This window comes from Rhipicephalus microplus, chromosome 7, assembly GCF_043290135.1.
Source record: "Rhipicephalus microplus isolate Deutch F79 chromosome 7, USDA_Rmic, whole genome shotgun sequence".
Lineage (NCBI taxonomy): Eukaryota > Metazoa > Arthropoda > Arachnida > Ixodida > Ixodidae > Rhipicephalus > Rhipicephalus microplus.
In genome coordinates, this window is record NC_134706.1 from 141,752,162 (window position 1) to 141,896,340 (window position 144,179).

Here is a 144,179-nt window from a genome sequence, read left to right on the forward strand (position 1 = left end):
CAGACAAGGCAGCCCGAATAGGCGAGGGCCACGCCTACTCGCATAAAGGGCAATCGTCACAGCAAACGGGAGACAAAATACAGTCACTAGAGCACGAGGACACGTCTCTCCGACAGGAAATATCTGATATTGATATGTCATCCATTGCAGATTTAGAGCACTTCCGGTAACACTTTCTGCTGCTCCACGTAGAGCAAGTCTATTCCATTTGCAGATCGAGAGTGCTCCCTGTAGGTTCTATTGGCGGATCTGGAGCATCTTCGTCGCGAAATTCCCTCCACAGAGCAACGTTTTCTACTCGGAAAAAAATGGCGGATTCGACCGGAAGCCGCATGCGCCACGTGCCTTGAAACCTCTTGAAACGGTGGCAACTTTGGGCGCGTCAACGGACACTGGTCGCGTCAGTTTCGCTTCGCGTCGGAGAGAGAAAATTTTTTTTATTTCAATCATAGAAAAATATCGGGTGGGGCTCACAGTCCAGAGCTCCAGCAGCCGCTGCTGCGTTCCGTGCCCGCCGAACCAGCGCCCGCTGGCCACTCAGGCTTTCATCACACAGCATGGCCTTCCAGTATTGTAGGGTAGGATTATGAGAGGAGTCGCTTCGGAGATCATGTTTTGTTAGTGTAGCGTCGCTGAGCCCAGCGTGCTCAAGCAAGAAGAGAGACGAGCGCATTGCGTTCCATTCTGACCCTGCTATTTGCTCCAGAGGATGCGCGAGTGTTCCATTAATAGATTCCCTTTTGTTGCCCTTCATCAGAGTGGAGTGCTCCGGTGCAGAGTTTGTGGGTCACTAAAAAAAACAGCATATCAACGGAGTGAATGATGGAGAATGGGGCGAAGCATCCGTCCGTCCATTCGTTCTTGCTTCCGTCCGTCCATGCGTGCGTCTGTGTGGCCGCCCGTGCGGCCATCCGCCCGTCCGTGCGTCCGCTCGTCTATTTGTATGTCCGTTCCTGCGTTTGTCCATGCATCCGTTTCTGTGTCCATGCATGCGTCCATCCGTCCGTGCAGCCATCCCTGCGTCCGTCCATGCATGTGTCTGTGTGTCCGTTCGTCTACCTATTCAACACTCCCAAGTACCACCATCTCGCATCTTTTCATCATATAATTCTCATATAAAAGCACCGCAATCCAGCGGACATTCAAAGGACTGAACGAGAGGAGGCACACGTTCACTTTCTTACGGCTTGCGCTTCGTGTCTACTTCCCACCTTTAACCACCTTGAGTTCATGGTATACTAGTTCACTGTATTCATGACACTGTGGCCCAACGTTCGCTAAACCTTTATAAAACCAAGGAGGTTACGCCCAACGAGTATAACGTAGCAAATCTTTCTTGTCAGATAGTTACTCAATGTACATGCCAATGGCTGCTAAGGGGGAATGAGAGACAGGAGAATTCAGCTTTAAGTTAACGCGCACACTGCGAATTTTTTATTGTTCAACAATGCACAGAATAAATCTCCCACCGCACCACCTTGTAGGTCAAAATGTAAGACTGGTTACACACTACCACTACGACTACGAGGGACAAACGGGTGCTGCTATAGGGAGCTTCGCCCCTAAAATCCGCCAATAGATGACGCCATGAGTCAATCGTGCAAGAAATGGAGCAGCGAGAATGCGCGTCTGGCGATCAAGCAACCGCAGCCAACGCGTTTTTCAACAGAGGCGCCAAACGCAGGGTGGACCCCGAGCCCATTAACGAGGAGACGTCTCAAGTATCCAGGAACTGCCTGAAAAGCTAAGAACGGACATAATTTCTGAAATCACTCCCATCAGGCTTCAACGGACCGAGCACATCGCGAGACTCCCAATTTTAGAATCTGACAGGCAGCGCGCGCTGCTTGGTACACCCCATTCGAATCAATAAAATGGCTAATGCAAGCAATATAGTCATCTAGCAATATAATTACGCCAACTTCCACAAAAGAAATGTAGTATTGCAACAATTACTTAGCTCCAATCCCGAAAGGCCGTCAGTAATACTCCCCCAGGAAACGCTCACCGATGTTATCGCTCTTCGTGACTATCGTGCTGAAGCGCATATTAAGAAAGGCAAGAGGGTTGCAGCGGGACTCGTCTCGAAGCATCTCGCCTATTTACGCCATGACGTAATGCCAGACTTGTAAGTTGAACACATCGTGACAAAGTTCATCCCGAAGCTTAAACAATCCGTTTTCATTGTAAACGTTTACAGTTCACAAGCAGACCAGAAAAGAGACATTTCATGCTCTTCACAAAGAGCATGTAAAATTGCAGGTGATCAAGCTCATCATAGTAGGATGTTTTAACGTGCATCATCAAGATTTGGGCTACATCAAAGATACGCTAAGGGAAAGAACCTCACGGAATAGATCACAGCTTGTGGTCTCACATTGGTCATCGAACCCGATACCCCATCTGAGTTGGCAACTCGGTCAGCAGAGATACCAAGTCAAACTTGACCATGTTTTGGAATGCAGAGCAACCCGTCTGGACCAACTTACAAGAGGATCTTAGTAGTGATCACTAACTACATTAGCAGCCTCGCGATAAGAATCTCACAACCGCTCAGAAAATTCCACGTAGCGAACTGGGACTGTTTTAGTGATATCAGAAAGGAAGACGAATAAATACAACTCGTTAAACGAATTCATCACTCCCCTAACAGAAGCCGTTTCTGCTTCCACAAAGGAAGTGGAGACAGGAAGAGAGGCTGAGCGCATGGACAGTCGATAAGCCTACTGGCTGGAAACCAAAAATGCCCTGAAGGCTCCATGGAAAACGAAGAAACTAAATGGACGCCTACACAGAAAAATTTCTCAACTTAATAGGCAGATAGATTAGCATACTGAAACGCTAGCTCGACAGCAATGAGACGAAGTATGCAATGCCGTTGACGGGCAAATGAGGAGCGATGTGAAGTGGAACCTCGGCAAACATCTACTGGGAGATAAACAACCCAAAGCCAATCAGCAGCTTACAAATGACAGACTTATCTACAACCTAATGATATGTGGGGTTCAACGTCCCATACAACCTAAAGAACTCTAGTCTGACAGAGACACAAATTACCGATGAACTCGCCTCAAGATATTGCTAAGTGGCGCCACAGATTAACTCAATAGGAAAGAATACGATGGTTGAGCTCTCGTGCAGACTGGGCTCCATCTTGTTTGAAAGCCTGTTTATCCTAAGTAAATATATTTTTCAGACGCTTTTTCCCCGTAAGATTTTGGTGGAGAGTGCGGGTCCTCCCAGAAACATCCACGACGATTCTACGGAGCGGATGTTCCTTGCCTGCCTCTGCGATGGCTGATCACCACGAGAACGAGGATTCATCAGAAAGTTTACCAAGCGTGCCTCATTCAACCGCGCAACGTTCACAGCATCATATTCAGCCGTCATTAACCGCACCGTAGTTCTGAACCAAGCGAATGACCCTGGCACCTTTTCCGGCAACGACAACAAGGATGTTGAAAAGTGGCTTCGGCAATACGAACAGGTGAGCGCTCTATACAACTGACCCCTGACGCTCATATTGACCAATGTTCTATTTTATCTTGAGGGCACGGCCAAAGTTCGGTTTTTCAATCACGAAGAAGAGGTTACTAGTTGGGACATTTGCAAACGCAAACTCATCGACCTCTTCGGTAAGCCAATTGGGCGTCGTCGTTTGTCGCAGAAAGACCTCGCGTGCCGACTGTACTTCTGCACCGCATCATACGTGGCGATTCAGGCTGCGCTTGCCCTCGGCCGCACGGTTGACGGGAAGATGCTGCAATTCGAAAAGGTCGCGCACAATTTCAAACAAATAGCGGATAATGCCTTCACTTTCCACGTGTTCCGCAAATCTGAGACAGTAGACGACGTCATTACTGAATGCCGACGTTTTGAAGAAGCGAAAAGTCGCCGCATTAATGCCCAATTTTCGCGTCTTCTTAACACGGCTGCCACAACTACTTGCGAAGACGCCCGTCTCGCACCAGCCACTGCTGCTACCAGCCACCAGCCAATACTCTGTGGATAATTCGCCGTGAAATCAAGGCCGCATCTCATATTGCTGATCATGCCCGTGCAACTTACGATTCACGTGCAACGATTTCTTTAATTCGGACCGTGGTGCGCCAAGAACTGGCCAACTCCGGACTACAGACACTTTGTCCAGTTAACAGAACCGACCTACTACCCAATGTACCTGATAATTTATGCGGCCCGTACAACCATCCACGTTACAAGAACTCGGCTGAATGACAAACCTCCGTTTGGAGGTTAGAGTCGGCCACATTTCACGTCAGTGCCGCAATTCCTGGAATTTGCAGTCTTCGTCACATTATGACAACACTCGGCGCCCTCCTAATGGTTCCCACATGCCAACACACGTTGACCACGACAACGCTCCGCTAGCCATGCCCACTCGACCAAACCACTCGCCGTCGTCGTTCGGACGCCTGTTCCACTCACCTATTCATCACCGCTCCTCCTCACCTTCCTTTCACGGCCAGTCGTCGAAAAACTGTCAGGCGCAGCTCCTGGAGGTGAGCCTGCCTTGAAGACCCGACCCGGAATTCCTCTGCACACGCTACCCGGACACAAGAGCTTGCTAAACACAAATGTAGATGGTACACCTGCAATAGCACTCATTGACAGCGGCACTCACCTGTAAGTAATGAACTCGAGCCCTAGTGCTCGGCTAAAGAAAGTGCTCACTCCCGCTCCTTTCCCTGCAGTCCGAGTAGCCGATGGAGCTTTCGTTTCTTTTGAACATGGCATGTTTTTACAGAGGAAGGACATTTGATTTGCATTGGGTCACGGGTAGCACCGATTTTATGTGATGTCTTTTTATCATCCTTTGACCACGCGCTACAAAATGTGTTTACTTCATCTCATCCACATGTTCTTAAAGTATTTAGATATGTAGATGATTTTTTAGTTGTTATTGACAAGAGATGCCCTTTTACTTTTCCTGTGATGGTTGAGCAGGTTTTAGATGTTTTTAGAGCAAATGCTAAAGGGCTCACGTTTACTAATGAACTTCCGGAAGATAGCTCCTTGCAGTTTTTGGACCTTAACCTTACAATTTCGGCTGGTCACGTATGCTGTGCGTACCTCCCTCGGAGTAAGAAGGAGTTGTTACTTTACGATTCAGCGCATTCAAAGACTGTGAAGCGCGGAATCACTCTACTTTGCTTAGAGTTGGCACTACGCAGATCGTGTGAGCATGTTATGCAAGCTAGCTTTATGCGTCAACTTCTAAGGCTTTCCAAGGCCAACTACCCTCAGTCCGTAGTTAGTTCGGTGGTGGAATCCTTGCTGCAGAGGGTGAATTCGAGGCAGAGTGTCGAATGCAAGTGCGCCCCCGAAGGCGAGAGAGCGGGTTAAGCCTGAGATGGTCCCGTATATACACCGTGTGAGCCATAACCCCAAGAAGGTCGCTTCCCGTTATGGTGTTCCGGTTGTTTTTTCAGCTCCCAGCAAACTTGCTCAATTGTGCCCACGTATCACATGCGATGAGCAAAGGAACTGCCAGAAGCACATCTACTGTTATGTTCGAAGTGACTTTGAAAAGAGAAAAAAAGGAAGAAAAAAGCGCAGATCTGTTACTGCCTCTCTCAATGGAGGGCACCTCCACAGTTCTGCACAGGGAATGGGGGAATGGGAATAAAACAGGCAGAAGGAAGGGATAAAAGAAGGGTAGTGAAAAGCATTTGATCGCGCTTATCACGCACGCGCGCGTGATGCGAGCGCGTGAAGACCGCCGAGAGGCCGGAGGCACCTCGGCGGTCTTTCGGTGAATTGCGTGTGCCGCGTTTGGTTTCTTACTCGTGCGTCATGCGAGCGATCGAATCCTTTCAGTATTTAAAAAGGAATGACATGGTTTCAAACGCTGTATGTATGCTTCAGCGAATTTTCTACCTAATCTAATATTGTGATCATATTTCAATACCGTTGAGCTTTTGTATGGTCAGGTGGAATTTCGTTTCCCTTCTCCAGCTAACATCACCATACGTTTGTCAGCCGGGGGTATCTTTTCTTTGACCACCGTTATACTTCCTTGCTATTTGATAAAACGAATATTAGTTCTTTCTCTTACACTAGCTTATCAGCAGTTTCGACATATGAATGCCCATATAGTTTTGCATTCATCCTTCAATGTATGTAAAACAGATTATATCTGAACGAAATGTAGTCCCCATTCGAACTTACTATTTTCATGGTCTTTAGTAAGTGATGAACGATCCAGTGTTAGACTCTATATGCGGTGGTTTGAAATACTCCACTCGATCGGTTACCAGCTTGTAAATACTCGAGCCCCCACATAGCGCACCGCTCACTCTTGCTTTTCAAACAGCTGTCACAGCTGCACTTCATTTGTAATGCAATGACAGTGTCTCCGATAGACGACACATGCTCCCAGACAGCACTGTTTCTCTTTGTATTTTTCATTTTTGAAAGGCATTTGGGGCCACAGGTGCGTTCGTGGGCCTGAATTTGTCTTTGCGATAACTATGCACTAGCGCTAAAGCTGCGTGTTGCTTTAGAGTGAACCGATCCAAATCTGCTCTCGTAGGCTGAGCAGAAGCAAACCCCTGAGTTCACTATGAAATGTTACGCGACCAGCGAATAACACTTCGAGGATATACTTTGTGAGCCCAAGGGTAATATCAACTTTTCTAATTTTCTGCGAAATCATGTCCTAGCATTTACAGATGTCACTAGCTTCTTAAAACTTGCGTATATGCCAAAGATGTACCTGTATGGTCGATGCCACAATAATCCTAATAGTTTTCAATGCTGTTCAACTGCCACCTACGGCACTATCGGGCTATGTTGAAGTAATGGTGTTTTCATGTTCTGGAGACGCTGTCGTCACGGACACGTAGTGAGAATATACAGCGAGCTACGAAAAGAGGGAGGAACAACCCTCAGCTTCCATGCACATTGTGTTGGGTACGTAGTTAGCAAATAGTACCCTACAGTGTATGTTTGTGCTTTGAGTCAAGCGTTACAATATCAATTGACGCCTTGTCTTTGCGAAAACAGCATAGTTGTGTATCTATCGTGAGCTTACCAGCCATTTTGACTACTTCGACATTTAAAGGGTAGTTTTGGCCGCACGTAGCGTCAACACTCATGTTACAGCACAGAAGCTGTTATCGAATTGAAGGGCATAACATGATGCGAAGACGCCTTTAGCCTAAGTAAGGCGTTTGTCAGCGTATTGCTTCGTTTGTGAGCAACACATGAACATAGCTTGTGGAGTCATGGAAGTGGCTATAAATTGTAGAATAAATTTTTTATAAGTTGATAGCCAACTCTGCAATAACAATGGCCGTGCCCCCGTCATGACGCCTGCAGAGGGTTTTTTCCACAGCAGCTACAGTCTGTTTCGTGGCTCTGTGATAGCATATATGGCTGCCTCACAAAATAACTGGGATTGATTCCACCTCGAATCGTCGTTTCCTTGTCATCCATCAAAATTTCTCAGTTGCCTAAAACGGCTCCAACAAACTTTCCTGCTGTATACGGGCTTCATAACACTATCGCATTCAAATTCAGTCTAATGTCTGTTCTCGTCCTTTCAGTGTTCACAAATACCACCAAGCCCTTCACGCACATTCCCCACATACCTTGGGTCATATTGCGCCGGTATGTAGCACACGTGAATGAATAAAATTAGTTTCATGACATTCCAAAGTTATTAACGTTATAATATGGTCATTCGCTCATGTGCTCTCCCGCGAGTTTCAGTGTTAGAGGTAGTTTTGCAGAAATTCCGTGGTCGATGTCTGTGACACCTACAGCAGTGTCTTGGTTGTCAGCGAAAAAGCAGTATTGGCATGAGCTGAAATTCGGCGTAGATGCAAATAAACATAAGAGCTGGAGGAATTTAACACTGGCTTTTATGCGGCAGTGTATCGGTCTCTAGCATGAGGTGAGGGTAGGCTAATGATTCAGAAGGCGATAGGGTGTGCTGTGTAAGTGTTGTGGATATCGCTATCTCGTTAAAGTCTTAAAGACGAAGCTTATTTGTCCCCCTAATTTTTGCGTATGCGTAGAGTTAAGGAGATAGCCACAACACCACCCAGACGTAGAAAGCTAGATGAACACATATATAGATAGAAACGGTCACAGTGTTTCTGCTTCACTAAGAACTGTTTATAATGTTAAAAACGCTACACAAAAGCCAAAACCCAAGCGAGAAATACTATCTTCATGGAACGGTTAAGGTAGCAAAAACAAGAAATCGTGGAAGGCGTGCCAGTCATGCTGGCGCTGAATCCGAAATGTACGAAAGCCACGAAGAGCAGCAGCTCAGCGGGAAAGTAATCACTCCGCTACTGCTGTAACCTATCTGTGACTTACCATGCTAGGTGCACAAGCTCGTCGATTTTACAATGAGAGCTGCGATTCAGATGATTGTTGGGGTAAACTAGACTGTTAATTCCTCTGTGATTAAATGAAACCCTCTTGTTTGTTTAAGTTCTTGCCTGGTGTAGTGCACTACACCGACCGATGGCATTATTTAGGCCGCTCGAGTTCAAGTTTGCGGCTGTTGGGATCAGGTAAAATGCCAATGCCGGGAAGTTCGCAGACAACCAAAATGCAATACCTTTATTGGAAAGTGCTCAAAGTAATGAATAGTGGCATTGGGCATCGCGTGGATAGCACCTATGACATGTAACAAAAGCCAAATACAACTCACCTTTCGCACGAAATGCAGCTTACCCCGTCACAGTTGATGAGGAATACTTACGAAAAGTATTTCCATACAGTAAAGTTTCCACATGTGCACTGTTCAGCCGGTATGGTCTTACCATACTTTTCATGCCTTAAATGGTAAGTACAAGCTAAAACAGTCACATTGAGGCGAAGTGCAATCGTTAGCCGCCAGTGTTTTGTGATTGTTATCTGTATTACGTGGGGGAAAATGTACAGCCCATAACGCCGCACGCCTTTGCACCCATCACACATCAGCCCACAGGAAACTCAAATTGACGCGCCCAAGAAATGAAGCATGGCCAAATAAATGCACAGAGTCATTGTCTTGTGTACAGCAGACGCTGTAGTGGCCCCTCAATTTAGTCACTTCAGACATAAATAGCACGCACAATGTTGCCGATATTCATTGATAGTCAGGTAGGCAGCTCAGGGCAATCAATCATTTGTAAACGATCAGCGCATCTATCTAACCTGAGATTATGAATGGTGGAAGCGTACGAAAGTGAACGTTTCAGCGAATTTCATTTAGATCCATTTACCTCAGTAAACCACCAGAACCTGCCCCGCCGCAGTGGTCCAGTGGCTAAGGCACTCGGCGGCTGACCCGCAAGTCGTGGGATCGAATACCAGCTGCGGCGGCTGAATTTCTGACGGAGGGGGAAATGTAGGCACGTGTGCTCAGATTTGGGTGCACATTAAAGAACTCCAGGTGGTCAAAATTTCAGGAGCCCTCCACTACAGCGTCTCTCGTAATCATATGGTCCATGGTTTTGGGATGTTAAACCCCACATATCGATCTATAAATTCAACCACCAGAACTTACGTTTATTGCTATAAAGAACATGAAAATCGCAGCTATAAATATTCAGTTTGATTTCTCAGGTTACGGCATGCCGCTATTTACACGTAAAGAGTCTAAGAGAATCTACACCTGTCCAAGAAAGGGTGAAGCTGGCCATTAGGTGCATGTGATTTTGAGACCAACCGAGCTAAATAATTGTAAGATGGGAGCCCATCACGTCAAGCTGTATAGTGGATGCCTAAATAATATACTTGCTGCACAGCCTAAAAACTCTGTAACTGGTCGTCCACTCCAGTGCTCAGGTCGGCGAACTCACTCATAAGTCAATTTACTCAGGCTCTCTCACACTCAAATGGGGTCAGAAGTGTGTGTCTGATTGAATCTTAGAAACGAATGTTTTAGGAGATTCGAGTCCGAGTGCAAGCCGCTGGACGAAAGTATCATATTGCTGCCTAGCTGACGTTTTTACGTAACAATGTGCACAAAGCAAGAAGTATGCATTTCCAGTGTGAGTCTGAGTGAGCTCCAGCTCTTATTGCAGCTTTTGGTCTTCTTCACTCACCTCCAACCTTACTATCAGCCTTAAATCAGCCTACGTTCTAGCAAAAGTCTATTCACACACACTGGCGTCCATGCGCCACCTCAATATCCAATGATCAGAGGTATTAATTAGGGTTGGGGGACTGCCTCTTAAATCCAAAATCTAAAAATCAAAAATCAAAAACTGTCCTAATAAAAAAAAAACAGTCTTAAAACCAAAAGCATGCCCCACCGCGGTGGTCTAGGGTCTAAGGTACTTGGCTGCTGACCCGCAAGTCACGGGATCGAATCCTGGCTGCAGCGGCTGTATTTCCGATGGAGGCAGAAATGTTGTAGGCCCGTGTGCTCAGATTTAGGTGCACGTTAAAAAACCCCAGGTGGTCGGAATTTCCGGAGCCCTCCACTACGGCGTCTCTCATAATAATGTGGTGGTTTTGGGACGTTAAACCACACATAGCCATCCAAATCCAAAAGCATAACTGCCCGAGAATGACAAGTTCTGCTTTCTGAATTTAAGACTGTTTTTTAGCTCACAGCCCATCTGTTGGTGTTATGAACCACGTGCGCAGAAACCTTTACTTCCCTTTTCTTCCGCTCACAGCAAGTTAGTTAAGCGAGGCATAGCACGAACCTGTCTGGGAGAATGCCTTAAGTAAGTCGTGCGTCCACAACATCTCTCCGAGCTTCAAAGCTCAAGTTTCCCGACTTAAGGCTTCGCGTTTCCCGGAGGTGTTTATCGCTTTCGTTGTTGAGACTATCCTGCGAACTAATAAGGCAGAGCAGAGGCAGCGACAGAATCCGAGCAACACGGATACAGAGCGGGAAAGGATAGCCGTGACTCCATAGAAACACCAGATATCACACAGGCTCAAGGAAATCGGAAAACGTAATCGAGTTCGTGTTCTGTTCTCTGCACCGTTCAAATTAATCAGCCTCACCAAATCTAGAAACCCACTGAAAACGCAGTCATCAACGGAATGCAGAGTTCAGCATAGAAACAGGTATGCGGCATGCTCCCGGGAAGTTGTCTATAGGACCCTCTTTCATGCGGTGCTTGTTATGTCGGGACGACCGGAAGGTGTCTGAACGATCGACTTTGAGAAAACGCTAACAGTGTCAGAAACGGGCAAGAGGGTTTTCTTGCTCAGCACTGCACTGAGGGCAACTGTGTGCCCCTTGTCATGGACACAGCGACGCTGTACAAGCACAAGGATGAGAATACCCGAGTCATTGTCGAGGCTGCGCTGATGGCACGCGAAGAGGTGTCATGTATTAGCAAGCCCTCCGTGTCTCTGTCCGAGAAGGAACTAAGGTTCCTCGAAGGTTTTGCTGCGCGCAAGTAGTTATATTACCTTTACTTTTCTGTTTCGTTTCCTTATATACTTTCTTTGCCTTTTTCTGTGCTTCTGTTTTTTTTCTTTTTTCCTCTTACTCATGTTTTGCTCTTTGTGCCATGTGGTTTTTGTCACATGGTTACTGTTTCCTCTGTATACTTTTGCGCTCTGCGCATTAAACTATTACCTTTACTTTTCTGTTTCGTTTCCTTATAGACTTTCTTTGCCTTTTTCTGTGCTTCTGTTTTTTTTTTGTTTTTCCTCTTACTCATGTTTTGCTCTTTTTGCCTTATGATTTTTGTCCCATGGTTACTGTTTCCTCTGTATACTTTTGCGCTCTGCGCAATAAACTCAGTTGGAAGTTAGCGCAGGTGTCTTTCGTCTTCTTCTTGTCTCTGTGTCGTCGTTTTGTTCTCGCGCTATAACTATCGGCAAGACTATCGCCTTTCGACGACATTTACAGTGTAACATGTAGATTCGGGCCCATTTTTTAGCAAGCAGTTCTTCGAACATGTGTTTTCAGCTTGAAGACGTGTGTGCAGCGTGGTTTCTGGTTTAGAACTGGCCCTAGCTCGGCCTTTACCCCTCCTGTTTCGGAGTTCGAGTGAGTGTGGCCACCGCGAAAAAGGACGGGCCACTTGCGTTCTAACTATCACCCAATTCAGCCTGACACGAATGGCACGTCGCCCGAGTTCGCTTCAAACGGGCGATGGCTTCGCTGGTGCCTCGGACAACGGAGAGTGATATCTTGCTGATAGGCTGTTGATAGGGGGAATACTGTAGCTGCATTTTTAAGATTGCATTGTTGTGTTTTTGGTTTAAATCAAAAATATTGGGTAACCATGTTTGGCGAGATTGCTAAATATATTGTTTTTTTTCAGTTCTGTGCTGCATTAGATTGCGGCGCTTCACATTACTGGCTTTACTACTGATTTATCGCGGACTTTCGGGTAATCTGCAGTGAACTGAGGATATCAGTGAAGGTAGGTGTGTCTGCAGTTTCATTTTCAGGTTACGAGAACATCCGAAAGCGACAATGAGCCTCTGTTTCAAGGGGAAACTGAATACTTGTTCAATAAGTTTAGATGAGAGAATAAATGCGACTTAAGAACTCATGAAACGACATTTCTTGAAATGAATCTGGTCCTTGAGAAGATACTGCTACGATTGGAATGGAGTAAAAGCATGTTCCTTGGTGTGTCGACATGCAGACACGGGCTGAGAGTTTCTGAGAAAGTGTTTACACTTTATAAACTTAATGCCTTTTGATGACGCAACAAAAAGAACAGTCACACAAAGTATCCGGAAAAGCAACGGTGCCTGAAATACTTTTTTTCTTTTTTTTGTTTCAGACAATCGATAGTTAACTTCATTTCATTCTGCCAAATTGAGTTATAACGTTTGCACGTCTACAGTGACGCTAATTAGAAATACTTTATATCTAAAGAGCGTTGTAGCGGCGAAACGCATTCGCCGTTGAATGGGTGCCTTCGTTCTTACTTCGTGTTTTGAGGAGCTCATTTATGATGCGAAAATAATGTCTTTCGGCAAGTAGTATGCCTATTGTTGACTATTTATAAGAAAACAAGCTACATCACGGACACATTTCATGTTCACTATAATGTAAAGTATTTAGGAAAAAGTAACGAAACTGCCACCGGAATCGGAACTGGAAATGGGTGCCACGTGTTTCACTTCTTCAGCGAGTAAGGCCATTGAATGAACTTACCGGTTATTTCTATGAAATTAGCTTGATGACTATTTTCGAGAAAGTTGCGCATTTAAAGCAACATGAGCGTAATGGTATTACTTTGCAGCTTCTTCACATCACACTTTCAAGGCCAATAAATCAAGCCTTGTGAGGCCAATTATTTAGTGGTATTTAGGCACTTGAGATCTTAATCTCCAATTGCATTAGGAGCATCCAAGTGAACCAGGTATTTGCATGTACGCAAGTCAGTGCAGTACAATTTCACGTGTGAACCGGATAATGTTATAAATGGTGAACAACACAGCGAATCCTTGTTCTGAACATACATTTATAAAAAAGAAATAAGGCAACCACCCGTTTGTAGCATGAAGCCACAAAGAAATTCTTGCGAATTTCTCAGAAAGAAAGCCTCTCAGATGCCGAAAAATTTGTCCTGGTACGTCGTTTGAACCAGGACCAACACCTATCTGGGATGGTCTCTCTGCCAATTGAGCTAACCAGGAAGCTAGCATTTGACAGCGCGAGGGTGTATTCATCGACAACTCGAAGCACATGGACACAAGTATTAGAAATGTATGTTGCATATGTTGCTCATTTCAACGTACATGTATGTAGCATTGCATACACAGCTGGTGGAGCTGCTAGATGTAATACATTTTGAAGTGACATGCACTGTGCACCGAAGCCAAATCACGTAGGGCATTGTCATGGCACACAGCCCCTCTTCCACTAAGAATAAAATAATAACGGTTAGACTGCTGACTCGTGAAATCACATTTTTTAACGAAGCTGCTTTATTAGAAGTGAACGCAGCTTGAGCCACAAAGCATGCGGTTTCTGCTTTTTCAGTATAAGAGTAGATATGTGAATGTGACATAAATAATAGAATAAATCAGGCAATTTTATCCTCAAGCCACTTCTTGAATTGAAAGAACTACAACTTGAAAACAAGGCTGTACTTCTGGGGGGGAGGGAAGACCTCTGGTGGGGGGGGAATCAACACCCCTGATTGCCGCCCCCTATGGTGCACCACTGACGTACGTGGCTTGGCGACAAGGACATTGGGGCATATAAGAGGGGGTTAGGTTGGCCTCTCGAGGGGGGAGTCACAACCTCTTAAACCGCCTCCCCCCCCCATCAGTGCGCCAATGCATACCTGTCACCATCATGTCTACAATATTTTCGTTGCCATAAGCGACTGCCTGTTCGCGTGGGCATCGATTTCTTTGTCCAACTTCCTTTAAATTGGCTGGTAACCGCTGGGTCATTACCGCTGTTGACGATCTCACGTGATACCCCAATAACATGGCCCTTCCAGTGGCTCACAGCACGTAATGTTGCGTCTTTTCTGCTCCAGAGACTTCCACTGCGTCATGGTCCCCCCCCCCCCCCCCCACCTCCGGTACTGCCTAGAAATCACTTTTGTCGTGAAGTCCTCGATGCAATTCTCAAACACTTCCATGCTGTTAACCAAAATGTTGCTGCTTACCAACGGCAGACGAATAGCTTCTCCGAATGGTTTAAAAATAAGCTCAGCGACAAGCATGCTCTCTATGTACGTCACCACTGAACACAAGGATTGGTAAGCTATTCTGCCTTTCAGCACGGGCACTTACAATACCGCCCCCAGAGAAATACTGTTTTTTTAACCTTTTTCTGATTGCACGTCGTGCAATCACCACACAAAATTGACGTGATCCTTCCATACAAGCCGGATCTATGTACTGCTGCCAGATTTGCTGAAAAGCGTTGTGAGCTTGCCAAGACCTTTACAACGCATGAACAAAAGCGGCGGAAGAGCATTAGTCCGGACACTACGCCATTTCCGCGCCGACTTTTTTGCCCTGAAGCGCTTGTATGACTCTCAGTCTTTGAAACTTCGTTTGAACTATCTTCGAAGTTACTGCCGAAATACGAAGGCCCCTACCACGTCATCGAACACACATCCCTGACTGGTCACCTGATGGTCCTACAAAACCATCTAAAAGCGTGCACCGTCGAGGGCGTGGCATTTTCAGTGTGGAGGAGCTCTTGGCTTGCCATCACCCATTCATGGTGACAAACTAATATGTTTCTGGGCGTCTCCCTTTTTCTACGCGGGGTTATTGTGGTAAAGCTTTAGAACTCTGTAACTGGTCGTCCCTTCCAGCGCTTTCTCTTGAGGCGTCATATTTGGCTTCTTCGTGAAAGAACGCCGCTCGTGCTGTGAGTACATACTCTTTCTTGTTTGCCGCCATTACGTATCGACGCCAAGTGCCGTCCAATAAGGCCCTTTACGTATTGTTCTAAACCTTTGTTGAAGGATTAGCATTATTGAGAGTGCCCTTTTTTGCCTCGCTTTCTGTTGCACGAAAGGATATCATAGCCTTGCAATGGTGTGAATACTTCGAGACATACTTCTAATAAATTAAACACATACCGAAAGGTAAAGCAGTTTCAGCGTGACCCTCGCCACTACAGTTAGAGATATAGGTTATCAAAAAGGACAACGTTAGGATTGCGTTATTTAATGGATGCCGTTTGATAGCAGTGATTTCTTCTGGAAACGTGTTGTTTTATTATGTGCGGATTTTTTTAGTGACCCCATTCAGTATCTTAATTTTGTTATCTGAAACGATAAAAAAAAATGAATAAGATCGAACCTGACGTCCTTCCAAACTTTTGTTTCTTTGTCAAAGCTATTGGCTCCCATATTTGCGCATAATAGCGGGTCAGCGCATGAGAAGCTTAAGACCAACATTTACTGACGAGAATGGGGAAGCCCTGATTGTGTGCCACAATATCTGCAGAATGGCCCACTACCCAGAACAGATTGCGCAAGCAGAATCACGGTCATCCCAAAGAAATGAGAGAGTCAAATTGTACGATCTCAACTGCCAGGGACACGTTGGAATTGTGGCTGGTCTACTGGACACGTTTCACAAGGCGTTTGCACCTAGCGAAGATGAAAACCAACAGTTCCTGGACATAGGATGTGGTACCGGACGACTTACAGCTGAGTAAGTGAATTGGCGCAAAACTATACACACTTGCGTAGTTATGACAAAAGAACGTACGAAAACGTTTTAAAAGTTATTTTTATATATATTCGATTTGAAAGACAGCACAAAATGAAGCCAAGAAATAATATTATCATCTGGCGCTGTACGTCGCAAAATCACGATGTGATTATGAAAGTGGAGGGCTGCGGAAGTTTTAACTGTCTGGCGTTATCACGAAGAATATGGGTCTGTACCATTTCACCTCAATCGAAATGCGGGCGGTTCGGCCAGGATCGAACACATGGCTTTCGAATCAGAAGCCGAGCATCTTAGCCACAGTTGCTGCGAGATGGACAAGCCAAGGAAGGTATACACACGTTAATGTGGTGTTTTATCTGAATTGTATAGATGGGAATAAAGTAAATTCGACAAAAATGCTACTTGCTGCAGGCAGGAGCTGAACCTACAACCATTAGGTAAGGTTGTGCCAAAGAATCGTGCCCTCAGATTTTCCTTACCTTATTCAATTTAGCAACGGTCTCGTTCCGGAAGACTTCGCGTGCATATAAATACCTGACAGGTAAACGAGGAAGCTGGTAAGAGCATCGGGTGCATAATACGAACATTGCGAATTCAGTTTCTGCCAGCTACAAGTTGAAATTTTGTCCATTTGACTTTTTTACACATCCATGTCATAATTACTACAATACTCTTCAAATAGTACTATTAGCGTTTTATCTACCTTTCTTTGCTTCATCATGTGCTTGTTAGCATAAAAACTGTGTCAAAGCAATATTCGAGCGCTCAGAATACCCTGTCGTTTTTGACTGCTAAAAAAGATTGTCGGTCAGCTCCATAAAAATATGTTGCTCCAAACATAACGTGGTGAGATTTTTGCTAGGGCAAGTTGAAAATTTCTCATTCCAGAATTTCCTCAATGTGGTTTTATGAAGCTAACAGCCGCAAGTAAACAGAAGAATTTTCAAAAATGCAACTTCAACCATATATGATCAAAGTTCAAGTGTACAGATTATAACAGCGATACTTTATCAGTATGTGTGATGTTGCACTGACAACCATCTACCGACAGGTAGCAAAAGGCGTAGAGCAGTAAACAACGTCGTCATATTCTATCTTCGTCATGCAAGTTCATAAGAAGCATTCCCCTCATAAAAGTGATGCCCTGGAAACGCTAAAACGTTGATATGTTCATTTCCTTTTTAAACGGAGTAGGACCAAGCCGAGAAGTCTCAAATAAAAAATTACATGCACGAGTTCGAAGAAGGCGTTATTGAAACGTGGTTACAAGTCACCGCGCACTTCATGTATTCCACAACGAAGAGTTTCGCGCCGCTTACACTCACTGTAATTCGAATTTTAGATTGGCTGAGGAACTAGGTGTGGTGTGGCTTTTGTCGTTTCCGTCGTTTCGAAAAAATAACTGGCTATCTCACTTCAAAATGTTCAACTGCGTGGGCTGTCATTTTAACGTCTTCTTATAATGACCTCGTGTATATGTAGAACACGAATATCATGAATGTGTGGAATAGAAACAAAAGTTCGGGGTACTTTGCTAAAAATTAAGAATGTCAATTTATGTGCAACATAAATAATGGTGAATCATGGTTTCTGAGTGCCGTAACGTGTAAGGCTGTTACAGTATACTGAACAAAAGAAACTCCGAAAACGCATGTCATAAGCTGGTAAAGATTGCAAGGCTCTGAGAGCGGTATTGAACTTTAGGCGCTGCTTCTGCAATGCACATAAAATGGAAGGAATGACGACTCCTTAATGTTGACTTTGTGACCAGGCTTCGTTTATTAATGTACCTATATTTCCCCACAAGGCTATTTGCATAGATGATGAAAGTGGTTAAAATATGAAGTATGGGAACAGAAAAATCAAATAGAAACAAAAACACACGTCGTGGTTCTCGATCACAATATCTCAAGTGGTGGGCAGCTTAGTAACTAGGAAAAGCGATAACATCGCTAGCCCAGAACAAAGTAGTGCACTTTAGTTCACCTTAGAAGAAAAATAATAGCCAAATGGTTACAAAGGTTGTCCTGGATGTCGACTGTCGATCCACGCCAGCAAATGTATTCACCCTAGTTTTCAAGTGAAATTTCTTGTGTCGACGACGGCCCATCTTTACACCTAAAATGAATTCACAATTTTCACTATATCACAGATACACCATTGAAATGTATATAAAGCTCACTAAAAATGTAGGTGTCGTCCTAATGCTTCAGTAAGCTATCTGGAAAGCACTCACACGTTCGCGTTCGCGTTCCCTGCAATACTCATTGGATTATTTGTGTTTCTTGTTGCCACCATAGCGTACCTCAAAGGCCACTGATAAAAAAAGGGTGTGTGGTTGATAGCCGCTTCGCCAGGTGCCGCAAAGATCCCAGCTAGTTACAATGCTCAATTAACTCTATCTATCAGTTTTCATTAACTGTCCTCATAGTGAACTGGCCCTTATTTTCGACAAGCCTTAAGTTGCTATACCGTATGCATCTGATATAACTCTTAAGTTGAACGGCAAGAATTGATTTTTTTTGTTTTGAGAAGAAATATTGATGAATATTCAGAAAACGACCTTATTGCAACAACGGAGATCCCAGAAAAAAAAAGAACGATAGAGAAGTTTATCAAAGCTCGCTCCACTAAAAAGTAATAGAATGAAAGTAGCACGAGTAAAGCAGGTGGTTTTGTTCATGCTCTAGTACCCGGTTCACAGAGACAGTGTCGTTAATTGTTCGTCGATCGCAGGTGCCTGCTCCCACGCTGCCCGCCATGCAGAAGGCTCGTGGCCGTTGACAAATCCTCTGCAATGCTGAAGTTTGCGGCCAAAAATTACCCACACCCGAAGATTGTATACCTCGCGCTCGACATTGTGCAAGACGTGGAGGAGTTTAAGCGCGAACAAGGACAGTTCCAGCGAGTTTACTCTTTCCTCACTTTACACTGGATGCTTGACCAGCGTCGGTGCTTGAGCAATATCGAGAGACTCATGGCTCCCGGAGGAGAGTGCTTCCTGTTGTTCAAGAGAAGTGTGCATTTCTTCGCCCTCTTTGAAGCGATGATCAGTTCGCAGCGATGGTCGAAATACAGCCAGGTAAGATTCTCGAAAACCTACCTATTACGGCGTGACGAGTCAACGTTCAGGTTTTTACTTCGTTGAAAACACCTGATGTGTAGGTGCTATGATCACATAATTTGACAATTTAATGCAAGCAGCCAAGCATGCAGAACACATAGGCTCGAAAATACAGCCACAGTAAACTATCCTAATTTTAAAAAAGTACAGTAACGTTACGTGATTAGCTTACTCAGAATGACGCTTCCGTTATATTGGTACGCGTGCCAGTTATGTTTAAAGAGAGTTTTATATCAGATTCATGCAAAGCTTTGAGTTTACGTTGCGCATGCTTGGTACGCCAACCTCATGCAAACGCTAACTTTACACCCGCAATAGCTGCCAGCTTTGCATGAGGTAGTTGAGCTTTGCATGAGGTAGCATGAGCTTTGCATGAGAGGTCCAATGCTCTTTTCTGCCATTTGAGCTTATTACTTGGCATGTTAGAATTTAGATACTATTCACTAAATGCTTGATTAGTGGGGTTTAACGTCCCAAAACCACCATATGATTATGAGAGACGCCGTAGTGGAGGGCTCCGGAAATTTCGACCACCTGGGGTTCTTTAACGTGCACCCAAATCTGAGCACACGGGCCTACAACATTTCCGCCTCCATCGGAAATGCAGCCGCCACAGCCGGGATTTGATCCCGCGACCTGCGGGTCAGCAGCCGAGTACCTTAGTCACTAGACCACCGTGGAGGGGCGTTGACTAAATGCTTGAAATCAATCAGAGGCGAATTGAGTGTTTTAAAGCGTTCAGTAATAATAGAGACCTTCTTTTTAGTACTTTGCGAAACTTTTTTCAAAACTCACAGAATCCCTTATGCATTAATCTAAAACGGCTAGAAGGTGTAAGTCATCTCCTTTTTTTCTTTGACTCGGTGAGTTATTCCTGCCCCACCAACCTCCGAAAACTTTCTGCACATTACATGGTTTTGTACTGCCTCCAGGACCTTCGAAGCTTTCTCCACCTGATTGTGCGACGTCATGTAATGACGTAGTCATCTGACGTCACGTGAGGTGAGGGCATAGTGACATGGGATGACTGCACGAATGTTGAATATGTGTGAAATCACAATGACGCCATATATTGAATTCATCGCACGATAATGGTTTTTACAGCGAAGCTGTATACCATTACCCTCAGTCGTTTCATCTCAGTTGAGCAGAAAAACGTGTGGGCCAAAAACAAAGTGCCATGCCCTTAAACCATCAACAGACGCGAGCGCTCACGTGCTTCTTTGCTGTAGCACATGCGTGTCGTGCTTGCGTTTTCACTTCGAATGTTGGGAAAGGTTAGTCAGAGAGGCAGCCAGAGGAGCCGACGAGGGCATTGGCTGTAGAACCATGCACAACCGCTCGCCACAACTAAATTTAGATCTATAAGGAGTTTAGGGGCCCTTTGAAAATCAAAGCCAAACTGCTTATCTTTCTTTGCCGTCAGACATGCAGCATGAAGCCGAAAGAGCTGACTATTCGTTTCAATGAAGAATGCCACATAACAAGCATGAAAACCGCATGCTCGATGACGCGTCACTCTGAAAAATGGCAACACTCTCCCACGCGTTCCCGATAAAGATAACGTTGCACATGTTCTGCTCTTCACTCGAGGGCTGCGAATGACATCAAATGTCCCTTCCTTTTTCCTTATTAAGTTTCCTGCTTTGATATATAAAAAGGAGACACATCTAGCCAGTTATTCAGTTTATTTCAAGGCAAATGTTCACAAATCAATCTTTTCCTTGTCTCGCGTTTTCCTTTATCTGGTTCTTGCCTTTATTGCGTTTAGTAAACGAAGAATGTCAGTAAACACGTATAAATCTTGTATACATCTTAATCCTCTTGCTATTTTCACACGGAGAGTGTGGCGAAACTTGAAAACATAAAATAAGAATAAGGTAGGATTGTTTGCCTTAGCGGGATATGGGTAGACCATGAACATGAAAGATACAAAAACAACTGTGTAATTACAGTGATAGTGAAACAAACAGAAAAATCCACGCATATCCACAAGTGAGTTATGACGACTGGGCGAACCTCTGGTTATTGTATCGATGAGTAACCGTGCGTTACCCGAGCGTTGGCCAATATATGTAAATTTAGTGACACAAAGTGTATCTAGAAATGCAAATTCAATTCGCCTTCCAGTCGTTTTTGCCAATTAAAGAAGTACCTAGAAAAATGGCTGAGGTGGAGGATATGCCTCGAAAGTGAACCCATTAACTCGCCATCCAACCAGTAGAAAGGTGGTGTTTTAATAGGGCAATTGTAAGGGCCATCTAGCGCTCGACGAGTGCCGTTGTGTTGCAAGTTTCCTTGACAAGCTTCACCATCTTAGCACATTCTACTTGAGATCAGCTCATAAATACTCTTCTCAATAGTTGACTTTCGGCGGGAACAGTGATCTCTTGCATTTTCATTATTATATGCCTACGTTGAAGTCTCCTTTAAAAGGTTTATTTTTTGCGCCTCATATCTGTCACGCCTATCGAGACACTCCGACACCGTGACGATAACAAAAAAAAAAAAAGAGGCTAGGTGCTATGAAGCCTCAACACTAAAGTTCGTCTAGGAGGAAATGGTAGTGGAACTAGCCAAGGTATGCAGCCGCGAGTACAGAATATTATCACAACCATTACTCAAAAGCAGTGGTTCTCGGCCGGTGATGTGTCAGGGAACCCTTGAGGACGTCGAAGTGATAGCGGAATCGGGAGAAGGGGGGGGGGGGGGGCAGGGGGTGTAGGGAAGGCCGGCTGCGAAACACGTCCGCTACCGTATTAAAAGTAAAAGGAAGACAGAACAGTTGGAGTAAATGCAGCAATATTGCGGCTGATTTGACAGGCTTAATTTTGAATGAGGTGTTAGGACAGAGGTGATCTTGTTGAAAATGTCCTTACAGTTCGTGGCGTTTGACCCGAAATTCGAAAAAGCGTCCAACTCACCTAGAAGATGTTTTTTAAGGAGGCAAAACACCTCGAATCTCGTCTTTTCGGCGTGTATGCCACCGTCATGGTACAGCATAAAAGCGTAATTAGCACCAACATTTCGTCAATTCCAGTACTAGCCCTTTGTCCCCACTATGCACATTTGAAAGTTAAAATTTCAAGATCACTGACAAAATTTAGCAAGACGGTCAAGTTTTTTTATCGAAAATTGAAATAAGTGTAAATTTAAAGGCTCGTTTTCTTTCTTAGACATAACAGTAATGAGAACAGACAATGATGACTGTGAAAATATAAGAAACTTTATGAGAAACAATTGTGATGTAAATGTGAAGAAAGTAAAGTGGACGAAAGGATATCTGGTCACAAGCAGAGACCAAGTTTTCGATCTTCCAATAACGTAACCGCTGTTCTACCACTCAGCTACCGTGGCAGTCATCTCCCGTTCTTTATATAGCGTATATATGGGCATTTAAACGTAGGAGCATCAGTCAGCGCCTCCTGTGGCCATTACAGTGAGTGTAGAGCGGAACACTTTTCTTACATAAAACCATAGCCACAAAGCTGTAATCCTTACGTGAAGTCATTTAATTGAAATACCGCTTCTTGAAACATATCTACAAAGTGATGGTGCTCTTCTCGCCACCGGTCCACTAAAAATGAAGAAAGCAACAGTTAGGCCAATAAAGAGCCTATGATGTTCGAGAAGCTGTAACACCCTTCCCTGTATGCGTAAGGAACTGAAACCGCGAATGTAGGGAAGAAGAAGCAGCGCAAGAACAAGGACAACGTTAGAGTAAGCTCTCCTTCAACGCAGTTTTCCGACGACAATAGTGCGGCTGAAACACTCACTTTGTGCTTTGCCCCTCCAGAGTTTTTTAAATTTTGCTAGTAGCTGTATTTATCAATACACGACTCCCTTCGCCAGTTATATACATAGTAACTAGCACGAGAATTCTCCCATGGGTGATAGTGTCGCAGAAGTCCTAAGATGGCGTCGAGAAACCCCTAGGCTCGGTGTAAACTTGTTTGAGAAATACTGCTTTAAGTAATAGTTAAACACAGGCTGACAGAAGCATGGACGGTGTTTTATACAGCTTCGCTGGACATTCTCGTTGGTAGGGTCGGATGGCGACCTTTTTTTTTTCATATAGGAACTACACAATATACAAAATATTAGTAAGGCTTTCGCTTTCATAATATTTAGTACTATATATACTTTCCATTGGTTAAGGCAAATACCGTGATTACCATCGAAAGAGCGGTTGTCACCGCATATGTCAAGGCAACTTAAGCTCACCTAACGAAAACGTGGCTGATCCTTCATTCTAAGAATTGTATAACACGAAAGTGAAACGTGTTTTCACAGAGTTAGTTCAGCGTTTATTGTGCGTTGTTTCGCCACAAGTTCAAAGGAACGACTGCTACTGCAAAAAACCACGAAGTCACGCGAACAACGACAACCAGGTTTAAACTTGCGCAGAGCACAAGCAGAAAGCACGCACGGAATGAGCGTACACAAGACGTGCGCAGAACAGCAACTGTCATAGCTCGACACTTAAAGCGCACTGTTCAAACATAAATACTCAGCGAATTTACAAGTATGCATAGGACAAGTGCGAGCAAATGACACAATTTTCACTTCGCACGTAATCAGCGTGCTCCTTTCGGAAACACGGCCGTGTCAGCGAGCAAGTGACCTTCGTGCTTTCCTAAATCACCAGTCTGATAAGTGCGAGTGAAGAACAAACAACGCTTCATGGAGGCGCCACTCATGAAACGCTAGAGGTGACGACTTTAAAAGTGTGCGTGCCATTTGATAAAGAAAAATTGGCAGACCCCACATATAGTGGGAATTGATGATATGCGAAGCACGAATGTGGAAGGTGTATATGTCATTTTAAAACGAGCAGAACGCTATGAGGTGGAGGTGAATGATGCCATACATGACTTCCATGTCGTGATTATCATGTTTGGATGTGCCTTTTACCTTGTGGAAGTGCTGACATTCTTTGTAAAGTTGTTTACGCCGCGCGGCATACGTGTTCCGCACAGAAACCGTATTTCGGGGGTGACAACCACCAGGCGATAGATGGCGTTGTGTTCGCGTTGAGTACCACTACCGTTGGTAGAGTAGTAGCGCCGGTGGTGACACCTGGCGGAAGGCAGGCCTTGGTGGCGGGCGAGAGTTGAGCGAGCCCCTTGTGATTCGCTCGCAGAATTTTAAGCTGGACGGTTGTGCCCTCGCGATCTCCGCCGTAAGCGTAGCTCTCGCCGACTGGTTCGCCCTCCGCGGTCTCCTGACGCCGTGCAGCTCGCGCATTGTGGCGCCCCGCCCTTGGACTGCTTCGACCGGATCCCCACTTTCCTATTTCCTTCTTTTTTTTCTCGCTTGGCTGTCTTCTTCTCCGTCTATTTTCATTCTATTCTTTTTATCCCTCCTTCCCCCCGCCCCTATAAGGCACTGCGCCGTGTCGCCTGAAGGCAGACAGAAATTAGGTGCCTTTTTCCTCTTCATTCTAACCACTACCACCACCACCACCCCTTGTGCACGTAGCGGCTGCCGCGAACGGTTGTCTCTCGCGGTGGGTCTGCCGTGAACGGCACCGCGGGCCACCTGCGGTAGGCCCACGTGCTGAGTGAAGCGTTGGCGACGCTGCCTTGGGTGTGTTACTGTGTTATGTTGTTTGTATGGTAGCGTGTTAATTGCAATCGATGTATCAATTTGGCGGGTGATATGGTCCTTCTAAAATTAGTTAAATAAATGTATGCTGTTTGGTATTGTACCGACCATGTCTACTGTGTCCGTTCACTTCAAGAGCGTGTAGGCGGTCGCTCACCACATCCAGACCCCACAACCTTTGTCATTCATTCACGTCACGTGATACCAAATTAAGTATATATGAAGCTAGCGAAATGATCGCGAGCGCGCTATGAGCGTGGTATGTTGCCATGTTCCTACATGACCTGCTTGTCATGATTATCATGTTTGCACCAGTCATAGATTTTGTCATACATTGGCGTCACATAACACCGAATTCGGTGTATGTGGAGCTAGCAAAACGGCCGCGAGCGCATCATGAAACGCCCAAAATACTCCAATGTAGCGTTGACGTGCGCCAACGCTGGGCACAGCTACGCTACGTTAGCAAAACGCGAGCACTCTATAGTCTGACGCCAGGCGCAACCAGCGTCCGTCGGCGCGGCCCGATGGCAACCTGTGCGAGATGCGACATGCTGCATTTCACGCCGATGCGTTATCCAGAAAATGCCGCGTCTTCCTCTTTTCATGACGGAGGAACGCCTGATGCGCTGAAACACGCATGCGTCAAAGCAACGCAGCGCGGCGCGCGCCTGCGATTATATGGCAGAACCGGCGCCTCGCGTCACAATGCCGGCGTGACTCGTCGACATGAACTCCAGTGAGCTCGCGCACCGCGCCACGTCGTAGTGTATTGGCTCCTTGGCTGTGGCTTGTAGTCATGTTCTCACATGACACACATCTCACGATTGTCCTGTTTGCACCAGTTACATGCCTTTGTCATCCATTGACGTCACGTAATACCAATTTTGGTATGTATGAGGCTAGCGAAACGGCCTCGAGCGCATCATGAGTGCGGCATGTATTCATGTTGTTACATAACACGCATGTCATGATTAACATGTTTGTATGTGTCATTTTCAATATGTGTCATTTATCAATGTCGTTCGCTCGTGTCACGTAATACCGAGTTTGGTACAGGTGAAGCTAGCGAAACGGCCGCGAGCACATCATGGGTGTAGCATGTAGTCACGTTGTTACATGACACTCATCTCATAATTATCATATTTGCAGCAGTATCATACCTTCCACATTCATTCACGTCCCGTAATACCAAATTTGATGTAAGTGAAGCTAGCGAAACGGCCGCCAGCGCATCATTAGCGTGGCATGTAGTCATGTTGTTACATGACACGCATATCATGATTTTCTTGTTACGTTCTGTCGCTTGTGCTCATCATACAACCATGTCATACCATACCAGTTTTGCAACTTGCCATGTGAACGAAACCAACGCAAGAGTTGCAGGACCATGAAATGTAAATCATGACACCTATGACATCCATGTAATGATTTTCTTGTTGTGGTTAGTTAAATATATTCTTCATACAGTCATGTTACATCATACCATGTTTGGTATCGATACCAATATCGAAACGTCCAGGAGAGCTAATAGTCGTAGGCGGCTAGATATATAGATAGATAGATAGATAGATAGATAGATAGATAGATAGATAGATAGATAGATAGATAGATAGAGATAGATAGATAGATAGATAGATAGATTCAAAGTCGCCGAAATTTGCTAAGAAATGCTTCGCATTTAAACACTATGGACCATCTGCCAGAAGAAAACACTGACGAGATACGAAGCAGCAGTGGTGCGCACAGCGTTGACCCGGTTAAAGCGGGTGTCGACGTGGGTGCTGGAAGAACGGGTAGAAGCGAAACTCGGTGTAGCGTTTACTCGAGTAAACGTTGGTTTGAAACGTAAAGACAAGGAAGGAGGGACACGTTGAAGAAGCTTGCACTCGGCTTCCTTGGCTCGCGTCTCGTCGGTGTTACCTGCGTGCCGTCTATATTCCCGAACGTGATCGCTAGCATCTCGTCGGTGTTGCTGGTCTTCCACTGTCTACGCTTGCGTTCGGCTTCGCTGGCTCGTGCCTTGTCGGTGTTGACGTAGTCATTCGCGTACGCAATCCTTCTCCAACCTTTTCAACGCTGGCGACAGTCGGGATAGGTACACGCACACTAGCGGGAAGCATTCTGCGATGGCGTGCCACCCGGCGGTGCGATCGTGCGGCAAGCAGCGGTGCGTTGTCCACATTGTCGGCGCCGCGAGATTCTCGAAACGCGCGCCGCTTGCGCACCCGCAGGCTCTCACCTTCTTCTCGCCAACAAATGGAGAGAGGTCGCACGGGTGAGACAGTGGTTACCTGAGGAGTGAGCTTGAGCGTTGCGAGCGGTGGAGGGGGTGAAACGAGGGAGAGCTTACATGCAGCGAGCGCATGGCAGGCGAGGAAGAAAGACGTCACCACGCACTGCTAGGAGGGCTTGAGCTACCTGGCACCGCTCCAACACCTGTCAGGGGAGTGCTGCAGACAAAGGGACAGCGTTGCACATGCTAGTCAAAGAGCTGCTTCGTATCTAAAAAACAGTGGCTAATATTTAATGCCACCTTTTTAAATGTGAATTCATTTCTTAGTCGGGCAATGTCCGGCGGCGTCCACGCGCCAGCAGCTGTTATCTCTTCGCTCTCATTGCCTCTCCTATACACTCCATGCGGGACCTATAGGGGGTGCCTTGAAAGGTGCACGCAGCGCCTCTGGTGGTCTGGCGGGCGTGCAATGTTGGGAGTCGGAGCAGACAGCAGCGCCTGACTGCTTTGATAGCTATGGTGTCACAAGCGCCCGTGGCCGGTGGGTTAGTGCATGCTTCGAGCAGAATTTAAAGATATCGCAGGGGGACAATCTTCCGCGATGTCAACATGAATAAATGGGAAAACCTTCACGAAAGCGGCCACGTTTTTTGCGTTAGTGAGCGCTTTGCTGCCCGTCGCCAGGACTGACGGCTAAACGTACGTGTCAGGTGTGCGTGATGCATGAAGCTTGCTGCATAACTATCGCGGCAAACTGTCATTCTTTCGAACTTGGATTATCACGGTGATTGCCCACTGCCCGCGTACTTGCAAAATGCTCAGAGCGTTTAGAAATATCGATGGGTCCACGGCCACTCGACGTGGAAACTGGCATGCTCGTTTGTTGCGGAGTCGTGCCATGGCTATTTTCAGCCAGCGAGTCTCGCGAAGTGCTTTGCTTGAAATTGTCGTGGCATCATCGTCGCTCATAACGATCATAGTCTATATCTCGCCGCTCGTGCAGCTCATGCTAAAAGCTTGAGGCACGGGCGAGAAAGAGAACGCGAGAAGATTTAGTCCAGAAAGTACGGCGCATGCCGTTCTATCTTTCGCTTCACCTCGGAAAGTGCTGACGACGAAGACACGGTCACTTCGGCCACCATCGCGTATCTGTCATTCACCATAACCACTTGCATTGTTTATGTTGATTCCCGAAACAAACACCGGCATGCACATCCATCGCTACAGCATTCGCAAAGCATAGTTTCTTACCCTGCATAGTTCTGCTAAACTCTACGCCCTGCATGATTTCTTCCTAACATGCAGATTGTTTAGCAGTTAAAGAAAAAAGGCTTTTGAATGAACGAAATCCGAAAAATGGGATTCAATTCATTATTTCCGGCGGTTATTTACTTTGGAGCTATATCACTTATTTTTAGACACAAGAGCGATTGGGATGCCATATTCGATTTGCTACGCGAGATAAAACAAATGAAATTTTAAGGTTATGTAAGTGAAACTTATTCTTCAATGACATTACGCTCTTTTTCGCGAAGTAAGGTAATTAGTTAATTAGGATCATTTATCGTTAATGATTTTGAAATTTATAAAGAAATCATTTATAAAACACGGCACCGCCCATTTCAGGGCCGATCCCCCATGGTGCCTTGCACCAGTTTAATAAGGACCAACCGACCAACGGACGTACTAGCTTGATCCTATCGAGTGCGCCTCTGCTAGGCCCATCAACTCAGGAACTTATGGACCCATCAACTCAGGAAAGCACTAATTGACCTCGCATTGCATTCTTTAAAACTACGAATGGTACGCGGCGAGGTAGTAATTATTAAGGTGTAAAAAACGTCCCATCAGCCTTGGTCTGAAATTAAATTTCTTGCATGCGTTTCTTTTCTCACCAGCTCTATGGCAGCAAGGACATCACGCAAGGTCATTGCACCTTCAGAGCGTGTCTCAGACCAATTCAAGCATGCATCGGCAGAATTCGAGACTGCAGAGAAAACGGGAACTAAACACTTCTAGGGGCGAAGTTCCTTAAGGCGTTTGTCATGCGTCTTTTGTATGTAGTAGCCACCTCTCCTTTTATTCCTTGCATTTTCCGCTGGATGGCGGTACTTGTATATGATTAATATATGATGAAAAGATGCAAGGTGGCGGTACTTATAGTGTTTACTAGATGGGCCGACGGACGCGGCCAGCGGAGGATTCTCGGTTTACCGGTGAAACCCTTCGAAGATTCGCTTCACTCATCATCATTCACTCCGTGGATATGCTGTGATTTTTTTTGCGTCCCACAGCCGTTATCCACTTATTTCGCTGCTCAATAAAGCAGGAACAAGTCGAAAAACTCTGAAACTTTGTTCTTGCGAACACAGCGCGTACCTGTTGGTACAATCGACTACGCAGCAGTTCATGATTCACATAAACTACGTGCTAGCGAATGCTGGGGGAGCGTTTCGTTCTGCTCGGGCTCTCAACGTTTGTTTTCTCCGACGGCGGCGCACCAGTCTCAGTGGGCCACAGCTGTGAGCGTGCACTTACCCTCACCCCTAGCAACCGAAGCAGGTGGTGCGGGCGTAGTAGCGGAGAGTGAGTGGAGAGGAGGAGTGCGCTCGGGTTTGTGAGAGCGCTCGCATCACGGGACCTCTTAAGCCCAAGGAGCTCGCCGGAGCTCTCTCGTGAGTGAAGAAATTGTAGGAGAGGGTAGATTGTGCTTCGCAGCTGGTTCTCTCTCCATTTGGTCTCTCTCCTCCCCACTTCCTCCTCTCCCGTCGGCTCGCTTGTCCGTATATACAGGGTGTCCCACGTAACTTTAGCCAGAGCTAAAAAATATGCCGGGACACGTAATTACGACGCGACCAAATGCATGTTACCGTTTCCTGGAGTTAGTCAGACTATTCTTTTGTGTTGTCAAATATTGTATAATGGGATTTGTTTAAATAACTGACTTTTCAATAAACGAATTGATTGATTGATTGATTTGTGGGGTTTAACGTCCCAAAACCACCATTTGATTATGAGAGACGCCGTAGTGGAGGGCTCCGGAAATTTTGACCACCTGGGGTTCTTTAACGTGCACCCAAATTTTTCAATAAACGAAGTAGATAAAAAATTTCAATGAGAAAGTTGCAGATGGGTTTGCAAAACGTTCGATAGAGAGTTTAGAACTTTATATCTGTTAGGTATTTGTGTTTTGCAGCTGATTACAAACACTTGCGAAATACAAAAAATTCACATGATGAATCCGCTCGCGCGTTAATGCGCACGACGATTTCAGTGCTTCCTAACGTTCCGCGTACGAACTACACGCTTGCCTCACAGTGGTTCCTCACAGCGACAAGCAGTCACAGCGGTTATCGTTTTTGTGGCCGATAGCAAAACGTGTTCATCGTAAAGCCACCACCATCGTAGCAGCCATGTTGAGATAGTACAATGGGACAAATTCTATGGTCGTTCTTCCGCGGAACATTAGGGAGCGCTAGAGTCATTTCTCGCACTGGCGCACGAGCGGATTTGTCACGTAGTATTTTTTTTTGCATTTCGCGGGCATTTGTAATTAGCAGAAAAACGCTAATACCTAACCGACATAATGTCTAAAACTGTCTAATCGGACGTTTTTCTAACCAATCTACAACTTTCTCAGTAAATGTTTTATCTATCTTCGTTTCTTCAACAGTTAGTTAATTAAACTTATCTAATTCAACAATATTTGAGGACACAAAAAAAGTCTAACTCTAGGCAACGGTGAGCAACATGCTTTTGGTCGCAGCGTAATTACGTGTTCCGGCATATATTTAAACTCTGGCTAAGGTTACGTGGGACACCCTTTATAAATGGAGTGAAGCGGGCGCCTCACTCTCAACCGTTCGATGGTTGATGAATGCGTAAATGAATGGTTACGGTACAAATCCTCGTCTCGTCATTAATTTATGTCAATAAAAATTCTACGCCATGTATTCTCGGTGGTAGAAATGCATTCGAATATCTACAGAATTCCCTTCGGGGATGCCGAGGCAATTTTTTTATCTGTCAGTATCTTTTTGCCGCTGGTTACCATTACTTGTGAGGCTTACTGATGAAAGCTTGTGATTACGCTGCAACAGAATGTCAAGAGTGAGAATCGCTATTTTAATGTTTTAAGTTATCCCATGCCCATCCGCAAAATACAGAGAAGAAACGAAAAAAAAAAACGATTGTGCACCAAAAATAATACACAATGACAGAAGTGCGATCATAAAATCTTGACTCCCTGCTATACTGCTGCAATTTTTGTCATTGCTTCCCACAGAGGTGCTTTTATTTAGTACTTCGCACCACCGAATCACGATGGTTGTAAGCTGTGTGCCTAAAGAATGCGGACGTCTTGAAGCCCATGAATAAAAAAATCACAGCATATCAACGGAGTGAACAATGATGAGAGGGGCGAAGCCCCCGCCTGCCCGTCTTCGCGTACGGACGGACGCACGACGCCCCGCAACGGCGGACAGAACGACAGACGGACAGAGGGAAGCATGGGCGGACAGAAGCATGAACGGAAAAACAGACGAACAGACGCACGGACGGACGAACGAAAGCACGGGGGGATGGATGGATGGGTGAACAGACGGACGGACGCTTCACTACACTCATAATCATTCACTTCGTGGATATGCTGTGTAAACCACTAACGCCATATATTTATATTGTTCCCAAGGACATATACACACAATGCTATCTATTGAGCAAGTCATAAACTAGAGAAGTGGGAAAAGATGCGTAAGCGCACCCTTCATGTTAAGAGCTGAAGAATTTTCGTACTTAATCAGCATTTTGATGATCTGATCTGACACGCGTGTTTTATAGCTACCTTTTGTGTGTTTCTTTTTCAATGTTTCACCTTCCAGGTCGTGTGACAGCAGTGACATATATATGTACCTAGCTTTCTTTCGAATAAATTTTATTGGCGAGTGGCAATTTCGTTGTGTACATTTATTTGTTCGTGCACTGTTATTCAGTTAAAAGATCGTACAATAGATAGAGGTGGCCACATACTACTAGTACTACGACTACGGAGGAGGTAACGACCCACGACTTAAGGAGCTTTGCCCTAAAAGTTGCCACCTGCATCTTGCTACGAGGGGAACTCGAGTAAAAGCGTTGCATGGGGGTGGGGTATATGGCGTGAATGTTGTGTAATAGGGCATGGTTTGGTAGTGGTTACTTCTTATTTGATCTGTATTATTCGTATTTATTGAGTGTAAGAGAAGCGTTGCCTTCAACATCAAGTGAAAGCCAAGTAAAGATGCCCTTGAGTGAATACCAAACACGTGATCCAGTGTTTTTATATACGGGGTGGCCAGTGAATGGTTGTGCAGCGCGAGCAGTCGTTTTTTAGATGCGGAGCATCTAATACTCGAGGCTTGTAGTGCGGCGCCGTCCGCAAGCTTCCTCCTCCTTCTTCCACCATCTGTGCATCCCTTCCTCCTCTACACACCGCGCGCGCTTCACTCCTCCACCATCTGTGCACCCTTCCTCCTCTACACACCGCGTGCGCTTCTCCTCTTCACGAACATTGGCTAGCTGTATAATGTAGCGCGCATGCGCCGTCACGCTTCGAGAACATCGGCAGCTGACGCGCGCGCATGCGCCGTCGCGCTTCGAGAACATCGGCAGCTGACGTGCGCGCATGCGCCGTTGCGCTTCTCCCCCTTCTCGAACATTCGACAGCTGACAGTGCATGCGCCGTCGCGCTGTATATATACTCAAGGTCGGCGCTCGCTCGCTCAGTTGCCGCTCGTCGGTTGGTTTGTACGGCGCGTCGACGTCCAAGGTCGCGGTGAAATGAATTCCAACGAATCCACAAACACAATGATCGACGTCCCTTCGACCAGCGCCGCCCTTTCGCATACGTGTGTACGTGTTCACTCATTTAACACCCCCTCCTACAACCACGTTAACCAATTCAGCCATCGACCCAAGTAAGTCGCAATTTAACACCCCATTTCACAACCACGTTAACCAATTTAGCCATCGACCCAAGTAAGTCGCACTTTAACACCCCGTTAACCAATTATATGCTCCGCATCCTCCTCAGTGTTCCCCCGAGGGAAGCTGCGGGCAATTTTTTTTTAGTAGCAGACGCTGCGTGAGTCTGCCTTGCGAAGCGAAAGAGGGGAAGTAGAGCGGCAGTTGCTGTGTCTTCCTGGACCGGCATGAGAGGCGAGCATGCGCAGTGAGGGCGTGGACGGTGCCGGCACCGACGCCGAAGCGCGACATCGTGCGACTAAAGAATGCCCCGCATTTAAAAGTGATCTTACTGCTCATACAATGAGTAGAAAACAGCATGTCTGGTTGCATGTGCAAAAGTGCCATCACAGCATCAACTACTCAAAATAGTAAAGGGAAGAGTGACAAGTGTAGTGCCCAGACATAAAGAGAGAGCGTGCCGAGAAAGAGGAACATACTGTTAGCACACGTGAGGCTTTAGAATCCCCGATCTACTTGATAATCTAGAAAGAAGTGTAGCTCTAATAGTTCAAGGCCTACATCATTACGTCGTGCACAATGGCAAGAACGTTCATAGAAAGGTCTTGCGCTATAACGGTATTCAAGTCTGCCGTTGAAATAAGCAATGCCCGTGAACACGTCTCTTGTACGTAACGTTTCATTGGAGTACATCGTGTGCCCCTTATTTTTCAAAAAAAGAATAAAAAATGTGAGCAGGTGACACTAAGGAAAGGGGCTGTTGCTGCTGCTGTAATTTTGTCGCAACGCGTGTAACGATGAATGTCTGTGTCGACATGAATAGCATTGCATCAATTTTGATGAAGTGACACTCCGTATTGGCGAACCAATCACTTCTCTGAGTGTGGCAACTATTATTGGTATGTAGTAGTATTATCGAGCAATCAGGAACGCACAAATTAACGTAGAGGCCCGGGTACTGCGCGATGTCAGTGCACGGCAAGTAATATCAGATAATCAAAATTGCTAGAGCCCTTCCTTATGGCAATCCACATAATCATATCGGTGTTTAAGGACATAAAACACATGGCTCAATGATTATTACATTAACAGAAAGGTGGAATTCTTAAATTTCTACTTGTGATACCCAGTGAACTATTTACTTACGCGGAGGAAACATGCGGCCACTGTGGAGGATGTTCAGCACAAACTGAGTGGTGGTGCTGCCTGAATCTCCAATGATTAGCTCTAGCATACATGCATACCCAGAAAAATGCATGGAAGAATGGCACCGAGGTAGGTCAGTTGTAAAGAACAACACTCGCAAGGAGGGTGCACATGGTTCCGTATCGCATTTGGTACCAACTAAATTTATAAGAATTTCAGACAAATGCTTTACAACTTCTTCATTTCAATGGACTGAAGTTATTTCGATTGCTCTTTCCTTGCCTCACTGTCAGTTCACTTCAATGAGACATTTAAAACACAGTATAGTGTAGCAAGTACTGCGGTCTGAATTTATTGATTCTTGTTATCTACTTATGAACAGGTCCTGGAAGACATGACACCAGCTACTGCGGCGCTGAATGACGTTGCATCTCTGAGAGAGTACGTAAGAAATCTTCTCGAGTCTACTCGTCTCACGACTTTATCATGCGAAGTTTTCGTTTCTCCGACGCCGCTGCGATGGACTCGGGAAATGTTGACGGGTAATAACTACTTTCCCGTTGAAAGCAAACATCCGTTACTGCGTACAGTACTACGGTAATCGCAACGTTTTTTTCATGCTGAGCTCAGCACGGGTCAAGCACGTGTACAAAACCCACATGCATTTGTTTTAAGGGGGTGGTAAAAGAAAGAAAAAATCACATGATCACCAGGCAGATTTGGAAGCCACACCTCTCTCGTAACCGTGGTACTGTTTTTCGTTGGATAGGGTCGATACAGGGGCAACAGGGCAATGGGGTCATTAAGCGTTGCAATGAATAATAACTTTGTTATATGAAGCACGCGCTGCGCAGTATGTTTTCTACAGGCCAATTTTCTGGTCAAAATCATTTTTACATTGAAGATAAATAATATTCTAACTAATGATACCTGTAATGCGGTTATTTCTGATAGAAAATATTGTTAAATTGCAACGCAGAGGGCACAGGAACTTGCTGACACTGCTGTCTTGCTACAAGAACAGCGGAAGCTGTTGGGAAGACGAGAACTAGTTGTCTCATTTTACCTCTTTGTGTTACTGCGCCAAGTGCCGCCAACATATGAGAGGGTAGTGACACAAAATTGTGGGACTGAGACAGCCCGCAGAATCGTTTCTCGTGAACATGCGTTTGTATTCTTCCAAATCTGAATAGCGTATACAACTTCGAACATAATTTAGACGATCTTTTTTATTTTTGATTCGCATTCTTAAGAGAGACCTCAGGATGACACCAAATCTCTCAGTGTCAACACGACGCTAGAGCTCAGAGATGCCCAGCTAAATCATCACGCCATGGTCGTCATTGCACCTTTGCCGCGCTTGCGCCAGTAGGTTACTCTTTTGTGATTGCTAGCGAGTCCGCGCCTGCTGCGAACGTGTCAAAAGAAAATCTATGCCACCACGTAACGATCTTCACGATGACGGCTAGGGCCTCGCGCTGCACACGGCCCGTGCGAAAGAACGTGAACAGGTAACGCATGTGGTGCGGAAGTGCGTCACCACTGTGGGCCGTTTCGCACGCTAGATAGCGTTAGTTGCACACCGTGGCTTCTTGTTTTAGGAGCATTACCGAACGAAAATTGAGACTTGGAGGTAATAACCACTTTAGATAATTGTCTGTTGGACGCTCCAGCAGACGGTGTGCCAAGCTCCGACTGGTAGGGCTCAGGCAGCAACATACATTAAAACACACACACACGTAGGTTTGTGCCAGTAAGTATTCAATGCAGTGAAGAGAATCAAATCACTTTTTTACTATTTATTGCATGGAGAACCATGCCACCTCGATCATTTAGTGTGCAGGTGTTGTAAGCGGGCAAGAAATTCACAGAAAAGTGTGTTTTGTACTTGAACACGACCTCATGAGCAAGGGCGAACAATGTTTGTCGTCACTTCTGCTATAGGGTGCAGTTATTTTTTTTAATGTCTCGTAGAAACGGGAAGAAATAAAAGTTGCATGTGTTTCAACAGAAGGCTTTATCCCAAACCAGAATGAGTAAGCATTAATAGAGTGTGCAGAATGAGTTTATGTACAGGAGATGCGCCCTTTCAGCCTTGGAGCTTGACTGTCGGTTTAGCGTCATGCGACAATGCGCATTTATATGCTTTCTATTTCGTTTTCTGCACGTTAAAGCGTTTGTATACTCTGTCACAGATGAAAGGTGAAATGAAGTAGTAGCTGAAAAAGTTCTTGAGCGTGATTGTTTGTAGGCAGGTTGCGCTCAAGAAACTTTTCCACAGCGTTTCACTACTGTAAAAAGTGGATCATTTGAACGTATACCTTGCTAACTCCACCCGATGTAATTTCATGCATAACAGTTATTCTCGACAAATCGTTGTGGATTGTAAATAACACTTGGTGCCATGTTAAACTTTGTGTGTGGATAAGGAGGACGAGCAGGACAGGTGCGTTACCTTGATTGATATGTGATGTTTGACGTACCAAAACCACCATATGATTATGAGAGACGCCGCATTGCAGGACTTTGGAAATTTCGACCACCTGGGGTTCTTTAACGTGCACCCGAATCTGAGCACACGGGGCTACGACATTTTCACCTCCATCGAAAATGCAGCCGCCACAGCGGGGATTCAATCCCGCGACCGGAGTGCGTTACTTCAGACAGGCTGGCAAATATTTTGATGCCAAAGCCTGCTGCACACCAAATAAAGTATTGGTATATTTATTGGTGGTCGTAAGCTGGCGCAGTGGGACAGACACGCATCAAATTGCCTTGAAGGGTTGGCCTACCTTTAACCAAGTAACGACGTGATGCGATTTTATAATCTCATGATGTCATATCCCGACGTCACAAATTTGAATATTTGTGACACCATGATGACATCATATGACCTCGTAATTGTCAACGTAGGTCGCGTTAGTTTTCGTGTCCCTTTTTCGCAATTCCTTTTTCCCCTGAGGTCCCCATACTCGATGCATGAGGCACTAACGGTACCATGCATCGAGCGTGGAGCTCAGACACCCTTCCCTACATTTTTCACTGTCCACTAGTTTTGTTAGTATAAAATTATTCCAAGATTTCCCTGGTTTTCGTACTACAAATACGAAAGCTGTTTTAAAAGAGAGAATACAGCATTTTGCCATGCAAGTGGCCTTTATAAATTCAAACTGTATTCTCTTCTTGCTTTTTTTGTCAGTATATATCCATCAAAAAAGCCTCATTTGTTTATTATTGCGTTTTTTTTCAGAATCACTTCTTTCATTCAATCCCATTTACCCGCTGCTAGACGAAAAAGAGAAGGAAGATCTCAAGAAGTTCATAAAAGATTTTGCCAAGGATTTTTCAGTCGACAATTTTAATCGAAACCCCATAAACCGCACATACCTTTTCATTCACGCTTGTAAGTTGGATGGCCGTGAAAGCTGCACAACAGGCATATTATAGTGCATTTTATAGTGCATAACACGTGGCATCGTCATGCAGCTGAGCGGAAGATAGCATTCCGTTGAATTGGCGCATTTAGTTGTACTGGCATGATACAATGACCTTCGGAGTGGTATGATGAGATTTTACAACGGTTATTCATCAAAGAATTTAACAGAAGAGGATAGAGCTAACACATTAACTCTCACAGTCACCCTGCAATTCAAACAAAGTACATGAAGCGAAGTCCACGTACTATATGAGAAAAAATGCTTATCACAAGTTCAGTATCGTAAATATATCTCGAAAATCGTTCAAACGATCACTTTCGCGAGTACCATTGCCTTTGTGCATTGAGTGCAGTCGATATGAGCTAATGAGCTTCGATATGGTGGTTATGCGGCTTTTCTGTACCACAGTTGGACTAGAAAGATGTGTAAGGAATGCCCACGCGTCTTCCCAGCCTGGCTAATTTAGCTGTAAATGCAAATAGGTCTTTGAAGCATCGCAGAAGCGGGACACACTGGTCAGGTGATATGCAGCGCTAATGTTGTGAGCTAATTTTGTGTCCTGTTAAAGCAGTCTTCTGAACAACTGAAGGATGGAGTTAGTCTTGAAATATTTCACGTCCCGAAAGTACACGTTCCGTAATATACAAGTTGCATCATTCTCAACTAGCAGAACATGACAATCAACCGTACGATAAACATCCTTTTCCAACATTTAATGTTCTTAAACGAAGGAGAACAAAGAAAACTTGATTACGATGCGCCATTTGTTAGTTGTATGAAAAATGTGTGGTATACGTAGACATGATGACCGAACGAAATGTGTGCGTTACAAACTTAAGGAAAAGCCTTTCATGTGCATGTGTGAAATTTCGGATGATACCCTGCTTGCAATGTTACACGTTTAAATCAAATAGTACTTATCTTACGTGCATCGTAACACAAACTGGCCACGATAAACATATTTCAATATATGATTCTCAAGATATATGTCAACACAGTGGCCTAGGTTGAGGTATGCAGCAAGTTTATCGGATATCGGACTTTTTGGACTATTGAGCTGACCAAGTGCATGAACTAAAACAAGCGAGTTTTTTTAATTAGGATGCAAAATGTGTTGCTCTGAAGCCATTGTCAATCAGAAAATAAGCGATGGATTAATAAATTGCTTCTGTTTATTTGCATTGCGTACACGAAATGAGCGGAGTAAGTTGTAGGAACCTGTGTTATGTTTGCATAGCGGCAATACAGAATGTATCTATTTGTACAGAATGCACGACATTACCACGTTTCATATTGAATGTTTGTATTGGGTTAGCAATAAAACTTGTGAATAAACTGCATTCTTATGACTGATCAAGTTTTCGCAGTGAAGCCTCATGAAGAAAAAATTGAAGTGAGGCTCATCCAAAATACGTCCTCACTTCTCAGAAATACGTTTGCGCCTGCTGACTCCTTTATTGCGTGAGGCTCATGACACACACACACACATGCACACACGCACGCACGCACGCACACACGCACGCACACACACACACACACACACACACACACACACACACACACACACACACACACACACACACACACACATACACACACACACACACACACACACACACACAGTGGGCGGCCGATTTGAATTATCAGGGGTATGCAAGCGCCTTGAATGCGTGCTTTTTAAACGAAGTATAAAGTAAAAGCTACCTGGTGCAGAAAGCACGATGCAGTGAATGAACTGTACACGCTTGTCGACTTACTATATATTGTTCGGGGGTGGCTGTACACAGCAGCAAAATATTTCACGAAACTGTTGCAAACGTGGGCGGCTATGCCACACCGCAATGAACAAACAGGCGTTGATCAGCTAAAGGCGCGTGCTTGTTCGAAGAACGCTTACTTAAAGGAGGGGTGGGGGAGAAGGAAAAAGAAAGATACGAGGCATGCACAGCGTTCGACGGCGCATCAGGAACTGGTGGCTTGCAGGTTGCTGCAGATACTTCATCTGGCAAATACGGAGGGCTGCTAGAAAAGGTCGACGTACAGGACAACACAACCGGCGTCCCCAAGAAATCATCACCGCGAAAAAAAGGTACTAAAAGAAGATGGTGGCGGGGATGCTCTTAAGGTTAAAGAGCAAATGAACACGCCACATATATTGTCACGTTTCTTAAGACAAACGTGGTTTAGTGGGTTCGTTGAGTCGACTAGTGAAGCAGCAGCTCAGATAGATCGTCTTTGTCTTCTTTCACTCCTGGATCTCACCCAAGCATATCATGTGGCAATAGTCCCGCCTTGGAAAGCATCGACTCGATTCTCGTAAAGAAAAAAAAAATGAAGGCATACACACGCAAATATACAGAACCAAAAGAGGGAGAATGCCAGTACTCGCAGCGCTAATGAGGAAATTTCGCCAATGCTTGCGCCAAGCGCAAAAAGAAAAGGCATAAAAACACGGGAGAACACGAACAGCAGCAGTAGCGCAATGTCACGGCATGTCGCAACACGGGAACCACAAGGGCTACTGTGTGAAGGAGGGCTTCAGCCTAACGACATGCACGGTTTCGGGCCGAAGCTGTCGACGAGAAGACGCTGCGCCGTCCGGAAATACCTCGTAGGTAAGATCTGTGACACGTCTAAGAATCTTGCACGGTCCAAAATAACGGCTTAGGAGTTTTTCGGATAAGCCTGGTCGCCGGACAGGGGTCCATACCCACACTCGGTCCCCAGGGTGGTAGGTGACGTTTCGATGGCGGAGGTTGTAACGTCGTGCGTCTTCATCTTGTTGGCGACTGGTGTTTATGCGAGCTAGCTGACGAGCTTCTTCGGCGTATTGAGTGTATTCCTCAGCGTCTGGAGCGATTTCATTGCTTTGGTCACACGGAAGCATAGCATCGAGCATGGTTCGCACATTGCGTCCGTAAACAAGTCCGAAAGGCGGAAATCGCGTTGTTTCTTGCGTTGCCGTATTGTACGCAAACGTGATGTATGGAAGAATCTCGTCCGAGGTTTTGTGTTGTACGTCAACGTACATTGACAGCATGTCCGCTATGGTCTTGTTAAGCCTCTCTGTCAGTCCATTCGATTGCGGGTGATAAGCCGTCGTTTTTCGATGACTTGTGCAGCTCAATTTAAAAATTTCCTCCAGCATTCGTGCTGTAAATGGCGTCCCTCTGTCTGTAATCACGCATGACGGGGCACCATGCCGTAGGACGATTTGGTGCATGAAGAACTGTGCGACTTCAGAGGATGTACCACGGGGTAACGCTTTTGTTTCAGCATAACGAGTAAGATAATCTGTCACAACTATAATCCATTTGTTCCTAGAGGATGACAAAGAGAAGGGTCCGAGAAGGTCCATTCCCACGAGGTCAAACGCTGTCCGTGGTGGCGCGATCGGCTGGAGCAGGCCCGCGGGTCTCACAGGCGGTGTCTTGCGACGCTGGCACTCACGGCAGCCTTTCACATATCGATGTACACTAGTTGATAGTCGCGGCCAGTAATACTGTTGGCGTATTCTGGCGAGAGTTCGCGAATAGCCCAAATGTCCTGATGCGGGCTCATCGTGGCACGCAAGGAGGATCTCATCACGTATGTCGGTAGGAACAACGAGTAAGAAGGCTTTGTCGCTACCACGGCCATTTTTCTTGTAAAGAATGCCTCTTCTTAGACAAAAAGAGGACAGTTCGCGAGCAACGAGTTGAGGGACCTGAGAGTTCCGGCCATCCAGAGAACCAATAGCTGGGCGTATTTCGTCGTATGCCTGCTGTTTTGACATAAATTCGAAATCGCTGACTGCGCCGAGAAAGGCATCTTCATCCTCGGAGCACCTGACAGTGTGCCCCACAGGTGCTCGAGAAAGCGCGTCGGCATCTTCGTGTTTGCGCCCTGGCCTGTACACAATCATAATATTGAACTCCTGCAAACGCAAACTCCACCGAGCGAGACGGCCGGATGGATCTCTGAGATTGGCCAGCCAGCAGAGGGAGTGGTGATCAGTCACCACTTTGAAGGGCCGACCGTAGAGATAAGGCCGAAATTTGGTCGTGGCCCACACGACTGCGAGGCATTCTTTTTCCGATGTAGAATAGTTGAGCTCGGCTCGAGAAAGAGTGCGACTGGCGTAAGCTATTACATGTTCAACTCCACCTTGTCATTGTACAAGGACAGCACCAAGTCCGACGTTGCTGGCATCTGTATGAATTTCGGTAGCAGCTTCCTCATCAAAATGGGCAAGAACAGGGGCTGTTTGCATTCTCTGCCGTAGCTCTGTGAACGCTGCATCTTGTTTTGCGCTCCAAGTAAAAGGCACGTCATCTCGGGTGAGTCGCGTAAGAGGTTCAGCTTTCTTTGAGAATTTGGCGATAAATCGGCGATAATACGCGCACAAGCCGAGGAAATGACGTACTGTTCTTTTATCTGATGGAACAGGGAAGGCGGCGACAGCAGCAGTTTTGTCTGGATCAGGTCGCACTCCATCCGCACTATTGACATGCACTAGAATTTCAGCTCTTCATAGCCGAAATGGTATTTTTAGGGTTTCAGCGTGAGTTTAGCTGTGCGAATGGCTTCCAGAACATTTTTCAGACGCTTCAGATGTTCTTCGAAGCTCTCGGAAAAGATGACCACATCATCGAGGTAGACAAGGCAGCTTGGCCACTTCAAGCCTGCGAGAACTGTGTCCATCATCCTCTGAAAAGTGGCTGGGGCAGAACAGAGGCCGAAGGGAGAGAGAGAGAAAAAGAGAGAGAGAAAACTTTATTGAAAAGTCAGTCAATTGTTCAGGCATGGCCCGTCGCCCCTAGCTGTCGGCCAGAATCCCTTGGGACGCGGCAGCAGCAAGGGCTTGACTGATGATGTCGCGCTGGACGTTGGAATCTGGGCTGCAGAGCAGGGCCTCCCAGGATTCTACAGTGCGAGAACCATCATTTTGACTTCGATATGTCCTCACCATGTGGACCAAATTCGCTACCTCATCACAAAATTTACACTGGGACTGGAAAACTGCGGGGTGCCACTTGCTGTAAAGTGCGGGGTTTGGAAAAACCCTGGTCTGTAACTTTCGCCACAAAACCTCGTTTTTATTACTTAGTGAGTTGTCCGCTTTCGGGTATACTTGCCGATTCAGCCTGTAGTGTGCGACAATTTCATGGTATGTGCGCATATACTCACTTATTTGTTCGGTAACTTGGGAGGTTTCAGGAGTCGACCGGTAGGTGAGAACACGGGCGTCCGAATGAGCCTCCTCGTTCCCTTTAAGTACTAGGTGAGCTGGAGCCCAGACAAGCAGAACCTGCTCTTTGGGTACTCCTACCATGTTTAATATACGGATGGCAGTCTCCGTCACCCTTCCCGTATAATAATTTCTCACAGCGTTTTTGGAGTCACTGATGACCACCCTGACCCCCTTTTGGCTGATGGCTAAAGCTATGGCCACTTCCTCGGCCTCTACAGTCTCGACACCAAGGACTGTGCAGCATGCAATCAGGCCACCATCTTCCCTGACCGCCACTGCCGTGTGTGTCACTTTGCTTTCATATTCCGCAGCGTCTGTATACGCGACGTCCTGTCGACCTGTGTACCTGGATTGTAATGCCTCAGCCCTGGCTTTACGCCTGCCTTCGTGAAAGGTAGGGTTCATATTTCTTGGTAGCGGAGGTATCTTTATCCTGTCCCTGATCTGTATCGGTATGTCTTTTGAACGCGCTTGCTCACGCTCACGCGTGGGCTCATAGCCCAATCTCTTTAATATTGCTCTCCCCGTTTTAGATCCGAGTAGTCTTTGATGTTGTGCAGTCACAGTAGCCTCAATTCGCTCATTGAGTGTGCTAGATACCCCCAAATTTATAAGTCTGTCAGTTGACGTGTTTGGGGCAAGTCTGAGCGCGACGTTCACACTTTTCCTAATAATGGTGTCGAGTCTGCCCCACTCCGCTTGGTTTAATTTTAGATAAGGTGCCACGTACACTATCCTACTTATTATGGAGATCTGCACTAATCTAAAAAGATTCACCTCCTTCATCCCAGCATGCCTGTTTGCTATTCGTCTGATGAGACGACAAGTCTGATTAGAACTGGCTTCCAACCTTGCAAGAGTTTCAGAATTCTTACGGTTCGCCTGAATCCTTAGTCCAAGGACACGGATACTGTCGACCGAGGGAATCTCTGCGCCGTTAACATACAAGTGGATGTCCACTTCAGGCCTGTTGTGGAGCCGCGGTTTTCCGGCGGGCAAGAGGAAGAGTGCTTCCGACTTTTCGGCCGGGAATTTAAGTCCTTTGAGCTCCAGGTACTCAACGATTTTTTCAATGGCGATTTTAGAGAGCCTTCAATTTGGCCGTCACTGACCTTGTTCATCCATAATGGTATGTCATCCGCGTAAATGGTGTGATTTAAATTCTCAATATCCTTTAACTGTTCAGGCAATTTCAACATCACAATGTTGAAAAGGGTGGGTGATAACACCGAGCCTTGAGGTGTCCCCCTGTTGCCTAATTTAATGTCCTCGATAGATTCTTCCCCGATTTTTAAATTGGCTGTCCTGTTCGAAAGGAAGTCCTTGACGTAGTCATAAACTCGGTTTCCGACGTTCAGGGAGCTCAGATTCTCCAAGATCGATACGTGCCTCACGTTGCCATATGCTTCTGCCACATCTAACCCCACGATAACTTTTGTGTCTCGCGTTGACTTGTCTATAATTTGGTCCTTGAGCTGTAGCATCCCGTCGCACGCTGATAGTCGGGGTCGAAAACCGATCATGGTGTCCGGATACATACCATTGTCTTCCATGTACCTATTGAGCCGCGTCTGAACGACATGCTCCATGAACTTACCTACGCAAGACGTTAACAATATCAGCCTAAGATTCTCGAAACGGAGTTTTTTACTCGGTTTAAGAATAGAAATTACATTTGCGCGTTTCCACTCCTGCGGTATCGTCCCTTTTCGCCAACACTCCTGCATGTACGTTGATAGGTTAGCGATGGACCTATCGTCTAAACTACGGAGTATTTTGTTGGTCACTCTGTCCGGCCCTGCCGCTGATTAATCCTTAGCCGATTAATCTCCGCTCGCACCTCAGCCAGGGAGATAGGGGCGTCTAAGGCTGCGTTTTCCTGTCCTCCGTAATCTGGGAGAGGTTCGGATCCGCCGGGATTAATGTATCGGCTCCGAACTTCTTCTAAGAGTTTCTTCCTAGTGCCTTCAAATTGGTGCGCCATCCGTTCCAATTGCTGTTTAGACGCTGTATTCGTGCTCTCTGGATCTAAAAGGTGACGAAGAAGTTGCCACGTCCCGGACGTACTTATATTTCTATTCATCTCCTGACAGACGTTTCCCCACCTTTGCTTCGTGAGCGTGATGGCGTGCTCTTCAATTTACCTGTTTAAAGCCGCTATTTGTTTCCTGATACTCCGATCCCATCTCCTCTGTTGGAGTTGGTTTTCCAAAGCTTTCTTTTTCTTCCAAGGATTTACTAATCTTGTGTCTACCACTTCATTGTTCTCCTCGGTTTCCACCACTTCAGTGGCTTCCTTAACAGTACGTAAAACCCCATCGCACCCCTCGGCAATGTCAGAAATGGGAGTCGGGTCGCCCCTGAGGTCCCTGAAAGAGTCCCAATTTACGGCCTCTACCCTTCGTTTCCGAGGTGTTGCCGGGCCTCCCTATACCAGTATTTCTATGATCATGTGATCACTGCCTAGGTCCTCGTTTGTGTTGCACCACGTGGCACTAGTGCCGCTCCCCGTCAGAGTAAGGACGGGTGTAGTGTCAACCGCGACACTATTTTCCTTCCTCGTTGGCTGCAACGGGTCGGTTATTAGATCCAGATTATGAGTTTGCATGTCATCCCACAGTTTCCTGCCCTTAATTGAAGCATGCTTATATCCCCATGCCGTGTGGTGAGCGTTAAAGTCACCGACGATCAGCAATGGGTTGTTCCTACTCTTACGTCGCGTAGAAGCGAAGAGATCCCCAAAGTCGCATCGCCTTTGTCTGGGAGAGCTGTATATATTCAATACGAACAAGCTAGCGTTTTTCTTTTTGGGGGGGATTAGTTCTATGAGAACATGATTGATGTGTGCATTACCAATGTCATGCTGCACCGCCGTAACGTTTCGCCTGACCAGGGTGGTCACCTGCGTACTCGTGCCTTCACTTACATAGGATTTATAACCCGGCAATGTAGCATTTCTCCCACATTCCTGTAAAGCTATAACATCCGGTCAATCCCCTTTCCTCAGGAATTCCAGGCAGAACCGCACGCTTGCGCGTGAAGCCTCTGCAGTTCCATTGCCAAACGGTGTTTTTTCTGAATATGTGAGCTATGATTGCCACTAAGGTGATTCATCGGCCTGCCTAATACTTCTTGGGCGAGCTGTTCATACGCCCGGTCCCTCTTCGCGAATTCTGTTTTAAGTTCCTCGGTAAGTTTACGATCCCGCTAATGCAACTGCTGTATCAGATTTTGAAACATCTCGAAAATTCGTTTCTCGAAGGCCTTACGACATTCACCGTCCTGGGTAGATTTGGCTTCAATGTTTGCCTCCAGTTGCGCTATTTTCATGTCTATCACTGTCTCTACGTTCTCATCTATTACGGGCTTTTCCGCTTCTTTTGCCCTCTTTTTCGCTGGAGGCGGAGTAGTGCTCTGATCCTCCGGCCTTTCTATATTTTGATTCTGTGGCATTCGTGGTAGGGAAACCGGTGTTGTGTTAGACGACCTAATAGCTATTTGAAGCTCCTCTATTTGCCGACTCATCATTGCTAGCTGCTCTTTAAGCATGTGATTCTCTTCCTTAATGGTTAAAATTTCTTCATCGCGTTTATCCTGGGAGGCTCTATCTCCCCAACCCACCTTGCGGTTCAGCGACGTGGGTCTCTCACTGTTGAGGACAGCACTGCCGGAAGTCCCCTCGTTTAATGGAGCAGTCATTGGTGGCAGCTCTACTTCTTGTTTTTTCGGTAGTCTTGGGAAGGAACCTGGTCTTCCTCTTGACCATCTCCGATGCTTCGACCGGCTCCTGGACCGTTCTTTGATCTCTTCCATTCGGCACGTTTGTGGATCGGCGTCTTTCGCCTTCCGCCCTTCTCCTTCCATTCACCGCCAGGCCTCCCGCGGTCTCTTATTTATTGTGTAGCGAGAGAGGAAGACGGGACGGCTGCCAACGTAGTCGTGTCGTTCTCTCGCCACTTTATTTCACGCCTCAAACGGAGCCGCGGTGACTGTCCACGTCCGACACACCAAGTGCGCTAGCTTGTTTTAATCCTCGCGCAGCTCAAGCTAGCATCAGCTGCGCGAGAGGCGCGGCGTGGTGATGGAGAAATGATGATGGTGATGATGGCACTACAATTGTATAAGGGGTCCTGAAAGCTTCCTTGCATTTCCGATCTGCTGTCAGATGACCTTTGCCACACAGCTTACACTTGGGCTAACTCGCATGGTCCTCGGGTGGAGCTGTCATTTCGCATCCCCGGCAGCGAACGCGGTCGCTGATACACACGTCCGATCTGTGTCCTTGCTGGCCACATCGGTAGCACACCTCGTATCGTTTATTATAAAGCACGCACTTCAGCGGTACGCCGTAACAGTACATCCACCTGGGCACTGTCTCATTTTTGAAGATGATGGCCGCTGAACTTGAGTTCCCCAGCTTCCTAACACCAAGTATTGGCGGGTTCCTTGAGTTGCCGAAAGCCTCTGTCAGTTACTCTACTGACAATCTCGGGTCGATGCCGCGCACCACACCCCGCCCCCTCTCTTCGTGCGGCGCGAGGTACGCCGTGACGTCGTATTTCTTGCCTTCAATCTTGATAGACTTAATCCTGGTCACCTTCCAGACAGTGTCTATGCCAGGAGAGCTGAAAATCAGGGTGCCTTGCTTGTCGTTAACAATGAGCACTTCCTTTTCTTGTCCCTTAATCCACGGAATTTGCGCTGCCATGCGCACCGCCTCACTGAGCCTGGTGTTCGGAACTTTTGTGAGCGCCAGACTGCACTTCGGACGAATGATTATCTTGTAGTCGTTCGCTGGCAACCGCGGTAGGTACGACGCAATCAAGCGCTCCGCGATCTTGTGCCCCAGCTTTTTGTATGCTGCGTTCGCAGCCGCCGTCTTCTTCCTGTCTTCGCCGTGCTCGGCTCCACTTTCTACCCGGGCGTTGCCATCTTGGCGTCCCTGTTTGTCACCTCTAGCGGAGTCACGCAGCTCTTTAACAAGTTTTCCAACTTTCGTGATCCAGTCAGCGGTTCCTAATTCTGTCGTGTGGCCGAAATTTGGTCGTCAGCCACACGGCTGCGAGGCACTCTTTTTCTGATGCAGAATAGCTTGTCTAGGCTCGAGAAAGAGTACGACTGGCGTAAGCTATTACAATCTCAACGCCGCCGTGTCGTTGTACAACGACAGCGCCAAGTCCGACGTTCCTGGCATCTGTATGAATTTCTGTAGCAGCGTCCTCATCGAAATGGGCAAGAACAGGAGCTGTTTGCATTCTCTGTCGTAGCTCTGTGAACGATGTATCTTGTTCTGCGCTCCGTGTAAAAGGCACGTCATCTCGGGTGAGTCGCGTAAGAAGTTCAGCTATCTTCGAGAAGTTGGCGATAAATCGGCGATAATAAGCGCACAAGCCGAGGAAACGGCGTACTGCTTTTTTATCTGATTAAACAGGGAAGGTGGCGACGTCAACAGTTTTGTCTGGATCAGGTCGCACTCCAACCACACTAGTGACATGTCCCAAAAATTTCAGCTCTTCATAGCCGAAATGGCATTTTGGGGGCTTCAGCGTGAGTTCAGCTGTGCGAATGGCTTCCATAACCTTTCTCAAACGCTTCAAATTTTCTTCGAAGCTCTCAGAAAGGATGACCACATCATCGAGGTAGACAAGGCAGCTTTGCCACTTCAAGCCAGCGATAACAGTGTCCATATTATCCTCTGAAAAGTGGATGGAGCAGAACAGAGGTCGAAGGGAAGAACTCGGAATTTGTAAAGTCCGTCTGGAGTCACATGCGCGGTTTTTTCTCAGTGTCGTTCATCCACTTCAATTTGACAATAGCCACTCTTTAGATCGATGGGCGAAAAAAACTTCGCGCGTCGTAATCTGTCGAGAGAGTCGTCGACCCGTGGAAGCGGGTAAATGTCTTTTTTCGTGACGCTATTAAGCTTCCTGTAGTCAAAACAAAATCGTAGCGTTCCGTATTTTTTCTTCACTAGAACGACTGGCGAGAACCATGGGCTGCTGGATGGTTGAATAATCCCGTCATCGAGCATATCTTTTGCTTGTGTCTGAATAGCCGCACGTTCTTTGAAAGAAACACGATAAGGCTGCTGCAGATTGGGGCGGACGTCATCGTCGGTAATAATTCGATGCTTGGCCAGGTGTGTTTGACGGACTTTGGAAGAAGAGGCGAAGCAATACCGAAACTCCCTTAAAGGGTCATGAAGTGAAGCCTATCTCTTGTCTGACAGCATCGAATTACTGTCGACGGGGTCTAGAAATTCATCATCCTCATGCGTTTCCTCGGACGCTAAGGACTCCGTGACGTCGGTAACAGGGTCTCCATAGGCTACCGTGGTTCCGCGGAAAAGATGCCGGTGCTCGTAGTTGAAGTTCGTAACTAGTATTTGCGACTGTCCGTTACAGACACGCACAACACTTCGGGCGGCACATGCACCTTGGAGTAGCAGAAGTGATAGGTTGCTTTCAGCCACCACGTCACCGTCCCGGAGGTCTTCACAAGTGACTTCGATGGGAACAGTCGCTCGAGGCGGCAGCGTCACACTGTAGTCAGCAACACGCAGCGCTGGTCTACGGCAGTTATCAGCGTCTCGATCTGTTGCGCCTTGAGTCGAGAAGGTCAAGATGCGCTCACGAAGATTTATGATGGCACCGTATTCCCGAAGGAAGTTCATGCCGATAATAAGCTGACGTGAACAGTCGCGTAGAACGAAGCAGCTGAGCACAAACGTTGACGCACGAATTTTCACTCTTGCCGTAAAGCGACCCAGCGGTGTTACAACGCTCCAGCAGTTCGAATTCGCGTTCCATTCCACGGCGTAATCACTTTCTTGAGATCTTTTGCTAGCCTCCCGCTGATAATCATATAGTCTGCACCAGTGTATATCAATGCATTGACCTGAAAACCAACAATCAGCACAGGTATCTCAAGTGAGATGCGGTCACTGGGTTCAGATGTGGATTTCGGCGTTTTTTGGGTACTGCGATTATTCTCTGATGAAATGTCTTCCGTGTTGCGTGCAAACGTCGATGGCAGGTCTTCCGCACTTTGAGTCCCAGCGACCTTGCCCCCGAAGGCCACTGCCTTCAGTTTTCCCGACGAGGGCTCGGAGAGCGTTCCCACGCCGTTACCTCGAAACGTGACCCAGTGGCTGCGGGTCTGCTCGGAGATGGTGACCGCGATTGCCGTCGTGTAAAGGGTGCATGCTGTTGCGCGAGATACTCTTCGATATCCCTCGGCCTTTGACTAATTTGGGGACGAAGTGAATTGACGGAGAATCCACGCAGGCCAAGTTGACGGTATGGGCATTCGCGGTAAATGTGACCAGCCTCACCGCAATGATAGCAGAGGGGTCGTCTGTCCGGCGTACGCCAGAGATCAGACTTGCGCGTCGGTGCACGGCGACCATCGATGTCCAAACCAGCGTACGCTGACTGAATCGCGACTGACGGCATCATTGTCTGGATCGGTACGTATGGCATTGTCTGAATCGGAACGTGCGGCACTGTCTGGATCAGGACGTGCAGCACTGTCGGGGTCGGGACTCCTTGACCAGAAAGAGGCGTGGGAGATCGCAAGGCTTCCGCGTACGTACGACGGCGACTGTCAGTAGACACAGGAGCCGTTTCCGGATCAACCAATATCGGCAAAAAACGATGGGCGTGCAACACCTGCTGGACCTCGTCACGGATGACACTGTTGATAGAACCAACATCGATTCGCCTTGTCCAGTACATTTTTTCCATTTCTTCCCGGAGGACAGATTGGATGATCTCGCGAATCCATTCGGGACTCTTGCTTCCAGGGGTGGCAAAAATTTCGGGAGTTGAGGCGGCATTCACTTGACGGTCAAACAGGACAGACCGCTGGTGCAGTACCTGCTGCATCGTTGCCGCTTCAGTAAGGAACTCAGCAACACTCTTGGGGGGACTACGCACCAAACCAGCAAAAAGTTGTTCCTTCACACCACGCATGAGGCGGCGCAACTTCTTTTCTTCTGCCATAGCAGGATCCGCTCGCTTGAAAAGCCGTGTCATGTCCTCGACGTACATCGAGATGGTCTCGTTTGGCATCTGGATGCGTGATTGTAGTGCACGCTCCGCCCATTCGCGGTGGTCGGGGCTCCTGTAGGTCTCCAGAAGGCGACGCTAGAACTCGCGCCAAGATGTCAGAACATCATCCCTGTTCAAAAACCACGTTTTGGCAGCGTCCTTTAGGCAAGTGTATACGTTCTGGAGCTTTGCGGCATCATCCCAGTAATTTATCGCTGCGACACGTTCAAACTCACTTAGCCAGTCGTCAACATCTTCATGCTGCTATCCGTGAAAGGGGCTAGGCATAAGTGGATTCTGGACGGTGCAGTAGATCGGCGTGGAAGGTGTCGGATCTTGCACGGGATCTTGTGTCGAAGTCATAGTCGCTGCGTCAGTGGTTGGTGTCTCAGGTGGTAGGCCTCGTAGGCGGCGGCTTACTCTGTGAACAGGAGTGTCCACGGGTGCAGGGCTTGTGTTCCGGCTGCTGGGTGGGGTCTTGGGCATCGGGTTGATCGTGAGACGTTGTACCCAGCAACTCCACCAGCCTTGTCACGTTTCTTAAAACAAACTTGGTTTAATGGGTTCGTTGAGTCGAGTAGCCAAGCAACAGCTCAGATACATCGTCTTTGTCTTCTTTCACTCCTGGATCTCACCCAAGCATATCATGTGGCAATATACAATGCAAATGAGAAACCCGCAAGGTGGTGGAAAAGTTACGAACGAGAAAGAAGACAGCCACCAGCTTGTAGCACGAAGCCACGAGGGAATTTATGCGCATTTCTCAAAAAGAAAAGCCTCTTAGTGACCGAAAAATTTGTCCTGATTGTTCGAACCTGGGACCGACGCTTGTCCGGGGTGGTTGCTCTGCAAATCGAGCTTACCAGGAAGCTAGTAAATCAGAGTGCGAGGGCGAACTCATCGACAACTTGAACCACGTGGACACAGGTAATGCAAATCAGTTCTGCGGAAACACGCAGTGTGACGGAAAGATTATGAAAGGAAAAGAAGACAACGATAGATGAACGCTAGTTTCGTAATAATGCATTATTGCTTTTCCGGTCTTTTCAATATGAACAGACATTGTTTTGGCGCAGCCTGCAATCAAAGTCACCATGTGGGGGACGTTATTCTTCAAGGAGACCTCCACAGAGAAGATCATCGTTTCGGGGTACCAAGTTTAAAAAATTGGGGCACCGTTAGGAGGTAAAGATGATAGTGATATCTGTTCCTGTAGCACGTACTTCAAACACATAGTGTATGAATTTTTTTCGAACTTGATATGCACCCGCTACGTGGCCTTGAGGGTGGAGCAGCTTGTGTGCTTTTTTGTAGTAAGTGAGTGGTTTTAAGCTATGAAGTTATGATAACTCCGCTTTCTAACGCCCGATAGCAATACACGCTTGACCCATGCACTATTACGGCTGTATTTCATGTTGTTTTGTGAAGCATGTACATAGGACGCATCTGTATGTAAAGAATGAAAGTTTGCAATGCATTCGCAAGCAGAGCAAGTTATTGTCCTTGTATTGACTAGCAAATGCACCGTTGTGTCGTAAAACACCCGCTTACCACGCAAAGGACCCGGTTTTGATAGACACTGAGACCCAGATTTTTATTATTTGTTTTTTTTTCAAACTTTCTCGATTTTGCAGTCACACAATGACGGTCAGTTTTTCGGTCATGCAAAGATGGCCGAGTTTTCGCTCGGCCATCTGTGCATGACCGAAAAACTGAGATGATGATTTTTCGCTCACAACTAACTGTGCCAACGTGGACACCAACAACCGAATTTCGGCGAAATGGGCTCCTTATTAATATCGCGTTAAATTGAAGCAGTGATAGATCTACCTCGTGAGCTCCCCTAAGAAGAACTCATGAACCTGGTCGTGAAAAAGGTAACCACAGACACTACTTAACCACTACGAAAAGCTTTTTATTGAAATTGCTCTAGTTTACCTAACATTCCCGTGAAAATAGGAAATAAACATATAAAGGCTCAAATAAAATGTGGTGCTTTTGTGTTTATAATAAATGTCAAACATGTGAAGGCGAATTGCTCGCACAGTGAGGTAACCTTATGGGTACAGTCTTGATCGGAAAGTAACATTGCATAATGAGTGCGCCTTGGTAAGCCTGATGTTCCAGGGTCAGAAAATGGACAGTAAATCGTCTGTGATAGGAATTAATCTGATGAAAGATGTTAACGCGTGTCGTGTGAGATGTGAGAAAGCCCATATAGCAGGCTGAGTGGCACAGAGAGAACATTTTCCCGAAAAAGACGATCGGCTGGGTTATGAGGCCAGGGAGAAGATGACTATAGGCTGACACGCAGTTAACGAGGTGGTGTTCGAGTCAGGGGAAAGAGGAGGAAGGTGGTCCAGCAGCATTACGTTGGGGGTTGTCCCGACTACCTAGGTGAGGTCAAGGGTCGGAGTGATCTGCTTCGCCCGGCCACAAGCCTCGAGGCCGAGTCCATGGAGCCCGCGGAAGGCTGCCGCAGCCACTAATAGCACTATCGGACTTTGGCCCGAGTGTTTGGCTGGGGACTCTGGTCTGCGTCCGAGCAGAAGATGCGTGACTTCAGTTACCCGGTCTTGAGCGTCGCCCTGCACTTCGCCGAATTCCTGCGACGACAGCATCCCTTTGCATAAATCTGTTCTTCATAGACGTTTCTCGAATTAATAATGGTAGTCACTGGTGGGAAAGTTTCGATCATGCTGGGACTGAACTTGTTTATGTGTCTACCACATGCTTTAAAATGTCTTGTTACCATTCGTGCATATTGTATGCCTTATGTTCATGTGTTGTTCAATAAAAAGAAGAGGAAAATAAATAACGACCTCGCTGCAGCATAGGCTGATAACCAGTGATAGGATTGATAAGAATTCTGTCACAGGGTATCAGCGCATACTGGGACACTGCATCAGCAACAACAGTGGCGGCGGAAATGGCCGCCAAAGCCGCTCCCGATCGAAGCCATGATCCAATGGCGGCAAAGCTGGAGGTAACCACCGCGTGGTTGCCTCCAAACCGGTCCAGGACCGCCTTGGTGTCCTGGGCTGGTTGAACACCTGGGACTGGCTCACGCTGCCGGGCCAGTTCGAGCTTCAGGGCTGGTTCGAAGCCCCGGAACGAGTCAACCGAGCACCGAGGAATCGCCAAAAAAAGGTGGGCTGAATCAACAGGTCTCCCATCGCGCGAACCAGTGAAACCGAAACCCCACCCCTCAACCCCTCCTAACCTCTTAAAGCGAATACGCAAAGGGACACTAACGAAGTGACAGAGCTTAAGAAAAGCATTCAGTGCCAAAATGTTCAGATCAAGAAGCAGAACGCCCAAATACGACCACTGATGAGCAAGACGTAAATGCTAGTGAGTAATGACAGCTCGGCCAATACAAAACCCCAAAGTAATACCACGGCAGAAAACAACGCCGGAGGTTTGAGCAAGGTGCCATGGAGGGACGCCCCCCCCCCAAACCCCGCCTAGGGTGGACGACAGGAGAGGCTGGGGCTTCGCAACGGGCATCGAATAACCAAGAGGCGATGTAAGCTGATGAGAGCCGAGTGACCGCTGAGACCACGACTGCGGCAACGACACAGATCCCGCGAGAAGGAGAGCTGACGACCATTTGGGCTGCAATCACCCAAATTGACGTAAGGCTAGGCAGTATGGGTGCCCGACTCGAAGTTGTTCAATATAGCAAGCTGCCCGACTCAACCCCGGTGAAGCGCGACCGCCTAGCGACAAAAGTAGCCTCATCGTCGGTGCGGAACCGCTTCACGTGCCTGAAAAAGAAAAAGGAGCGGGTGGAAAGAATCAATGACGTGATCGCGAAAAAGCGCGGTCGACTCGAGATGTCCGGAAAGGATGATGCAGAAGCTGAGTAAGAAGCATAAGAAGACCGGGGGAGGGCAACACCGTTTTTTACCAATGAAACTGCCGCGGCATTCGCAATAAGGAAGCGGAGCTACTGTTGCACATTGATGGGAAAGAAAACCAGCCCAATATAATTGTTATACAAGAAACGAATGGTAAACCAAGGCTCCCGAGTACGTCTCGTACCCCACAGAGAATAGAACGGCGGTGCTCGTACGGAGCAACGTTGTGGCTTCTCAGCACGTCACGGCGCACGGTGGGTGCGGGCACACGCTAGTCGAAATTCATGTAAGAGAAATCGGCAGCTCGGGCAACCTATTCGTAATGAGTGTGTACTGCCGGCCGTCACAACGTCAGTACGAATGTGACCAAATCGTGAGACAGTCGAAGGGGTTGGCGGGAGCTAGGCCACTCCTGATCCTCAGTGACTATAACACATCTCACACAACGTGGGGATACACGTTACAGTCTAGGAGGGGCAAAACGTTGGCCAAAGTGTTGTAGGATCATGAGATGGCCCTCCGGAACGAGCCGGACGTAACCACCGGAAGAGGCAAAAGTGCAGCGAGGGACACTACGCCAGACCTGACGTGGTTGTCGGGCACTCTAGACCTCACCTGGACAAAGAAAGATGTGGACTTGGGGTCTGACCACAGCCTGACTGGCATTATGATCAGAGGCTTCCGATACCCGGCTGTACTGGGGAAGGCACGTGTCACGGATTGCGGCTCGATGAGGAAGTTTACCCAAGAACAAGAAGAGGCGTCCGAAGAAGAATCGAAACTGTCTGAAAGAAAACAGACCTACACTGAGTGGGTGAGGGACGAGAAGAAGGCCCTAGAAAAATTCACCCAAGAAATCGCAACGACGTCGCAGACACCGTACGTGCATGCTAGACTAACCAACATGTAGGTGGCCCGGCACTCGTGAACGCGGTGGTGGAAGTGTCAAAAACACAACAGAAAACTGGCAAAGTGCATAGCAGTCTTGAAAACAAACGAATGGCCGAGCACGCGGCCAAGCTCTACCGGGAAAATGGGTGGACGACCTGCGATGGCCTGCAGCGAAAGCTTTCGGCGCGGAAGACATGGTGCCTATGGCGGCATCTGATCGACCCGCTGAGTAGCAAAACTGCGACCAATCGCAACCTTGCCAAAGTATTGAACATGTAGAAGGGAGACGGCCGCAGGCTCTTGGAAGATCTGAAGGCGAAGTACCTAAAGACACAGAAGGGCCAGGAGCCAGTGTGGGAGAGGCACTAGAGACCCGATAACGAAAAGCTCGATTGGCCGTTAACCATGAAGGAAATGTGGACAGCAATAGACAAAAGGAACAAGAGAAGCGCACCTGGTAGGGGCGCCATAACTTACAAACTGCTAGGTAACATTAGCGATGCAGTTGCCCGCGGCCTCCTAGAGCACATCAACGAAGCCCGGGAGAGCTCGGGTTGCCGAAGAAATGGAAGAAAGCCGAGGTTCGCTTTATTTCGAAACCCGGCAAGGCCCTCACGGTAAACATCATGCGGCCCATCTCCCTCACGTACTGTATTGGAAAGGTGATAGAGCGCATGGTCTTTCGCCGGCTGCAGAAGCACCTTGAAGAAAAGGATCAGAATCTGGAGACGATGTACGGCTCAGGCATTATCTCAGCACCCAAGACGTGATGATCCAACTCCACGAGCTGGTCGTCAAGCAAGCAATGAAGCACGCACCACGTGGGATACTCGTCCTCGACCTGAAAGTAGCCTTTGACAACGTGTCGCACGCGACCGTGTTGCAAAATTTGAACAAAACCAGGTGTGGCAGCAAGACATTCGGCTACGTAAGCGACTTTCTGTCAAACCGATCGGTAACCATCAGAATGGGGGAGGAGAAATCGGACCCTGTCGAGCTCGGCGATTGGGGCACCCCTCAGCGATCAATACTGTCGCCCCTGGTCTGCAATCTGGCTCCCCTGCCCCTACCCGGTCTGCTCAAGCAAATCCAAGGTGTGGACCCTGCGTTCTACGCCGATGACATCACGTTGTGGACGGCCCGCGCCGGATCCGATGCGTCGGTGGAGGAAGCCTTGCAGCGGGTGGCGAAGACCGTGCCCTAGTATGTCAAGTCGTGTGGACTGAGCTGCGCTCCCCAAAAATCGGAGCTGCTCATGATCCAACCAGGAAAACCCATGAAAGAGCCGCTGCCTAACATGACTATCACCATCGACGGAACGGCCGTCAAACCAACACAGCAAATTATGATTCTCGGTCTACTGCTTCATAGCGATGGGAAGGCACAAGCCATCGTCACGAAGATAAAGACTACAACCAAACAGATTCTTGGAATGATTCAAAGGGTATCTAACAGAAACCGAGGCCTGAGAGAGGACGATGTTGTGCGCTTGGTACGTGCATCCGTCGTGTCGTGGGTTATATACTGCGCCCCGTATCTCCAGCTGACGAAGGCGAATAGGGACACCCTCAACACGATGTTTCGCAAGGCAGCGAAGCAAGCACTGGGCGTGCTGATATACTCGTTCACGCTAAGTTTGCTGGACATGGGCACCCACAGCACAGTGGAGGAACTTATCGAAGCCCACCGATCTAATCAGAGAATCCGGCTCAGACACATAGAGCGCGGAGTATGCAAGACAGTATGGCAGATCGAGCCAGTGCCCATCAAGGCGGCCCTCCTGGAGGACTGGAAGACACCAATTCAAACGAAACCCCTTCCCCGGAAATTGACGCTGGGCAAGGATGACGAGAGGTGCACCGCATGGGCCAAAGCCATGGCCCGGAAGCTGGAAGAGAACCCCAGGGTCACGTACGCGGATGCCTCACTCCGAAAACACAGGGACCGTGCTGGGGTTGTGGTTACGTCCATTGACTGGCTAATCGTCAGCGCGTCCGTGAGAACAAAAGACCCTGCAATTGCCGAGAAAGTGACCACGGACCTCGCACCCATACAGCCGAGTGTGGGCAGGGTGGTCACCGACTCAAAGACAGCCTATGGAAGCTTCCTCAGGGGGGTAATCTCATCCACGGCACGAGCCATTCTATCCAAGTGCAAGCCTCCAATAAGAGCCGCAGAGATTATGTGGGTCTCAGCTCACTTGCAGGTAGCAGGAAACACGATTACCGGCTATCATGCCCGAGAAATGTCTATCCGGGCTGAGCATGAGCGAAAAGAGCTACGACACCCGGTTACCAGCTTTCGGGACATTACCCAGATGTACCGAGAGCGATGGTGCAGAGTACTAGAACTGCACCCCGACCTGACCAGGAAACAACAGACGATATTGCGTCAAGCGGAGGCGGGATTGCTTGCGCATTCCGTACTGCTGAACCGCATGTACCCTGCGGAACACGACATGCTCAGTCCTCTTTGTAAAATAGAAAATGGCACCCTGTCGCACATCTTGGCAGAGTGAACAGAACATAAGAATCCCCCACCGTCCCTAGCCCCCGACACTATGAATCCATGACCACTTGAGCGATTGGAGACCTCGTTATCAAGCCCCACCCTACCAACTAAGCGTGCACTGACGGACAGGGTCCAGAAGCTGCTGGATACATACGGGTCGCACAACTAGGGAACCGCCTCGGCTGGTGCCTGCGTGCACTACCAACAATGTCGGGCCCAATAAATGTTGATTCATCATTGCTGCGGTCAAAACGTTTATGTGAGAAAACGCCACTCTTCCGTACATCCAAGCAGAAGTAGTTATTCGGACTCTATTCAAAAGCAGGGGAGTGGCTGTGTGGTAGAACACCTACTTGCCACCCAAACGACACGGGTTTCATACCCCCTTAGACAAAGAACTGTTTGTTATTTATTTTATTTGTATATTTTTATTTTTTGGTACAGCAAAAATGATTTTCGCTCCGAAAACATGACAAAGACGCCGAAAATTTTGGGGAACGACCTCTTTTGCGTTGTCGCGTTGATATATATCAATGACCTCCCTAATAACCACCTTCCTGTGTGAGACTTTTATACCGCTCTATGTTCGGGCCCCTATGACCATCACGTTGTACAAAACAACCTTCATTATACTTTTATTGGTATAAAAATTGGTTAAGGACCCTGAATTCATTTAAAAGCAAGGTGACCTCTTTTATTCAAAAACACCTAGTTTATAACTTATTCTGCCCCGACGAACAAGTACTCGGAAATTCATCCCACGTCAAACCTTTTGTGGAACCTTCACGTCACAAACATATGTCCTAACGCTTCATATCTATAGTGTTTCTCACACTTAACCTAGCCGCAACTGCGCAGCGACGAATACAGAAGGGCAGAGGGCATGAAATGACAAGCGGGCAGATTGGAAGAAAGACGAGGATGGCTGTCATGTAGCATCCATATACGACCGAAGACACACTGCTTTCGTAAACTTTTATGAAAGTAACTGGGGCACTTGCATTCATATTTGTAGCGCAAAACAGAAAAGAACAGAGACACACAGAAGTAACACATAAACAGGACGAGCGCTATACATCAACTATTGATGTCTAGTGCTCGTCCCGTTGATGTGTTACTCCTGTGTGTCTCCGATTCTTTTCGTTTTGCGCTACAATTATGAATGATAGTGTACGAAACCAACTAGCCCGCATTGCCATCCGAACTGGGCTACTTAATTAAAACCTTGCGAAATTCTCCCTCCGGCATCCGCAAGCTAGCTTTTTAGAGGTTTCTTCGCCAGCAGCTTGAATACGGCTATAGAATATGGTCACCCTATCAATACAACTTAATCAGTTCATTAAGATCAGTGAGAAACAGGGCCGCTAGATTTACTTTTCTAAACTATACTGACAAATTCAGCATCTCACAAACAAAACTTCATATTTCACTTAAACCACTCAATTCTCGTCAGACTTTTGTGCCGACATCGTTCCTTTATAATACGTAAAATTCTTTTTTTCTTTGGCTTCAAGTTCCACCTTGCACATCTCGCAGATTACACAATCACCCCAGTTTCACTCGCAAGTACGGAAGCACTCACGCATTCAATTCGTCAGCGCTTCCTCATGCTATTCGATTGTGGAATGCACTTTCAGATTGCATTGTGTCCGAAAAAATTTCTCATAGATTTCGACGCATCATTTTTCATTACTCTGCATAAACTCGTCAAAATGTACTTTGTTCCCCCTTTTCTTTCGTTATGTATGTTTTTTATCAGATCTTCTTTATGAGTTCATATTTTGCAATTATGACACAAGTAAGGTTTAAAGTAAGGGAATATCTTCCTCATTAGACCAACACTTTCATAACGACAATGAAGCTTTATAATTTCTCCTGTAGACGGTGAACTCTCCTGCATGTTAGTCATTCCGAACATGACTTACTATGACAGGGCCTTGAAAATTTGCGGGAAGCCTTGAGATAATGGTTGATAGACATATCAAACTTTTTCTTCCCGTGGACGTTATTCCCTTGTAACGTTTCAAGGGGTATGTGGAAATACGCCGTCAGTCTTCTGTGATTATTTTTGCGTTTTTCTTGAGTCATTTTTATGCAGTGCCCCATGGTATGGGAAAAATACATGTATCAATCTTGATTTGAATCTGCAAAAATATCCAAGAGCCCACGCAATACGCCAAGTGACAAAACCAAGTATAGCACACTTCTGCAAATGACGTTCTAAACGTGGCATAAGGATCTGTTTACAACGTACGTGATGTCAGCACGATTGAGCTTTTCTTATTTTTAGGCCTGATTGATGACGCAGAAGCATTAAAATAGCGCACACACAACCACCGAACAATACGGAATTGTTCCTTGAAGCTTCCCGAAGAGGTTAATTTTTTTTTTGAAATCAGAAATGATCGTACTTTACCAACGTGTGCATTCAGAGATCTAGGCAATTACATCTGAACAAGGTAGAACATACCCATGTGAACTCAGTTAGCCTGCACAGAAAGGGCACTATAAAAATATTAGTAGCTCAATACGTTCCCGTTGGTCTTGTACCATGAAAAAAAAAAGATGCGTATCATGAAAAAAATTAGCCAGTTCTACGCAGTAGAAACCACCAGACAGTCAAGTTGTCACCCTTTCTCGTTGACTGCGTATTACTTGCATTCTCATTTCGAGAGTCTTTATTATCAATTATATTCGTCACGTGATTTCCTATCTGAAGCTACTGTACCTTTGCTACGCGATGCGAGTTGAACCTTCTGAAGGGCATGGTTGTAGAGGGTGAAAAATCCCCGTAACTCCACAAGTTCTTGACTCACTCAAAAACAAAAAACCAGCTGCGGCCATTCATTTGTGATGCACTTAACTCTAATATTAAGGTGCATCGTTTGATTACTTAGAAAAACGGTGCTACACTGCTTTAACAATGCAAATGTGTCATACACTTTGCAGTGCACATCAGAATGAGTTTGATGAAAGTAGCGTCTCCGTTATTCTAACCGAAATATCATCTAGAGGCTTTACTTCAGCCGCAGTAGCTACTTTCATGTATCAATATATTGTCCGCGGTGCGATGCATAAAAAAAAGGGTGCTGATTTTAGTGCGGCAGCCATTTGGGCTAGTTTGTACTGCCTCATTTTGAATGCAAAAGGTGGGGCGCCTTACAGAACAAGGTCTAGAGAAAAAAAAAAACGACGACTCACAGTGGTCTTCAGTCGCCGTTGTCTTATTTACTGCTGATGACGTCACACCTGGAAAGACCGGTAGTTCTCTTTTTTTTACATTCGGCTGACAAACTTATTTTAGAAAATGGTGTTTTACTCGGACCTCTTGTTATTCAGCATGACTTGCCATATTTTTAGTTGCAGCTTCACTATCGCCATTTAAACAGAGTTGCAAGTTTTGTTAGTCAGAAATATTTTGACAGTGCTCACACTTGCTTTGAGGAAACGAAAATGTGGCGCAATATTTAACTGTATCAATACAGGTGTTCTGTTATTTTAAACTCATCGATGTCTCATCCAAAAATTTGTCATTCTGTTGATAGTGGCTGCAAAGTGACAATGGTTATTCTGGTCAGATGGAGCTATTTCTTCACTTATTGTACATCCCGTCAGTTGGGGCCAATTTTGTATATACCCTGTCCCGGTACATCATTGTTACGTTATCAGAAGATACGTCAGTAGGGCACGAAATCATTTCGTTCGATTGTGGTCCCACCACACTTTTGACGGGAACCTCTTGCAATAATATGTCTGCCTAATGTACTAATTGGGTAATACTGCGTGTTAATGTATTACTGAAAACAGAACAGTAGCTCAAACTTTTTAAATGTGGCCATAATTTCAATTGCGGAGTAAGAAAGGAACATGATGGTAAATGAAAATAGGTGGGGCTAACGCAAAATCATTTTCAAGTTTCGGCTTCGATAAAGCAAGAAGCAAATACGTTTAGTAAATTTTTGTTCTAGTGCTACGGTTTGTGTAATAATTATACATAAGTTTCACAAAAGAGACGTTCTTCTTGTCGAAGTATTGATTTATTAGACGGTTTCAAAGCGGATAGTATAGCGATAACTATAGCGTTGGTTTTGGAGAGCTCAGCATCGGAGTAGATTTTTAAGTGGTAATGTAATCCACCGTGGTATAAAGTTATATAAAATGTTATGCTTCTGAGCTTTAGGCTGTGGGATCGTTTGCCGAAATACGCTGGTCGATTTTTTGTTGGAGGCGAAATGCAGGAACAGCCGTGTACTTATATGTAGGTGTACGAGAGAAAAAGCTCCGGGTGTTCGCAATTAACTCGTAGTTACTCATTAATCTGTGCCTCATATTCTTAATGCAGTTTGGTAGCGTAACAATACCTTGACTCAAATTCCTGTCTTAGAAGCTCTGTAAAAAATAAACTAATTAAAGTGAGACGTTAGACAAGTGTGATCGCAAAACTCAGTCAATGTGTTTTAATGGCTGTAGGGAAAAGGAAATTTCTGAGGGCTAGAGTAGTCGACTCAAGAATGACGAGCATTGCAACAAATGCAACTACAAGGCATCATTGACGTCGTCTTTCATCTTAGCTGTGTAACATCACTGCTCCATCTTGACGCTTCAATGTCCAAACTGCATTAGGGAAAGAACACGTACGGATGGAGCCATCATAGAGAAAGCTGCCCGAGCCGGCAGAGATCCGCAGGTTGGAAGAGTACAGGGGTATAAAACGGCAAATTATCAGCCGTACTAACTGTTCGCATAATGTTTTAGACATCACTGAAGTTCGCAAATTATGTATTGAACCACGCAGTTAGGTAGCAGCAATTGCATGATAAACAATGTGAGTGTGTTCCGGGCATGCAACAAGTCGGATTTGTTAAGGAAAATATGCACAGACGCCTTGGTCAGTCGAGAATCCCGACACTTGAAGAAAACTAAGAAAACTCTGTAGTGGTGGCGAGGGCTTCGATGACGCGAAGAAGCAGGCCAGAAGTGCGCTTATCAAAGACGATAGTCCTTCTTGGGGACCTTCGACGCCAAAATTTTGCTCTGTCTTTCTGTCTGTTTGTACATTTGTCTGTTTGTCCGCGCTAGCGATACTCCCAACGGCACCAAACGATACCTAAAACGGCCAACCCCATTCACACTGCCCACCAATATTGCTAAAGTTTCAGCGTTCATAGTTGAGCGATTGTCAAATAAATATCAATTGCTACGCATATTTGAGGCACCTTAACAGTACGTCGATATGTTGTATGAGTACCTTCGTACTAAACAAGGCACACAAAAATAATTCTTAGGACCGTAGTGTTTATCACGCTGCGCTTACAGTGCAACGCGATGCCCAAAAAAGCAAGTGTTTTCAACGCTTTGCTAAGACGACATAGTGGTGGCAGCTGCCCTCGCTTTGCGTTCTACACCTTATCGCTTCCGAGACCGGCTTGCATCTTTGTTCGTGGGCGCGCACGCATTCCTTCGTTTTCGAAGATAGCTGCCAGAAGGCACTCGTGTCTAACGTGACTCGATGCGCTCGTTCGCCTTCGCTGCACAGATCGAGGCTCTTTAAAGCAGCGCTTTTAGATCAGTTGACCGATTTTCTCATGCAGAACATCAAATAAACGTTTTGTTTACTCTCTCCACATGCAAGAATATCATCTTTCGATGATATTTGCAGTGAAACGTGCAGATACGGGGCCAATTTTTCTTACGTGCCATGTCATCCTTTTTGAAGTATTTCGGTACTTGACGGGAACGGAGAACTGACAAAGGTACATTATCTGTTGCTTTGAGTACATCTCAACGGTTTTTTTTTAAAATATAACATTGGAACTAAACGGTGATTCGTCGCTCGAGCCACATGACATTCAAAACAGAAAGTGATGCTTTTGCATCGACCAACAGCGTGAGAAGAATGCTCACAACGACGACGCCACCGGCGAGCTCAAAGCGCGTGCATCGGTTGTCAGTGCGAAAGAAGTATTGATAAAACATTCTCGGCAGACAAAGGAATTGGCTCTTCGGTAAAAACTTTATGTACTCAGTTTGATGAATGGCGGGCTGATGCGTGATGTACCACCTTTTTTTAATTGCGTGGCATGTGACAAGTATTATCAGCCAGCGCAAATTAGACGCTATATATGGAGCGAGTGTTGTACAGCAAGAAGCAGCGGAGCACTGAGCGCTAGATATCGTCATTGAAATTTCTGTTTTAACACTCAGTTGAGCATGCTAGAAGGATGAGAGAACCGCCTATCAAACCCTTTCTAAAGTTGGCGAGGAAGATATATAACACGCGATGGAACGGGGTGGTAAGCAATCACCTTTGCGCATGGACACGATGTACTGTAGTCGTATTGAAAACGAGTAATCACCAGGAGACTTGTCACATTCTTCTGCTGATCTAGTATGCACTCTTGTGTCTTCGTGCATATCGCGCTTGTTTCATCCCGAAAATTTACGAACATACCCGATTTGCAGTTATCCAGGAATTCAGTTCGCGTTCATGTTTGTGTAACCAGATGTCCGCAGGGCTCACAATGTACACAAGGTATGACGGTGGTATTTTTACCTGGCAATTCCATTCCCTAAAAAGTGTAAATGCAGTACGCCATGTCAGCGCTTGCGTCGCGTGTACTTCGCCATCCCGTTTATTTGTACGTTGCAGCCTTTCATGGACGATATACCATATAGTCCACCAAGCCATACACGTGAAAATTCCACGTCAGTTTCTGATGTTGCACTAAGATAGGATGGCCTCGCCTGACACCGCAGATGCTGGGAATGGTGAAGGCCTCGGGCTGATTGTTCAAACTCCCGTTCCTTGTAACGTCTCAAGCATTTGAGAAAGTTCAAAGGCCAAAATCCAGGTGTGACCATGACTTGCAGCAACATTCATCAAAAGCAAGAACGCTTCGTTTAGCTTTATTTTCTGAGTGTAGCCAATGTTTGCCAAGCCCGACTTTTGTACTGCAACACATTATATCCACCGCACAGTCCTAAACTAACCTACCTATTTATTTTGAATAATCACGCAAACAAAGCAAAACAAGATGACCTTCGAGGTAAATAAACCAACTGCCGAAGCATGATTTTGTATAGGCTACTAAACTATTTCCGCTATCAATCAAATGATAGTGAAATGCAACCACATGATGTAGCCTCCATTGATTATGAGGAGGAAGTTGATCGAATTGGCATATCAGCAGTCATGCAGCCAATGCGGAATTGGGGCATTTACGAAGTCTACGTAAACCCACTAGAAGAAATCTACAGTGGATCCACAGCCATCGAAGTCTGCGGTAAAGGAAGCGGCACGACTCCAATAAAGAAGGGTGTGAGGCACAAAGACGCAATCTTTTTGATGCTATTCACCTCGGGTTTACAGGAGATATAACAGGCCCTAGATTGGGATGAGTAAGGAATAAAAGCTCATGAAGAGTATCTGAGTAACCTGCGCTTAATTTACTACATTACATTGACGAGTAAGTCCGGGATTGAATAACAGCTCATGATTACATAACTGGACAGTGAATGCAGCAGAGTATATATGTGAAACTTATACATATAATTAAAGTTGTGTTAGGCAGTTTCGGCAGAGAACAACACTTTGCGATAAGTGGCGGGACACTGATTGATTGATTTGTGGGGTTTAACGTCCCAAAACGACCATATGATTATGAGAGACGCCGTAGTGGAGGGCTCCGGAAATTTCGACAACCTGGGGTTCTTTAACGTGCACCCAAATCTGAGCACACGGGCCTACAACATTTCCGCCTCCATCGGAAATGCAGCCGCCGCAGCCGGGATTTGAAGCCGCGACCTGCGGGTCAGCAGCCGAGTACCTTAGCCACTAGACCACCGTGGCGGGGCAAGTGGCGGGACACTGGACTTTGACTAGGCATATGCCGACCTAGGACATGTAGTAACCGCCTCACCAAACCATGTGAGTGAAATAATGACACAAAAACGACGAAACAGCCCCTTTGGCAGGCAAATAAAATCATTATGACAGTATACCACGGTATCTAACTCGGCAGGTGTACAACAGTTGCGTCTTACTAGTATTAACCTGAGGAGCGTAAGCCTGCAGTCTTCAAAAGGGTGTTCAACTTAAACTGAGGACGAAGCATTCAGGCATGGTAAGGAAAATGGTAGGTATAACCTTAAGAGACAGAAAAAGAGCACAGAACAAATGAAGGTTAACAATATCATCGCTGCATTCAAGAAGACTGAATGGACATGGGCCGGGTACGTAATACATAGTCAGGATAACTTCTGGTCATTAAGGGTAACTGAGTGAATTTTCAGAGAAGGCATGCAGGAGAAGGCGACGCATCCGAATGTCACACTCGTTGCGCTGCATCGTTCGTCAACGTGTACTTGGCCCTTCAGAGAGTAGTCTTTGGTGCGCGTACGCGCGCATTCATCTCGGGACGGGGGCAATTTGTCCTTTTCTTTCAACGGAAACGTTTAGTTTAAGTTACAGAGTGCATGAATGTCACTTCCGTCACTATATCTGTATGCAAATTGTTGTAGTGATGTGTGTACGTTTTTTTCTCGCACATTTACTGTTCAACTGGCGTATGTTTATATATGTATGTGTACTTAATTTTCCACAAAAAACCGAGTGGTGAGTTGACTCCCGTTTGTCCTGTTTTCTTTTATTAGGTCCACGTTTACTGTGTGCGCGCTGAATTGTCACCAAAATGCGTTCTAGATCTTGTTGAGTCTTGTATCTAGGAGTATATACTATGCACACCTTCTCGGAACACGTAGAATGTTCGAAAAAAAAAAAAGGTGGCCACCAGTGACCATGAATATTTTTCCCCTTAAACGCAGGTTTATACGATGCAGAAAGAACGCCCCCCTCAAGCCATCGACAGCTTCTCTTGGATTACCACGAGGGTATTGATTGGTAACGGCATAGGACTTCTGTTATGTGCATGACGCAACATCCGTTGCTTCGTCTAAGCGCTTTAGAGACGTTCTAAGACATTTGCACGACTTACAGAAGTAGAAGAATAGTTGTTTGAGTTGTAAATATTATTGTGTTTCTTATCATTCGTACGTCACATCGATATAAGATTCGAGAACATGTTGATCACCAACAGAGAGAGCCCTAGCTGTATTGAACGTATGCATGACCCAAATGAAACCAAAGAAACCACGACACATAATGTAGTATACGAATCCTAAAGCAAAACTAGACGAAATTTATTGGAACGTGCGAATAAAGCAGGCTTAATTTTTAGTCACTTGATGCTGCAAGTTTATAGTGTCCCAGCTATTTATTCATTTATTTACATTCATCTATCAATTATTCGTACCTAATTGTCTTCGCCATGACAATGAGCATAAAAAATATATAAAAAAGAAGAATCCTGAGAAAGGAGAGCCACAGAGAAGACATATGCATCAGCGTGATCAAATCACACTTTCAGTCAACATAAATGAACAGTTTGGACAAGTATTTGCGCTGCGAAGAACGTTTTTCTGTGAAGCATCCTATGAACTATTGGTCCTAGGGAAGTAATACTAATCATTGGGTGCACGTAAAGAGTCGATGGTATTATGATACTTCACTGGAATTTTCTAAAGAGAAAATACAACTTTATATCGCGATTGATTGCTTTGGAGTCAATTGTTGTATAGTTTGAATACACATTTGTGTATTACTTTACTCCTAGATTTTCTCACCTCGACTCAAAGGATTCAAGATTAGAATAACTTAAAAAAACGAAAACGGGCATGTGAGGCAGTGTTGCTGGTTTCCGTAATATACTCTTTCGGTTCGCGTAAGCGTCAACGTTTAACCTAACGCACGTTTAACAGGTGTTGCGTGTTAAAAACAGTTGTGGATAAATAGGTCGTCAGAATTCATTAATTGAAAATTAACATGAGTGTTTGGAGGGCTCAGTTGAACAGATATCCGTGTTTTAAGGCCGTTTACACTCCAACCTGTTATACGTGTAACGACGGCCTTTGGCGCTCCGCGCGGGTGTGTTAAACGTTTGCGATTAGGACGAATGGTTCTGGTAAACCCACGCACGGAAAACCAACTGTGCAGTTTATTGTGTAATCAACGTGACCAATTGTGATATGGCCGGGATATCGGATGCAACCAGTATAACCAGCGACTCACCCTACCGCAGGTCACATTACCGGCGATGGACGCTTGTGTTTGCCGCTTTTGTGCGTTTTAACGCTTCTTCAGCTACTGGACACAAATTCGCCCAACATAGAATTGAATCCTTACCAGCAGCTATTTCGTCTTTTCACCGTCACAACCACGTGAATCAATTCGGCAGATATCGCGTAGTTTGGGAATGTTGTCATGTTATGCGAAGCATGCGAAGGGAGGGTTACTGTGTTGTAATTTTATTGAACGAAACGTTATGAAATGACACTAAATATATGTACACTTTTGTACGCATAGACATGTTATACATTCGCATGCTTACTGTTGCGTAACGATGCCAACAGCAAGATGGGCATTAGCAATACCAGGAGCGGTAAGCTGAGTCGCTTGTGCCAGTAAGGATGGTGGCCTTGAACACTGCTAGATAAATGAGCTTCAGTGGGTGGCCCTTCTGTACAATTGTCGCTAACCTGATGTGAGGGAGAGAGAAATAAATAAAAGGAAGAGAAAGGGAAGTTAATTTACAAAAACTGGTTTGCTACCCTGTACAGGCGTGGAGAAAAGGGTTGGAAAGAGAATAGACATAGAGAGATATAACAAAAAGTAGAAAGAATTCACATGCGCACAAACTCAGGGAGTTCCGATCACAGTCGTTTGGACAGGCCGGTTTAACGCTAGAAGCGCAGGAGTGCCTTCACAGCCTTCTTCTGCGACATAAAGTCCTGTCGGTAGCAGAGGATTCTTTCTTCCGAACGAGTCGGGTTGTCCAGTTCATCTAGAGCTTTGCAGAGTGACTGTCTCTGCGAGCAGTATTGTGGGCATTCACACAGAATGTGCCAAGCTGTTTCTTCACTGCCGCAATAGTCACATGCAGCAGTGTCAGCCATTCTTATGCGGAAAGCGTACGCATTGGTAAATGCGACGCCCAACGATAATCTGCACAGCATAGTAGCGTCTTGTCGGCGTAATTCCGAAAGAATTCGAAGACTGAGAGTTGGGCCTAAGGTACATAATCGTGCATGAATGTAATATGACTCGTTCAATTGTGATGTGGTGCGCTTGCGAGCAAGCGCACCACATCGTCAGGTCTGGAGAGCGGAATTAATATTTGATCCCTTTCAGTATGGGCAGAACGGGCAGCTCGATTGGCCCGTTCATTGCCAATTATTCCACAATGACTTCAAAGACAATGAAAGACTATTTTTTTCCTTTCTCAATGAATTGGTGAGTCTTTTATGCAATCTTCAATACCAGCTGTTCGTACAGGCCGTGGCGTAAAGGTGATAGAAGGGATTGCAGTGCCGCCTATGAGTCATTGAAAATTGTTTATTTTGTGTCTGCTGATCGCTGATGAATTGCAGTGCGGCACGAATAGCTGTTAGCTCTGCTCCTGTTGATGTCGTAAGGTGGGAGGTCTTGAATTTCCTTGTCCTGTTTTTTATTGGTAAAACAATGATGCCGTTGAACTCTTCTGTAAAACAGAGTCTTCGGTGTATACGTGTATACAGCCTTGATACTTCTCGTATAACAAGAGCCGAGCAAGCTGCTCAAGAGCAGGAGATGACATATCTGATTTTTGCTGGATGGCAGGTATAGTTAGCCTGATGTTAGCCTGATTCGGGCACCAAATAAGAGTCGAAGGTCTGGTGGCGGGTGTGAAGCATGTTGGCAAAGAATCGCGATATGTGGTGACCGTTTGGAAAAATGACGAACGTGGTCTGCCTGCTGGTAAAGAGGTTAGGTGGTGGCAGGCTGTCCGAGAAATATGCCTTGTATGTGTCCTCTGTGCCTGAACGTCAATATGTACTGTGATGAGGTTGTCACCGGCGATTGCTATAGTAGCCATTGTCGACGCACTACGAAGCAAACCGAGGCAAATCCGGAGTGCCTGGGACTGAACACTCTGTAACGTACGTAGCCTTGTTTTGCTTGCATTGGTCATTGCCGGTAAGCTGTACCGCAGGAAACCGAAAAAAGCACCCTGTACAGCTGTAGCATTGCACTGGGAGACATTCCCCAAGTCCTCCCTGCAAATAACTTGAGTATATTACAAATGTCTATTACCCATTTTTTTCATGTACGAAACGTGATCGAAACGTGACGCCCAAAAACTTGTGAGATTGACCGTATGGTACAGTTTGACCGTTGATGCTAATGGTGTACTTTTTCATATGCTTTCGTGTAAAAGCTACGAGGGTGCATTTCTCAGAAAAACTTTCCAAGCCTCGATTTCGGAGGTAACGTAATGTTTCAGTGGCAACTTTTTGAATTCGCCCTGGCAACTGCAGGCATGTTACAGCCGGTGCCCAAACGCAGATATAATCTGCGTACATTGATAGCCTAACTGCGCTTGGCAGATGCTCAGTGAGAGCAATTAGCGTAAGATTGAACAACACAGGGCTGAGTGCGCCAGCCTGGGAGACGCCATGGTGGCTGAAATGTGGAGAGCTTTTCCCGTGTTCAGTGACAAATAGCTACGTATCTAGTGATACATCCGACCACTTACTCCTACATCTTCGAGAGCGGTGAGAACAGCTTCATGCGTAACGTTGTCATACGCCGCTTTGACGTCTAGGAACAAAGATCCGCAGAGTCACTTACGGCCTTTCTCGTGTCGGACGTAAGTGACAAGGTCGACAACGTTGTCAATCGATGATCGTCCACGCCGAAATCCTGCCATGGCATCTGCGTATATGTTGTTGCACTCCAAGTACCACTCCAGGCGTCCCAAGATCATCCTCTCCATAACTTCACCTACACAACTGGCCAAAGCGATCGGGCGACGAGATTAGAGCTCCAACGGTGACTTGCCTGGCTTCAGAAGTGGAACTAGGCGGTTTGTCTTCCAGCTTGTCGGGAGCGCTCCATCTTGCCAGGATTTGTTGTACAACTCCAGAAGCAGAATTCTCGCTCGTTCACCCTGATGACACAGGACCCCATAAGAAATATATCGGGCCCTGTTGCCGACGTGCGTTCACACAAAGCTAGTACTGCTCTGAGTTCAACGATGGGAAAAGGCATATCCATGCGAGAATTCAGTGTTTGTGCACAATTTGTCGAGGGCAATAGGCTATGGGGCACTGCGAGTGGCCCAGATACTCGGGCACAGAAGCCTTCTGCCACGTCAATGCCACGTCTCTGTTCAGAAAGTGCGAAAGATTTGAGGGGGTTTTGTGACTACAGAGTGGGTTTTGTGCGAAGACCTCGTACCGTCTTCCACAATTGTGATAAATGTTTTTGTAGGTCAGGCGACTCACAAAAAACAGTCCAATGTTGTGACTCGAGTTTATTTATCAGGCGCTGCATCTTCTTTTGTATACGTCGAGCGATTCGTAAGTCTTCCATTGCCTTTGTGTGTTGGTATCTTCGTTCAGCACACCGTCGTGAGAGAATGGTCATAGGAGTAGGCATGTGCTACTTATAAGATTGCATAGCCAGCAGTGCGACCGCACTAGTTGGTTCACGAATATTACGTTCTACTTCAAAAGCAGTTCTGAGAACTGGCGTGACCCTGAGGTAGAATACATCGTTGCCACGCGAAATTATGGGGTTCGAGTACGGCTAGGACAATCACATTAAATGCGAAGCATTGCTTAGCAAACGTCGGCAACTTTGAGCGTATCTATCCATCTATCTAGCCACTTACGTTTGGGTGCTCTCGTGGTCACACACTTCCCTTGGCGTGAACCAAATTCAGCATGGGAGGGTAAGATGGTTTCACGACTATGACGCGCTGGTCAAGACATGAATAATGTCACAATCTTGTCGCATACGTCGTCAAACACTTCCCGTCAGACAGTGGGACATACTCACTGGCGGGTATGTGCCGCTAGTAAGCGGGTATGTGCCACAGGTGATTGACACTTAGTATCTACCCAGGAACGACGAGAACACAGATGGGCAATTTTAACACGTGACCGTTAAGCAATACCCAACATTGGTAGCGTCGACCCAACGAAAGCATAGAATAAATTTCAGTGTTAAGAAAAAGCTGACATAGGTATCGTTGGCCACCAGACGGATGAGCATAATGAATTTCAGTGTCCCAGCAGAAATCTAACCCAAGCATTCTGCGTGGCAGTGAAGCATTCTACCACAAAGCTACGCCAGGTCTCGGAACTACTTTTAAAAAAGACGCTTACCTTCGTGAAACTTCAATAGTAGTTGCAGTGCTGCCTATCCAATTTTATAAACATTACATATGTACTCCTTTCATACAGCCGTCACGTCAGGTTAACGTCAATAACGGGGAGGTGCCATGTGCTGAAATTGATTCAGGTAGCAGTTTAAGGGCCACCATCTTCGCGAGCATGAGCACTTCATGTAAGCTTCTGGTGTTGCTAAAAACATTTCCAGCTTACATCGTTGTGCAAGTGGAAAACTGCTTATATAAACATCTGCACCTCTTCAACATATGTCTTTGCGTGCAACATTTGTACATACATTTAACGTCATTATTTCCCCACGTGTCACACAATAAGAAAATACTACACGGTCACCTTCCCTCTACGTGCTTCGCATAAAGTTGATTCCCAGGTACGTGCGATGTGCCGAATTTTTTTATTTCTATGCATTAGATGGGTTAACGCTGCCGATTCTAGCGTTTAGATGCAAAGCTCCTTAGGGCTGACTTAGCTGCTGTCCATCCCGCCCCACAAAACCAAAACTAAACATTCGCACAACAATAGCAACAAAAAAAAAACGGAAACGTGTGTAAACAACCGACTTTGTGTGTAATGACCTATACAACCACACAATACATGATCACTTGCACCATCTGTCTGTTCGTCCGCTAATCCACCCATCAATCTGTCCATCCGCCCATCTGTCCATCCAACCATCTGTCCATCCGCCCATCTGTGCATTCCTTCGTGCATTCATCTGTGCACACGTCCACCTGTCCGCCCGTACGTGCACCCATACGTTATTTATACTAGTCAGCGACTCAACATACTTATAATGAACCTTAGGACCTGTACCTTCGTGCACTCGTCATCATTCACGTCGTGCAAGTGCGCTGATTTTTTTAACGCCCACAAATAAATGTACCCATGTCTGTTCGTGCCGTTCCTTGGTTTATATACACTATCGGACACCTTCAGTGCATTGCGCTTACTACAGTTAATCTGACATGATGGCTGTATCGTAGGAGTTCATACGTGATGTATATAAAATTAAATAGCTATGACTGCATTTGCAAGGGACGCTTCAGAAACATTGTGGTCTACTTGAAAATAAGTTGCGAGACCTAAACCCAGCATGGCTCTGTGGTTGAATACTTGGTTGCCACGCAGAATGCTGGTGCTTGTTTCCTGCTGGGACCCTAACATTGTTTCTATACGTTCGTCGGGTCATCGTAGCCGATGTCAGCTTTTTCTTAACCCCTAAGCATTAAAATTACCCATATGTGTTCTCGGCGTTGGTGGGTAGATATGAAAAGTCAGTAATCTGTGGCACATACCCACGGCATATGTAAACTCGTACCGTAAATTCCGTAGAAACCCATGAATCCAGTAGCCGGCGGCTCGTTGTCACCGTCTCCATTTACGTGAGAAGGGTTAAATTAAGAGAGAACACAAATAAAAGATAAAATATGACGTCACAATCAGAAGCGGTAGCGACGTCGTGCAGTTGCCCGACATGGTGCAAAATGGAAAGTTTTCTTATTAGCTTACCTGTTAGGTGCTGTTTCTTATTCTCGATTTTATTACACTTCGCGTCTCACTAAATGCACATGGAAGAAACAAAAAAAAAATCAAAGCATATCCATGGAATGAATGATGATGTGTGGGGCGAAGCGTCCATCAATTCATCCGTGCTTCTGTCCGTGCGTTCATCCGTCGATACGTGCGCCCGTTGGTGCGTCCGTCCATCCATGCGTCAGTCCATCCGTACGTGCGCCCGTTCATGCGTGCATCCATGAGTCCTTCCATGTGCCTGTCTGTCTGTCCGTTTGCTTGTATGTCTGTCCATCCGTGTGTCCATCCGTACATATGGTGAACACTTCAAATATAGCCATCTTGCTCCTTTTTATCATGTATTCATCGTATAAAAGTACCGCCATTCAGCAGACAATCCAAGGACTAAACGAGAGTATGTACCACAGTTTTGCTGCCAGTGCTTTGTAAACACCGAGAGCGTGATAATGACACCGTGCTATGTTTTTCATAACATGTGGACATGTAAATATGGGCCCGAGGGTGGGTATTTGCCACTGGTATGCGGGCGGCTAGCTACTGCTACTACAACTACATACCTCGGTGGGTGAACAGACCCATTCCTTAAGGAGCTTCGCCCCCAAAAACACAAAGATTCAAGAAGGAAAGTAGTTTATTAGCCAAATGACGTACTTACAAAACGCACAAAAAACTTCACCGAGGCAATTGTAATACAACTGTTCATGAGCACAATAGCTTATTAGCTCGTAATCTCACGTTGCCCAATCACCGAAATATACTGCAACGAGACAATAGCTTTGATAATATAACTTTGGCAGTAGTAGAGCCCATCGTCGCGTTGCTTAGCGAGTCGCATTCACCGTCACCAAAGGCGAGGGCACGCCGACCGCGCGCCAACGAAAGCAGTTGATAGTCACATGGCCGGCTACATACACATTGTGCAAGATAGTTCAGTTCTGAAATTTCACGCCTGTAAACAGCACATAAAAATACGTAAACTACCGAAGGTACGCAAGGAACCACCACCGCTAAGTGAGTGACGCCTCGTTGACCTGGTAATGTGCCGAACAAAAAAACACGCCGAACTAAACACAAGCTCTGATAGCAGATTGCCTGGATACGCCCCTCTCCTCATATAATGCACTCGACGTAAAAAATTAATGCAATCAATCATTTCGCGAGGTGTGAGACACACCACAAAGTTTATAGTTAACTTTGACATATATACAATGACAACTATTTGAAGAAAAAAATACATTTAATTTTTTTTAGTTTTGGTTGTTTGTCCCCTCTTCTCCTAGTTGTGCTTCTAGCGTGGGCGGGCGTTGTTGCCGGTGGCAAAAGTTTTCTGACTTTTTTCGTTCCAAGTTTCGCGACCTATATAACTTGACCATGACATACCAACCCGCGGGTATGGGTCACTATTTGGCTTAAAACGTTTGACGACGGATGAGACGAACTTGTGAGATTAGAGAGTAATAGCCGAGCGGTTCAGCGGGCCAGTGGGCCCAGCGATCGAGTGGAGACAAAAACTGCGCTTGCGCAGCACGTTGGAGGAGCCAGCAATTTTACGGAGTGAGCCGCTCGCCTACTCGTGTAGCATAGCCTCAGCGGAGCGTGCGCAGTGGTTTTACGTGGGAACGTTCTTTAGAAAAAGTCTCTGCTCGATTGAACGTCAATATGTACTGTGATGAGGTTGTCACCGGCGATTGCTATAGTAGTCATTGTCGACGCACTACGAAGCAAACCGAGGCAAATCCGGAGTGCCTGGGACTGAACACTCTGTAACGTACGTAGCCTTGTTTTGCTTGCATTGGTCATTGCCGGTAAGCTGTACCGCAGGAAACCGAAAAAAGCACCCTGTACAGCTGTAGCATTGCACTGGGAGACATTCCCCAAGTCCTCCCTGCAAATAACTTGAGTATATTACAAATGTCTATTAACCATTTTTTTTTCATGTACGAAACGTGATCGCTCCAGATAGATTTCTGTCAATTATGACGCCCAAAAACTTGTGAGATTGACCGTATGGTACAGTTTGACCGTTGATGCTAATGGTGTACTTTTTCATATGCTTTCGTGTAAAAGCTACGAGGGTGCATTTCTCAGAAAAACTTTCCAAGCCTCGATTTCGGAGGTAACGTAATGTTTCAGTGGCAGCTTTTTGAATTCGCCCTGGCAACTGCAGGCATGTTACAGCCGGTGCCCAAACGCAGATATAATCTGCGTACATTGATAGCCTAACTGCGCTTGGCAGATGCCCAAACGCAGATATAATCTGCGTACATTGATAGCCTAACTGCGCTTGGCAGATGCTCAGTGAGAGCAATTAGCGTAAGATTGAACAGCACAGGGCTGAGTACGCCAGCCTGGGAGACGCCATGGTGGCTGAAATGTGGAGAGCTTTTCCCGTGTTCAGTGACAAATAGCTACGTATCTAGTGATACATCCGACCACCTACTCCTACATCTTCGAGAGCGGCGAGAACAGCTTCATGCGTAACGTTGTCATACGCCGCTTTGACGTCTAGGAACAAAGATCCGCAGAGTCACTTACGGCCTTTCTCGTGTCGGACGTAAGTGACAAGGTCGACAACGTTGTCAATCGATGATCGTCCACGCCGAAATCCTGCCATGGCATCTGCGTATATGTTGTTGCACTCCAAGTACCACTCCAGGCGTCCCAAGATCATCCTCTCCATAACTTCACCTACACAACTGGGCAATGCGATCGGGCGACGAGATTAGAGCTCCAACGGTGACTTGCCTGGCTTCAGAAGTGGAACTAGGCGGTTTGTCTTCCAGCTTGTCGGGAGCGCTCCATCTTGCCAGGATTTGTTGTACAACTCCAGAAGCAGAATTCTCGCTCGTTCACCCTGATGACACAGGACCCCATAAGAAATATATCGGGCCCTGGTGCCGACGTGCGTTCACACAAAGCTAGTACTGCTCTGAGTTCAACGATGGGAAAAGGCATATCCATGCGGGAATTCAGTGTTTGTGCACAATTTGTCGAGGGCAATAGGCTATGGGGCACTGCGAGTGGCCCAGATACTCGGGCACAGAAGCCTTCTGCCACGTCAATGCCACGTCTCTGTTCAGAAAGTGCGAAAGATTTGAGTGGATTTTGTGACTACTGAGTGGGTTTTGTGCGAAGACCTCGTACCGTCTTCCACAATTGTGATAAATGTTTTTGTAGGTCAGGCGACTCACAAAAAACAGCCCAATGTTGTGACTCGAGTTTATTTATCAGGCGCTGCATCTTCTTTTGTATACGTCGAGCGATTCGTAAGTCTTCCATTGTTTTTGTGCGTTGGTATCTTCGTTCAGCACACCGTCGTGAGAGAATGGTCATAGGAGTAGGCATGTGCTACTTATAAGATTGCATAGCCAGCAGTGCAACCGCACTAGTTGGTTCACGAATATTACGGTCTACTTCAAAAGCAGTTCTGAGACCTGGCGTGACCCTGAGGTAGAATACATCGTTGCCACGCGAAATTATGGGGTTCGAGTACGGCTAGAACAATCACATTAAATGCGAAGCATTGCTTAGCAAACGTCGGGAACTTTGAGCGTATCTATCCATCTATCTAGCCACTTACGTTTGGGTGCTCTCGTGGTCACACACTTCCCTTGGCGTGAACCAAATTCAGCATGGGAGGGTAAGATGGTTTCACGACTATGACGCGCTGGTCAAGACATGAATAATGTCACAATCTTGTCGCATACGTCGTCAAACACTTCCCGTCAGACAGTGGGACATACTCACTGGCGGGTATGTGCCGCTAGTAAGCGGGTATGTGCCACAGGTGATTGACACTTAGTATCTACCCAGGAATGACGAGAACACAGATGGGCAATTTTAACACGTGACCGTTAAGCAATACCCAACATTGGTAGCGTCGACCCAACGAAAGCATAGAATAAATTTCAGTGTTAAGAAAAAGCTGACATAGGTATCGTTGGCCACCAGACGGATGAGCATAATGAATTTCAGTGTCCCAGCAGAAATCTAACCCAAGCATTCTGTGTGGCAGTCAAGCATTCTACAACAAAGCTACGCCAGGTCTCGGAACTACTTTTAAAAAAGACGCTTACCTTCGTGAAACTTCAATAGTAGTTGCAGTGCTGCCTATCCAATTTTATAAACATTACATATGTACTCCTTTCATACAGCCGTCACGTCAGGTTAACGTCAATAACGGGGAGGTGCCATGTGCTGAAATTGGTTTAGGTAGCAGTTTGAAGGGCCACCATCTTCGCGAGCATGAGCACTTCATGTAAGCTTCTGGTGTTGCTAAAAACATTTCCAGCTTACATCGTTGTGCAAGTGGAAAACTGCGTATATAAACATCTGCAACTCTTCAACATATGTCTTTGCGTGCAACATTTGTACATACATTTAACGTCATTATTTCCCCACGTGTCACACAATAAGAAAATACTACACGGTCACCTTCCCTCCACGTGCCGCCCCGCCGCGGTGGTCTAGTGGCTAAGGTACTCGGCTGCTGACCCGCAGGGCGCGGGTTCGAATCCCGGCTGCGGCGGCTGCATTTCCGATGGAGGCGGAAGTGTTGTAGGCCCGTGTGCTCAGATTTGGGTGCACGTTAAAGAACCCCAGGTGGTCTAAATTTCCGGAGCCCTCCACTACGGCGTCTCTCATAATCATATAGTGGTTTTGGGACGTTAAACCCCACATATCAATCAAATCAATCCCTCCACGTGCTTCGCATAAAGTTGATTCCCAGGTACGTGCGATGTGCCGAATTTTTTTATTTCTATGCATTAGATGGGTTAACACTGCCGATTCTAGCGTTTAGGTGCAAAGCTCCTTAGGGCTGACTTTGCTGCTGTCCATCCCGCCCCACAAAACCAAAACTAAACATTCGCACAACAATAGCAACAAAAAAAAAACGGAAACGTGTGTAAACAACCGACTTTGTGTGTAATGACCTATACAACCACACAATACATGATCACTTGCACCATCTGTCTGTTCGTCCGCTAATCCATCCATCAATCTGTCCATCCGCCCATCTGTCCATCCAACCATCTGTCCATCCGTCCATCTGTGCATTCCTTCGTGCATGCATCTGTGCACACGTCCACCTGTCCGCCCGTACGTGCACCCATCCGTTATTTATACTAGTCAGCGACTTAACATACTTATAATGAACCTTAGGACCTGTACCTTCGTGCACTCGTCATCATTCACGTCGTGGAAGTGCGCTGATTTTTTTAACGCCCACAAATAAATTTACCCATGTCTGTTCGTGCCGTTCCTTGATTTATATACACTATCGGACACCTTCAGTGCATTGCGCTTACTACAGTTAATCTGACATGATGGCTGTATCGTAGGAGTTCATACGTGATGTTTATAAAATTAAATAGCTATGACTGCATTTGCAAGGGACGCTTCAGAAACATTGTGGTCTACTTGAAAATAAGTTGCGAGACCTACACCCAGCATGGCTCTGTGGTTGAATACTTGGTTGCCACGCAGAATGCTGGTGCTTGTTTCCTGCTGGGACCCTAACATTGTTTCTATACGTTCGTCGGGTCATCGTAGCCGATGTCAGCTTTTTCTTAACCCCTAAGCATTAAAATTACCCATATGCGTTCTCGGCGTTGGTGGGTAGATATGAAAAGTCAGTAATCTGTGTCACATACCCACGGCATATGTAAACTCGTACCGTAAATTCCGTAGAAACCCATGAATCCAGTAGCCGGCGGCTCGTTGCCACCGTCTCCATTTACGTGAGAAGGGTTAAATTAAGAGAGAACACAAATAAAAGATAAAATATGACGTCGCAATCAGAAGCGGTAGCGACGTCGTGCAGTTGCCCGACATGGCGCAAAATGGAAAGTTTTCTTATTAGCTTACCTGTTAGGTGCTGTTTCTTATTCTCGATTTTATTACACTTCGCGTCTCACTAAATGCACATGGAAGAAACAAAAAAAAATCAAAGCATATCCATGGAATGAATGATGACGTGTGGGGCGAAGCGTCCATCAATTCATCCGTGCTTCTGTCCGTGCGTTCATCCGTCGATACGTGCGCCCGTTGGTGCGTCCGTCCATCCATGCGTCAGTCCATCCGTACGTGCGCCCGTTCATGCGTGCATCCATGAGTCCTTCCATGTGCCTGTCTGTCTGTCCGTTTGCTTGTATGTCTGTCCATCCGTGTGTCCATCCGTCCATATGGTGAACACTTCAAATATAGCCATCTTGCTCCTTTTTATCATGTATTCATCGTATAAAAGTACCGCCATTCAGCAGACAATCCAAGGACTAAACGAGAGTATGTACCACAGTTTTGCTGCCAGTGCTTTGTTAACACCGAGAGCGTGATAATGACACCGTGCTATGTTTTTCATAACATGTGGAGTTGTAAATATGGGCCCGAGGGTGGGTATTTGCCACTGGTATGCGGGCGGCTAGCTACTGCTACTACAACTACATACATCGGTGGGTGAACAGACCCATTCCTTAAGGAGCTTCGCCCCCAAAAACACAAAGATTGAAGAAGGAAAGTAGTTTATTAGCCAAATGACGTACTTACAAAACGCACAAAAAACTTCACCGAGGCAATTGTAATACAACTGTTCATGAGCACAATAGCTTATATAGCTCGTAATCTCACGTTGCCCAATCACCGAAATATACTGAAACGAGACAATAGCTTTGATAATATAACTTTGGCAGTAGTAGAGTACATCGTCGCGTTGCTTAGCGAGTCGCATTCACCGTCACCAAAGGCGAGGGCACGCCGACCGTGCGCCAAGGAAAGCAGTTGGTAGTCACATGGCCGGCTACATACACATTCTGTAAGATAGTTCAGTTCTGATATGTCACGCCTGTAAGCAGCACATAAAAGTACGTAAACTACCGAAGGTACGCACGGAACCACTACCGCTAAGTGAGTGACGCCTCGTTGACCTGGTAATGCGCCGAACAAAAGAACACGCAGAACTAAACAAAAGCTCTGGTAGCAGGTTGCCTGGATACGCCCCTCTCCTCATATAATGCACTCGACGTAAAAAATAATGCAATCAACCATTTCGCGAGGTGTGAGATACACCACGAAGTTTATAGTTAACTTTGACATATATACAATGACAACTATTTGAAGAAAAAAATACATTGAATTTTTTTTTTAGTTTTGGTTGTTTGTCCCCTCTTCTCCTAGTTGTGCTTCTAGCGTGGGCGGGCGTTGTTGCCGGTGGCAAAAGTTTTCTGACTTTTTTCGTTCCAAGTTTCGCGACCTATATAACTTGACCATGACATACCAACCCGCAGGTATGGGTCACTATTTGGCTTAAAACGTTTGACAACGGATGAGACGAACTTGTGAGATTAGAGAGTAATAGCCGAGCGGTTCAGCGGGCCAGTGGGCCCAGCGATCGAGTGGAGACAAAAACTGCGCTTGCGCAGCACGTTGGAGGAGCCAGCAATTTTATGGAGCGAGCTGCTCGTCTACTCGTGTAGCATAGCCTCAGCGGAGCGTGCGCAGTGGTTTTACGTGGGAACGTTCTTTAGGAAAAGTCTCTGCTCGATTGACTGCAGGTTCAACCTTGTTAAACAGATGTAAAGTAGCCGCTTGGGCTAGTTGGAACACACTCATCACGTTCAGCGTATGCCACAATCAGCGGTTGTGTTGTGCACTATCTTCTGATTTAGTGCATTTTAGGTGGCACATACCCGCCCATGGGTATGTGCCCCCGTCTGGCAGGACGTGTTTGACGACGTACGTGATAGGATTGTGACATTATTGAGATCTTGAGCAGCGCATCATCTTCGTCAAACCATCCTGCCCTTCCATAATAATTTTGGTTCACTCCAAGTTAAGGGGGTGATCACGAGAGCACCCACACGTAAGCGGCTAGATAGATAAATAGATATGCTCAAAGTCGCCGAAGTTTGCTAAGAAATGCTTCGCATTAAAAAAAATTGCACGTGAGAAAAGTCACATTTTGAATGAATGGAGCCCACGACTACGGAGAGGAAAGTAGACGCAGTTTTTTTTGCGTGCACCCCCTCGATTGCTGATTCACAGCTTTGCCTATTGCACGCGCATGTGCCGCTAAGTTTTCTAGCCTCCTTTATTTATTCATTGAGCGCATTTGCAGTTGTTAATAGGCATTTGTTGTTTCTTGCTTGTTTCTCCACTTCGTGTTCGCTCGATTGATTGAGTGATATGTGGGGCTTAACGTCCCAAAACCACCATATGATCATGAGAGACGCCGTAATGGAGGGCTCCGGAAATTTCAACCACTTGGTGTTCTTTAACGTGCACCCAAGTCTGAGCACACAGGTCTACAACATTTCCGCCTCCATCGGAAATGGATCCGCCGCAGCCGGGATGCAATCCTGCGACGAGCGGGTCAGCAGCCGAGTACCTTAGCCACTAGGCCACCACGGTGGGGCTTCGTGTTTGCTCGCTCAATCTGTAAGAATGAACACTTAACTACTATAACAGCTCTCTGTTACTCCAAACAACGTAGCTGATCTTAACGTGGCGCTGAGTCAAAAACATTGGGTACTCCTAATGTAACGTAAGGTGTCTCGCAAAAAGTTTACAACTTCGAAAGTAGTGAACATGCTTTTAAAGGGAGGGTCTATTCAAGCATCAACTAATTTCCACTATGCCATGTTGAACCTGACCATCCCCGAGCGGGTCTTGCCAGGTGACGTTCAGTTGACTCGCGTTTATTGTGGACCTAATAAATTTGTTTCACTCGCTTAATAGAGCGTCACGCTTCCAGAACTTTGTAGTGAGACAATATTAAAAATATTCTCAACGTGTAGGAATAAGGCATCTGCTCTCTGTCGTGTGTGGTTGTTCGTGCATGTTCAATGCCTATACTGAGCATTTTTTACCAATAAATTCTCATACAAAATCGAGCAACCACCTAACAAAACTTTGTCCTTGACGACTCATATTTGCTTGATTATCTGTGGCTAGGTTGCCCTTCAAATAAATTTAATTTGTGGAACAAATCACGCGGAATATGTGGTTCACGGTGTATGGCGCCCCACCTTTGCATTGAAATTGGCTGTCTCGAAAGCGAATTCTGCGGCACTTGTAGTGTTTCTTGTTTGTGCATGCGGACTGAAGAAAAGGACGAAAAGAAAGTGACACAAGGGCCAAAAAGAAAGAAAGGGCCAAGCGCTGTTCGGCTTCCGAAACCTTCTTGGAAGTGGGACCTTTTTTTTCTATTCTAGTGCTGTTTTTACAGTTGATCGCACTGAGAGAATGCACTGAAGCGAGGGCTAAGATAGCCTAATGTAATAACAGAATTTCTCATCTCAACCCTCATCGTTGCAAAACAGTGTCATAAACAGGTGGAATAAGATATAGATGTAAACACACTCGTATTCCTAAAGGGCACATGCTGTCAGCAGTGGTTAAATAAGTTCACCATTCCAGGTTGTAAATATATTGTGGCAAGAAACTTTTACTAAATACCAACAATGTCCATCGTTAAATAAGTACTCATGCATGTACACACAGCTATATTTAAGGAAACTATTATCAAGTATATTTTTCTTTTTTAACTAAACAACTTTTTTCTCGAACCATGCTTTGTTGCAGAATACGTGACTCTCTCTCCCCTTAACTCTTTCTATTTACTTTGTCAGCTCCAAAACGAAGAAGTAAATAATGTAATGTCTGTGCAGTTAGCGCTTACTTGATTCGATCCTTGCCATTCGCAAAATAATGTTCTTAAATGTAATGTATTTATTTCATTCCAGCTCTGCTAATGTCCACCGCCATCACCATGCATGGTAATTTTTGTTTTTCTACCTTTCGCACACTGTATAAGAAACAAATATCTTTCTTTATAAGCAGCATTTAGGCGCAACACCACGAAACTGCACTGAAGACCTCAAGTTGACTGGCGTGTGCTGCTTAAGTTTTTCCACGAGGACATTAATTTCATCCCAACCGTGGTGGTTTTCAGTTGTCTGCAATAACACACGCAAGTTGACACTGCTTCTGATATGACAACCTCAATGAAATGTTGAAGTATTGAGGAACTACTGAACGCAAGTAAAAAAAAAGATGCCGCAAATTTCACAGAATAATTTGGAGATAGCTTATCCTGCACATTAAAAACTAGGAGTGTTTTAGGAGTGCACATGTCAGATGGCGAGAGTTTTCACTGTATTTCTTTTCAGTTGGCTGGTTTAGAGATAAATAAAGATTGCATACTATCACATTGCACGTAAAATTTGCTGTAGTGACTTTTCAAAACCGAATAAAATCCCGGCTTCGCGCCTTGGCTAGTGTCGACAAATTATGGTTCTTTCGCAGACAGCTTTTCGCGTTGCTTCAAGTTCTGGGATGAGCCATACGTCAAGCATACGACCCCGGTGTAGGTAACCTTGGAGCGTCGAAGGCACGTGTGGATTAAACCGTTAAAATTCGCTTTTCCAAACTGCGCTATAGGATGGGGGATATGGACAACTATGTTAGTAGTTGTGTGTGTTTCGAGGAGAGCCCAGCGGACAGCGAGGCACATCAGTCACAAGCGAACCTTTTGAACTGTGTGGACGTTTTGTTTTCTTTGGTGTCGGTAGATAGGTTTCCTTATTTTAACTGGCTGCTTTTTTGCTTTTGAGTATTTACTACTAGAACAATAAGGTTAGGGACACTACAGTTTCCTTTGCAGCATACGCCCTAAAATCATACTTCGTGAACGCGCCACATGCGCGGACTTCTTTTTTCTTGTTTATTTCCGACAAGGCGGATAGCGACGAGAAGCGCACCACGTCATCATCATCATCACCACCACCACCACCACCACCATCATCATCATCATCATCATCATCATCATCATCATCATCATCATCATCATCATCATCATCATCATCATCACCACTTTGATTGCGCCCACTGCAGGGAAAAGGCCTTTCCCATGATCCGTCAATCAACCCGGTCTTGTGCTTTCTGCTGCCACGTTATACCTGCGAATTTTTTAATCAAATCGGCCAACCCAACTTTCTGCCCCCCCCCCCCCCTCGTGCATTTGCCTTCTCTGGAAATCCTGTCAGCTCCCCTAACGACCAGTGGTTATCCTGCCTACGCGCCACGTGCCCGGCCCATGTCTATTTTTTTTCCTTCATTTCAACTATGATATCCTTGACCTCGGTTCGTTCCCCGATCCACTCGGCTCTCTTCTTGTCTTTTAAGGTTACACACATCATTTTCGTTTCCATCGCTGGCTACGTCGTCCTCAATTTAAGCTGAAGCTTTTTTTTCAGCCTCCATGTTTATGCTCCGTAGGTAAGTTCCGGCAAGATGCAGTTGTTATATACCTTCCTCTTAAGGGATTGTGGCAATCTAACAGATATGAATAGAGAGTGCTTGCCGAATGTGCTCCACCAAATTCTTATTCTTCTAGGTATTTCAATCTCGTGGTTCGGCTCCGCGGTTAGTACCTGTCTTAAGTAGACATATTCCTCTACAAGTTCCAGCACATCTCTATCTATCGCAAAGCACTGTTTCCTGGCGAGACTGTTGCACAATACTTTAGGTTTGTGCATACTAATTTTCAGACCTACGCTTCTGCTTTCCGTGTTCAGTTTCGTCCTTTGACTTACTCGTCAATGCAATGTTGTCAGTGAATCGCAGGTTACTCAGATACTCTCCATTAACTCTTATCTCTAACTGCTCCCAATATAGGGCCCTGAAAACCTTCTGTAAACACGAGGTGAACAGCATTGGAGAGATCGAGTCTCCCTGCCTTAGACTCTTCTTTTTTCGAATTCTGTCAGTTTCATTATGGAAGGCTATGGTGGCTGTGGATCCACTGCAGATTTCTTTGAGTGTGTTTACGTAGGATTCGTCGCTGCCCTAATTACGCAGTGGCTGCATCACGGCTGATGTCTCGATTGAGTCAAACACCTTCACACAATCTATGAAAGCTATGTATAGGGTTTGGTTGCATTCCGCGCGTATCTCTATCACTCGATTGATTGCATGAATATTAGTACTCCTTTCGATGACGCCAACGACTTCATAAGAGACGTCGTTCTCCGCTATGATGCCCGACCTGTTATCACAGATTATGTTACAGCCTACACGGCGCAGTCGCTCCGTGATATCTTGCAGCTAAGTGGTACACCACACACCGAACTGCTACAGCGTACCACCCGCAGAACATTGAGTTAAACGAGGGCCTCAGTGGAACAATTGCCAATATGCTTTCGATGTATGTAGTCTTGGACCAGAAGCATTTGGACGAAGTTCTACCATACGTAAGATTTTACTACAACACGGATCTCTAGAAAACCACCGTATTTGCATCTGCTATTGTCTCGTTTATGGCCACAATGTCACTATGATGCTTGACGTAATGCTCCGGCCGACTCCGTCTGCCATCACCTCTCAGGAAACAAAAGTCTTCGTTAAGCGTAACGAACGCATTTTGTATCGTCATGACCAAGATTCTCGCCATCACAGAGCGGGGGCGCAAAACACGGGTGATCTGGTCTGTTTTTCGACGGCAATACGATGACGAAGCCGCTCAGAAATATTGTTGCGCGGGTATTTGGGATTCTGCCGCGTTCCGCATCACATTGGCAAAGTCATCTACGAAGTTGCGCCAACGGAAACATCACGCGGCTCTCGTCTACCACATTCATCCGATGTGGTTCATGTTGCCAGGATGAAACCGCTCCGACTGCAACCTACAACGTTTGGGGTGGCGCACCTGCAGTCGAGCCCATAGTGTCTCTTTTTGTCGTTTCCCTTTACTATTCAAGTCGTCGCAAACTTTCTTGGCTCAGCTTGAATTTTTGTAATGCCACGCGCTTGTGGCAATACAGGTTGAGAAGGAAGAAACAGGCGGTTGCTGTGGCTGAAAGTAAACAGCCATTCCTTGCGTCTCGAGCCCTGTGTCGTTTCTTCACGCGACAATATCAAGTAGACTGTACGAAATCCTGCATGGTCATTTAGTTTATTGAACTCTAATGTCGCCCCGATTCAATTATCTGTTTGTTTTGTAAATAGTTTGTAGCGAACGGACGGTAAGCTGATCGGTCTGATAATTATTGGAGTTAGCATCTCAAAACCACCTTATGCTTATGAGAGACGCCGTAGTGGAGAGCTTAGGAAATTTCGACCACCTGGGGTTCTTTAACGAGCACCTAAATCTGAACACACGGGCCTCAAGCAATGTCGCCTCCATCGAAAATGCAGCCGCCACGGCCAGGATTCAATTCCGTGACCTGCGGGTCAGCAGCTTAGTGCCGTAGCCACATCATGGCGGGTTAAGCTGACCGGCCAGTAATTTTTTCGAAGTTCTTGAAGTGTCTTTCTTTTGAATTAAGATGATGTTGGCGTTCTTCCAAGACTCTGGTACCCTTCCCGTGAACAGACACTTTGTATGTAAAACAGCCAACTTTTCTGACAGAATTTTTTCGCCCCATTTCAGCAGGACCATTGTTACCTTATCTTCACCAGCAGCTTTGCCTCTTTGCATTTCTTTTAGGGCTTTCATTAATTCTTTTTTCGTTAATGATATATTGTCAAATTTTTGTAGGCTATCAATGCTTCTTGCGATATAGGCTATCAATAGGCTATAAATGATTCTTACTTCATCCTGGTTGTTTGGTTGTTTCGGCTTCTGTATAGCTCCCTGCAGGACAGCTCCACCACCACGACTGTCCTAGATATATTGCTTGTGACATTGTCTTCTTTGTCCCTAGATGCACGCATCTGATTTTTGCCTGATGACAAGTTTGTCTTCTTAGCTTTTAGGCTTTTGTCGCTTTTTACAGCCTGCTCGATTCTTTCTATGTTCTACCTTCTGATGTAGGCTACGTTACACCTATTGATTAACTTCGAAAAGTCGACTAGCTCTACTGTAGGTTGCATTTGAGGCTTTCATGCCTTGTGGTCTCAAGGAGATTTTGCGTCTCCTGGATTATTTTGCCGGTGTCCTATTTAGTGACTGTGCTTCCGATTTCCATAGCACCCTCTTCGACAATGCTATTAAGATTAACGTTCATTGCATCAACGCTAACGTCGGTTGCCTCGTTTAGAGCTGCGAATCTATTCTGAAGCGAAACTCTGAATTCCTGTATATTTCCTCTCACCGCCAGTTTATTATTTGACTTCTTGCGTATCAGTAGTTGTCTTTGCTGTTTTAAATCCAGGTGTATACGAGCTCTCGCCATTCTATTGTCTCTGCATCGGGTCTTGCCAACAACTTCTACATCCTGTACAGTGTGCCTGGGTGTGCACATAAAATGGGGTATATTTATTATTTTAGTTTCGATGGACAAAAATTTTATATTTCATTTTATTTCGCCATGATGACTGCGCGACGTCCTCTTGTGGCTGGCCCGTTTTCTGTAAAGGTATTGGAGATTCGTAAATTGTTACGTTCAGCGAACTCTACTAACAACTCCCGTGTGACATTTCTATAGAGCTGCTGCCATACTCCCCCAGTGCATGGTCTCCGGCCTGTTTCTTGCCTACGTTGGCATTAAAGTAACCCATAAGTATAGCACGTACACTGTGTCCTTACTTTGGTAATTCCTGATTTGACGCCTTCATAGAAGCGTTCAACAAAATGATGATTAGGACTCAATGTAGGCGCGTAGGCCTGTACGACCCTCATCTTGTACCGTTTGTTAAACCTAATTACCATATTTGCGATCCTCCGACTGATGCTAGAGTAATACTTTGTTTTTCCTGCGTTGTTCCTGTGCATCAGAAACCCCACACCTAGTTATTTCAACTAATACACGTTAGTTTAAGGCGTTTCTGTTCTTCAGCACTGTAGACCACTCAGGTGTCGTCCTAACTCGGCTGAGCCCTATTGCATCCCATTTATTATTATCGAATTCCTCAAATAGCACAGCTAGACAATAGCCTTACAATATACTGCTCTAGCGTTAAACATAGCCGAGTTCAAATTCGTATGGCAGCTTGTCCATACCTAGCGATTCTTAGCACGCTCCGCTGCATTGCAGGTATGACCGCCGCCTTTGATAGTTGCTTCGCAGACGCTGGAGACGGATGGTCGACACTTAATATGTGCGTTATTGTGAGAGGCAGTGGCCAAGTACTGAACTAGGCTGGCCAATACTGCTTTTGTGAGGAAGTGCATTGTAGGCAGGTGGTCGCCAGTGAGGCCGCACCCCAGACCTTTTTTACAGCGAAAACTGTTATGAGATAAGAACACGGATCGCGCGCGGCGCCGTAGTTGTCCGCCGTCGCCGGTGATCGTGTCTGTAACTAGCATCGGACGAAGAAAAAACTTAGTCAATAAAAACCCCGATGACATAATGGGATAGATACCCGGGCTCCCTGCGTGCCAGCGCAGCATTCTACCACGGAGCCATGCCAGTGCTTGGAACTCGTTTCCAAACTGGCCTTAGGCAGGTTTGCTGTATGGAAAGAAATCGCGTTAATATGAGCAATAAAAAGTTTTAGATCATCACAGGAACAGCCAAGCATCAGAAAATGAGAATTGCACAACGAATGCGTCGTCTACTGCTCTGACACATTAGAAAAGCTGTTCTTGATCACCTACTAACTGTGGCTCATAGACGTTTCAGGTTTAATTATTCATCTTCGTCAGCCACTGCATCGAAAATTGCGCAAAATTCCTAATAAGTGTGTAGCGCACACCACGCTTCTCCAAAAAATGATGAAGGATAGTTTAGTGGATGCTGGCCTACTACACAAAAGTTACGATTATTTATGGCGTATTGTGGGTACCTAGCAGTGTGCTTGTAGCAGTTACCGAAAAAGAGTTTAGAAAAGGCTCTGAGAGGCCGCTCTTCTATCATTCGCTGTGAAAGCGCTGCGCGTTCCATGCAGGCCTGGTTTTTTTTCTTTTCCGACGTGTTGTTGGCATGAACACCAAACACTTGTCTTTCATTTTCCCTGTTTCTCATGCGATAACCATGAGAGCTGCTCGACTGAGAAACTTCCCGACGGTTTTAGACAGCAAGCCCAACAGGTCCAAGTCTAAAGGACGAGAGCGGCGGCTCAGACTTGTGCTGTCCCCGACGGAGAGCATCAATGATCAGGGACCACCTACACGGCCCCAGAATCTCCCGATTTCAAGTGAACTTTCCTTTTGTTTTCACCTCCGACTGCGCAATGGGGAACATGAGGTTTTACAGGGACAGTGCCTAAATTGCAGCATTTCTTATTCTAGTTTCCTCCCAGTTACATCCGGCGTCCTCCAAAGATCTGTACTCACACCCCTCTTTCCACATTCATATCTTCCAGTATCCATTTATTTGCCGCATACTGTGTCATCTATCACAGAGCATCGCACTAAAAATTCTGACCAAACAGTACTGAATTCCAGCTGGACCTTAATCGTCTACAACAGTAGTGCAATCTTTGGTGAATTAAGGTTATTCCCAACACACGCAAACTTATTTTATTTCAACGCCAGCGAAACCCTTTATCATTCTCATACCGATATAATTTCACTGTTAAACAATTTTCACCATATAAATACCTAGGCGGCACCTTATCATTTAAACTTTCCTGGAACATGTATATAAACAAGATATTAGATCATCCGCGAACATATCCTTCGGTTTTCTAAAGCGTCATTTACTTCATGTACCACTAAACATAAAAGTTCTCGCGCACTAATTTCTCACTAGAATAGGCAACAACCATCTAGAGCCCACACCTGGTATACATAATAAACGATCTTGAATCTGTACAAAATCGTGCCACTATGTTTATTCATTACTTATATTGATACGACATAAATATATTACCTTAAAACGTGAAATTGATCTTGTCATTCTTCCTGTACCTCATCGCATCACCTGTCTTTGTTTACTTCCCAAATCTTATCACAGTTTCCTAACTCAAGCACCTCACATCATTCGATTGATGGGCGAATCACTTCGCGTCGCCCATCTTTACTCAGTCACAAGCACGTACTCGCACAACTACTTTGCAGCCTTTTTTTTTTTTTTTTGGCGCCGCAGTGGAATGGAACGGCCTCCCGCATTACTATGCAGCCATCACGTGTTCGTCTACTTTGAGCGCTACATAAATGCATACGCTTCGCCATGAAGATCACTCTTTCTAACCCACATTTATCAATCCATCCTTTATGTATTAATTCCTAACCTCGGTCTTCAAGGTACCAAAGTGAAAAAGTGAAATGAAGCGAAATAGCAAGACCACTCAAACCCAAACACGTGTGTGATTTATCCTTGTGGGATAATATAAAACTGACACATTTTCATTCTCATATTTGTAGAACTATGCAACAAAGTAAATTATAATCCCCAATTCACAGTGTTTCCGTGCTTAAAACTCTCGAAGCATTTTTAGTTACGCGAGGATCTGCTAGCTTTTCAATGGATTTGGCAGTTTAACGACCGGCGCTAAACAGCGATCATGCCGGGTTTGAATTGTATGTCCAGATAAACTTTTCTTCTCAAAAGCACGTTTTTCTCAGCAGTCGCCATCACTTTAATCAGTCGGTTTGCACAAAACTAGTCCATGACAGTTTTTCTCTCCCATGAAGTGTACACCTCCTCTCATTTTTACAAAAATCTGACTCGACATGCTATTCTCGTACTGAGCTTTTGTGAAAATATATAGATAAGTTCTATTTGAAGGAGCTCTTGCTGTAACTTTTTTGTTTTTTGCTTATTTTACAGCAGGTGCCCACGAAACATGCGAAATCTTCAATAAGAATGCGAAATTGAGGCTGAGTGATCATCGTTTCAATATATCTGTGGGGTCCTCTCCAGCCGAACGCTGGTATACTTTTAACTTGACAAATGGAACATTGCATACTGTCAACGCGGAAGCGAAGCACGCAAGTTGTGTTGGGGGTGGAAAAAAGTACTACATTTCAGTTGTGGGCTGGTACGCCAACTACACAGGAACAGTTACTAATATGTCAGGATGGTTCGACCACTTTAACGTCACTGTTACTCTGGATCAGTATACCTCTCCACCAAATCCCGCAGAGATCACCGTATCTTTAAGAGATGAGGGAAGTCTCCCTGGTAAGTGTCATTGAATTTTTTATACCTAATAACGGCGTATTTACGCCACAACGCAATAATGAAGCATTTTACGGAGTGTTATTGCGAGCAATGCGCGAATAACAATAGTTAATGCTTAAGTGTCTTTGAAATTTATAGGAAATGATGACAAATCTCTAGTACCTTTGGTACTGTGATTGTGAATTTTTTAAATTAAAATGACGGGTTGAGAATGATTTTAGAGCATTGTTATGTGTTAAGTGACGTGATGAGATTGCGAAAAAAAAAAACAAGCCAGGCCTGCGCAGAACGCACGGCACTGTTGCAGCGAAAGCTAGACGAGCGTCCTTTCACAACCTTTTCTAAACACTCCTTGGGTAACTGGTACAATATCTCTGCTGCGCCATAAATATTCACAATTTTTTACAGTAAGCCAGAATTCACTATACATGGTATCCTTCATCATTCTTTAGAGAAGCGTGGTATCTGCTACACACATGTTACGAGTTTTGTGCAATAAGTTTATGCAGTGGCTGACGACGATAAAGAATTATGTCTGAAGTGGGTATGCGCCACAGTTAATAGGTGATCGAAAGGAAATTTTCTAATGAGTTGGAGCATTCGAAGACCCACTCTTTACGCAATTCACACTCTATGACGCCTGGCTGTTCTTTTGAAGTTCTAAAATGGTTTAGTACTCCTATTACGTGATTTATTTCCCGACATCAAGCCCGCCTAAAGCCAGTTCAGAGTCACGTTCAAAGCACTGGCCCAGCTGAGCGGTAGAATGCTGGGCTCACATACCGCAGACTCGGTTTTTCATACCATTGTGTCAGTAGTGTTTTATTGCGATAGCAATTGTATGGACACTCTTGGCTAGATTTTGCCGCCGCAGTAAGCGTTGAAGTTGACATTGGTGTCACCGTCACTCACCATATATGTATACGTATTTTTCAATTAAGAATAAATGATCAAACTTAGGTTGGCTAGAAATTGCTCTCGATTGCTGCCAAGTATATATATATATATATATATATATATATATATATATATATATATATATATATATATATATATATATATATATATATTGTGGGCATTTGTAACTTACATCGTCCTCATCCCTGCATAATCACAATCACCATCATCTGCTTGTCCCTTTGCCCTCATTGCCACTCTGGGTCATCATCATCGTCATCGTCTGTGTGCTGGCTCTGCCCGTTCGTTTTGCGAGGTCTTTCCTCAATTAAACGCTGTCGCAGCCAAGACTACGAAGACTTCATACGTGGTGGAGGTGGATTTTCGGTCCTCTGACCTCCCGCAGCCCGCTATACCCCCTGGAGCTTCGTTCAGGCCGCCGCTTGCGCCCACAATCAGGCAGCATGTCCCAGACCGAGCCTGCCGGCACTGATGTCATCAACCCCGCACCGCCGCAAGCTGCCCCTCCTACTTACATACACGGACATCAGCGGGAACCCCCGCTCTTCGCTGGTCTTCGGGGAGAAGACGTAGAAGACTGGCTTGATGACTACGACCGCGTAAGTGCCGCTAATAGGTGGGACGAGGCCGCCAAACTGCGTTACGTGCCTTTTTATCTGGTCGGAGTCGCGAAGACATGGTATTTTAACCACGTCGTTGACTTACCCGACTGGGCTACCTTCCAGCAGCAGCTGCGGCACGTCTTTGGGACACCAGACATTCGATCCGCCGTCGCGAAGAGGACACTCGATACTCGCCGACAACATCCCGGTGAATCGTATACTTCATACATCGAGGATGTCCTCGCACTCTGCCGGCGTGTCAATAAATTCATGCCGGAATCGGACAAAGTGCGCCATATATTGAAAGGCATTGGGCCTGTTGCCTTTAATGCCCTCGCTGTGCAAAACCCAGCTACCATCGCTGATGTCGTGGCGACATGCCAGCGCCTTGATGCGCTGGACTCCGTCCGCCTTCAACCAGACATCGGCGACCACCACTCCACATCAGATGGCAATCTGCGTGACCTCATCCGGGACATTATACGCGAAGAATTGCGGTCCATGGGCTTCACACCTCCTACACCACGACCTACACAGCCTTCGGGAATGCCCTTACGTGACATCATCAGGGAGGAACTTACATCCCTGACTGGCTCTGCGCCCGTACAGCCATCTGCTTCTCAACCTGTATCCACGTACCCCCAAGTTGCTGCCGTGCCTCCCAGCGACGCCCACGCGACATTGCTGCGTCCATCCTACGCGTCAGTTGCTGCCGCTCCCCCGGTGAACTACTATTCCGTACCCCCTGACCCTCCGGCCCACCTGACCGCGCTATCATCTACAGGTGCCCCGAATGCCTTCTATTCCCCACCGTCGCGCTCGTCTCGCCCTGTCTGCTACTACTATGGCTATCGCGGCCACATATTTCGTTTCTGCCGAAAGCGCCAGCAAGATGAGCGTCGGAACGACGTGCGTGAACGGGATTTGTACGCCGGGGCGTCTTATCAAGGTCGGCGTTATTCGTCTCCCCCGCACCGTTCTCCATCTCCTCCTGCATCGACTGCACCACGAAACAGCCGAAACACGAGACGCCGCTCGCCTTCGCCTTTCCGCCGTTCCACTTCTCCACTTCGGCCCGCCTCATTCACCTCTGAAATTCATTCGGAAAACTAAGTGATGCAGTTTGTGGAGGAAAAACTGCATTCGGAGTTAGAACTGAAATTCCTCCATCGGGCCCGTGTAACATGGTTTCTGTGGAAGTGGAAGGAGTGCGAGTCGATGCTTTGGTGGACACAGGTGCGACATTGTCTGTCATACGTGCTGATTTGTGTGAACATTTAAGGAAAGTAATGACGCCTTACGATGGCCCCACATTAGTTGCTGCCCAGGGGAACGTCATTCGCCCTTCCGCGTTTTGTACTGTGCGTGTTTTCATCGACGGCATCCGCCATCATGTCCAGTTTGCTGTCCTGTCCCGCTGCTCTCGCCAACTAATTTTAGGGTGGGATTTTCTATCATCTGCTTCCGCGGCGATTTGTTGTGGACAACGCGTCGTTCACCTCGCTGACACCGACTACATGCTTGACGACGATAATCAGAAGCCACTTCGTCTGGTCGCTGCGAAAGACATCGAACTCCCGCCACTACAACAGCAAATTGTCAGCATTACGTCCAACGACATCTATCACGGGGATGTATTGGTCTCACCGTCACCACTTTGCGTTCCCAAAGGTATAGTTCTTCCGTCCGGTGTCGTTCGTTTTTGCAATGGCTCGGCACTTGTCACCGCTGTCAACTCTACACCGGAGAAGATCTTACTGCCACAGGGCACTACTGTGGCCCGTGTTGCTGACTTCGAGCCTGTACTCGTCACGCCACTTCAGGCCATCGCATTCAAAGAACATTGCCTCGGTGAGCATGTTTCTTCCTCCGCCTTTACCACCACTATCAGCAGCGAATTGACATATTCACAGAGGCAGCAGCTGCTCGCATTGTTACAGAAACATGCAAATTCTTTCGATATTTGCTCGTCTAAGCTGGGCCGCACTAATACTACAGCACATCGAATTCAAACTGTTGGGACATCTATTGTACACCGCCGACCCTACCGCGTGTCTCTAACTGAAAGAAAAATTATAGAAGAAAACGTTGCGGACATGCTTAAATGGGAAGTCATCCGTCCTTCATCTAGCCCTTGGTCGTCTCCTATAGTATTGGTCCGCAAAAAGGATGGCTCTGTGCGTTTTTGCGTGGACTACCGGGCGCTCAATAAGATCACACGCAAGGACGTGTACCCTATGCCACGCATTGACGACGCCCTTGATTCCCTACAAGGCGCGGAATTATTTTCAAGCATCGACTTGCGTTCTGGGTACTGGCAGATCCCCATGCATGAAGACGACAAGGAGAAAACGGCATTCGCAACCCCCGACGGGCTATATGAATTCAACGTGATGCCTTTCGGGCTCTGCAACGCACCCGCGACTTTTGAGCGCATGATAGATACCGTGCTGCGCGGCCTGAAATGGAAAAGTTGCCTTTGCTACCTGGACGACATTATTATCTTTTCGTCAACGTTTTCTGAGCACCTAGAACGATTGGATCAAGTTTTGACGTGCCTTGCCGGCGCCGGGCTTCAAATAAACACGAAGAAATGCTCTTTCGCTAGCAAATCTATCAAGGTCTTAGGACACGTCGTTAGCAAAGATGGCATCCGGCCCGACCCTGACAAGATTTCTGCAGTCCTTCACTTTCCGCGCCCCGAAAAACCAAAGGAGCTTCGCAGTTTTCTTGGCCTCGCCTCCTATTTTCGCCGGTTTATCCAGAACTTCGCTTCTATTGCTGCTCCATTACACCAACTACTTGCTTCCAACGTCCCCTTTCTGTGGTCTCAAGAATGTCAAACAGCATTCGACCTGTTGAAGCGGGCACTCACGTCTGAACCTCTGCTCTGCCACTTTGACGAAGCCGCACCAACTATCCTCCATACCGACGCTAGCGGCCTTGGTATAGGAGCCGTTCTTCTACAACGCGACAAGTCTTCCTTAGAGAAAGTTGTTGCATATGCCAGTCGCGTACTCACCGCTGCTGAAAAGAACTACACTATAACTGAGCAAGAGTGTTTGGCTGTGGTTTGGTCGGTCCAGAAGTTCCGTCCCTATTTCCACGGCCGTCACTTCACAATTGTTACGGACCACCATGCCTTATGCTGGCTTTCTACACTGAAGAACTTGTCCGGACGCTTGGGTCGGTGGATACTACGCTTGCAGGAGTACGACTTTGACATAACTTACAAGTCAGGCAGAAAACATCAAGACGCCGATGCTTTATCTCGTTGCCCGCTTCCAACTACCCATATGAGCGTTGGTGACAACTCAACCGCCACATCTACCAAAGTTCATACGCTAGCATCAATAAGGCAACCCTTTTCGGATGACGAGCCAACATTTATCTCCCGCCAGCAGTCCGATTCATACTGCAGACGCATCATGGACCACCTTTCGGGAGTTTCTCATCCACCAAACGCGCGACTTCGTCGTCAAATCCTGCACTTTAAGCTGGAAAATGGGGTTCTCTACCGCCACGTCTACCACCCTGACGGTCAGCGCTGGGTTCCTGTACTGCCACGCTCTCTTCGACTTCAGGTGCTCGAAGCCTTCCACGACGACTTGACTGCTGGTCATCTTGGTTTTAAAAAAAACTCTTGACCGCATTCGATGTCGTTATTACTGGCCTGGCCTTTCTTCTAGTGTAGCTCGGTACGTCGGTTCCTGCTACCCATGCCAGCGTCGTAAACTCCCCACGTCGGCACCTGCTGGACCTCTACAGCCACTTCCGTGCCCTTCAATGCCGTTCGAGGTTGTAGGTGTTGACCTTTACGGGCCTCTCCCTGTGACATCTGCTGGCAAACGATGGATAGTGACTGCCGTGGACCACCTGACACGCTACGCTGAGACTTCCTCTGTTATTACAGGCTCAGCTGTGGAAGTTGCAGACTTTATTCTTCACGCAATAATACTGCGTCATGGGGCTCCTCGTGTACTGCTTAGCGACCGCGGCAAAGTGTTCCTGTCACAAGTTGTAAATGAAGTACTGCGCGCTTCTGGAACTGCTCACAAGACAGCTTCAAGCTACCACCCTCAGACAAATGGTCTCACAGAAAGATTTCACCGAACCCTTGCAGACATGATAGCCGTTTACGTCCAACCCGACCACAAAAATTGGGATACTCTTTTACCATTCCTGACATTCGCTTACAACACTGCCGTTCAGTGAACAACTTGCTACTCACCGTTTTACCTCGTGTACGGACGCACCCCGACTACCTTTCTCGACGTCTCCTTCTTTAGCAGCCATGGCAATTCATGTCAGTCTTCTAGCGAAGAATACATTTCCCGCCTGGCCCAGTCTCGCCATCAGGCTCGCATCAATACTGAAGCGAGACAGCACGAGCGGAAGATCATCTATGACGAATCCCACCGCGTTGTGTCTTTCCAACCTCGTGACGAGGTGCTGCTTTTGACACCTATTCGCACTCCTGGTCTCTGTGACAAATTCCAACCACGCTTCATTGGGCCATACATTGTTTTAGAACAGACTTCGCCGGTTAATTATCGTGTGACACCACTCGTCGCCCCAACAGACCGCCGCTACCGCAGCACGGAGATTGTCCACGTTTGTCGCATGAAACCTTTCACGCGACGTTCCCCGTCACTTTGACTTACGGCGGCCAGGATGTCCGCTTCCAAGTGGGGGGAATTAGTGTGGGCATTTGTAACTTACATCGTCCTCATCCCTGCATAATCACAATCACCATCATCCGCTTGTCCCTTTGCCCTCATTGCCACTCTGGGTCATCATCATCGTCATCGTCTGTGTGCTGGCTCTGCCCGTTCGTTTTGCGAGGTCTTTTCTCAATTAAACGCTGTCGCAGCCAAGACTACGAAGACTTCATAATATATATATATATATATATATGAAAGCGCAATAAAAAAGAAAGGAAGAAAGAAGACTCCGGCACGTTTTGTCGCAGCCAAGACTACGAAGACTTCATAATATATATATATATATATATGAAAGCGCAATAAAAAAGAAAGGAAGAAAGAAGACTCCGGCACGTGGCATCAAACTTGGGTCCTCTCAATCATGAGTGCGAGGCGTTAACCACTGAGCCACCGAGGAGCACGTCCATCACCCTTCAAACGGCAAGCTATTTATAACAACCACTTACCGCTGCTCATGGGCATTTAGGAGGGAACTATCGTGTTTTCGGCATTGCCAGCAAGATGACGCAATGAGCGCGCGTTGCCACATCACGCAGCGGCGCACGCTCAGACCTTCCACGCGTACTTGGGCCCACTTAGTGGAGGACAGCGACGCTCCCTCACGCGCTCTTATCTCGCGGTGGCAGGGAGGGGAGGACCATGCGTCTTGGCTGGCCTCGGGCGTTACCTGCAACAATTCTGTTATAGTTACTGGATGCACAAGGGTGACAGGTATCATTGCAGCTTCCGTTTGCGAAAAGCGCGCGCTTTTCAGACACAGCGAAGTAACAGCGAGATGCTTATGCGCGTGCATCTGTACCTGTGAGTACGTTTCGTGCATTATTTGTGCGTGAGAAACACGGGTACTTACCGATATGCTCTCCATTCTGCGCGTGACCTTCGAATTTGTTGCTATCGCGTTCATTGCTTCGCCTTTGCGGCAAAGTTGAAACTTTTTTCTATTATTTGAAGCTTTATACCAACCAGTAGAAGGCGCACTTCACGCGCGATTCAATATGTCAGGACGACACCTAAATTCTGGAGGCACTGGCGCACTAGTGTGTCCGCCAGCAACCTCCCAGCGAAATTGTGGTCCACGGACTGCTTCGTGTGCCGCGAGGTGGTGGCGTTATGCGACGTTTTAGGTGTTTTAAGCTGTAAGCTTTTTTTCTTTAAATTCAGCTTCTGAAGTGGCTGGTTGCGCTTAGGCCGCGTGTTTCTATCACAGCTCCACCTCTTATGAATAGCTTGTCGACTTCTTCACTGCTGTAGTACAACCTAATGTGATATTTAGGGTTTCTATCTGCTTTTACGATACCTTCCTGCCCAGCGAAGAAGTCAGGTTTTTTGGGCAGCCTTCAGAAATGGCCCTGAGGCAAATATGTAGCGGTAAATTTACCTCAAAGAGGACGTAGTGCGCGAATTACGACAGTTACGCAGTACTTTCGGATATATCTGCGTTGTTTTGTAAATAAGTTGTTCAATTATCACGGATATGATTCCAGCGCACTAAAGTTCTCCAAGTCTGCAAGGAAGGCTACGCTCACCGTCCCTGTCTTGTTGTGTTGTTGTAGCGAGTGCTTCGTTCTGTCTTTGCTACAACTGAAATCATACATTGTGGTTATAAGAGGGAAAAAAAGAGGAGAAAAGTGAGCCCCGTAACGGTCTGCATGAGCGTGCGACACCTCAACAGTAGCTCACAAGGAATGGGGGTGAGGATATATATATATATATATATATATATATATATATATATATATATATATATATATATATATATATATATATATATATATATATATATATATATATATATATATATATATATATATATATATATATATATATATATATATATATAGAGAGAGAGAGAGAGAGAGAGAGAGAGAGAGAGAGAGAGAGATGCGCTAGGACAGCAAGCGACGACATATGAGAGATAGGAGAGATAGGAAAGGTGGAAACACGGTCCCAGGAGGTGGCGTAGGACCAACCCAGTCGGCCAGAGCTGCGCTGTCGTCGGAGATCGCGAGGGCACAACCGGTCCGCACGGAATCCAGCGAGCTAGTCACAACTGAAACCATCACAAAAGTTTGTTACCAGGCACTAGCTTTCAACGACGCTGCTGATGTAGGCACGCCTTTTTCAGTGCTCCCATAGTGAAGCGGGTGATAGGACTCCAAGTCCAGTAACCCCTTTCATGGTGTAGCAGGTGGTGAGACTGGCATTAGAGAAAACGTCCATATAGTTTAGGAGATAAGGATAATATTTTACTCCACGGGGCTATACATAATTAGCAATATTTGTTACTAGGATCGCTGCATATTCTCATATTTATAGTTGCCACCTTTTAGGGGGAATCTGAAAAAAAAAACATGACAATTTTTGGTGACTTTTCGCACTGCGAAAAGTCACCAAAAATGACCTCTTGAGACTGCGAGAGGGGCCAGTGCCAAAGAGGAAACGCCGCTCCTTCGGTCCGTCACAATAGATTTTTGTGAAACAAAAAGATTTTATTTTCTTTTTCAATGGTGATCACCCTGATATTTTGCTGAATATCATTTTTGTGGCAGCAGCACACACTCTCCTAATAACTACGTGTCTATGAAGACAGATGTTTGAAAGAGTACAAATAGAGTGACTGCAGAAACTCTGCAAATGAGTAGTAACAGTTTCTCTGCATATTCTACATACTGTGTGTGTGTGCGTGCGTGTGTGTGTAAATAAATAAAGAATGAATACAATTGAAGTTATTTATTTCGTCTGTTCATTAGTTCATCAACTTTGCTTTTATAGATCGACCACACGTTCGGTAGCGCACAGTCTTTGACTTTCTCGTGGAGGAAATGGCCCACAGAGAAATGCCCAAACGCACTTCACGCGTAATAGATTATGAACTTGTTTGCAGCGCAACACCAAAAACACAGGACAGGAAATGAGCAAAAGATAAAGAAAAGACAGCGCTGACTCCCATTTATCTTTTGCTCCGTCCCTATCCAGTGTTTCTGGTGCTGCGCTGTAAACAAGTTCATGATGAATCCCAACGAACTGGCCCAACTTACCGTCTTACCATAATAGATTACGTAAACCAGCGCCTTTTTTGAAGCAAAAGGCAGAATAATGCTGGGCCTCAAAGCCACCACTTTTCTAATAACGATCAAGTGTGAGGCCCACAGGACGGCTCTATGCTCTCCCATAGTAGAGTACCTAATACTCTAAGTACATTCTTCGCCAGCAACCTAACCAATGGGCCATCTTTTGCGACTCCAGGTCAGCCTTACAGTCACTACGGTTTGTTATGCAGCACGGGCTACATGAACAATCTGTATATCAGATAAGGCACGACTAAAACGAAGCGCTCGCGGAAGGTCACGATATTGTATTTCAGTGGTTGCCGAGTCATTGCGGAATCGTCGGCAATGACTGCGCGGATGAAGCTGCTCGATCGGCTCATGACCAAGACCAGCGGACGCCCATACCATTCTTGAGAACGGACGCTGCAAGGCTACTACAATCACTTGCTCACCGTATATCTCTCCTACAATGGAATACGCAGGGTTTTTCCAACACACACCTGTATTCGATCGACCCAAACTTGCAACTTCGTTTGCCATCCGGGTTCCCACGATGCGCTGAAACTGTACTGTGTCGCATGAGGTTGGGCGTGGCATTCACGAATTCGTACTCTCGTATCCTTGGAATGGCGAGCACTTCGGCATGCAACATCTGCGCCTGCGAGGAAACGGTTGAGCACATTCTATGTCATTGCCCAGCATACCAGACCGAACGACGTATTATGGAAGCCAAGCTCTGTCAGCTGGATTCACGGCCGCTTACAGAAGAGAAGATCCTGGGACCTTGGCCGACGGCTTCCCATACGCGCAAAGCCACGAAAGCCCTCTTTTACTTTTTAAGGACCACCAAACTTCACGACCGCTTGTGAAAGAACTGTACGAGGCCGTGCTGTGTAGTCTCGAGCTGACTATGCTTCTCTTTCTTACTCCTCTTCTTTTCTGTCTCTTTCCGTTCTATTATTCCCCTTTTCCCTCACCCCAAGTGTAGGGTAGCCAACCGAGCCAAGCTTGATTAACCTCCCTGCCTTTCCTCTCTCTCTCTCTCTCTCTCTCTCAATATATATATATATATATATATATATATATATATATATATATATATATATATATATATATATATATATATATATATATATCTAAGTCGTTACCCGCGTTTTATAAACACAGTACTCTAAATCGTTAAACACTTTTTCTAAACACACAAAATCACCGTGAATGCTTCTTCTTTTAACGGGAGAGAGAGAAAGAGAGGCTAATTAAAAAGAAAAATAGTGAAAAAAACGCTACTTTCTGCTTCGCGTAGAGGGGGCTCAGCTTAGCACCATTAGGGATGGAGGGAATGGGATGTAAATATGATAGGAAAAAAGAGGGAGAGAAGGAAAAAATGGGCATATCCCACGTACAGTTGGAATCGATGATATGGCAAGCACGAGTGAGGAAGGTTGATATGTCACTTTAAAATCATCACAACGTTACGAGGTGGAGGCAAATTATGCCGTACACGACTTCCGTGTCATGGTTATAATGTTGAGATGTGTCGTTTAGCTCCGTCATCTATTCACGTCACGTGATGACAAATTTAGTATATGTGAAGCTAGCGAAATGACCACGAGAACACCATGAACGTGGTAGGTTGTGATGTTCTTGCATGACACGCGTGCCATGATTACCATGTCACGTAACACCAAATTTGGTATATGTGGAGCTACCGAAACGGCCGCGAGTGCATCATGAAGGGCCCAATATACTCCAATGTGACGTTGATGCGCGCGCAGGCTGGGCACAGCGATGCTATACCTTAAAAAAAACGCGAGAACTCTATAAGGGCCAAACCTCATAAGCGTGAAAATGCACGCGACAGCGACGAGCGATGCGACGTAGATCATCTTCGCACGATCAGTCGCTAGCGCAGGCAAACCTCATTCACGCGACGGCTTCGGCGAGCGAATTCCACTGTTGCTGGCATGAGGCCGTCTACTCGCACCAAGAAAACCGCGTAGTGAGCGGTATGTAATTTAAAAATAAGATATATTGTCGTGCAATGGAACGAAAAGTGTTTATGAATGCCTTGCAGCACTTTTTTATATGCACATGCGTAAACATTGCGTTATTTCTTGTTGCGCATACGTGACTCGGGCAAGGTCACGTGCACTTATGTAGTCCTTGTCTTTTCCGGTTTTTCGCTATTGGCTGCTTGAGCCCAGCACTTCCGGGCGATGAGCGACGGTTTCCAAATCTGGAGAACCGAGCGATCGCGCGAAAACGAGCACGCGACACATCGCGCGAACGCTCTGCTTTGTCGCTGTCGCGGGCATCTTCGCGCTTATGAGGTTTGCTCTTAATCTCACGCCAGGCGCGACCAGCGCGACCAGCGTCCATCGGCGCGGTTCGATGGCAACCAGCGCGAAATGCGACATGCTGCGTTTCGCGCCTATGCATTACCTAGACAACATTGCGTCTTCCTCTTTTCGTGACGGAGGGGCGCCGGACGCACTGGAACGTGCATGCGTCAAAGCAACGCAGCGCGGCGCGCGCCGGCGAGTATATGGCAGGACCGGCGCCTGGCATGGCAACGCCGACGTGGCACAACGAAATGAACGCCGGTGAGCACGCACACCCTGTCACATCAACATGTATTCGCACCTTGACTGTGGCATGTAGTCATGTTGTGACATGACACGTATCTCATGTTTATCACGTTTGCACCAGTCAGGTACCTTCGTCATCTATTGGCGTCGCGTAATACCAAATTTCGCATATGTGAAGCTAGCCAAACGGCGGCGAGCGCATCATCAGTGTGGCACGTAGTCATGTTGTTACATGACACGCATGCGTGATTATCATGTTCAGATGTGTCATTGACCTGTGTGGTCCATTCGCGTCACGTAATACCGAATTCGGTACACGTGAAGCTAGCCAAACGACCGCGAGCGCATGGTGAGCGTAGCATGTAATCATTTGGTTACATGACACGCATCTCATGTTTATCATGTTTGCACCAGTCTCATACCTTCGTCATCCATTACCGTCCCGCAATACCAAATTTGCTATAAGTGAAGCTAGCGTAATGGCCACAAGAGCATCATGAGCGTGGCATGTAGTCATGTTGTTACATGACACGCATGTGATAACTTTCATGTTAGGTTCTGTCGCTTGGGTTCACCACGCAATCGTGTCATACCATACTACCAGTTTTGCAACATGCCATGTGAACGAGACCACCGCAAGAGCAGCAAGCCCATGAAATATAAATCATGACATTTATGACATACATATAATGATTTTCATGTTATTATTAGTCAAATATGCTCTTCATAGTCATGCTATGCCATAACAAGTTTGGTATCGATACCAATATCCAAACGGCCAGGAGAGCTAAAGGTCGTAGGCGACTAGATAGATAGATAGATAGATAGATAGATAGATAGATAGATAGATAGATAGATAGATAGATAGATAGATAGATAGATAGATAGATAGATAGATAGATAGATAGATAGATAGATAGATAGATAGATAGATAGATAGATAGATAGATAGATAGATAGATAGATAGATAGATAGATAGATAGATACGCTCAAAGTCACCGAAGTTCGCTAAGGAATGCTTCGCATTTAAAAATCAAAGACATGGTCAGAGAGCGTCTTGTCAGTACAGTCAGTAGAACGAAGGCGGCGAGGTCCGCCCACGCAGAGAATTCGTGGAAGGCTCCGGGAAGGCTTCCATCTCAGAGCGCGCGGGAAAGAAAAGGATGTCTTCCACCGATGTCGCAGGTACACCGAGCAGACGATAGCGGCTCACCAGTACACATCGCTCTGTGGCCAGGTCAGGGCAGGAGCATTTCGTCATTGCCGCATTTTCGGCAACCTGGCGATGGCGAGCGACCCGCGGAATACATGCGTGCTGCCGGCCAGGCGCTGCGGAGACGGTGGTGGCAATGAGTTCACAACTAGAGGGGCTTTATTCACTGCCTCCCGTACGCGCCCTCGCTCGGGCAAAACGAGTGACGTCACGGTGACAGTGAGCAGGCCACGGTGGAGCAGACCTAAAATATTGCATTGGCTCAGAAGCCAGGTTGCGAACATTCAATGGCGTCGCTGACGGTGCTCCCTATGGCACGCGTGCTTGGGTGTGCCGTATATAATGGCGTAACTGACGGAGCAGGCAGTGGAGGCTTTAGCGTTCCTCGGCCGAATGATTTTTCATCTCGCCTAGACATAGAGAGAGAGAGAAAGAACGAAATTAGAGAAAGGCAGGGAGGTCAACAGGAAATGGCGGTCCCCGGTTTGCTGTCTTGTCCTAAAGAAAAGGAGAAGGAAGATGACAGTGACATCAGCAATTATAATTCCGGAATTACACAAAGAATATGCATGTCGGTTGGGCCATCTCTCCTCTTCAACAACGTCGGAGCTTGTAGTGATTTTGCTAGCCATAATCTTTAATTAACTGTCAACGACACCAAGAAAATTGGTGGTAATTTGACTCTCTGGTGGCACTCACATGAGTGGAAAATGCCACTTCAAGACACATTGATGTGCTTATAATATACGCTATACTAAAAGAGCTTTCAGAAGCTGCGAAGTTGAATCATCGAGTGGCATTTCAGTGGGTTCCCAGCAACTGCGGGATCAAGGGAAATGAAACGGCAGATGAGTTGGCGAAAACCGCTCATCATTCTACGCAAATGTGCCTCATTCTTGTATATCATTTTAATGTAAATGGTATTTTAAGAACAACAAAACGTGAATTATGCTTCTCTGTCTGGTTCACAGAAAAAACAAAGGAATCGATCCTATGTGATGTTGATCCTAGCCTTGAATGCCAATTCGACCGTGATCTCACAAGGTGTATTGACACACTCACACATCACTTAAGACTCGGAACTGTTTACATAAACTACTTCGTACTTCGTATTCAGCGTGCAACATCGTCAGCATGTTCATGCGGCCATGACGGCAAGGATATCTATCATCTCTTGCTCGATGGTCCGAAACACGACACACACCCTAGGCGACTCGAACAGTAACTCCATACGTTAGATTCCGAACGACGATTTACGTTGGATAAAATACTAGGCCCATGGCCATCTAAAACAAATGGCAAAGCAATGACGGTGCTGCAACGCTTCTTTGAAGAAACGAAGATTTGTGACCACTACTGAGCGGACTATAGTAAATGTGAGCGTGGCGACTACGTGTTTGTTCTGCCCATAGGAGAACATTTGCTCTCACCTATGTAGGATTACATGTATGTATATAGGCTATTTTATTTTTTATGTTTTATTTGTAACAATCGAGTGGAAAGGGTAGCTGTCTCTAAGAAACAGAGACGAATACTACTTGTTTTATTTTCTATTTCAATAAAAAAAACAAAAAAAAATTGCCCGCAGCTTCCCTCGGGGGAACACTGAGGAGGATGCGGACCATATAATTGGTTAACGGGGTGTTAAAGTGCGACTTACTTGGGTCGATGGCTAAATTGGTTAACGTGGTTGTGAAATGGGGTGTTAAATTGCGACTTACTTGGGTCGATGGCTAAATTGGTGAACGTGGTTGTAGGAGGGGGTGTTAAATGAGTGAACACGTACACACGTATGCGAAAGGGCGGCGCTGGTCGAAGGGACGTCGATCATTGTGTTTGTGGATTCGTTGGAATTCATTTCACCGCGACCTTGGACGTCGACGCGCCGTACAAACCAACCGACGAGCGGCAACTGAGCGAGCGAGCGCCGACCTTGAGTATATATACAGCACGACGGCGCATGCACTGTCAGCTGTTGAATGTTCTCGAAGCGCGACGCCACATGCGCGTCCACTGGAGAATCAGGAGAATTAAAGATGTCGAACGCGGTGTGTAGAGGAGGAAGGGTGCACAGATGGTGGAGGAGTGAAGCGCGCGCGGTGTGTAGAGGAGGAAGGGATGCACAGATGGTGGAAGAGTGGGCGACGGCGCGACGGCGCATGCGCGCGCGTCAGCTGTCGAATGTTCGAGAAGCGGTGCGGACGGCGCACTACAAGGCGCGAGTATAAGATGCTCCGCATCTAAAAAAGCGAAGAGCAAAGTAGACGCACGAAAGCGTATGTAAGTTTCTTGCTTAGGAAACCTTGGATTTGGTGTTCAAAAGAACAACACGACACCAACCTAACCTAACTGAATTCGTGCTCCGGTAAGAAAGATGCCGAACCAACTAGCCCAACAGCTTACCATATTCGCCCCGAGAACAGGCTACAGGGAGCAGCACCGTCACCGTGCTAGTGCGGATAAGCAGCCGGCAGCGCGCATGCCAATGCACACAACGGTGCGTTTTCTGAGCGCTGTGAGCCAACTGTCGGCGAATAAAATGCGTTGACTGCTGTCCGGTCGTAATGAATATGCCGCTCATTGCCTAACTGATGTACGAAGCTCACCGAACGTTACTTTTACTTGTGAGAGAAACGCAGTCTGCCATTAAAACGGATGTTCACGCTTGGCGACTGTCTGCGCTTTCGCACTGCAGTGTGTAACGTTTCTTGTATTTTAAAGACGATAGTCTTTCTTGGGGACTTTTGACGTAAAACATTTTGGTTCGTCTGTCTGTCTGTACATTTGTCTGTTCACTCTTAACGGCATCGAGTACTTGAAACGGCCGACCCCATCCGCAACCCTTCTTGGTGGCTGCTCACAGTTCTTGTTCATGTGAAAGTGATTCCAGCCTTGATGCGAACTGAACTGATAAAAGCTTTTCCCCGATCTCGTTTTTTCCTCTCACCACAAGAAGAAAATATTAACCCCCCCCCCAAAAAAAAATGTTTGCACGCAAACTACTGGCTTCCTGATTCTACCACTTAATAAAACGTGAGAACTCACCTGTAGACGGCGCGAAAACCCTCATTCCAGCCCGCTTTTGCAGCAAGTGTGCTGCAACAGCTTCATAAACTTATTATACTCGGAAAGAACCTCCTGTGGCAATGAAGGGAAGGCTACGGAACCAAATCGGGCGTGTGCCACCGTTAATGAATATAATCCTACAAATGCGTCTATTTTCCGCGAGAAAAAGATGAAAAATGACTGTACTTTACTTTATTCGGGAGGCTGTTTATAAGGAGACGTTGCACAAACCAAGGAGATATTATTATTTGTTTTGCTTCGTGAATGTCATTTTGCGTTTTTGCACTTTTGAAAACGTCACGCATTTTAGGTTCATCCAACAGTCCAAATGGCGTCTTCGTCTTCGAAATGCCGTTTTCGATGGAGGGCTCACCACCCTCCATCTATTCCGGCGGCTCGCCGAAGGAGCTCGCGTCGAATTTCACTTACAAATAGCTGTGTAAGCAGACGTAGCAAATTTGTGCACTGATAATATTCGAACACGGCCGGCATTCAAAAAGTGAGTCAAGCTGGACATCTTCGCACAGGACAACATGTGCTGTAGCTCCGCCCTGGTAACTTCCCCTTCATTGCCATAGAAAGTTATCCCCGATTAGAGAGCTGTAACTTGCCTTGAATGCTTTAATCTTCCCTCACATTATTCAATACTATACGACAAAGCGTATCACGTTCATGATTAATTTTGGTGCATGTGGCCACAAAGTCAGTAATTTGTTTCCCCTATTTCAGGTGCAAATGTCACCCACGTAACAGACTTTACATTGAGCGTGAGTGTAAAACCACCATTCACCGAGCTAAAAGCGTTTCCAAATAATTCAGACGCAAAGGATGTTCAAGAGAAGTTTGAAAGCAATTTGTGGGACCAAACAAAGCCAGACATTACAATAGTACTGAAGGAAAACTACACTGCATCTGTCATGAGAACATAAAACTAATTTATTGTCAACGTTGCTTCGATGCCTCTTTGCAAAACTGAGTATGGCGTTCAGGTTTGTGTGCCACTCCTAATGAAAGAGGAAGCACTACTTCAACAAGAAACTTGGAAATGGCTATGTGACCCACATGGCCTTCGACGTGGCTCTACTGCATACCACGGTTGCGCAAGGATAAGTTGCACAATATTTTCAGAAACATTGAAAAAAGCATTGAAGAAGGCTCTTATACAGTTTTTTTTTGCGTGCTATGGTACTGCCGACGTGTGAGGAATAATTATATCACCTTGACGTTTGAAACGGCTACTTGTATTCCGTAATGTTGCAGTAAAGTTTCACGAATTTGGTTGTGCTTTTATACCCCAGGGAAGAGTATTCGAGAATGAATTGCTACAGATGTGGAAATTGTTCACTCGAAATCACAAGCTTCGAGTTTTTTTTCAACCATTTGTTCATGTGGCCGTCATACTTAGTACAATAAAACTGGGTGAGAACTTCCAATAAATAAAGGCATTCTTTAAGCCTATTAACAATAAGCTGTACAATTATGTGAATTGCATAACAATTTAATTAATATTACTATGATTTAGTGCTGCAGCCACACAGTCTGTTATGTCGAACATTACCTGCTTGAAAGTAAAACCAAAAAAGCAAAATGTCTTCATAAATGAAAGTACAGTGAATAAATACTACTTGTTGCCTCATAGTTATTTACCATACAGACTACTCCCGCCTATAAGCAGGACTGTCTGCGCAACGCAAATCTAGACTTGACGGGTACCAATTGAAAAGGCGACTTATTTTTTCACAGTGATTCAATTTATAGTGACCATGAACAAGTAAGTTGTACCTGCTTCCAAGAAATACCATGGCAGTTTTTTATATAGCACGCACTGCTTAATGGCAATTAATACAGATAGTCGCAATAACCATAGGCAGCACCGTAAACAGAGAGGGAAGAGAGGTAGAGAGGGAAGACTCAGTGTACTATGAAATAATGCATCGTCAAATGTGAAAGGATTAAAAACAAAATTGCTTTCCACGTCTATTCGCTGACGTCCAGGCAGACACTCGTGGTCACGTCCGTTGGAGGATGATAACGACGACATCGTATCGCGGTCGGTCGTCACAGCTGCGTCTGACTGAAAAGCTGTTGAAACAAAGTTGAGGCGCACATTGAAATATAACGTACGGCACGTTGTTCTGCTAATTTATTTTCTTTGGTATTACATGTAATCTTGCCGTCACGTGATAGGTTTTTATGTCACTTTTTCGAGGTTTCCGCCCAGATGTGGGTAATTTTAAAAGTCGCGAAATGTGCTATGTTAGCCGCGAAATATTTACCTATCGGACATGCTTTCATATACCTGCCATTCAATAACACGGTATGCTATACTAAGAGCCATCCAAATAAGTACAATAAAATAATAGCATAGTTTTGTAACCAGACTCATTGAACGAACACAACAATAAGCATGGCTCTCTAACTCTACATTGGTGCCAAAATTACCTAAGGTCTAAGCTAGAAATAAATGAATAGTTCAGTTCATTTAAATGCACAGAAAGGAGAGAAGCTTGCTTTAAGCGCTCTCGTATTATTGCACTGAAAAAAGGTAGAGGTGCGATGCCAATATTTTAAGGCAGTTACGAGAGCAGACGTACTCCTGACTTGCCATATTCTTAGCATTGTGGAAGCGACTCTGACAGTATTCTTTTCCGAAATGTTTGATATGCGAAAAATTATTACTGGCATGCTAACGTTTTACAGAGATATTCAGAAGAAATGTTACCCATGGGAGTTCGTTATCTGAAAAGATTTGATTAAATATGGCCTCATCACATATGGTGCTCATTTTAACAGTCAAATAAATGTGTGAGTCCTCTTGTTAGCAAGTGCAATTACCTTTCTAACTCACACCCGTACAAGAGACATTACAAGTATTGAATTGGCGGTTGAAGGTAACCTTCGATTTCGGCAAGTAATATGTCAAGGGCGCTGGTAAATGATCCCTGTCCAAGGTAGGTGTAATGTACGAGAGTTTTACCAGACGTAAAGTTCCGATACTTTTTTTTACAAATAGAAAACTTTGTTTATTGTTAATTTTATATAAATGATTCGAAATATTACACTTCTGTCGACTTTTCAACATAGTTTCCTTGTTTGAACCCACATTTAAGGACGGTGCTCCAGATTTTGCATTCCCAAGTAGAAGTCTCCCGCTAACCAATTGAGGAAGTGTGTTTGCTCTGGTCGGACTTCATCGTCACTCTTGAGGCCGGTGGCGGTGAATTAGAGCCACTGGAAAGATAGTTGCTTTGTTTCGGGGGTGTAGTGAAATCCCCACGTTTCAGCGTTGTTATGATCGCAATTAAGTTGCGTAGTATGTTACGTATGCAGTACGCAAACTGTATAAACAGTTGAGCACTTGTTTTATTTCAAGATTCAAGCTGCATATGCTGTTCTCAAGGGTGCCCAATAGTTTAGAGCGCTCACGGTGAATGGCGAATGACGTTTTATTCCCCCCGGTGACAGATAAAGCTGTTGCAGTTCGAAGAGGGGAGAAACCTTAAAAAGACCAAGTGAGAGGAACCATTGAGCAAATAAACTTTCTGTCTTGTCAAAAGTATAGAAAAAACAATCAAACAAACAACAATAGTGTGGCTCTATTCTTTTCTCTGTGCCACTTCAACGATCAACTGGAAAGGTGTCAATGGTAACTAAACTAAAACTCAGCCCGAACATAAGTATCTTCAATAAGGCCTACATAGTCTCTACTTACCATAGTTCGACTCTCGAGTTAATTTCCCTCTTCACGGAGACCGTAAAAATGCGATTTTCTTCACTCCTCTGTCTGCGCACGGGACAGCTTTATGCTCTCCCATAATGGAGTAGCTAGTACTCAAAATCGTTAACCACTTTTTCTAAACGCAATCTTTGCCAAATTAGCTTTGGTTAATAAAAATTTCCAAACATAACCAGACGAAAAAAGCCCTATACCATCAAAGTATCACAGACGCAGCTGTGCCATGTTGCTTTGTGTGGCGTGAAGCCTGAAGCGTACCTTTATTCACCATCCGACAAGCTGGTTGAAGCGCACGACAACAGAGAGTACACGACAACACTAACACACTGCGTGGAGCAGCTAGAGTAGTGCCGGCAATAAACTAACATGGCAGCATAGGTTCACGGTGGTTCCTCGCGCGTTAAAAGTGGAAGATTTCGTCGTGAGCTGTGTGGTTCCTAATTAATAAACCGACCCTTGTGTTTGCGCAGCTGTTTTCTTGAAGTTCTCAGATACATGGCTTAGCATGTGTGGCTGGACAAACAGATGATATCAATAATAAAGACAAAATGTAGTCGATGTATTCTTCTCAGCTTAGGATGAGGGAAAGTGATAGCTGATTTCACCATTTATTTACGGAGGTCAGGAACAGTGGTCAAGCATCAAGCACGAGTTGTCATGAAAACGTGCAATCACGTTTTCATGTTGGTTAAGCATCAGAATTATCGGTAGTTACCCATAAAAAAGGTAAATACGTCATCCAGGAGACGCGTGACTATCATATATAGTAACACCATGTTAGTTGCACGGGCCAAAGATACGGAGTTCACGTTCTCCAGTCATAATGCACGTATAAACATAACTTGCGCACCTTTAGCTTCTATCCTAATGCAACCAGCATATGACATCGAGTACAGTTTGTGTCGATACACAAGACGTCGCAGCGGAGAAGATAGTGATTTGTGCACCACGATCTTAGTATTACAAAAAATTGCTTGAATGCGTGAGACATTTAAGGATATAGCGAATGGGCGGTGTTCTGTTCCTGCTTCATGTATATACACGCACCATGACCTTCTGAGACACGAAAAGATCAGGGTAAATTGATTTTGGCTGTCATACCAGCTGTCACCTTGATTACAGCTTCATATTTTTTATGTATAAACTTAGTATCAAGAATTGCTTTTTTCGTTTGTATGTGGCAACGATGCTAACCAGAGGAGGCGGGTCAGTTAGTACGTACGACCTTGAGTCCAGAAGACAGCAGTTATACCATGATTTTTATAAGTGTTCATTGACAATGACTTACGATATAAACAAGCAGGCTCCGCCAACACGTCATAACCAGCAACAACGCTCTACGTGCTTACTCGAAGCACGGGCAAAAAAAGGAAAAGAATCTGCCGCACAGGCACGGTGTCCTTCGATTTCTTGCTGTAGTTTACGCGAGCTGAATGACAAGCTCGCCCTTGTAATTATGAACAGATTTTCACTCCATAATAACGAACATTAGCTGTCAAAGCCCTGGTCGATAAGCATCCTAAAGAGGCCTGAAAAAACTTGTTGACTTCTACTTGATTGGTATTCCATCACTTTCATAGTAGTACACTTAACAGCAGGCAACGCCATGCGAATGATGGTCTCGGTTCACATCACATTGATGCAAGCTGCAAACAAAAATTGTGAGTCGCCCATGCATTCAGCAAGGTGAACAGCATAGCACTGACGCGACGAGGGCATGCACACCGCCCCAGACCTGAAAACAACGTGGTGAATACGCTCGACAGGGTGCTGTCCTTATGAAGAGATGAAAGCTAATGTTACCAATAGTGAACAGCAGTGTGCAAAAACACACGAAAGACGAACGATCACGAGGGGACATAGGGCTACGCCACATTTTTATCAGTTTTATTCCGTGTGCTCATTTGCAACAGTGTTCTGAATTATTGACTATCAACAGGCACATTTGACATTCATTGACTACCCACAGGTTTGCCATTTTGAACTAATGTCAGGTCGGCGCTAATGAAAATAGTACAAGGTGGCATGTTAAACGCAGTGATAAGGTAACCAACACTACAACTGTAGTCCTTGCTACTATTTATTGTTTGTGGAAATAACAATAATCTGAAGAGTACGTGAAGCACATGTGAATCTTATTACACTGTATACACTGAGCACTAATCCTCACGCAGTCAGTAATTCCAAGGCACATAAGCCCGCTAGAAATTTTCATTGGAAATCTTGTTACTGTCACACCTGACGTGGTAGTGAGACCCAAACTTATTACAGCGGTTCTTTCGAACTTTGAAGACTAGTTATAAACCTTACTTTTTGTTATAAAGCAGACACTAGCAATAACTCCAGTAACACATTAAGTAGATGCTAGCTACTGTTTCGGAATGCGACTTCTTACTTGAACATTTTCTGTTTTCGGTAAGGTAGTCCTGTTGCTCGACGGACGATTTTAATCTGAACAGATTTCACTGAAGGTTGGTAACGATACCGGGTAGGTACGGTGTGACTATAGCATCTGTCCGGTTTCAGGTCTACGCGTCGACGTAGGCGGGGAGTTATGTTCGTAAGCCTTTTCTGCCGTGAGTAGCGCCCCGCCAGAGTTCTCTCGAGGACGCAAACTGCGGATGCCACCATTAATCCAAGAAACCACATCCAGAACAAAGCCTTGCAGTTGCCCAGTGTCAGTACTTGCGAGGGGTCCGGGGGCAGCACTGGGTCAGCGTGAAAGTATTTCTTCCTAAGGTGCTCGATCAAACCGTGAGACCACAGCTGAAGGATCCTGCGATAGATGCCATGGTAAAAAATTGTGAGAGATTTTTTCCAATAAAGAATTTAACCATCGCCGACATTAATTGTCCACCTAATGTGTCACTGGCATAGAGAGACCCATTCAAAAAGCCCCTCACCAGGCCACATAGGGAATTTTAGTTATGCACAAATGCTTGTTACGTTACCCGTACAGAGAGAACTTCACCGTATAAAATTTTCAAAATCATTTGTAACAAGCGCATACATAAAATGATCCAGAGGCGGTGAGCAATGATGAAGTGAGGCGGTGAGATCGATGCATTTTAATGTATGCGAAACGCTAGAAGTCCGTGTCCTGTGTGACGTCAGTGCACGTTAGAGAACAACAGATCGTCGAAATTCTTACATTTGTCCGCTGCGACATGGCTCATAGTCATTTAGTAGTTTTGACACGTAAGAAGCTCTTATAATATTATCTGTCATGTCAAAGTGAAATGTACGTGATGTACGTGTCTCAACTCGTTACGCAAAATAAAGATAAGAAAAATGAATAAGGCGTCACAGAAGAAAAACACGTCATGACATGTGCGAGACACGCCTTATTATTCCTCTGGCGTTTATTTTGCGCAGCGCGGCACCGACACTCAACATTGTTACGATTTTAGTTTTGCAGCTATCGCTGATCCTTATTAAGCAATATTTACGAAAAAATAACCAATGTAGCAACCGACCGTCAAGCAGCGTGGTATATGCGTTACAAGCGGCCACTACCTGTTTCCCGGCTCGTGGCGACAGGTGTTGGTGTCAGCAAGTGTGGACCTGTAAAACTTGATTCACAGGTGTCAATATCTACGCAGAACGACATAGTGTTATAGGTCACCCCTGCATCTCAGAGCGTGGTGCACACGGGAAAGTAAACGAACTCATTTATAAGTTTGAATGATTTTGGAGGGAAGTTGCGCAGTATATATCTGCAGACACGAACATGAGTCTGCAAAGTAGGCATTGCGCATGTCAGCCGAAGATGTCGGGAACTTCTGAGGGGCCCGTTAGGGTAATTCAGACCTGAGTATCAAGAATGTGTATTACAACGCATGACATATTACCAACCACTATTTAAGCTGAAGAATTTTATGAACTTTAACCTAAATGATTTACTTCTGTGCTTTAGAAATGTATTTATGGGAGGCGCTTTGTAGGATGAGTAAAAATAAAACTCTGCACATAAAATATTTGCACAACATACAGTATTAGTGCGTTTCGCTAGCCTTGGCAAGCAAATGAGATGAAAAAAAAAACTACTCCAAATGGTATAAACTTAATGGCTTTTCTACCAGATATTCAGCAAGTTGGTCCCATATGTGAAGACTACCGGCTAGATTTTAGGCAAATGCCTATTTTGTTCATTGCGTTCCTATTATGCCATTTTGATAAACTAGCAAGAATTAAAGAGTAAGAAGGCCTGTTATAGTGTTTATATGGTGCTTATAAATGCCTATTTTTCAATTTTGTACCTAAACGCCCATAAAGACCTATAAATGCCTACTTCAATAATTGGTGCATAAATGAAGAATACTTCACCCATAATTTTGTTTTCGAGTACTTTTGTAGACCGTTATATATATGTTACCGGGCAAAACTGGCTTTTTCTAACTGTAAGGGGAGCAGCCAAGTTCTTTAGTTCAACGGGCTTCCAAAAAGCAACCGCTAACAGCATTCAAATGGTACACGCCAGCCCCCCCCTCCCCCTCCACCTCCACCGTATTGACAAGGCGCGAGCGGTGAGAAGAAGCGGGGGAATAGAGGAAAAAGTGCTATTTTTGGCACCCCTAAATGGGAGTGCGTTCAAGCGTATACAGTGGAAAGGCGAGAGGAAATTAAAGGTGGGAAGTTAATGCGAGGCTAAATAACCCCCCTGCCCGTTCAGCAGACACGCTATTTTCTCCTGTGCTAACCTTTGACTACCTGCCGAAAAGAAGACAAACTCAGGAGCGTGTTCACTCGACGGTGGACACTTGATTAACTCACCACGCTGAGCAATTAGAGCAGAGATCGCATCTTGCAAACTGTGGGGGAGTGAGGATGATTGCATGGCTATGCTGAACCATTGGCATCATTGTGCCATCAAAAACTAAAACAATTCTGTTTCCTTTCCTGTCGTAAGTACACCACGCAATTTTTCTTCGAAAATTTAACTTATCAAAAAAAAACCTGTTGTGCCTATATTTCGAACTTTCGGGTCCCAAAACTGTGTTTCGCTCGCTATTATTCACATTTAAAACGCAATTTTCAGTGCCTATGAATGCGGCATCTAGTAATGACCATCGCAGCACTCGCACATTGCTGCATCAATGCTCGTTTATGAATTGTTTTTAGGGGCGACGCTCCTCATGGCGTGGCTTGTGTGACCCATTGTCGTATGTAACCACCGGTGGCACATGCCCGAGAGAGCGGTCCTTAGATGTCCGCTGGATGGTGGTACTTGCACATGGTGAAAAGATGTGAGATAGCGGTACTTGGAGTGTTCACTAGATAGACGGACGGACGGATGAACGGACGGACGGACGGATGTATGGATGGATGGATGTATGGATGGATGGATGGATGTATGGATGGATGGATGGATGGGTGGTTGAATGGATGCATGGATGGATGGACTTACAGATGTACGGACGGAATGACAGAAGCATGGCCGCCTGAACAGATGCACGGACGGACGGACAGACAGACGAATGAATGGACGGACGCACTGACGGTCACACGGATGGACGGACGCACAGACAGACGCGCGGACGGATGTATGGACGGACGCAAGCAAAAACGGATGCACGGACGGAAGCACGGACGAACTGACGAACGCTTGCCCCCCAATCATCATTCACTTCGTGAATATGCTGTGATTTTCCTTCTTGGTTTTAGCTTTGACGCACCGTTTGGTGGGCAAATTAGCAACAACAGTTCTATAAGCATCAGAGCCAACAAATGGCGCACATGACACAAGTTTTACGGAACGGAGGAAACATAAATTCTAGCTTTTTATAAGCAACTATAGCAATAAAGACACACCAATAATGCTCGACAAGAATCCTATATTTTTATGCCTTAGTTTTCTGAAAATGCTCTTTATATACGAATATGCATAAATGTTGTTTTTCCGAAATATTATGCCCGTGTGCCCGGATGACGTCACACGGAATATGCATTTGAATTGTGGCATAAAACATGTTGTTTTTGAACAAAGAAACAATAAAAAGTAGTAATACAGGTTCAATAACCACTTAAACAAACCCGTAATTAGCAGTCAAAATAGCTCTTGCGCCCTGCAGGTAAATCTCATATCATGCTCGTTCACACGCCTGATGTGAAGACAAGGCTCTTCTCACTCAATGTGGCACCAATATCTCAAAGTGGCACCAATATCTAAGACAGGTAGAGTCCGGGGCGAAAATAGACGTAGCTGCGAGGGCCGAGCCAATTATTGATTGGTTGATATGTAGGGTTTAACGTCCTGAAACCACCATATGATTATGAGAGACGCCGTAGTGGAGGGCTCCGAAAATTTCGACCACTTGGGGTTTTTTAACGTGCACTCAAATCTGAGCACACGGGCCTACAGCATTTCCGCCCCCATCGGATATGCAGCCGCCACAGCCGGGATTTGATCCCGCGACCTGCGGGTCAGTAGCCGAGTACCTTAGCTACTAGACCACCGCGGCGGGGCAGTTGTTAATTCATGGCCGTCTAGTTTATACCTATGCTTGCTTTTCGACAGTCCTCTGTGTTTCATCTGCGTGGTGCAAGTGTCCGGCTGGCTGTAGTTCGTATGACATTTAAATTTATTTTACCTCAGTCACTTCTCCGCCATTGCAATGAAACCATGCCTTTTACTTGTCATGTCTATCTATTGTACCTCTAATGCCGATGACAACGGCAACGACCACGACGCTCAACGCAGGAGCGGGTACCTAAGAACTGTGCTCTAAATGATACGTTTTAGATCGTCAATAGACTAGCCACCAAATGGTACGGTGACAAGTTTTTGGTACTGTATTCCCTTTGGTTGGAAAGCTGGAGAATGTGGTACTCCAGAAAGCTACTCAGCCATGGCATGTCTCCACTGTTTTTGAAACAGTACCAAAGTGCACTGGTTTAAGGAGAGAGTTTAACAGGTACTGACAGCAAGAAAGGCTATTGCATGGTAGAAGGGGAACGGAGTATGTGCGAGAAAAACGTTCAAGAGCTAAAGGTTGAATCACCAAAATGTTATACAGACTTGATATTTCAGTTGACAAAGTTACCTAGCCTGCGGTTGGCCGCAGGTTAAGTAAACTGGAGCCTGAACGGTCATGTTCCAGAGCACGTGAACAATATTTGACAGTAAGAAATACTTGGCAGCAATATGCCTCACTTCTACAGATAGGCGATCGCAGGTGAAACCTTGTTCTGAACGTTATTCTCGAAACACAAACGAAGTATGCGAAGGCGGGATATTTAAGGTCACAGATACCGCGTTCCTGAAGGCTAGGCGCACATTGCTTTACCCTCTCTTAGCTGCTGAGTCATCATTCGAGGACACAGAGAACGCAGTACTTCATCGCAGAGGTCTTCGATGAGCTGTCAAGACCACGACATCACTAGTTTTCTGATTTTGAAAGTTGTCGCAGATTTCTGCACACCAGAGAATCTATCTGCGACGTATATATATCTGTGTTTGCACCAAGCTGGTGGCATATAAAAATAACAAATAATTAGGAAGGAATAAGTCTCCAATATTATCTCATTTGAAAGGCACCAGGAAACATGCGTGTTTGCTTTAAACTGGTCTCATTCGGTGCGCCACGTTTATTAACGGCACAAGCATCGAGATTAGTTTCAGATTGTTTTTCCTAATTGGCTTTTCGCTAGCCTCTTTTGTGAACATGCACCCTTCATTGTTGATTTACATTTTTGTTTTACTTATACCCGTTATACCTTCGCGTGGTACTGTTTATTTCCGTGCCATTTTTCTTTCCTGTTTTCTTTTTTGCTCTACGGGTGAGCATAGCACATGCTTAGTTCCCACGATATATACCGCAACGCAATTCTTACCGGCTGCGTGCGTGTTTTTTTTTTTCTGGCGGCACTTTTATGGCTTACATTCTTCAACACACAGTTATAGATGTGCAAGTCGACAGTTTATGATTTCATCGTTCAAGTATATTGCTTTTACGAACAGCAATAATTTTAGTACGTGTGTACTGGTGTTGTAATTAACTTTCTTTTCATAATTACGAAGCCTCACTAACATCATTTCTCCTGTTTGTACAGTTAGCTCCTAAAAACTCTAGCGAACAGAGCGATTCTTCTTGCTAAGCAGCAAGCGGTGTTTCTTAGACTAACTGGGGCAACATATACGTTACCAACAATCTATCTAAATACTGAACAAATACATTCAAGCAAAACTGCGATTCAGCCTAGTTGGAACATACCTATCTTGAAATGTTTGCGCAGGCAAACGGGGAAACAGAAGAGACAAACCAACAGGCGCACGTTTGTTTGTCTCTTATGTGTCCCCGTTTGTCTCCGCAAATATTTCAAGATGGACAAGTACAGTGCTTTTTCTTTGATGATCTTGAATGTGTAAAAACTACGAGCCGTGCATCTGGCAGTAAAAAAATGCCTATTTATACGAAAGCTTTTTAAGCTACATTATGTGAAACATTCTTTATGCGAAGGCATCAAACAGAATTATCAGCGAGAAATATGTCATATGTAACACCTTAACGCCTACTAAACTTGCATGTGCTGCTCTGCCACATCGCGTGCAGTCTAGATGGTATTTAAGAACGTTTTGCTGGGCGAGCTGGTGCATGTATATGGTATGTATCGTTGCGCATGCAATCGGAAAACACAGTAGGGAAATAAGCATAAACAGAAAGAGCACAAACTATCAGCTGGTTTTATTCCTTTGGTCGATGCCCGGCTGCAGCGGCTGCTTTTCCGTGGAGACGGAATTGCTGTAGGCCCGTGTGCTCAGATTTGGGTGCACGTTATATAACCCCAGGTGGTCAAAATTTCCGGAGCCCACCACTGCGACGTCTCCCATAATCATATGGTGGTTTTGGGACGTTAAACCCCCATATCAATCAGTCAATCCTTTGGTCGCTGTAAATAAATGCACATTTAGCACACATTCCAAAAAATTTGAAAGAATGTTGGAAGAAAGGAGGAGAAAACACACGGCAAGAATACCTCACATGAATGAAAAAAGCTGCGCAGAAAACTGCCTTCTGCGCTATACAGAGCAAACGACGTGTCACTTACACATTTGTCTCCTAATTCCATGATATACAAAACTTCTAAAAGCTCACGCCTTACTCTCTCCTTACTCCTGCCTAAAATTTATACATTTTTGAAATTTGGCTCACAACCTATACTTGTGCTGCAATGCGCGGGCAAGTTCGCCCCTTTTTTTTTTCCTCACTGAAACATCACGCTCCCCTGGGCGATCATTTATACAGCGCCCTGTGTGGCCCACGTACGAACATCCACTTGGCCGTGCGTTATGGACAGCATTGTCGTAGGTGCGTTGCTTATAAATGTGTCAAGCTTGTGATCAGCGAAGCCTTTTTAAATAACTGCGTTATTGTAAATTTTGAGGGTGCGACTTGCTCAAGTTTGAAGTTTGAAAAACAGGACCTTAACGAAAATGTACGGCGCTTTCAGAAAAAGACGTATTTCCAATCCAATTGCATTTCATGGAAAGTGCGTTTACTTTCATTCGCACTCTGTACCTCGGAGCTTTGTCACCATTTCATTCCCATTCTGTTCCGAGGTCGCGAAAATGGTAATTTATTCCGGATTCATTCCAATTCTACACTGGCAACTCCGCAACACTGATGCAGCGTTGGAACCACAGGCTACCATACATTTTATAGAGCTCGATGGGGTGTTGATTGAATGCCATCCGTAGTTGATTACAAAAGTTCTTGGATCGGATTTTGGAGAAACCAGCCGACGCCAAGTGATGCTTCTTCCACCCCCTTTAGTTAAACGAATTTTTTCCTGCACCACTGCGTCGCAACCAATCTTTTCGTGGCCTTATCCTCACAGTGACGTACAGCAGTAGTCACGCGTGTTTGGCTGCATCTTGGTTTAGAGTGTTAATCAAAATTCGTGCAACTATATTTGTACAAGAATTTACCTCATAGCACTTGCACAGGTAAGCGATTTATAGCGTGTACTTTCCCTCACTTCTTGTTGAAGAGTGGTACCAGAGGGCTCCCCTGGCGGAGCCCGATGCACCAACGTGAGACCGCCATAGAGGTGCTTGCCACAGAGAGGCCGTTCATTCGCGCCTCCCGAATGCGTGCTCCACCAAACGCTGCCTCGGCCATCCAACCAGCGGCGTGGTGCTGTGCCACCATGCGCAGCAGATCGTCGACGGGCGTGCGGGCGCTGACCACGCGCACGACGCGCTGCCGCCACAGGGACTCGTAAGTTTTCTGTCTCTGCGCATACATTATGGTAAAAATATTTTTGTCTGACAACAGCTGAACTTTTAATGAGTAGCAACGAGCTAAAAACTGAGAGGACATCTGACTTTCGCATTAAAGAATAGGAAGTTCTCGAATAGGAGCCCCTAAAATTTGGGCCCCAAAAGAAGTGGCGTCAAGGTCACTGCATGCGCAAAACCTAAACCGCGTTTGCATTTCGGGTTGGGGGTGCTATTTCTCGAATTTAGCGGGAGCCCCAAAGCGTGCCACAGAAGTTTTGGGTCAGACAAACGTAACAGCTTCCACTGAAGAGCCCTGGGCTAAGACTAGAGTGACACAGAATAGGGGGAGTGTCCAAAGTGTGGCAGACCCTATGCGAAAAGTCATCGCTCCTTCTTGACCCAAAGTTTCCGTACGCAAACCGCTTGGGGCCCCTGATCGAAAACTCCCTAACCGCACGAAACAGCGTAACTGACACGTGCGTATCGCCTTCTGAATTGCTTGCACTGCTTCCGTTCTCGGTGTATGCTTCAACCATGAAGTAAACGCAAGACTGTACGTAAAATTTGGCGTCAAGATATTCAAGACTTACTATATTCAAGATGGCCTGGTCTTGGCAAGGACCGGTTACAGCAAGCATGCAGTTTTTGTGCTCACCTCGTTGCCACACTCGCACCTGCACACCCCTCTTCTACAAGCTTATTGTCACGCGCCCAGAGGCGTAAAGACAAGACAGGAACAGCGGAGCAGAAAGACAGAGCATGTATCTTCAAACGAAGCGCTAAAACACACACTTCTTCGTTCTCTTTGCCTTTTGCGGCTGGCTAGGGCTTGCCGGCTCACAACTCTCGGTGGCATTATTCCCCTTCCCATTAGAGCATCGACTCGGCGCTCATATACAAGAGGACAGCAGGGCCCATAAGGAAAAAAAAGGGAGAAACGATACTAATAGTGCACAGGGCATATGCAGGTGCAAAAAAATGTTGTATGGGGTTGGTCATAAGAAAAAAAAAACATTAACACAGTTCACAGTTCGTTGCAGGCCCAACGGGCAACATAAAAAAAAAGGAAATGTTTACTGCCCGGGCACAATAAGGCGAGTATCACAGCGTAAAATAAGGTTTTAGGCGGACGAATTGCACAATCTCTGTTCATGGTGAGTAACGCTGGGTCGTTGCCAAGCCTCCGTCTGGAATAACTTCATAGTTGACCTCGTTCAGCCGCCGTAATAATTTGTAGTGTCCGAAGTACTTGCTCAGGAGTTTCTCGCTGAGACCTCGCCGTCTAACGAAAGTCCAAACCCACACTTGGTCGCCAGGCTGATAGGTGACTTGTAGATGGTGGATATTGTACCTGCGGGCGTCTTTACATTGCTGCGATCTTATGTGCACGCGAGCTAGTTGACGTGCTTCCTCTGCACACCGAGTGTAATCCTCGACATCAGGAGTTAGCAGCTCGTGCTGGTCGATGTCACAAGGAATCATGGCGTCTAGCATGGTTTGCAGGTCTCGACCGTAAATGAGGCGAAAGGGTGTGAACCTTGACGTTTTCTGGGTTGAAGTGTTGTACGCAAACGTTACGTACGGCAGGATCTCGTCTTGCGTTTTATGCTGCACATCCACCTACATAGAAATCATGTCCGCCAGCGTTTTGTTTAGGCTTTCTGTCATGCCGTTACTGTGGGGTGGTAAGTGGTTGTCTTACGGTAGTTCGTGTAACAGAGCTTGAAGATATCGCCCAACAGTTTTGCCGTAAACGCTGTCCTTCGGTCAGTAATGATGAATTACGGGCCACCGTGACGAAGCACAATATGGTGCACAAAAAAATGGGTGACTACAGATGCTGTACCGCGTGGCAGTGGCTTCGTCTCAGCGTAACGCGTCAAGTAATCGACTGCGACGATGATCCACTTGTTTCCGGAGTGAGCAAAGGAAACGGTTCAAGGAGGTCCATCCCAACCTGGTCAAACGGCGTACGCGGTGGGTCGATGGGTTGTAGGAGGCCCGCAGCCTTTACAGGTGGTCACTTGCGACGCTGACATTCGCGGCATCCTTTCACGTGGCGTCTGACACAAGCTGCGAGTTTTGACCAGAATTATAGCTGTCGTACCCGGTCGAGTGTCCGTGAGTATCCCAGACGACCGGATGTCGGCTCATTGTTGCAGGCTAATAGGATGTCATCACGAAGGTCTTGAGGGACGACTAGAAGATAAGATGTGCTGCCGACACCGGTGTTTTCGTGTATATTATGCCATGTCGTAAGCAAAATGACTGCAACGTACTGGAAAGTGGACGAGAAACAGACGAGGTACTGCCTTCTAAATGATCGATGATGGGTCTTAACTCGGGGTCCACTCGTTGCTTACTGAGGAGGTCCGCCCCACTGGGAGTCCTCAGGAAGGCACTGTCGTCTTCTACAGCTGTGTGGTCGAATTCTAGAGGTGCTCGTGATAGGGTGTCAGCTTCTTCATGCTTTCTACCCGACTTGTATACGATGGTGACATCGAACTCCTGAAGTCGCAGACTCCATCGTGCTAATCGCCCAGAGAGCTCTCGGAGGTTACCCAACCAACATAAAGCGCGGTGATCGGTCACAACTTTAAATGTGCTCCCATAGAGATAAGGCCTAAATATTGTAATCGCTCATATTACCACGAGACATTCCTTCTCTGACGTTGAATAGTTGGTATCGGCACGTGATAGAGTGCGGCTCACGTAGGCAATCACACGTTCGGTCCCATATTGTGTTTGCGCCAAGATAGCTCCGAGACCAATGTTGCTTGCGTCAGTGCGCACCTCTGTGTTAGCGTCCTCATCGAAATGACCAAGTACAGGAGGGGAAGACAATCGATGTTGCAGTTCTGCAAAGGCAGTCGCTTGTTCGTCAGTCAACAGAAATAGGGTGTCGTCACGCGTAAGTCTGATGAGAGGCTCCGCAATCTTGGAAAAGTTTTCAATAAAGCAGCGATAATATGCGCAGAGTCCCAGAAATGGTCGGAGACTTTTCTTGTCTGTCGGGGCTGGAAAAGCGGCCACAGTGGCAGTCTTCTTGGGATAGGACCGAACGCCTGCGGCACTCCCAACGTGACCCAGGAACTTCAGTTCTTTGTAGCCGAAATGGCACTTCTCAGGTCCAAGGGTAAGATCAGTGGATTGTATAGCTTCAAGAACACTCCGAAGGCGACGAAGGTTTTCGTGAAACGTTTTTGAAAAGACAACGACTTCATCTAGAGAGACGAGGAAACTTTTCTACTTAAGGTCAGCGAGAACGGTATCCATCATTCGTTGGAATGTGGCCGGAGCGGAACAGAGGCCGAGAGGAAGCACTCGGAATTCGTACAGACCGTCAGGAGTTACAAAAGCCGTTTTTTCGCGGTCACGTTCATCGACTTCAATATGCCGATAACCACTTTTGAGGTCGATTGAGGAAAAGTACTTTGCTCGCCTCAGCCTGTACACGTCTTTCTTTGTGACGTAATTCAGCGTCCTATAATTGACACAAAAGCGAAGTGGACCATCCTTCTTCTTTACAAGGACCACTGGCGATGACCATGGGCTGCTTGATGGCTGTATTACACTGCCTTGAAGCATTTCCTTCCCTTGCCTTTCAATCGCATGTCGTTCGGTTGGTAAAATGCGGTATAAGGCTGTTGTCGTATGGGGTGCGCGTCGCCGTAGGCGATAGTACGGTGTTTGGTAATCGATGTCTGACGAATTTTTGATTAACGTGTGAAAGAGGCGTGGAATTCTATCAACAGGTCTTAAGCCTTCGTTTGTTTTCGTCAGAAAGCGTTGGATTTATGTCGACGCCCAGGAAAGCTGCTTCGGAAATATCACTTGCCTCGGAAGCAAAACACTGTGCCACATTGGTTACTGGGTGGGCATAGGCGATGACAGTACCAGGGAAAAGCTGTCGGCGCTCGTAGCTGAACTTTATAACAAGAACCTCGCAGTGGTCAGCCTGGAGGTCTACTAGGCTTCATGCTACTCAGACACCTTGGGAAAAGAGTAAGGATCGATTGCTCTCCGCCGCCATTTAACCGTGCGCTGATTTGTTACGTGCCACTTGAGCCATAACACTTGAGTGCGGTGGTATTGTCACAGCATCGTTACTTACACGGAAATATACTCAATTGTGGCTGTTAATATGCTCTGGTGTGGCGCTTTTTGTTGAGAACGTGACGAGGCGTTGTCGAATGTCGATAATAGCACCGTGCTCCCTAAATAAGTTCATGCCAATGATCAGGTCTCGAGAACACTGACGGTGAACGCTGAAGCTGACAACAAAGGTATAACGACGAATCTACATTCGTGCTGTGCAAACGGCGAGTGGCGTGACGATGTGTCCGCCAGCCGTACGAATTGGCATGAGGTTGCAAGGCATCGCCACTTTTTTTCAGGAGAGCAGCCTGTTTTTCACTTATTGTAGAAAAATCCGCACTCGTGTCAACTAAAGCAATGACTTCGTGACCGTCGAGCAGCACTGGAATGTCTAATGAAATCTTTGCAGAACCAGCTGATGTCGTCGTCGTAGGGGAGTCATCAGTTTGCGGAAGCGTTGGTAAAAGGCCTTGAGCTTGTCCAGTATGAGCGGCCTCGCCCCTGAAGGTCGCTGTGGTTAATTTTCCCGACGTGGACTGGGTGACCGATCCTGCGCCACGCTCGAATAGAGACGGCGATTCGGAGAAAATCGCCGCGGTGACGGGGAACGTGACTGGTGCAAGGATGACGAAGTTCCGCACTGCTGAGCGACGTACTCTTCAATTTCAGGGGGCCGCTGACCGAACCTGGGTGGCGGTGAGTTCGTCGAAAATCCGCGTAGTCCAAGTTGTCGGTAAGAACAATGTCGGTACAGATGCCCAGCTTCGCCACAGTGGAAGCAGAGAGGACGACGATCTGGCGCACGCCAGACGTCTGATTTCCGCGAGATCAGGCGAGGTGCACTGTATTATGGCGCCGCTTGGACGGTCTGCAGCATGGCTGGGGCCACGGTGGGATGCGGGATTGCAGGTGTAATAGGTTGCCAGAAATCTTGGGCATAGGACATACGGAGGAAGTCACTGGGTGGTTTATAATCCCGCATGAAAGGCGATTCTCTTAAGGCACGCTGCACTTCATCTCGGACAACGCTGGAAAACGAGGAGGTAGTGGGCTGCGAGAACTCTGACAGCTTCTGGAGTTCTTCGCGGATGACTGAACGTATGAGCTTTCGGAAGAAAACCATTTGGCCACCGAAAGCTCCCAAGTAGTCCGTAGTTGAAGCGTTCAGGTGCTGTTCGTATGACGGTGCCCGGTGCCTAAGAGTGCATTCGATGGTGACGGCTTCTGTGAGAAATTCTGACACAGTCTTGGGTGGACTGTGCACAAGCCCGCCGAAAAGCTGCTTTTTCACCCCGTGCTAGAGGTACCGTACCTTGTTTTTTTCTGGCATGCCGGGGTCATCTCGGTGGAAAAGGCGCGTCATGTCCTCGACATACATCGCAGCCCCTTCGCTCGGCATTTGTATGCGGGACTGCAGATCACAGCTCTCTCCCGACGGTAAGGGCTGGCATATGTCCCAAGAAGTCGGCGTTTGAAGTCTTCACATGATGTAAGAATACCTGCCTGGTTCTCATACTATACACGTGCGCCGTCCAAAAGACTGAAATAGATGTGTCGCAGTTTGTCTGCGTCGTCCCACTAGTTGTGCACGGCAAAAAACTCCTAATGAACAAGCCAATCTTCGACATTCTCAAGTGCAGTCCCATGAAAGGGATTTGGCGTTCGCGGTGTGAGTAAGGTGCAATGAAGCGGCGTTGTGCCGTTCGTACTGATTGGGTTGGTGACGGTAGGGCTGGTCGGGGCTGCCATGTTGTTTGCGAGCAGTCCAAACTCATGGGACTGCTCTCGGACTTTTTTGCTGGCGCGGTGCACAGGATTGACCACCGGTACGACGCTTGAGTTCTTAATATGTGGAGGGGTACGGTGCATAGATTACCCAGCACCTCCACCAGTGTGTGACGCACCAAGAGCCGTAGAGACAATACAGGAACAGCGGGGCAGAAAAACACGAGCGTGTATCTTCAAATGAAGCGCTTACACACATACTTATTCTTCGTTCCCTTTGCCCTTTTCGGCTGGCTAGAGCTTGCCGGCTCACAACACTAGGTGGCATTATGCAGCTTCGTGAAACACCAGTGCTGAAGTGGCTGCCTTGCCCTTCTTGACCAGCTAGGCGTTAGATGTCCCGTGGCTGTGTGACAATGATAAGAGTGCGTGATGGCTAGCGGCTGCCTACTTTAAAACCACATAGTGACCAGGTATGTGTGTGTGCTTGCAGCAAAGGTTTATCTTCAGAATCTCATAACATCTCGGGAACCCGAATGTGCATCACGTGACCTGCGAGAACTCAGTTGCCCGCCAGTGAATGCCATGCCTTAAGGACGGTGAGTTGATGCCATTACCACGCAACGGCAAGACCTGTGTGAGAGATGCTGCTGGTTCTACATTCTTGTAATGTCGATTATGGTGAGTTGTAACAGACGTGAAGTGTGTGTGTGCACGGTGGCGTATGCCAGTGCAGTGTTGTGTCGTCTCGTGTTCAGTGCACGTTTCTATACATATTATGCATGGGATGCAGAATAAACGTTCAGTTTTATTGCCAGAGCGAATGCCAGGCCTTCATTGGAAATAAGGGTGGCAGATTATCGTGCCATTCTGCTTGCAGTGTGGTGCGAGATTTGCTGCTATTTCTACATTCTTGTCATATTGAGCATGGTCAATGGCAGCAGGTGTGAACAAATAAGTGTCGTGCGTGCCAGGGTGTCGTGTCATGTTTCCGTGTGCATTTATGCCTATTCTGTTTGGTGTGTGCCAAGGTGTCAGACATGTGTCCCTGACGGTGTGCATTGTTCATGATTATACACTGTTTGCTTGACTCTACATTCTCGACACATTGAGCATAACCAGTCATGAGCAATTAGTGTAGGCCAGGGTGTCGTCTCGTCTGACAGTGCCCATCGTTTATGCTTATTCTACGCATGCAGAATAGATATTGGTCAGTACCACACATCAACTAACCCCGGTATAAGTCAGTTTTGTCTTACAGAAGGTAAACTTTAGTATCTTCAAATGGACAGAATAAAACCATGACTATATCTGATGTGGTAATGGTATATAATTAGGCCATATTATGGGGTTTCTGCACGACCACAAATCCGCATGACCAGCTGAATGATATGGCACACGTAATACAATATTTCTGTTCAAAAGAATGCCATATATATGGAGCTTTTGGTGCGACATGCCCTATATATGAATCGTGCGGATGCCGCATTCTGAGGATTCATATCATGCGGATCCGTAATAAGTTAATCGCGTATGTACGGATCCATATCTTCTGTACATAGGAATGTTTAGGGGTGAAGCTCCTTAAGGCGTGGGTCTGTCCAACCTCGGCGTATGTATGTAGCCACCTCTAGTTTGTAATAGAATCCGCTCGCTGTTGGCGCGCGCTCGGAGTTGCCCGGTGGATAAGGCCGCAGAGCGGCGAGCGCCCAAGGCGGCGGCAGCGCGTGCTCGCAGACAGAATCCCGATGTGCGAGCCCGCGAGGCAGAAGCGCTCCGTGAAGCTGTGCGATGCCGCCGCCAAGATCCTGCCGTACGAGAGCGGGAGGCCGAAGCGTGTCGTCTGGCTGCGCGACGCCGCCGCTAAAATCCCAGCGTTCGAGAACGACAGGACCAAGCGTCACGGCAACGGCGCGAGGACCCTGCCGTACGCGAAGCACCACGGCTGCGGCGCGAAGAGGATCTCCAAAACGTCAGAGAACGGGAGGCGGCGAGAAAGCGCGCGTATCGGCAGGCAGACCCCGATGCAGTGAGAGCTCGTGAGGCGTCTGCAAAACGCACCAGACGAGCTCAGCCCCAAGGTGCCGACGCGCGGTTCAAGCGAGACTTTTTAGACGTTACGTTCGGACACAGTTGCAGTTTGTGCGACAGATTGTGGTTTTAAAACAGTCTAGTCACAATATCTTCCATCAAGCACGACCAGGCTTGCGCCAATGCCATCGCCATGCTGAAGCGCGAGTATATATACACACACAGTGTTTTTCACGTCTTTCTCGGTGATGTAGTGGGCGAACTTTCACTGAAAAGTCACGGTTTGACCGACGATTTCCCCTCAGGAGCTTTGCCCACTCATCATCATTCACCCCGGGGATATGCTGTGATTTTTTTCACTGGGGTACTGCAAGTATAATTGTTAAATGCACACTACGTCATAATTTTTTTTGCAAATTAGAGAAGGGCCCACTATGTCCATAATGCAACACGCAAAGCTACGCGGTTGCTCTCTTTGTTGTTGCTTTTGCAGCTGATGATAATGAATTATGTCTGAGAGCTTTCTTTATTAGTGGGTTTTTGAAAGACCAGCCCGCTGTAATCCACATGTTTTGACGGCTGGCATGATTCAACCCTGCCAAACAATCTTTATTGCTTAAAGGAGATTCTTTCCACTACATGACAGTTAGGTCACCAACTCTTAACGAAAGCAGTCTGGACCGCAGGGGTAGAGAGAGAGGGCATCTTCTACTATCATAGTGAGGTAGCAAACTCTGTTCATTATTGCCATATATTCTAGAAGAATCTGTTGTTCTTTACAGTTGTTCTTTTCATACAACGCGCTATATCCGCTTCAAGTGTACCACTTCGTCCTGCGCTGGTATCATCAATGTTATGTGCACACAAGTTTAAATTTCAACCATGTGTGAAACTCATATTTTTAGATTTCTCCGCATATTTAAGCAACTTCAGAAGTACAAAACTATCTTTCAGCAAGTAAAAATTTCTTTGTACACAGAAAAACCCTTCTAACCTCATCTCGTCGGAAAACCTCTGAATTTGAAAGTTTGATGACAAGCCTTCTTACCTTTCCTCCGGGTCACTCTGAACTACTTAGCATGTATTTCGCTATAACGAAAGGAAAGTTTTTGCTCCACGAGCTACACATCCCTAGACAGAAGCCGTTACTGCATGAAGGTCATGAAATAAGTCTGTATCAACAGCTATCCCGTCCCCCTCGAAGTTTTTTGTTTGTTGTTTATGAAGAAAACGAAAGAAAGTGACGTGGTCGCGTTTACACTCCTGAATTTACAAGGGCTGTTTGGACTAAACTAAATGTTCAAACAGAGCCCATAAATATGCCTCAGGTGTTTATAGAAAAGCTATTTGATATCGCTACAATATCGCCGCTGCGTTCGCGTTGCATGAACACGAGCATTCCTGACGACCAGACGCACTAACTTTTATTCTGGTTGGGATGCATTAAAACTGATTTCGTCCTATGTGATTCGTGTTGGAACTATGACATAAAGTATCTTCACAGACTCAACTGCAGAGTCTGAATAAGACACCATACAATCGGCAGCTTACCAGTACTTCGTAAGGCAATGATCCGTTCTTGACAAGAATGACCGCGTGCGGCCTCCGAGCCACCAGCTGTGCGAGTGAAGTTACAGGTTCCTCCAAGGTGGCCACGTAGAAGGCTGTCAGACGACCACAGTACACAGTGGTGAGCACGAGGAGCACCACGTACCAACATGCCAGAAGTGGCCTGGGTCCCTCCTCGATGATTTTGCCTGCCGGACAGTTTGTAAAACTAATGCCCGTCATGGCCATACGCCTTTCCGAACCAATCACATTGTTCAAAATGTGTCCCTTGCACAACTACGCGTATTACCTGGCATTGTAGATTAAGTAAACGAAACGCCAAATATCCTTTGCACTTAGAGAAGCAAAAGTGCGGTTGTGCAGTGAAAATAAAGCCACTTACGTACACTTTTTTGAAGCCCACTTCTCATTCATCACCACCATATTTATTGTGACGCATACGTTCATTATAAGACTGCCTAGAAAGTTCTACTTCAATAGCGAGTGAATCAACTCCTACAAAAACTGTAAGTTGTCGTTCCATGCGAATAAATCCAAATGAATCACCTTGTGTGATATACGAGCGCAGGACACATTTGGCCACGGCAAACGCTCTCCGGCTGCAAGTGGATGTGCCGTCCAATGTCTTGAGAGCTCCACGGGCAACGTTGCAAGTGAAAAGGAGCACGATCATCAGCACAATGGCGCTTAAGGTAAGGGCCCACACCTGCAACAGGGGTACAAATTTTGCGATGTGGAGTGCGTTTCTCCTACAACCGAATCGGATGGAGGGCATTAAGGCGAGAACAACAGATCGCTGTTTTCATGCTTTGTGAAACGACAGAACCGGTCAAAAAAGTGACAATAGTAAAACCGAAAGGCGGGATAGTTGCAACTTATTCATCGTTTGGTAGCGCACAAGTTGAAAACATGAGAGAAGAGAACAGGGCAAGCACTGGTGTCCCGTTACAGCGTTTGTCCTGTTCACTTCTCTTGTGTTTTCAAACTGTGCGCTACCCAACAATGAAAGTGACAAAGATGTAGTTTTCTTGCGTGATATACTATACCCTCACATGAGCAGCTGTAGAACTTGTGGTTACACAAGCAGCAGTTTCATGTGACACAAATGGAAGTGTTCATATGAAATGATATTGCCAGAACTACAATGAACGGGAAGAGTTCCACCTGCCCTGCCATGGTGGTCTAGTGGCTAAGGTACTTGGCTACTGACCCGCAGGTCGCGTGATCAAATCCAGGCTGCGGCAGCTGCATTTTCGATGGAGACTGAAATGCTACTGGCCCGTGTGCTCTTATTTGGATGCACGTTAAAGAACCCCAGGTGGTCAAAATTTCCGGAGCCCTTCACTACGGCGTCGCTCGTAATTATAGGTTGGTTTTGGGACATTAAACCCCACATATCAATCATACCAAACAGTGTTCCACTTGGCGTTGCATTAGTACACCTATTTTACTCCTACCTGCGACTGGCTTGTGTAACTGAGAGGTCAGTAAAGCACGCGGTGAAAGAAGTGGGTACAGTAGCGGGTCAACTGATCAAAGAATAACTTCATTTGTTCAATATGTTCCACCTTGATGTCATTCACTCATTAGAAAATAGTCTTATTCTTCAAAGGATTCCTAATTTAGCTTTTCTTAATTTTTGAGCCGCGTAATTGGTTGTTATTTTTACTAAACATCAGCTGTTGTACTTTATATGTTTCATGTATCTCTGAGCTTTAACCGTTAATTCCTTTTATTGATGTTTCAGAACATTAATATTTATTTTGGCATCCGATAAAATTTGAGGCAACGCTCACGTTTCGGTTGTCTCGGGGTGAATTGCAGTGCCTTTTCGTGAAACGAAATCTCTAGGGGCTACCACCTAGGGGTCTTATGTTACAAATGTTAGACTGAATTTGCAAATGCTGTCATGCTTTCGTGGTATTGAAAATTGGGGAAACAACCTACACGAATTCTTGAAATGTAAAACAAAAAGACAGCTCGGAAAAAAGTATGCATGGCCGTAGAAACAATTACACTCAAGACAGTGAGCAATACAGATGCTATCCCTAATTAATGATGTGAAGAGCGCATGAACAATAGGTGTATTGTTTAAGGTTGCAGCCGTTGCTTGGAACTCCAGACATGTTCCTTACATGAAGTTATCACATATAGAATGAAATCAATGTAACAATGAGCTATCAGACGCCGTCCAGCAACTGTGTTCACATCGAAAAAAAAACATTGGAAACTGAACTTTTACCATAAAGTGCGCATTACATGAAATCAGAGGCTTCAGAGTCAAGGCAACTATTGAAAGGACAGCTTTTGGGATTCGTTCCTGCCTAGAGCGGGAGCGTGCATCTTATTTTCTTTCGATATAACTAACTGAATGAGTTGATGGAAGTACTGATGTGAAAACGGAGAGCCGGGAGCGTGTCGATGGGGTGACAAAAAAAAGCAGAAGGCTGCATGGGACTACCAAGTGGCAACCTAGTACTTAAAAGCTAAAATCTGACTGCGAGAAACGCAAATTGTGCTGCATACCTTCTGGAAGCGACAAAATTATAGTGGCACTATGAAATCATTTTATACAAGACTTCAAAAAGTCGTGTATACAAGGCGACGGGCTTTACCCGAAGGCAACCGTGTCGGAGTAGCTTCGAACAGTCACTGCACACGGAGCACTCTGGTTTAGCCCCAACTGGGACGGCAGACTCCTATACCACGAGCTGAGCTCTTTGCTGCATGTATTTCAAGATTCAAATGAGTGACCATCATGAAGTTACTTACGTACACCTCTTTTTCCTGGTCAAATAGCCTTTTTTCATGACTATAAGGGGGTCGGAGAGGGGTGTTGAACAAATTTAACTTGTTTTTTACAAGAGTTGTCTGCAACTGTGCGAAGAGAGGTGGCCCTTTCAGATATTTTGCTTCAACAAACTGCAAAGTGAAAGCGCGCATTGATGAGCAATTAAATTTCAAATTAGGGAGTATTGATTTACAAAGTATTATTTGCGCTCACACGATAGCAAACATTTATAGGCATTCGATTTTTAAGTTGAGACTCTTTTGGCGGTCACCATGAACATGCTTATGTGAGAACACATGTTATTACATGTTCACCTGGGGTAGAAGACAGCATGTGGGCTTAGTTAGTGCTAAATTACATCGTTCTTAAGGACAAGACAGAAGGTTAAATGTAGATGGAGGTCTCAAAAAAGAGAGCGACAAGTTTTTTTAAGAGTAAAAGGGTAAGAGAGATATTGGACCTTCCACGGTTGGGACCCTAGGTTCAGGGCTGCGCTGGCCTGGCTGCCCGTCGAACTTGATGAAGGAGCGCGAACGCCGCTCTCAGGTCCAAGCTGGCGAGTTGTCGTAATAGAGAGCATGTTGCTAGAGACAGTTTTTTAGACAAGTCTACTCGCTGAACCTTCGGCTCTAATAAGTAACACTCCGGAGAAACAGGAGCACCAACTATATCAAGGCAAATGAATAGAGTAACACAACAAAACTTCAAATTACAATGTCAATAAAGTGCGACATTATATACTGGTGTAAAAGTTCCAGTGCCCAAATGAAGGCAAATCAAGAGGTGCCCCTTATTTGTAAATTAAATGTGCTTCTGTGAATACATGCCAACGTTTCAGTATGTCAGGTACACAGCAACCACTAACACGACATGATGAAATATATTCTCTATATAAGGTGCACAGCTACTGTCAGCAACACTTGACAATTTTCTGCGAGGTTCTTTTCAGAGTTCTTTAGACTAAAATGTAATTTCAATTTACTGGCCAGGTACCATTCTTCTAAACCTAGCTCAGTGCCTTGCTCCCCCCTCCCCTCCCTTTCTCTGGAAGCCAGGCCAGAACACCTTATGTAGCTCCCACCATTGTTCTTGCTTTTCTCTATTTTTTATTCTTTTCGGTTTGTTCCTGCTTTATTACAGGCCTGCGTAATTACAGGCCTGTGCATAATATGAACGCCCATTTTACGCACCAACCTCTCTGTTTTAGAGACCCTTCTCCTTTTTCGATTCTCCTGTGTGGGCGTACATGCCTTCTGTTCTGCGCTGCTCAGGAGCTCACTTACTTTTCAAAATTCTGTCCGATAAATTGGATACCCTGTGTGTGTATTAGCCATGTACTTATTCATTCGAATAATAATAATAATTGTTTGAGCTTAACGTCCCACAATATGATTATGAGTGAGGCTGTAGTGGAGGGCTCCGGGAATTATGAACACGTGGGGTTCTTTAACGTGCAACAAAATCTAAGCACATGAGCCTCAAGCATTTTTGCCTTCATCGAAAATGCGGCGGCCACGGTCCGGTTATGATCCCGCTACCTGCGGGTTCTTGCGACTGAGGGTATTTGTTGGGATCCAGAGCCATCGAAGGGTCAGGTTGAAAACAAACCATCTAGCTGGGGCTAAAAACTGGAACTTCTATTTACAGTATTTACATGATTAGTTAGCGTGGTACTACATGTCGAAAAGGAAAAAAAAACACTCGCGCCCGCGTTTTATATACTCCATCTTGTCAAGATTCCCTGCAAAGGAAAACAATTGTGTCCAGCACCCTCCAGTAGGATCGCCGTCTTCCACTACGGTCACGAAGACGCAATGTCACAAACCCTTCCCCCCTCTCCAGAGCCCGAACTCTGGAGAGGAGGAAAGACATGCACAGTTTGTCGCACAGGGAGGAGGCAGTACACACAATGCACTAGGTGACAACACAGCACCACTGGCACGGTGCGATGACCTGAACCTCCGCGCACAGAGTCGACCCATCCGGTTTGGCCAGGTTCAAGGTTGACTCATCAAGGAGACATTGCTGCTGGACAGTCTGTGGTGAGCAGGAAATGAAGACTCGAAAGGCCCTTGGAATGCGAGAAACGTGACCGAAGATGGTTCTTCGGTACTCGGCTGATTGTCAGGGGCACCCTGACGACTCCAGCAACACAGAAAGTACCAATCTATGTAGGCAGCCTAGCCCCGCCGTGGTGTTCTAGTGGTTAAAGTACTGGGCTGCTGACCCGCAGGGTTGTGGGATCGAATCCTGGCTGTGGCGGCTGCATTTCCGGTGAAGGCGAAAATGTTGTAGGCCCGAGTGCTCAGATTTGAGTGCACGTTCAAGAACCCCAGGTGGTCAAAATTTTCAGAGCCCTCCACTACGGTGTCTCTCATAATCATATGGTAGTTTTGGAACGTTAAACCTCACATATCAATCAACCAATCTAGGCAGCCCAGACAGCAAAACAGCCCTTTCCAGGCAATCTGTCAGACGTGTGGACGCAAAGGCGTTGAGGCAAGCCGACAGACCTAAAGATTTATTATGCTGTCGCTTTCTGGACCCTCAAGAAGCGCGGCCAAGTTGAAATCCTTCCAAGCGTCCAAGCGGTGTGAAGACACGGGGGCCGATAACAACAGTGTCAGCAGCCGAGTGACTTAGCCAAAATAGACCACCATATCATAACGCACAACTTGTTGCATAGATAGGCCACCCGAATGTGAGCTATTCTTTGAAAAGGAAACTAAACTGTATGCGTTGCAAAGTACGCCTACTTCAACATATTTCAGTTGTATTGCGGTGGAGTATGGCACACAAATCTGTGGGGAAAATGAGGCACACAACGAAAAAATACGAACATGTAGAGCGAGATGACCACCCCATGAAATGAGCAAGACACTTACCGATGCAGGGAAAGGCTTGAGTACAGTCCATAGTCCAGGTTCAGTTCTTCCACGATAATATACGAAAGTGACAGTGTCGTCCAAAATGAAAGACGTAAAGTCTACGAGGGCATCTCGGGCCATGGTTCGTGACAAATCACCCAATGCAACGTCCGCCACCTACGATAAACACAGATTAATTCAATGTCGCTGAAGGCAGATGATGATGGTGACCCCGGAAAACATTTTTAATGACTAAGAGGCTTCTGGACAAGTGGTTGGGTTTCTCAGCCCAGGGCTCCACCAGCCTCTGCTGAAAGTAGATTCATCACATTAATTGGTGCCTAAAACACTACAGGACGAGCATGTTCGAAGTGGATTTGTTATTTTGATTTGTGCTGAGTGCGAACGGGCGTAATTTTAATTCGATAACACAAGAAATCGATTCACACAGGTGTGGCACAGGTGTGGCACATATAATCACGTTATATGGATGAATGCCATATAACGTGATTGTGAAGTTTATGAATTAACGAGCACGTTATGACAGTGAAATGGGTGTCGAAGTAACAAGCTAAATGTAGTGTTTGTCCGGGCTTCCACGCTCCCAAAAGTTCCTGCTACGTATGCTCCAATATTTCCATGCGCATAATAAATTATTAGGTCAGCTTGAGTGACTGTAAATTGTTAAAGTGCAGTAGATTTCCATCGGTAGTCTTATAGAAAAAACATGAGTAACATGCGAAGAATTGGGTCCGCAACAAAGCGAGGTGCGGAAATAAATAAATTGACTAGCAGACTTTTCACGCGAAGAGAAAAATGAGAAACGCAGTAAGGTTCAGGCATGTTAACGAATATAGAAAGAACTAACGTCACTACAATTGTCATGAAAAGTGGCGGGAGCCTCCAGGTCTACAAGTTGCGCTCATCGGTGCTTTGTTTGGGATTTCGTGATTCGATTAGATCGAATTTCAGTATTCTGTTCTAATTACTAGAAGCCGCGTTTCCCAAATCTTCAAGAGAATCGGTATCTATGGAAGCAGGACTTTATTCGGCCAAGTGTACAGCTTTGAAGAAGTTAAATATTTCTATTTGTTTAGTTAAAGCTATTGTAGGGAACTATGCGAACGACGAAGAAGCAGCATGAAACGGCAAGCCACAGCGTTAGCGTTGGTGCACGCGCGACCCGAGCTTGCGTTTGTTTTGTATTTTCGGCTTGTTGGCGTTCCTCGCTCTTCTGGCGTTCCTCGGCCTTCCAGTAGGTCTGTACGTGAATAAACTGCGTGACATCTGGTGGAGGTGTGTGGACTCCCGTACAAACCTGGAACTTCGCTCCCGTAAGCTTCCCCCTCTACGTGACACGAACATGGCCACCGAGACGCCTCTCCAGGTGGGACCTTCGACCGTCCATGTCACTTGCGGTGCCGTGTATCCTCAACGAGACCCTCCTATCTTCACGGGCTCCACTGAGTCGGACGTCGAAGATTGGTTGGCCAGGTACGACAAAGTCGGCGCAAGTAACAAATGGGACGACCCAAGTAAGCTTGGCTACGTCACATTCTACCTTGCGGACACCGCGCAGCTGTGGTTTAATAACCACGCAGCTGACATTACTACGTGGTCTGCATTCAAGGCGGCTATTACGGACGTCTTTGGACGACCTGCGGCACGCAAGCTTCAAGCCGAGCACCGTTTACGTCACCGTGCACAGCAACCAGGCGAGACCTACACGGGCTACATTGAAGATGTGTTGCATCTATGCAACCGCATCAACTCTACCATGCCTGAGGAAGAAAAAATCAGGCACATATTGAAAGGCATTGACGACGGCGCCTTTCAGATGTTGCTCGCGAGAAATCCCCCCACCATTGCTGTCCTCGTTTCCCTCTGTCAAAGCTTCGATGAATTGCGTAGGCAGCGCGCAATTGCTCGTCAAGCCATCACGACGCCAGACACGCTCGCAAGCTTGCACCTAGCTGCCCATCCTACCGACCAGCAGCCGCTGCTGTCGACAATCAAGGACTTCGTCCGCGAAGAGGTAGCGCGCCAGCTGTCACTGCTGCCACTTACACATGAGCCCACGCAAGCTTTGGCACCGGACCTCCAACACGTCATTCGGACCCAAGTCGCTGAAGCCCTTCCGCCGGTGCATCAGCAACCAACAGTCACAACGCCTCTCACGTACGCCGCCGTCGCTGCTCGGCCTACGCAACAGCGTATGCCGTATGCTCAACCTGCCACGCCACCCTATGTCGTGCCTACAACCCCAATTGCGGCGCCGTATCCCTACGCGAGATCTTCAGCTCCATTTTACCGTCGCTCAGACGCTTGGAGGACGCCGGATAATAGGCCCATCTGTTTCGCCTGTGGTATCGCTGGACACGTCGCCCGCCACTGTCGCCGAGATCCCCCTCCAGTCGACGCCGTGGGCCGGCCAATGGCGTCGTCGTCTAGGACGCCATCAAGGTACACCACTGACGGTCCTCGACCCTACGCAAACCAACGGTCACCATCGCCACGACGACGCTCCCTGTCACCTATGCGTCGCCGACCTGCTACGGAAGAGGGAAACTGATCGCTGCAGCTCCGGAGGCAACAGCTGCATACAATTCGAACTGCTTAAGGCCTCCATCTTTCTCGCCGCAAAACGTTATTGACGTCAATGTTGAGGGGACCGCCGCACAAGCGCTTATCGACACAGGGGCCGCCGTTTCCATAATCTGTGAGCCCTTATGCCGCAAGTTGAAAAAGGTGACGACGCCTCTTTCGGGCCTGATGCTCCACACGGCCAACTCGCAGTGCATAGAACCTACAGCTGTGTGCACTGCACGTGTCATTATCCAAGGTGAACTTTATGCCATTGAATTTTTTGTGCTGGCATCCTGCCCCCACGAAGTCATTCTTGGATGGGACTTTCTTTCGCGTCATCGGGCCATCATAGATTGCTCACGTGCAGAAGTTGCCCTTACACCGCTGCCAACCTCTTGTTTTGTGGATTATCTTCCTGAACCTTACAAACTTGTCGTTGTTGCAGACACGGAAATAGCACCGAGAACATCCGCCCTTGTAGCCCTGACCTGTACGGCCGCTCCAGCCGGAACTGTTTTGTTCACTCCATCTGACGTATTTACCCGCCGCCGTAGCCTACACCTGCCCTTTGCCGTACTCACCGTGGAATCCGGTGCTACCGCCATGCTCGTCGCGAACTCGCTATCGTCGCCAGTTACCTTACTTCGCGGAGAATGTTTGGGTAACATACAAGACGTTGACCTCTTGCGCCCTCTAGAGTTCGCCGAACACGCACCTCACCTCCAGCTCAATGCTATGACGCCACCTGTGGCCACACTGCCCTCGCCAGACTCATTCCAGCCCTCTGTTGCCGCTGAACTATCACCGACACAAAGAAGGGAACTCTTGTCCCTTCTTCGAGAGTTCCGTTCTGCCTTCGATTGCGCTCAACCATCTTTGGGTCGCACAGCGAACATCACGCACCACATTGACACCGGTACTCATGCTCCCTTACGCCAACGACCATATCGAGTTTCAGCGGAAGAGCGCCGTATTATCAACGAACAAGTCGACGATATGCTCAAGCGTGGTGTCATCCAGCCATCGCAGAGCCCTTGGTCGTCCCCTGTTGTACTTGTGCGCAAAAAGGATGGGTCTATCCGATTCTGTGTCGACTACCGCCGGCTCAATAAGATAACTCGGAAGGATGTGTACCCGTTGCCACGCATCGACGACGCTCTCGATTGCTTGCAAGGGGCAGAATATTTCTCCTCCTTAGATTTACGCTCAGGATATTGGCAAGTTCCAATGGCTGATCCTGACCGATCGAAGACTGCATTTGTAACACCTGATGGGCTGTATGAGTTTAACGTCATGCCGTTTGGACTCTGCAACGCCCCAGCTACCTTCGAACGGATGATGGACACCATCCTTCGCGGCTACAAGTGGAAAACGTGCCTTTGCTACCTAGACGATATCGTCGTTTTTTCTCGCGACTTTTCCACTCACCTTGTTCGTCTTCGTGCTATTCTCACGTGTCTCACCTCTGCTGGCCTTCAACTTAACATCAAGAAGTGCCATTTTGCCGCACGTCAGCTCACCATACTGGGTCACGTCGTCTGCAAAGAGGGTGTTCTCCCGGATCCGGCGAAACTCCGCGCCGTGGCCGACTATCCGAAGCCCAATTCCATCAAGACGCTCCGAAGTTTTATCGGCCTGTGCTCATACTTTCGTCGATTTGTGCGCAACTTCTCTTCCATCATCGCGCCTCTTACCAACCTGTTGACAACTTCCAAAGGCATTTCTGCTTGGTCAAAAGAGTGCGACGAATCCTTCACCGCGCTTCGGCGGTTATTATTATCACCTCCAATTCTACGACATTTTGACCCTGATGCGCCTACGGAGGTCCACACCGACGCCAGTGGTGTCGGTCTCGGTGCTGTATTGGCTCAACGAAAACCAGGGCACCAAGAATACGTGGTCGCTTACGCGAGTCGAACCCTCAAGAAAGCCGAGTGTAATTATTCCGTCACGGAGAAAGAGTGCCTCGCAATTGTCTGGGCTTTGACGAAGTTCCGCCCATACCTTTATGGCCGCCCTTTCGAAGTCGTTACGGACCACCACGCTCTATGCTGGCTATCATCGCTCAAAGACCCGTCGGGGCGCCTTGGTCGTTGGGCGCTTCGCCTACAGGAATACGACATTCGTGTTGTATACCGATCCGGCCGCAAGCACTCCGACGCTGATGCGCTATCCCGCTCGCCACTACCGGCTGACCCAGCCTCCTCGTCACCTTCTTCAGCTGTCATAACACCAATCGACTTCACAGACATGGCATCGGAACAACGCAAAGATGTGTGGATTTCCCAACTCCTCGCCTTTTAGACTGATCCGTTAGCTAATTTAGTGTCAAGAACTATCCGCCGTCAAGCCACACATTTCGCTATTCGAGACGACCTACTCTATCGGCGGAATTACACGTCTGAAGGTAGGAAGTGGCTGTTAGTGATACCCAACCACATGCGCTCGGAAATCTGTACTGCTTTCCACAACGACCCGCAAAGCGCTCACGCTGGCGCTCTCAAAACGTACAACCGTCTACGTCAGCGGTACTACTGGCGCGGCATGTACACATTTGTCCGCAAGTACGTACGTGCTTGTACTGCATGCCAGCGACGTAAAGTCCCACCTCAACGCCCTGCCGGTACACTTCAGCCTCTGCCTTGTCCAGCGCGTCCGTTTGACCGCGTTGGTATCGACTTATACGGACCACTTCCCACGTCGTCTTCTGGAAATAGGTGGATAATTGTCGGCGTGGACCACCTCACGCGTTACGCGGAGACAGCAGCACTACCCGCAGCAACCGCGAGGGAAGTTGCGTTTTTCATCTTGCGCAACTTTGTTCTTCGCCATGGTGCTCCCCGCGAACTTTTGAGCGACCGGGGGCGTGTTTTCTTGTCTGACGCCATTCAAGCGTTGCTCGCTCAGTGCAACATGGTTCATCGCCTGACGACAGCATATCACCCGCAGACGAATGGCCTCACAGAACAATTTAATCGCACTCTCGGTGATATGTTGACGATGTACACAGCTTCAGACCAGACTAATTGGGACACTGTCCTTCCATTCGTCACGTATGCGTATAACACCGCTACGCACGCGACAACAGGATTCTCCCCTTTCTTTCTGTTGTACGGACGCGAACCATCGTGCACGCTAGACACTATCCTCCCATACACGCCCGACTCCTCTGAGTACACTGCAATTTCTTATGTTGCCAGGTACGCAGAAGATTGCAGACGATTGGCCCGTTCTCTGACAACCGAGGACCAAGGCCACCAGAAGCTACGGCTTGACACCGGCCGACATCTCTCTACTTTCACGACTGGTGCTCTCGTTTGGCTCTGGGTTCCACCGAGCACTCCTGGCCTTTCGTCGAAATTACTGGCACGATACCACGGGCCTTACCGCATTCTCGCCCGTACGTCACCCGTCAATTATGAGATTGAGCCATTGACACAGTCTCATGACTTACGCCGTCGTGGCCGAGAAATTGTGCATGTGAGTCGCCTGAAGCCGTATTACGACCCCGCTATAGTGACTACGCCTTAAGTCGCCAGGTTGGCTACGCTATTCACCGGGGGCCAATGTAGGGAACTATGCGAACGACGAAGAAGCAGCATGAAACGGCAAGCCACAGCGTTAGCGTTGGTGCACGCGCGACCCGAGCTTGCGTTTGTTTTGTATTTTCGGCTTGTTGGCGTTCCTCGCTCTTCTGGCGTTCCTCGGCCTTCCAGTAGGTCTGTACGTGAATAAACTGCGTGACACTATAAACAAAGTCTTCAATCATCTCACGATACCGCCGCTACGCATATAACTGTAAAGCACATATGAAAGCCGTCTATCAGGTCCTTCATTGTCTTTATTTCTAAGTATCTGCGAGAATATTTCTGAAAGCACTCGGTATCGCTCCAAAGATGAGATTTTTCTGCCTTGCACCAAGACAGCCCTACATAGATATACGGTTCTACAAGAAACAAATAAAGAGAGTACGCTTACACAGAAAATGCGAAATATAACTTGCGCAACGACTGAAGACCTAGAGGACATTGAAGCTTTTCTTTAGCGAACTCTAAAATGTTCTATGAGTTCACAGTTATTATTCTTACTGCCCAAAGGTCGTTACAATTCATACATCATACTGCAAACCACATATAACTTCATACAACTACTTTGAAGGTGCTATACGAGTTCGGTGCTAAAAATAATGTCTGTGAATGTATTGTGATGCGACAACACCTCACAGCACAACATAGAGGCGATTGAAGGTGGCGGAGGGGTAATCAGCCTTTTTTATTGATATGATATATGAGAAGATGGCGCACAAATATGGTGCCGGCTACTCCTTCGCCCTTGAGTGAAACTTGAACTCGTATCTTAAAGTAAAACATACAAAGCAGTGCATGAAAAATA

At 46.3% G+C, this 144,179-nt stretch overlaps 3 protein-coding genes and 1 long non-coding RNA gene across 10 annotated transcripts; 3 read left to right on the forward strand and 1 right to left on the reverse strand.

Annotated features, from left to right (window-relative positions):
- The first annotated feature begins 6,508 nt into the window (after positions 1–6,508).
- Positions 6,509–38,964, forward strand: LOC119179033 (juvenile hormone acid O-methyltransferase-like). 2 transcript variants are annotated; one of them, XM_075868316.1, is made up of 6 exons: positions 6,509–6,641; positions 12,264–12,365; positions 15,883–16,092; positions 18,850–19,195; positions 34,570–34,729; positions 37,438–38,964. In XM_075868316.1, the coding sequence occupies exons 3-6, from the start codon at positions 15,884–15,886 to the stop codon at positions 37,632–37,634; spliced, it is 912 nt and encodes a 303-aa protein (XP_075724431.1). In that variant the 5' UTR covers positions 6,509–6,641; positions 12,264–12,365; position 15,883; the 3' UTR covers positions 37,635–38,964. The 2 variants fall into 2 exon arrangements, with proteins under 2 accessions (XP_075724431.1, XP_075724432.1); XM_075868317.1 differs by having other exon boundaries at positions 34,570–34,628.
- Positions 38,965–56,431: 17,467 nt separating this feature from the next.
- LOC142767890 (uncharacterized) lies at positions 56,432–56,866 on the forward strand. The gene has a single exon (XM_075870136.1). It carries the CDS (start codon positions 56,432–56,434, stop codon positions 56,864–56,866), a length of 435 nt encoding a protein of 144 aa, XP_075726251.1.
- Positions 56,867–60,051: 3,185 nt separating this feature from the next.
- LOC142767092 (uncharacterized) lies at positions 60,052–64,002 on the reverse strand. The gene is made up of 3 exons (XR_012884748.1): positions 63,867–64,002; positions 61,375–61,422; positions 60,052–60,317 (listed from the first exon to the last, which is right to left on the reverse strand). It is a non-coding gene; the product is annotated as an uncharacterized LOC142767092 (long non-coding RNA).
- A 332-nt stretch (positions 64,003–64,334) lies between these two features.
- On the forward strand, positions 64,335–114,684 carry LOC119182337 (uncharacterized). 6 transcript variants are annotated; one of them, XM_075869813.1, is made up of 5 exons: positions 64,335–64,466; positions 66,997–67,072; positions 83,736–83,768; positions 91,647–92,000; positions 108,892–109,112. In XM_075869813.1, exons 1-5 carry the CDS (start codon positions 64,395–64,397, stop codon positions 109,089–109,091), a joined length of 735 nt encoding a protein of 244 aa, XP_075725928.1. In that variant the 5' UTR covers positions 64,335–64,394; the 3' UTR covers positions 109,092–109,112. The 6 variants fall into 6 exon arrangements, 5 of the variants coding, with proteins under 5 accessions (XP_075725928.1, XP_075725929.1, XP_075725931.1 ...); XM_075869814.1 differs by having other exon boundaries at positions 66,997–67,062; XM_075869816.1 differs by lacking the exons at positions 64,335–64,466; positions 108,892–109,112 and adding exons at positions 64,492–64,705; positions 114,425–114,684 and having other exon boundaries at positions 66,997–67,062.
- Positions 114,685–144,179: the final 29,495 nt, after the last annotated feature.

Bases quoted from the DNA above. Each gene is read 5' to 3' on its own strand.
- LOC142767890 (XM_075870136.1), top strand. From the start codon at position 56,432: ATGATCCAACTCCACGAGCTGGTCGTCAAGCAAGCAATGAAGCACGCA.
- LOC119179033 (XM_075868316.1), top strand. From the start codon at position 15,884: ATGGCCCACTACCCAGAACAGATTGCGCAAGCAGAATCACGGTCATCC. The intron at 16,093-18,849 runs GTAAGTGAATTG...CGTCGATCGCAG, and splicing joins ACCGGACGACTTACAGCTGA to GTGCCTGCTCCCACGCTGCC. The intron at 19,196-34,569 runs GTAAGATTCTCG...ACTTATGAACAG, and splicing joins GATGGTCGAAATACAGCCAG to GTCCTGGAAGACATGACACC.
- LOC119182337 (XM_075869812.1), top strand. From the start codon at position 64,564: ATGCACTCTTGTGTCTTCGTGCATATCGCGCTTGTTTCATCCCGAAAA. The intron at 64,706-66,996 runs GTATGACGGTGG...CCTTAAACGCAG, and splicing joins GGGCTCACAATGTACACAAG to GTTTATACGATGCAGAAAGA. The intron at 83,769-91,646 runs GTAATTTTTGTT...CTTATTTTACAG, and splicing joins CACCGCCATCACCATGCATG to CAGGTGCCCACGAAACATGC.